The sequence below is a fragment of the Pseudophryne corroboree genome, chromosome 6 (assembly GCF_028390025.1).
Source record: "Pseudophryne corroboree isolate aPseCor3 chromosome 6, aPseCor3.hap2, whole genome shotgun sequence".
NCBI lineage: Eukaryota > Metazoa > Chordata > Amphibia > Anura > Myobatrachidae > Pseudophryne > Pseudophryne corroboree.
Genome location: NC_086449.1, coordinates 394,514,014 through 394,658,192, shown reverse-complemented (window position 1 = coordinate 394,658,192; position 144,179 = coordinate 394,514,014). Strand labels below are relative to the sequence as shown.

The window sequence follows — 144,179 nt, the reverse complement described above, 5'->3', positions numbered from 1 at the left end:
CTAGGGAGTCGACACCTGACTGGATGATCGTATTTAAAGAATTAAGTGATAATGTCAGCACTTTGCAAAAAACGGTTGACGACATGAGACAGCCGGCAAATCAATTAGTGCCTGTCCAGGCGTCTCAGACACCGTCAGGGGCCCTAAAACGCCCGTTACCTCAGTGGGTCGACACAGACCCAGACACAGATACTGAGTCTAGTGTCGACGGTGAGGAGACAAACGTAATGGCCAGTAGGGCCACACGTTACATGATCACGGCAATGAAGGAGGCATTGAACATTTCTGACACTACAAGTACCACAAAGAAGGGTATTATGTGGGGTGTGAAAAAACTACCAATAGTTTTTCCTGAGTCAGATGAATTAAATGAGGTGTGTGATAAACAAAGAACCAGCTGATAGAAGGCTGGAAAATATCCTAAAAAGTATATACACACATACTGGTGTTATACTGCGACCAGCAATCGCTTCAGCCTGGATGTGCAGTGCTGGAGTCGCGTGGTCGGATTCCCTGACTGAAAATATTGATACCCTGGATAGGGACAATATATTGTTAACTATAGAGCATTTGAAGGATGCATTACTATATATGCGTGATGCACAGAGGGATATTTGCACCCTGGCATCAAGAGTAAGTGCTATGTCCATTTCTGCCAGAAGAGCGTTATGGACGCGACAGTGGTCAGGGGATGCGGATTCCAAACGACATATGGAAGTATTGCCGTATAAAGGGGAGGAGTTATTTGGGGCTGGTCTATCGGACCTGGTGGCCACGGCAACGGCTGGAAAGTCCACCTTTTTACCCCAGGTCACTTCACATCAGCAGAAAAAGACACCGTCTTTTCAAACTCAGTCCTTTCGTTCCCATAAGTACAAGCGAGCTAAAGGCCACTCCTTTCTGCCCCGGGGCAGAGGAAGAGGAAAAAGACTGCACCATGCAGCCGCTTCCCAGGAGCAGAAGCCCTCCCCTGCTTCTGCCAAGTCTTCAGCATGACGCTGGGGCTTTACAAGCAGACTCAGACATGGTGGGGGCCCGTCTCAAGAATTTCAACGCGCAGTGGGCTCACTCGCAAGTGGACCCCTGGATTCTACAGGTAGTATCGCAGGGGTACAAACTGGAATTCGAGGCGTTTCCCCCTCGCCGGTTCCTGAAGTCTGCTCTACCAAAGTCTCCCTCCGACAGGGAGGCAGTTTTGGAAGCCATTCACAAGCTGTATTCCCAGCAGGTGATAATCAAGGTACCCCTCCTACAACAGGGAAAGGGGTATTATTCCACGCTGTTTGTGGTACCGAAGCCGGACGGCTCGGTGAGACCAATTTTAAATCTGAAATCCTTGAACACTTACATAAAAAGGTTCAAATTCAAGATGGAATCACTCAGAGCGGTGATAGCAAACCTGGAAGAAGGGGACTATATGGTGTCTCTGGACATCAAAGATGCTTATCTCCACGTCCCAATCTACCCTTCTCACCAAGGGTACCTCAGGTTTGTAGTACAAAACTGTCATTATCAGTTTCAGACGCTGCCGTTTGGGTTGTCCACGGCACCTCGGGTCTTTACCAAGGTAATGGCCGAAATGATGATTCTTCTTCGAAGAAAAGGCATCTTAATTATCCCTTACTTGGACGATCTCCTGATAAGGGCAAGGTCCAGGGAACAGTTAGAAGTCGGAGTAGCACTATCTCAGGTAGTGTTACGTCAGCACGGGTGGATCCTAAATATTCCAAAATCGCAGCTGATTCCAACGACACGTCTACTGTTCCTAGGAATGATTCTGGACACAGTCCAGAAGAAGGTGTTTCTCCCGGAGGAGAAGGCCAGGGAGTTATCCGAGCTAGTCAGGAACCTCCTAAAACCAGGCCAGGTGTCAGTGCATCAGTGCACGAGGGTCCTGGGAAAAAATGGTGGCTTCTTACGAAGCGATTCCATTCGGAAGATTCCATGCAAGAACTTTTCAGTGGGATCTACTGGACAAATGGTCCGGATCGCATCTTCAGATGCATCAGCGGATAACCCTGTCGCCAAGGACAAGGGTGTCTCTTCTGTGGTGGCTGCAGAGTGCTCATCTACTAGAGGGCCGCAGATTTGGCAATCAGGATTGGATCCTGGTGACCACGGATGCAAGCCTGAGAGGCTGGGGAGCAGTCACACAGGGAAGAAATTTCCAGGGCTTGTGGTCAAGCATGGAAACATCTCTTCATATAAACATTCTGGAACTAAGGGCCATTTACAATGCCCTAAGTCAAGCGAAACCCCTGCTTCAGGGTCAGGCGGTATTGATCCAATCGGACAACATCACGTCAGTCGCCCACGTAAACAGACAGGGCGGCACGAGAAGCAGGAGGGCAATGGCAGAAGCTGCAAGGATTCTTCGCTGGGCGGAAAATCATGTGATAGCACTGTCAGCAGTGTTCATTCCGGGAGTGGACAACTGGGAAGCAGACTTCCTCAGCAGACGCGACCTCCACCCGGGAGAGTGGGGACTTCACCCAGAAGTCTTCCACCTGATAGTAAACCGTTGGGAAGAACCAAAGGTGGACATGATGGCGTCCCGTCTTAACAAAAAACTAGACGGATATTGCGCCAGGTCAAGGGACCCTCAGGCAATAGCGGTGGACGCTCTGGTAACGCCGTGGGTGTACCAGTCAGTGTATGTGTTCCCTCCTCTGCCTCTCATACCAAAAGTACTGAGAATCATAAGAAGGAGAGGAGTAAGAACTATACTCGTGGTTCCGGATTGGCCAAGAAGGACTTGCTACCCGGAACTTCAAGAGATGCTCACGGACGAACCGTGGCCTCTACCTCTGAGAAAGGACCTGCTCCAGCAGGGGCCTTGTCTGTTCCAAGACTTACCGCGGCTGCGTTTGACGGCATGGCGGTTGAACGCCGGATCCTGAGGGAAAAAGGCATTCCAGATGAAGTCATCCCTACCCTGGTCAAGGCCAGGAAGGACGTAACCGCAAAACATTGTCACCGCATTTGGCGAAAATATGTTGCGTGGTGTGAGGCCAAGAAGGCCCCTACAGAGGAATTTCAACTGGGTCGTTTCCTCCATTTCCTGCAAACAGGACTATCTATGGGCCTAAAATTAGGGTCCATTAAGGTTCAAATTTCGGCCCTGTCGATTTTCTTCCAGAAAGAGCTGGCTTCAGTGCCTGAAGTTCAGACATTTGTAAAAGGGGTACTGCATATACAGCCTCCTTTTGTGCCTCCAGTGGCACCTTGGGATCTCAATGTTGTGTTGAGTTTCCTAAAGTCACATTGGTTTGAACCACTCACCACTGTGGACTTAAAATATCTCACATGGAAGGTGACGATGCTGTTAGCCCTGGCTTCAGCCAGGCGTGTGTCAGAATTGGCGGCTTTATCATATAAAAGCCCTTACTTAATTTTTCATTCTGACAGGGCAGAATTGAGGACTCGTCCTCAATTTCTACCTAAAGTGGTTTCTGCATTTCACGTGAACCAACCTATTGTGGTACCTGCGACTACTAGGGACTTGGAGGACTCCAAGTTGCTTGACGTTGTCAGGGCCCTGAAAATATATGTTTCCAGGACGGCTGGAGTCAGAAAATCTGACTCGCTGTTTATCCTGTATGCACCCAACAAGCTGGGTGCTCCTGCTTCTAAGCAGACGATTGCTCGTTGGATTTGTAGTACAATTCAGCTTGCACATTCTGTGGCAGGCCTGCCACAGCCAAAATCGGTAAAAGCCCATTCCACAAGGAAAGTGGGCTCATCTTGGGCGGCTGCCCGAGGGGTCTCGGCTTTACAACTTTGCCGAGCAGCTACTTGGTCAGGGGCAAACACGTTTGCTAAATTCTACAAATTTGATACCCTGGCTGAGGAGGACCTGGAGTTCTCCCATTCGGTGCTGCAGAGTCATCCGCACTCTCCCGCCCGTTTGGGAGCTTTGGTATAATCCCCATGGTCCTTACGGAGTCCCAGCATCCACTAGGACGTCAGAGAAAATAAGATTTTACTTACCGATAAATCTATTTCTCGTAGTCCGTAGTGGATGCTGGGCGCCCATCCCAAGTGCGGATTGTCTGCAATACTTGTATATAGTTATTTTTACACAAATTCGGGTTATTATTGTTGTGAGCCATCTTTTCAGAGGCTCCTTTTCGTTTTATCATACTGTTAACTGGGTTCAGATCACGAGTTGTACGGTGTGATTGGTGTGGCTGGTATGAGTCTTACCCGGGATTCAATATCCTTCCTTATTATGTACGCTCGTCCGGGCACAGTATCCTAACTGAGGCTTGGAGGAGGGTCATAGGGGGAGGAGCCAGTGCACACCACCTGATCCTAAAGCTTTTATTCTTGTGCCCTGTCTCCTGCGGAGCCGCTATTCCCCATGGTCCTTACGGAGTCCCAGCATCCACTACGGACTACGAGAAATAGATTTATCGGTAAGTAAAATCTTATTTTCTACTCATAAAATAAATGGGAACTCAGCACAAGAAAAAAAAAAATCAGTAATTAAGTTTAACATAAATGGATAATAGCCTTCCAAAAATGAAACAAAAAATGTATTTTCTGAAAAAAATTAGAAATGGTCAGATCTTATTTTATGCTCAGATAAATGCATATTGGAAGATAGCTACATACCATGCTGCTTCCGTCTGCTAAAGATCTGTACAAACTGTGTTTGTATTAATAAAGCCCTAAATAGGGATGATTTCAAGTGAGGGACTACCCCCTGACTGAGATCTAGCCCTGATAGTTCGAGTCCGTCTTGGAGATAGAGGTGAGATATGAACACAATGAAGTGCTGAGAATAAGTGAAAATGGTGATCCTGCTGTTAGTGTTATCTCACAGGGAATACGGCCTTCCTACTGCACTGGGTATTCCCTAGTGGTCGCCCAACTAGGTACTGACCTAGCCCACCTTCGTTTAGCTTCCAAGATCAGACGAGATTGGGCGTGAGCGTAGGGGTATGGTAGTAGGAAGATTTGCCCTGTGCCACTAATGAGAGTGCACCGAAACAGAAAATGGATTGCCCTCTGAGGGGGGAATGGAAGAAAGAAGATGGAGGGGAAAAGAAGAAAAGGATAGATATTAGAGCGTGAATCTGCTGTCCTCGTTAGACGGGAGAAACGTGTCTCCTAGGGGACACGTTCACCAGAATCGTGGATGAGAGTTCACGGAAAAAAGAATTGGATGAAGAAAGAGAAAGAGAGGGAATTGCATGGACATGGGAATCACTGTGATAAATATAGCAATATCGGGCAAGAACCAATCATGCCGTGTGTAAATTTGAGAATATTAACACTGAGGATATTTGGGCAGGAGGAAAAGAGATATTAAAAGACCTCCTGCTTATGGTCAAATTACCGGCGGAGGACTTGGTGCAAAATCACACACCACTGCTAGTCCTAAATATGTACCTTAAATTGTACAGTAAGACGCCAATAGTCAACTTTCAACACACTAGATCATACGCCCAAAGGCATATTAGGTTATACTGAATTCAGTCAATAGAACCACATGCAGTTTGTAATTTATCAAATTGTCAACACAATAGGTCATATATCAAAGACCTATTTATACTGATTTCAGTCTTCAGACATATATGCAATTAGTCAGAAAAATATGATATACACAGGATTCAACAGGGTTATAACGAAGTGAAATCATGAAAAAACACACAGTTTGAGATTTTAGAGCAGATATGGCTGCGTGACCACACAAAATTATATGTGTGTACCTGAGGAAACCTGCATTCATTCAATGAGGGGTTTTACCCGCATCTAACAAAGTAAAGATGAAATATCAAAAATAATATTGGTGAAGCAAAACATGGTTACATATCACTTGAAGCTTAATTATGATGCCCCTGGAAAGATCCAGTAGTAGTATGCGGCAAAGAGGTCTCACTTAAGCTAATGATAAATAAATTGGAGCAAAAAAATAATTAGTTAAATGCAGGTAAATGTCGAATATCACCCATGCAGTCTTCAGGTGGAAGGGGGTCCGCAGGAAAGAGGGGAAAACGCGTTTCTCTCGGTCACGGGCTTGTTCACTTCTATGAAGCAGCTAAAAATGTGCCCGGAGGAGCCGGTCACAGCTAGGGAAGCTCCTAGAGCTGCTTTTTTTTTTTTTTTTAAGACCGGTTAGGCACAGGGAGGCTGCTGGCAACAGCCTCCCTGCTTTGTGGGACTTAGGGGGGGAGTAGTGTCCAACCCGCTGAGGTTAATGGCCACTATCTCTGCTGACAGGACACTGAGCTCCTGAGGGTGATGATCGTTAGCCCCTGAGGCGACCGCTCACTGCCGCAGCTTACCGCCACCCCCTAACATAGCCAGAAGATTGTGGTGGTGAGTGTAACACCGGTGACCCGACAAGCGGGGAGCCGGTATAAATGGTGGCATCAGGTTGTGGAGCGCAGTACTAACACTGTGCTCCGGAAGGCTCAGCAGTAATGATGCGGCGCTGTGAGGGGCGCCCTGGGCCAGCGACGATACCCTATTCACTGGTCACTCAGCTAGCAGGGACTTCGGTTGCGCTGCTAGCGCCGCTACCTCAGGCCAGTATAAAGATTTAAATTGTGCGGGAAGACGCGCCATGTTAAGGGGGCGGAGCTTCTCTGAGCGGAATCAGACACCATTTTCTCCCTGCAGCGACGCTGACAGGGAGCGCTGACCCTCCACGACTCCAGTTATCCTGTGCGGTACCAGGGGGTGGTAGAAGGGGGGGAGGCTGTATTTTGCTGTGTATTTCTATTAAGGGTACACAGTCAGCGCCAGGCAGTTATTTTATAACTGCCTATTGGGGCGCTGTGTGTGCTGGCTCCAAGCTCTGTGTTTCTCTGAAGGTACTTGGGGGGAAACTGTGTCTGACATTTTCGTGTGTGTATGCAAATTCCCACATAACCATGTCCAGGGACTCTGTCTCTTGTGCGGTAGAATATGTATCTTCTCCAGAGGAATCCATTCCATGTACTCAGGAATGTAATATTTTGTTTCAGCCCTCCGAATCTGAGCCCCAGTGGGTGGCTTCTATTAAGGGAATGATATCCCAGATTTCTACTAGGATTGCACATTATGAGACTGAATCACAGATTTTAAAACAATCTGTGGAGGTTTTGTCTAGTTCTGTCCCCACTACCACAAAATCTCCTGGTGTATCCAAAAAACGTGCGCTTGCTCAAATTATGCAGGTCGACACGGACACCGACTCTGACACGGCAGAGGGTGATGCGGATACGTGTGTGTGTGTGTGGGGGGGGGGGGTGAGGCTTCCCTGGCAAGAGGGGTGCAACTCATGATTGAGGCTATTAGGAATGTGTTACACATTACTGACAAACCACCTGAACAGGTAGAGGAGGCTTACTTTACAGACAATAAGAAAGTCTCCCTGACCTTTCCTGCGTCTAAGGAATTAAACGCATTATTTTAAAAATCCTGGGAAAATCCAGAGAAAAAATTCCAGATTCCAAAATTGGTTTTTGTAGCTTTCCCTTTCCCTGAGGATGATAGGAAAAAGTGGGATAACCCGCCTATTGTAGACGCTTCTGTATCTAGACTGCCTAAGAAGGTGGTTTTACCTGTCCCGTGGTCTACTGCTTTGAAAGAACCAGCAGACTGCAAGATTGAAACTACGCTCAAATCCGTATACACTGCTTCAGGAATGGCATTAAAGCCCACTATTGCCTGTGCATGGATTTCTAAAGCCATAGTAAAGTGGTCAGGCACGTTACTAGAGGAATTATATTCTATGGATAGAAGTGACATTGAATTGTTTTTATGTAACATACAGGATTCTGCGGGTTTCATGGTGGAGGCCATGAAGGACCTGGGTAATCTGACTGCAAGGACGTCATCCATGGCTGTTTCAGCACGCAGGGGACTCTGGCTATGCCAATGGTCTGCAGATGCGGAATCCAGGAGAAGTGTGGAGAACCTACCCTTCACAGGTCAGGCTCTATTTGGGGAAGAATTGGATGCGTGGATCTCCAAGGCAACCGCTGGTAAGTCAACCTTTCTTCCCTCAGCCTCTCCGACGACGAAGAAACCTTTTTCTACGTCCTCTGTGCAGTCCTTTCGGTCTGCAAAAACAAAAAAAGTCCAAGGCTCCTACCTCTTTCTTCAGAGGTGGGCGTGCAAAATCCAAATAGCCAGCACCTGCTGGTTCCCAAGAACATAAACCTGCCTCTGTGTCCTCAAAATCCTCAACATGGCAGTGGACCTCCCTGCCTGGAGAACGGGCAGGTGGGAGCGAGGCTCAAACGTTTCAGTCACGTCTGGGTGTCGTCCTGTCTGGATCCCTGGGTACTGGATATTGGGGGTCATTCCGAGTTGATCGCTAGATAAAAATGTTTTCTGCGCAGCGATTAAGTGAAAAAGTGTCACTTATGCGTATGCGGCGCAGTGCGCACGCGCAACGTACTTTCACAAAGGGCGAAGTATGTTTACACAAGGTCTAGCAAAGTTTTCAGTCGCAATGGCAGCCGCAGAGTGATTGACAGGAAAGGGGCGTTTCTGGGTGTCAACTGGCTGTTATCAGGGAGTGTTCGAAAAGACGCAGGTGTGGCTGGGAGACGCAGGGTGTGTTTGAGACGTCAAATCCGGAACTAAACTGTCTGAAGTAATCGCAAGCTAGGAGTAGGTCTGGAGCTACTCTGAAAATGCACAATTTTTTTTTGTAGTCTCTTTGTGATCCTTTCGTTCGCACTTCTGCTAAGCTAAGATACACTCCTAGAGGGCGGCGGCTTAGCGTTTGCACGACTGCTAAAAACTGGTAAAAACTGCTAGCGAGCGAACAACTCAAAATGTCCCCCATTGTGTCCCAGGGATACAAACTGGAGTTTCAAGAGCTCCCACCCCACAGGTTTTTCAAATCAGGACTGCCAGCTTTGCTGACAGAAAGGGCTTTCCTTCAGGAAGCCATTCACAAATTGGAAAGGTCTGCTGTTATTGTTCCAGTTCCACCTCATCTGGTACATCAGGGTTACTATTCAAACCTTTTCGTAGTACCGAAGCCGGATGGTTCGGTCAGGCCAATTTTGAACCTGAAGTCACTACATCCTTATCTGAGGGAATTCAAGTTAAAAATGGAGTCTCTGAGAGCGGTGATCTCAGGGCTAGAGGAGGGAGAGTTCCTGGTATCTCTAGATATCAAGGATGTGTACCTCCACATTCTGATTTGGCCGCCACACCAGGCTTATCTCAGATTTGCACTGTTGGATTGTCACTATCAGTTCCAGGCACTGCCATTCGGCCTCTCCACAGCACAGAGGGTGTTCACCAAGGTAATGGCAGATATGATGTTTCTCCTCCGCAATCAGGGGGTGAATATAATTCCATATCAGGACGATCTGCTGATAAAGGCAGCTTCCAGGGAGAGGTTGTTGCAGTCCATTGCTCTCACGACTCGACTGCTCAGGGAACACGGATGGATCTGAATCTTCCAAAGTCACATTTGGAGCCGGCAAGGAGTTGGTCTTTCCTAGGGATGATCCTCGACATGGAGGTGCAGAGGGTATTTCTTGCGGTGGAAAAAGCGTTGGTGATACAAACGATGGTCCGGGATGTCTTGAGACCTGCCCAGGTATCTGTTCATCAGTGCATTCGCCTTCTGGGGAAGATGATTGCCTCCTACGAGGCTCTACAGTACGGAAGATTTCATGCACGGTCCTTCCAACTGGATCTTCTGGACAAGTTGTCAGGATCTCGCCTGCACAGGCACCAGAGGATGTGTCTGTCCCCCGAAAAGCCAGGATTTCACTCCTGTGGTGGCTACAGCTGCCTCACCTTCTCGAGGGTCGCAGGTTCGGGATTCAGAACTGGATCCTTCTAACCACGGATGCAAGTCTCAGAGGGGGAAACCTTCCAAGGAAGGTGGTCAAGACTGGAATCCATTCTTCCAATAAACATTCTGGAGCTAAGAGCCGTGTACAACGGCTTCCTACAAGCGGCGCATCTTCTACAAGATCAAAATAGATAGAATAGTACAAAGAAATACAGCGCACTCTAAGGGACCATGTGTCCTTTCACCAAGTAATTACAAAAGGATTCACCCTTTATTTGTCCAATTTTTCAAACTGGCCAATCAATCTGTTCAGACGTCATCAAGAATCCTGATCTGAAAAAACAAGTGTCTCTCTTTGCCCCCCAAGTTTGTTTTTTAAAAACCGGGTCAGAGAAACACAATTTACCATATAGTGTAATAGTCCTTTTAGAAACAAAAAATTTAAAAGCTCATATTGCACTTACAAAACGTAAGAAGGGTATTAGCGTTTGTATCATAAATATCCAAGGCGTTTCTGCTCCCAATCGATAATTCCTTTCTGCTTCTAATATCTACACCAGACCATAAACCTGGGAAAATATGAACCTCTTATCCCTAGATGCTTGTCAGCATATCCGGGTTCAAGAGGTAAAGAATAATAGTGCAGTAGTTTTTAAACACAATCAAAGTTTTAATACTAAATGCACTTACAAACAAACAGAATCAAGCATATTAAAATACTCCAAAGTGTGGCATAGCAGCAGACATGTGGAGGACTTCTGTTACCTTCCCAGATGGAACCCCAAGATCAAGCCATTCAGGTGCAGTCGGACAATGTAACGACGGAGGCCTACATAAACCGACAGAGCGGAACGAAGAGCAGAGCTGCAATGTCAGAGGTAACAAGAATCCTCCTCTGGGCAGAAAGGCATGTGTTGGCGCTGTCAGCAATCTTCATTCCGGAGAGTGGGGCCTCCATCCGGAGGTGTTCACGGAGGTGACAAGTCTTTGGGTGTACCTCAAATAGACATGATGGCCTCCCGTCTCAACAAGAAGCTTCGGAGGTACTGTTCCAGGTCAAGAGACCCACAAGCAGTGGCGGTGGACTCCCTGGTGACTCCGTGGGTTTTCCAGTCAGTGTACATGTTTCCTCCTTTTTCACTCATTCCACGGATTCTAAAACTCATAAAGAAAACAAGAGTTCAGGCAATCCTCATTGCTTCGGACTGGCCAAGAAGGGCTTGGTACGCGGATCTTCTGGATCTATTGCTGGAAGATCCAAGGCCTCTTCCTCTTTGGTCATTTCATTCAGTACTGCTTTGTTCTTGGTTAAGTACTGTTTTGGTTACTTGGTTAAGTAACATTGTTCAGCCGTTGCTGAGTTTTCGAGCTGGTTAGCTTGATTTGCCTTGTATGTGTGAGCTGGTGTGAATCTCGCCACTATCTGTGTAAAATCCTTCTCTCGAAGTTGTCCGTCTCCTCAGGCATAATTTCTAGACTGAGTCTGGTAGGATGGGCATAGAGGGAGGAGCCAGCCCACACTATCAAAGTCTTAAAGTGCCCATGGCTCCTGGTGGACCCGTCTATACCCCATGGTACTGATATGGACCCCAGCATCCTCTATGGACTACGAGAAAAGGATTAAAGGTAATTAAAATCCAATTTTCTACTGCAGTCTCTGGTGGCAATGTGAGGTAAGAAAGCAGAAACTTTTTTGGAGGGGGGAGCAAACTATATAGTTATGAGAGAGTCTATCAAACTTATATAAATAACAAGATGTCAAGAAAAGGTTAAACATACTTTCTCTGACGTCCTAGTGGATGCTGGGTACTCCGTAAGGACCATGGGGAATAGACGGGCTCCGCAGGAGACTGGGCACTCTAAAAGAAAGATTAGGTACTATCTGGTGTGCACTGGCTCCTCCCTCTATGCCCCTCCTCCAGACCTCAGTTAGAATCTGTGCCCGGCTCGAGCTGGTTGCACACTAGGGGCTCTCCTGAGCTTCTAGTAAAGAAAGTATTTGTTAGGTTTTTTATTTTCAGTGAGATCTGCTGGCAACAGACTCACTGCTACGAGGGACTTAGGGGAGAGAAACGAACCTACCTGCTTGCAGCTAGCTTGGGGTTCTAGGCTACTGGACACCATTAGCTCCAGAGAGATCGAACACAGGCCCAGCCTCGGTCGTCCGGTCCCGGAGCCGCGCCGCCGTCCCCCTTGCAGAGCCAGAAGCAAGAAGAACGTCCTGAAAATCGTTGGCTGAAGACTCCGGTCTTCATTAAGGTAGCGCACAGCACTGCAGCTGTGCGCCATTGCTCCCTATGCACACCACATACTCCGGTCACTGATGGGTGCAGGGCACTGGGGGTGGCGCCCTGGGCTGCAATTAGAGTACCTTAAAATGGCAAAAAAACACATTGTCACGATCCGGGTATCTGGACGCCATTTCTTACCCATCAGATGCCTCCTAAGGCTGGCTCAGCGCTCCAGGACCGGATCCCATCTGTTATCCTAATGTTCACATTCCTGCATCCTCTCCTGTCTCTCTGAGACGCTGTCACAGTAACGCCTTATTACATCTGGCATGGCGTCTCCCGCGGCCTCCGCCGCCGTCCCTGAGCTTCTGCATGCAGAGTGTCAGAGTGGCGATTACGTCAGCCGCGGCCTCCGCTGTGTCCGCGTGGTTGGATGTGCACTTGTCAGCCTGGCGTCTCCTGTCTCCAGTGGCCGGCGCCGCCATTACTGTTTTCATTACCACATGGATTACAAACCAAACTTCCCTCCAAGTGTCTGCATGGGCGCAGCCATCTTGGATTCTGTCAGCTGATCATTTCCTCCAATCTGTTGTCAGTATTGTTAATCTGCATAATTGCCTAGCCAATCCCTTCCTTGCTGCAGGTATAAATACACTGTGCCTGAGCAAGGAAGGCGTCAGTGCTTTGGTTGTCAAACCTAGTTCCTGTTTGTCTCTCTCCTGTGATTGTCTTCCAGGTTCCAGCTCCTGTCTCAAGACTTCCACCATAGAGACCCGCACCAGCATTCCACCTGCGGTGTAGCCTGACTCTCCAATCCATTGTGGATTCATCTGTTTCCAGCTACAACATTACCTGCTTCCAGCTCAGCTTCCAGCAGAGTACAGCTTCCCTTAAAGGGCCGGTGTCCTTTCTACACTTTACCACTCTCCACCGGTATTATTATTTCTCCGCTCTCAAGTTCTACATTTCAGTTCATATTTCATCGCTCCCAAGTTCATTTATTATTTAACTGGTTCCAGCCAGTATCCACTCCGTGCTAACAACAGTCTGGTTCCAGCCAGTATCCACAGCAGCTGTTTTATCTTCAGCAACCCAGCTTTTCCTGGAACACCAGCTGGCACAATCCTGGGTTATCTCCATTGCTACAGTCGGGCCTGGTAAGGACTTTCCATCTAGAAGATCATAAGAACTATCTCACACTACCAGTGCCCTGTGGCTCCTGCCATCCTGTAGTACCCAGGAACTGTATTTATTCTTTGCTGACTTTTACGTTTTCTTTTACTGCTGCTGTGTTGCGGAGTTGTCATAATAAACATCATTGACTTTTATCCAAGTTGTCGTGGTCACGCCTTCGGGCAGTTATTATTCATGTTACTTACATGTCCAGGGGTCTGATACAACCTCCCAGGTTCCGGTACATCTCAGCCCCTACAACTGAGGCTGCCTCCCGTCAGCTCAGGCCCTCAGTTGTGACAGTAAGCACTGACCTAATGAATCCAGCCGGAGACCAGGATCAAGCGGCCAGGCCGATGCAAGAACTGGCAGCCCGACTAGAACATCAGGAGGCTGCACAGGGCCACATCATCCACTGTCTCCAGGATCTCTCTACTCGGCTGGATGGGATTCAGACAACTCTCCGTGGATCAGGCGCGTCTGGTGCGTCAACCACAGTGACTCCAGCTATAACCCCACCCACCTTACCCATTTCTGCTCCACGTCTTCATCTTCCAACGCCAGCAAAATTTGACGGATCTCCAAGATTCTGCAGGGGATTTCTCAACCAGTGTGAGATTCAGTTTGAGCTACAACCTGGCAATTTTCCCAGTGACCGTACAAAAATTGCCTACATTATTTCTCTTCTCAGTGGCTCAGCCCTTGATTGGGCATCACCGTTATGGGAGAGGTCCGACACCCTGCTATCTTCCTACACTGCCTTCGTGTCAACATTCAGGCACATCTTCGACGAGCCAGGCCGGGTAACCTCAGCTTCATCCGAGATTCTCCGTTTACGCCAGGGGTCACGTACTGTAGGACAATATCTGATACAGTTCCAGATCCTGGCATCCGAACTGGCATGGAACGACGAAGCCCTGTATGCTGCATTCTGGCATGGCTTATCTGAGCGTATTAAAGATGAGTTAGCTACCAGAGACTTACCTTCTAAGTTAGATGAGCTAATCTCACTCTGCACGAAAGTTGATTTACGTTTCAGAGAGAGAGCAACTGAGCGTGGAAGATCATCTGCTCCAAAATCTTCTGCTCCTCCTCCTCGTCAACTGTCACCATCTAAAGATGAGCCCATGCAACTTGGCCGTTCCCGTTTAACTCCTGCTGAGCGCCGAAGACGTCTCTCCGAGTTTCTCTGTCTCTATTGTGCAGCTCCGTCTCACACCATTAATGCCTGTCCCAAACGTCCGGGAAACTCCAAATCCTAGCTCGCCAAGGAGAGGGCCGGCTAGGAGTAATGATCTCCTCTCCATCTCCTCAAGATTGTAATCTCCCAGTCTCGCTTCAAGTTGCTCAACGTTATCGGAACGTCATTGCCCTCCTTGATTCCGGAGCAGCTGGGAACTTTATTACCGAAGCCTATGTTAAACGGTGGTCCCTACCCACCGAGAGACTTCCTTCGTCCATTTCTTTAACTGCCGTGGATGGCAGCAAAATTTTTGATGCAGTCATTTCTTTAAGGACTTTACCAGTTCGTCTGAGAGTGGGAGTTCTTCATTCCGAACTTATTTCTTTTTTAGTGATTCCAAGAGCCACACATCCTGTGGTCCTGGGCCTTCCATGGCTCCGTCTTCACAATCCTACAATTGATTGGACGACTACGCAAATCCTGGCATGGGGTTCCTCCTGTGCTGAGACATGTTTGTTTAAAGTATTGCCTGTCTGTTCTTCCTCCCCCAGGTCGTCTGATGTTCCACCTCCTCCATATCAAGATTTCACGGATGTGTTCAGTAAAGCTTCTGCTGAATATCCTTCCTCCTCATAGAGAATGGGACTGTCCGATTGATCTCGTTCCAGGGAAGGTTCCACCTCGAGGCCGAACTTATCCATTGTCTCTGCCTGAGACGCATTCTATGGAGGAATATATTAAAGAGAACCTAGCAAAGGGGTTCATTCGACCTTCTTCTTCTCCAGCCGGCGCAGGCTTCTTTTTTGTAAAAAAGAAAGATGGTGGTCTGCGGCCGTGCATCGACTACAGAGGTTTGAACGACATTACCATCAAGAACCGTTATCCTTTACCCCTGATTACTGTGCTCTTTGACAGAGTTAGCGGAGCTACCATCTTTACAAAGCTGGACTTGCGAGGTGCATACAATCTCATCCGGATCCGTGAGGGTGACGAGTGGAAGACCGCCTTTAACACCCGTGACGGACATTATGAGTACCTCTTCATGCCCTTCGGATTGAGCAATGCTCCAGCTGTCTTCCAGCATTTTGTCAATGAGATCTTCAGAGACATTCTATACCGTCATGTCGTGGTCTATCTAGACGATACCCTCATTTTTGCCAACGATTTAGAGGAACATCGTTTTTGGGTTAAAGAGGTTCTGTCCCGTCTCCGTGTCAATCATCTCTATTGCAAATTAGAAAAATGCGTCTTTGAAGTCAAGTCCATTCCGTTTCTAGGGTACATTGTGTCCGGTTCCGGACTAGAGATGGATCCTGAGAAACTACAAGCAATCCAAAATTGGCCGGTACCCTTAACCCTCAAAGGGGTCCAGAGGTTCTTAGGGTTCGCCAACTATTACCGAAAGTTTATACGAGACTTTTCCACCATTGTGGCGCCTATTACTGCTTTCACTAAGAAGGGTGCTAACCCGTCCAAGTGGTCTGAAGAAGCCATGCAAGCATTTCATCTTTTAAAACAAAAGTTCATCTCTGCGCCTGTTCTGAAACAGCCTGACATCGACTCTCCTTTCATCTTAGAGGTGGATGCCTCCTCCGTTGGAGTAGGAGCGGTGTTATCTCAGAGGGCTAAAGATGGCCATTTACACCCTTGCAGTTTCTTCTCCCGGAAGTTCTCCCCAGCTGAGCGCAACTATGCCATTGGCGACCAGGAGTTGCTAGCCATCAAGCTCGCTCTAGAAGAGTGGAGGTATCTGTTGGAGGGAGCTTCTCATTCAATCACCATACTTACAGACCACAAGAACCTTTTATACCTGAAGGGCGCACAATGTCTCAACCCTCGTCAGGCCAGATGGGCACTTTTCTTTTCCAGGTTCGACTTTAAACTCCAGTTCTGTCCGGGCTCTCAGAATCGCAAGGCCGATGCCCTTTCCCGCTCATGGGAGCAAGAAAATGAGTCAGAGTCTTCAGACAAGCATCCTATTATAAATCCGTTGGCATTCTCCACGGTAGGGATGGACTCTACGCCCCCATCAGGGAAAAGTTTTGTGAAGCCGATGCTAAGGAAGAAGCTCATGCATTGGGCCCATGCTTCCCGTTTTGCCGGACATACAGGTATCCAAAAAACCCTGGAGTTTATCTCTAGGTCCTATTGGTGGCCAACTCTGAAAAAGGACGTCTTGGAGTTTATTGCATCTTGCCCAAAGTGTGCCCAACATAAAGTATCCCGCCAGTCGCCTGCGGAGCAACTGGTTCCACTATCCGTTCCCCGTCGACCTTGGACCCACTTGTCGATGGATTTCATTACAGACTTACCCATGTGCAACAAGTTCAATACCATCTGGGTGGTAGTTGACCGGTTCACCAAGATGGCACACTTCATTCCTCTCACCGGTCTTCCGTCAGCTTCCAAGTTGGCTCAAGTATTCATACAAGAGATCTTCCGACTCCACGGTCTTCCTGAAGAAATTATCTCAGATCGAGGAGTTCAATTCACAGCCAAATTCTGGCGAAGTTTATGTCAAGTCCTCCAAGTCAAGCTAAAGTTTTCCACGGCTTACCATCCTCAGACCAATGGTCAAACCGAGAGGGTGAATCAGGACTTGGAGGCCTTCCTCCGCATCTATGTGTCCTCCTCTCAAGATGACTGGGTTCAATTACTTCCCTGGGCCGAGTTCTGTCATAACAACCAGTATCATTCTTCATCTGCTTCAACACCATTCTTCACTAACTTTGGATTCCACCCTAAAGTTCCTGAGTTCCAACCGCTTCCAGCAACTTCTGTTCCCGCAGTGGATATCACCTTGCATCAGTTTGCCAATATCTGGAAGAGCGTACGATCAGCTCTGCTCAAGGCATCGTTCAGGTACAAGAAGTTTGCGGATAAGAAGCGTCGAGCAGTTCCTGCTCTCAAGGTGGGTGATCAGGTATGGTTATCCACGAAGAATTTGAGGTTAAGAGTTCCCAGTATGAAGTTTGCACCTCGCTATATCGGTCCTTTCAAGATTGAACAAGTCATCAATCCTGTTGCTTACAGACTCCAGTTGCCTCCCTTCTTAAAAATACCCAGGACATTCCATGTTTCCCTGTTGAAACCGCTGATCTTGAATCGGTTTCATTCCTCACTTCCTCCAACTCCGAAAGTCCAAACTCAACGAGGCGTTGAGTATGAAGTGGCCAAGATCCTGGACTCACGTCACCGTTACGGTCAACTACAGTATCTTATTGACTGGAAGGGTTACGGCCCTGAGGAACGTTCATGGACCAATGCTTCTGATGTCCATGCTCCTGCCTTGGTCCGGAGATTCCATTCCAAGTTTCCTCAAAAGCCAAAGAAGTGTCCTGGGGCCACTCCTAAAGGGGGGGTGCTGTCACGATCCGGGTATCTGGACGCCATTTCTTACCCATCAGATGCCTCCTAAGGCTGGCTCAGCGCTCCAGGACCGGATCCCATCTGTTATCCTAATGTTCACATTCCTGCATCCTCTCCTGTCTCTCTGAGACGCTGTCACAGTAACGCCTTATTACATCTGGCATGGCGTCTCCCGCGGCCTCCGCCGCCGTCCCTGAGCTTCTGCATGCAGAGTGTCAGAGTGGCGATTACGTCAGCCGCGGCCTCCGCTGTGTCCGCGTGGTTGGATGTGCACTTGTCAGCCTGGCGTCTCCTGTCTCCAGTGGCCGGCGCCGCCATTACTGTTTTCATTACCACATGGATTACAAACCAAACTTCCCTCCAAGTGTCTGCATGGGCGCAGCCATCTTGGATTCTGTCAGCTGATCATTTCCTCCAATCTGTTGTCAGTATTGTTAATCTGCATAATTGCCTAGCCAATCCCTTCCTTGCTGCAGGTATAAATACACTGTGCCTGAGCAAGGAAGGCGTCAGTGCTTTGGTTGTCAAACCTAGTTCCTGTTTGTCTCTCTCCTGTGATTGTCTTCCAGGTTTCAGCTCCTGTCTCAAGACTTCCACCATAGAGACCCGCACCAGCATTCCACCTGCGGTGTAGCCTGACTCTCCAATCCATTGTGGATTCATCTGTTTCCAGCTACAACATTACCTGCTTCCAGCTCAGCTTCCAGCAGAGTACAGCTTCCCTTAAAGGGCCGGTGTCCTTTCTACACTTTACCACTCTCCACCGGTATTATTATTTCTCCGCTCTCAAGTTCTACATTTCAGTTCATATTTCATCGCTCCCAAGTTCATTTATTATTTAACTGGTTCCAGCCAGTATCCACTCCGTGCTAACAACAGTCTGGTTCCAGCCAGTATCCACAGCAGCTGTTTTATCTTCAGCAACCCAGCTTTTCCTGGAACACCAGCTGGCACAATCCTGGGTTATCTCCATTGCTACAGTCGGGCCTGGTAAGGACTTTCCATCTAGAAGATCATAAGAACTATCTCACACTACCAGTGCCCTGTGGCTCCTGCCATCCTGTAGTACCCAGGAACTGTATTTATTCTTTGCTGACTTTTACGTTTTCTTTTACTGCTGCTGTGTTGCGGAGTTGTCATAATAAACATCATTGACTTTTATCCAAGTTGTCGTGGTCACGCCTTCGGGCAGTTATTATTCATGTTACTTACATGTCCAGGGGTCTGATACAACCTCCCAGGTTCCGGTACATCTCAGCCCCTACAACTGAGGCTGCCTCCCGTCAGCTCAGGCCCTCAGTTGTGACACACATAATATAGTCTAATAAACTATATATGTGTAAAAATCCCCTGCCATAATATTAATAAAAGAGCGGGAGAAGTCCGCCGTGAAAGGGGCGGGGCTATCTCCCTCAGCACACTGGCGCCATTTTCTCTTCACAGTTCAGCTGGAAGACAGCTCCCCAGGCTCTCCCCTGCAGTTTCCAGGCTCAAAGGGTTAAAAAGAGAGGGGGGGGGGGGGCACTAAATTTAGGCGCAAACTATACATGTTAAGCAGCTATAGGGAAAAATCACTTTCTGTAATAGTGTAAATCCCTAATTATATAGCGCTGTGGTGTGTGCTGGCATACTCTCTCTCTGTCTCCCCAAAGGACTTTGTGGGGTCCTGTCCTCAGTCAGAGCATTCCCTGTGTGTGTGCGGTGTGTCGGTACGGCTGGGACGACATGTTTGATGAGGAGGCTTATGTGGAGGCGGAGCAGGTGCCGATAAATGTGATGTCACCCCCTGCGGGGTCGACACCAGAGTGGATGGATATGTGGAAGGTATTAACCGACAGTGTCAACTCCTTACATAAAAGGCTGGATGACGTAACAGCCGTGGGACAGCCGGCTTCTCAGCCCGTGCCTGCCCAGGCGTCTCAAAGACCATCAGGGGCTCACAAACGCCCGCTGCCTCAGATGGCAGATACAGAGGTCGACACGGAGTCTTACTCCAGTGTCGACGAGGATGAGACATATACACAATCCACAAGGGGCATCCGTTGCATGATTACGGCAATGAAAAATGTGTTACACATTTCTGACATTAACCCAGGTACCACTAAAAAGGGTATTATGTTTGGGGAGAAAAAGCAGCCAGTGTTTTTTCCCCCATCAGATGAGTTGAATGAAGTGTGTGAAGAAGCGTGGGGTTCCCCCGATAAGAAACTGGTAATTTCTAAAAAAATTACTGATGGCGTACCCTTTCCCGCCAGAGGATAGGTCACGTTGGGAGATATCTCCTAGGGTGGATAAGGCGCTCACACGCTTGTCAAAAAAGGTGGCACTGCCGTCTCAGGATACGGCCGCCTTGAAGGAGCCTGCTGATAGAAAGCAGGAGGCTATCCTGAAGTCTGTATATACACACTCAGGTACTATACTAAGACCTGCAATTGCTTCAACATGGATGTGTAGTGCTGCTGCAGCGTGGTCTGATACCCTGTCAGATAATATTGATACCCTCGACAGGGATACTATTTTGCTAACCATAGAGCATATTAAAGACGTAGTCTTATATATGAGGGATGCACAGAGGGATATTTGCCGGCTGGCATCTAGAATTAATGCAATGTCCATTTCTGCCAGGAGGGTATTATGGACCCGGCAGTGGACAGGTGATGCTGATTCTAAAAGGCACATGGAGGTTTTGCCTTATAAGGGTGAGGAATTGTTTGGGGATGGTCTCTCGGACCTCGTATCCACAGCAACAGCTGGGAAATCGATATTTTTACCTCAGGCTCCCTCACAACCTAAGAAAGCATCGTACTATCAGGTACAGTCCTTTCGGCCTCAGAAAGGCAAGCGGATCAAAGGTGCTTCCTTTCTGCCCAGAGGCAGGGGGAGAGGGAAAAGCTGCACCAGACAGCCAGTTCCCAGGAACAAAAATCCTCCCCTGCTTCTACTGAGTCCACCGCATGACGCTGGGGCTCCACAGACGGAGCCAGGTGCGGTGGGGGCGCGTATCCGGAACTTCAGCGACCAGTGGGTTCGCTCACAGGTGGATCTCTGGGTTCTACAAGTGGTATCGCAGGGATACAAGCTGGAATTCGAGGCGTCTCCCCCTCGCCGTTACCTCAAATCAGCCTTGCCAACTACTCCCCAGGACAGGGAGGTAGTACTGGCGGCAATTCACTGGGTTCGGTGAGACCCATTCTAAATTTGAAATCCTTGAACACTTATATAAGGAAGTTCAAGTTCAAAATGGAATCGCTCAGGGCGGTTATTGCAAGCCTGGAAGAGGGGGATTACATGGTATCACTGGACATCATGGATGCTTACCTACATGTCCCCATTTACCCACCTCACCAGGAGTACCTCAAGGTTGTGGTACAGAACTGCCATTACCAATTCCAGACGTTGCCGTTTGGTCTGTCCACGGCACCGAGGGTGTGTTCCAAGGTAATGGCCAAAATGATGATATTCCTTCGAAAGAAGGGAGTTATAATTATCCCGTACTTGGACGATCTCCTTATAAAGGAGAGGTCCAAGGAGCAGTCGTTGATCGGAGTAGCACTATCTCAGGAAGTGCTACAACAGCACGGCTGGATTCTGAATATCCCAAAATCGCAGCTGGTTCCTACGACGCGTCTGCTGATATTGGGCATGTTTCTGGACACAGAACAGAAGAAGGGTTTCTCCCGGAGGAGAAGGCCAAGGAGTTGTCTTCTCAGGTCAGAGACCTCCTAAAACCAAAACAGGTGTCGGTGCATCATTGCACGCGAGTCCTGGAAAAGGTGATAGCTTCTTACGAAGCAATTCCCTTCGGCAGGTTCCATGCAAGGAACTTTCAGTGGGACCTGTTAGACAAGTGAGGATCTCATCTTCAGATGCATCAGCTGATCACCCTGTTCCCGGGGCCAGGGTGTCTTTGCTGTGGTAACTGCAGAGTGCTCATCTTCTCGAGGGCCGCAGATTCGGCATTCAGGACTGAGTCCTGGTGACCGCGGATGCAAGCCTCCAAGGTTGGGGAGCAGTCACTCAGGGAAGAAATTTCCAAGGACAATGGTCGAGTCAGGAGACTTCCCTACACATAAATATTCTGGACCTAAGGGCCATTTACAATGCCCTAAGGCAAGCAGAACCCCTGCTTCAAAACCAGCCGGTGCTGATTCAGTCAGACAACATCACGGCTGTCGCCCATGTAAACCGACAAGGCGGCACAAGAAGCAGGATGGCGTTGGCAGAAGCCACAAGGATTCTCCGATGGGCGGAGTATCACGTGCTAACACTGTTAGCAGTGTTCATTCCGGGTGTGGAAAACTAGGAAGCAGACTTCCTCAGCAGGCACGACCTCCACCCGGGAGAGTGGGGACTTCATCCAGAAGTCTTCACGCAGATTGTGAACCGTTGGGAACGGCCACAGGTGGACATGATGGCGTCCCGCCTCAACAAAAAGCTAAAAAAGTATTGCGCCAGGTCAAGAGACCCTCAGGCGATAGCTGTGGACGCACTAGTGACACCGTGGGTGTACCAGTCGGTTTATGTGTACCCTCCTCTTCCTCTCATACCCAAGGTACTGAGGATAGTAAGTAAGAGAGGAGTAAGAACTATACTCGTAGTTCCGGATTGGCCAAGAAGAACTTGATACCCAGAACTACAAGAAATGATCTCGGAGGACCCATGGCCTCTGTCTCTCAGACAGGACCTGTTACTGTAGGGGCCCTGTCTGTTCCAAGACTTACCGCGGCTGCGTTTGAAGGCTTGGCGGTTGAACGCCGGATCCTAACGGAAAAGGGCGTTCCAGATGAAGTGATTCCTACACTGTTAAAGGCTAGGAAAGACGCTGCCTGAAGTTCAGACGTTGTTAAGGGAGTGCTGCATATTCAGCCCCCTTTTGTGCCTCCAGTGGCACCTTGGGATCTCAACGTAGTGTTGGATTTCCTAAAATCACATTGTTTTCAGCCACTTCAGAACGTGGAGTTGAAGTATCTCACGTGGAAAGTGGTCATATATATATTTGGCCTTGGCTTCGGCTAGGCGTGTGTCAGAATTGTCGGCTTTGTCATGTGAAAGCCCGTATCTCATCTTCCATAGGGACAGGGCAGAATTGAGGATTCGTCCCCAATTTCTCCCTAAGGTGGTATCAGCGTTTCATTTGAACCAACCTATTGTGGTGCCTGCGGCTACTCGGGACTTGGAGGCCTCCAAGTTGCTGGATGTAGTCCAGGCCCTGAAAAATTATGTTTCCAGGACGGCTAGAGTCAAAAATACTGACTCGCTGTTATCCTGCATGCACCCAACAAGCTGGGTGCTCCTGCTTCTAAGCAGACTATTGCTTGCTGGATCTGTGGCGCGATTCAACTTGCACATTCTGCGGCTGGACTGCCGCATCCTGAATCAGTAAAAGCCCATTCCACGAGGAAGGGGGCTCTTCTTGGGCGCCTGCCCAAGGGGTCTCGGCATTACAACTTTGCCGAGCTGCTACCTGGTCGGGGTCAAACACGTTTGCAAAAATATACAAGTTTGATACCCTGGCTGAGGAGGACCTTGAGTTTGCTCATGCGGTGCTGCAGAGTCATCCGCACTCTCCCGCCCGTTTGGGAGCTTTGGTATAATCCCCATGGTCCTTACGGAGTACCCAGCATCCACTAGGACGTCAGAGAAAATAAGAATTTACTCACCGGTAATTCTATTTCTCGTAGTCCGTAGTGGATGCTGGGAGCCCATCCCAAGTGCGGACTCTCTGCAATACGTGTATATAGTTATTGCTTAACTAAAGGGTTTTGTTATGAGCCATCTGTTAATGAGGCTCATTTGTTGTTCATACTGTTAACTGGGTATAGTTATCACAAGTTGTACGGTGTGATTGGTGTGGCTGGTATGAGTCTTACCCGGGATTCCAAATCATTTCCTTGTAGTGTCAGCTCTTCCGGGTACAGTTTCCCTAACTGAGGTCTGGAGGAGGGGCATAGAGGGAGGAGCCAGTGCACACCAGATAGTACCTAATCTTTCTTTTAGAGTGCCCAGTCTCCTGCGGAGCCCGTCTATTCCCCATGGTCCTTACGGAGTACCCAGCATCCACTACGGACTACGAGAAATAGAATTACCGGTGAATAAATTCTTATTATAATATATATATATTACACACACTGCACTTATGCTGGGTACACACTGGAAGATATATTGGCTGATCAGTTGATCAGCTAATATATTGTTAAGTGATTGTACACACCAGTCAAACTATATGCATCGCGACAGCCCTGCAGCGCACACGATGACCGATATATCTGCAGATATATTGGTTCATCGTTCTGGGTGTACAGCCGACCCTCTGATGTGCAATTGGTCGGCTATACAGCATGTCACCTTGGATGGGCATTATGAATATTATCCCTGGTGTCTATGTGCGAGCAGCAGCAGCTTGGCTTCAGCATGGTAGAGAGCAGACAGAGCCCACAGCAGCTGTTGGATGAGGATCATGTGATTCACAGCTGGGGAAGGAGGGGGGGAGCTGGGACACTGGGGGGGATGCAGGTGCAGTGATCAACGTGGGCCCTGGCCAGCTTGTATTCGTGACTCTGCAGTCAACACAAGGGAGCAACCTGCTCCCTCAGTGTGGCTTGATCAGAGTAAGACACAAGTGGGAGGGACACACCAGCGGGAGCCCAACTAGGCCCAGCAATAAGGTGGGACTAGGGGCAGAGCCGGATTAAGTCGCTGGGGGGCCCGGGGTACTTAAAACAGTGGGGCCCCTATTCAAGAGAGGAGGAGGAGGACCGGGGGGGGGGGATGTCACTCACATACCATCCAGTGAACGAATTGCGCTCCCGTCCCCGCCAACCGCACAGACAGCAGAGCGACGGATCAGCTCTCCAATCATGTATGAATGAAGCAGCCTGCCGCTCAGCCATTGGGGCAGCCTACTTCACTCATACGTTATTGGACAGCTGAGCCGTCCGTGCGTTTCACAGTTTTTTGGTCTATTCGACCCCCCCCAAAAAAAGGCACGGAGAAAACGGTGCAAAACACTGTCGAAAACTCCCGCTATTGGCTACCAAACGGGCGAATTAGTGCCGATTTTCCGACTGTTGGAAAACTCGGCACTAATTAAATATCCCCCTATGCCTCAGACATGGGCACACTAGTCATGAGCATGGCTATATCTGTAGATATTGATATATGTACTGTATACACACACATAGTAAAACACACACATTAGAATACATATATACACACACACCCATAGAGAAAAAACACCCACACCTACAGCTAAACACACATAGCAAAACACATATATACACACAAACACACACCCATAGGAAAACACATACACACACTAAACACCAATAGCAAAACACATACACAGTCACACACACCCATAGGAAAACAGATATACACATACACACCCATAGCAAAACAAACACACAAACAGCTAAACATACACACAGCCAGCAAAACGCACACACCCTTGTATTTACAGTACATGTGTTTTCTTTATCCACAACTTACTTTGCTGCACCTCCTGGCTCTATCACTGACTAGTTTACAGGTAACAGCTGAGCCACTATTTAACAGGGTCCAACCCTAAGAAGGGGTGTGTACATTAGTTATATGTAATAAATGTTATACTGTATTAAGTTTATTACATATACGGTAACTAATCTGTCTGACAATTACATGTATATTGTTATAAGTAACCATTTAAGTGGGTGCTGGCGGTTTGCGAAGGGGGGCCCTAGAGACATGAGAGTACCGAGCCCCAAAATTTCTGTTGCTGGCCCTGGGAGGGACACAAAAGCAGGAGCCTCGACCACCAATGGGAGTCTAGGTCAGCGGGTGCAGTTGACCTGGCAAGCGTGAGTCCTGGACAGGGGCTAGCCCATTACTTAAATTGCAGGAAGATTTGGCACATTTCTTGATGACACTGACAATCTGCCAGTGTGTACAGAGGAAAGATTAATTAGCCAATGTTTTCAACAACAGATATATCTGCAGATGGCAGTGGTGGTTGGTCAGTGTGTATCAGATAATAAGATTTTACTTACCGGTAAATCTATTTCTCGTAGTCCGTAGTGGATGCTGGGGACTCCGTAAGGACCATGGGGAATAGACGGGCTCCGCAGGAGACAGGGCACTTTAAGAAAGAATTTGGATACTGGTGTGCTCTGGCTCCTCCCTCTATGTCCCTCCTCCAGACCTCAGTTAGAGAAACTGTGCCCGGAAGAGCTGACAGTACAAGGAAAGGATTTTGGAATCCAGGGCAAGACTCATACCAGTCACACCAATCACACCGTATAACTTGTGATAAACATACCCAGTTAACAGTATGAACAACAACGGAGCATCAGATCAACCCTGATGCAACCATAACATAACCCTTATTTAAGCAATAACTATATACAAGCATTGCAGAAGAAGTCCGCACTTGGGACGGGCGCCCAGCATCCACTACGGACTACGAGAAATAGATTTACCGGTAAGTAAAATCTTATTTTCTCTAACGTCCTAGTGGATGCTGGGGACTCCGTAAGGACCAGGGGGATTATACCAAAGCTCCCAAAAGGGCGGGAGAGTGCGGATGACTTTGCAGCACCGAATGAGCAAACACAAGGTTCTCCTCAGCCAGGGTATCAAACTTGTAGAACTTTGCAAAGGTGTTTGAACCTGACCAAGTAGCTGCTCGGCAAAGCTGTAATGCCGAGACCCCTCGGGCAGCCGCCCAAGAAGAGCCCACCTTCCTTGTGGAATGGGCCTTAACTGATTTAGGCAGCGGCAACCCAGCCGCAGAATGAGCCTGCTGAATCGTGTTACAGATCCAGCGAGCAATAGTTTGCTTTGAAGCAGGCGCCCCAAGCTTGTTGGAAGCATACAGGATAAACAAAGATTCTGTTTTCCTGACCTTAGCCGTTCTGGCTAACATAAACCTTCAAAGCCCCGACTACATCTAGTGACTCGGAATCCTCCAAGTCAGTAGTAGCCACAGGCACCACAATAGGTTGGTTTATATGAAAGGATGAAACCACTTTCGGCAGAAATTGTGGGCGGTCCGCAATTCTGCTCTATCTGCATGGAAAACCAGATAAGGGCTTTTATGTGACAAAGCCGCCAATTCTGACACACGCCTAGCCGAAGCCAAGGCTAATAGCATGACCACCTTCCACGTGAGATATTTTACTTTCATGGTTTTGAGTGGTTCAAACCAGTGTGATTTCAGGAAACTCAACACCACGTTAAGATCCCAAGGTGCCACTGGAGGCACAAAAGGGGCTGAATATGCAGCACTCCCTTTACAAACGTCTGAATTTCAGGCAGAGAAGCCAGTTCTTTTTGAAAGAAAATGGATAAGCCGAAATCTGAACCTTAATGGAACCCAATTTAAGGCCCAAAGTCACTCCCGACTGTAGGAAGTGAAGGAAAAGGCCCAGCTGGAATTCCTCCGTAGGGGCATTCCTGGCCTCACACCAAGCCACATATTTTCGCCATATACGGTGATAATGTTGAGCCGTCACATCCTTCCTAGCCTCTATCATCATAGGAATGACCTCATCCGGAATGCCTTTTTCTGCTAGGATCCGGCGTTCAACCGCTATGCCGTCAAACGCAGCCGCGGTAACTCTTGGAACAGACAGGGCCCCTGTTGCACAAGTCCTGTCCTAGAGATAGAGGCCACGGGTCCTCTGTGAGCATTTCTTGCAGATCTGGATACCAAGTCCTCCTTGGCCAATCCGGAACAATTAGTATTGTTCTCACTCCTCGTTTCCTTATGATTCTCAGCACCTTGGGTATGAGAGGAAGAGGAGGAAATACATAGACCGACGGGAACACCCACGGTGTCACCAGTGCATCCACAGTCATCGCCTGAGGGTCTCTTGACCTGGCACAATATTTCTGCAGCTTTTTGTTGAGGCGGGATGCCATCATGTCCACCTGTGGCAGTTCCCACCGACTTGCAATCTGCGTGAAGACTTCTTGATGAAGTCCCCACTCTCCCGGGTGGAGGTCGTACCTGCTGAGGAAGTCTGCTTCCCAGTTGTCCACTCCTGGAATGAACACTGCTGACAGTGCGCTTACGTGATTCTCCGCCCAGCGAAGAATTCTGGTGGCTTCTACCATCGCCACCCTGCTCCTTGTGCCGCCTTGGCGGTTTACATGAGCCACTGCGGTGATGTTGTCTGACTGAATCAGAACCGGTTGGTCGCGAAGCAGGGACTCCGCTTGACGTAGGGCGTTGTATATGGCCCTTAGTTCCAGGATGTTGATGTGAAGGCAAGTCTCCTGACTTGACCACAGCCCTTGGAAATTTCTTCCCTGTGTGACTGCCCCCCACCCTCGGAGGCTTGCATCCGTGGTCACCAGGACCCAGTCCTGAATGCCGACTCTGCGACCTTCGAGAAGGTGAGCACCCTGCAGCCATCACAGGAGAGACACCCTGGCCCTGGGGGATAGGGTGATTAACCGATGCATCTGAAGATGTGATCCGGACCACTTGTCCAGTAAGTCCCATTGGGAGGTCCTCACATGGAACCTGCCGAAGGGAATGGCCTTGTATGATGCCACCATCCTTCCCTAGACTCGAGTGCAGTGATGCACTGACACCTGTTTTGGTTTTAATAGATTCCTGACCAGTGTCACGAGCTCCTGAGCTCTCTCTATCGGGAGATAAACCCTTTTCTGGTCTGTGTCTAGGATCATGCCTAGGAGAGGCAGATGAGCTGTAGGAACCAACTGCGACTTTGGAATATATAGACTCCAGCCGTGTTTCCGTTACACTTCCAGAGAAAGTGATACGCTGTTCAGCAACTGCTCTCTTGATCTCGCTTTTATGAGGAGATCGTCCAAGTACATGATAATAGTGACACCTTGCTTCCGCAGGAGCACCATCATTTCCGCCATTACCTTGGTGAATATTCTCGGGGCCGTGGAGAAACCAAACGGCAACGTCTGAAATTGGTAATGACAATCCCGTACCGCAATTCTGAGGTACGCCTGATGAGGTGGAAAAATGGGGACATGAAGGTATGCACCATAAAATCTCCCCCTTTCAGGCTTGCAATGACCGCTCTTAGCGATTCCATCTTGAACTTGAACCTTTTCAGGTATATGTTCAGGGATTTTAAATTCAATATATCGGTTTGACCGAACCGTCTGGTTTCGGGACTACAACATGGTCGAATAATAACCCCCTCCTTGTTGAAGGAGGGGAACCTTGACCACCACCTGTTGAAGATACAATTTGTGAATTGCAGTTAACACTGTTTCCCTCTCGTGGGGGGAAGCCGGCAGGGCCGTCGGTGAGGGGGCATCTCCTCAAAGTCCAGCTTGTATCCCTGAGACACAATATCTATGCCCAGGGATCTAACAGGGAGTGAACCCACTTGTGGCTGAACTTACGAAGGCTTGTCCCCACCGGGCCTAGCTCCGCCTGTGGAGCCTCAGCGACATGCGGTGGATTTTGTAGAGGCCGGGGAGGACTTCTGTTCCTGGGAACTAGCTGTGTTGTGCAGCTTCTTTCCTCTGCCCCCGCCTCTGGCAAGAAAGGACGCACCTCGGACTTTCTGGTTTCTTTGTTCGAATGGCTGCATTGATAATGCCGTGCTTTCCTAGGCTGTGCAGGAATATAAGGCAAAATATCAGAATTACCAGCTATAGCTGTGGAGACCAGGTCCGAGAACCCTTCTCCACACAATCCTCAGCCTTCCATATGCCTCTTAAGTCGGCATCATCTGTCCATTGCATATTCTACAGGACACGTCAAGCCGAAATCGACATAGCTTTGTCTCTAGGACCCAGTAGACTCATGTCTCTTTGGGCATGTTTTATATATATATATATATATATATATATATATATCTTAAGACAGCATCTTTAATATATATATCTCTATATATACATAGACAAAGTATCCTTCCCAACCTGTGGCTCAGGTATTGTGCGGCAAAGGAAACAGGCGGCACTCCAAGGACTTGTGTAGAAACTTGTTTTTGTATTCAAAGCATAGTGAAAAAAACAAAACAAAAATACAGGTATCTTACTATATATACATACTAGGGTCTCAATCTCTGCTGATAAGGTACCTGTCCACGCTGCCATAGCGCTATAAACCCATGCCGACACAATCGCCGGTCTGAGTAGTGTACCAGAATGCGCACGCTATCTGCAGGATCCCTGAGAATAGCTGTTACGTCAGGGCTACCTTTTGGGCAAACGTGACACCCTAGGGGCAGATTCCCATCGTATCCTTGCCCTAGTGGGGAAAGGATACTCCCTGAAAATTCTTTGTGGGAAACTGCAGTCTCTTGTCTGGAGATTCCCGCTCTTTTTCCTCATGAGAGGAGGGAAATTTACCTCAGCTTTCTTCCCCTTAAACATGTGTACCCTTGTGTCAGGGACAGATGAGTCATCAGTGATATGCAAATCATCTTTTATTACAATAATCATATATTGAATACTTTTCTGCCATTTTGGCTGTAACTTTGCATTATCGTAGTCGACACTGGAGTCAGACTCCGTGTCGATATCAGTGTCTATTATTTTGGATAGTGAGCATTGAGAGACTCTGAAGGTCTCTGCGACATAGGGACAGACATGGGTAGATTCCCTATCTGTTCTCTAATCTTTTGTGCAATAAATTCACCTTAGCACTTAATTACACATATCCAAACAGTTGTCGACGGAGACACCCTCTCACACACATATTTGCTCCATCTCCTCCTTAGGGAAGTCTTTTACCTCAGACATGTCGACACACACGTACCGACACACCACACACTCAGGGAATGCTCATCTGAAGACAATTCCCCCATAAGGCCCTTTGGAGAGACAGAGAGAGAGAGTATGCCAGCACACACCCCAGCGCTATTAACCCAGGAATAACACAGTAACTTAATGTTAACCCAGTAGCTGCTGTTTATATTGATTTTTGCGCCTAATTATGTGCCCCCCCTCTCTTTTCACCCTCTTCTACCGTGTATCTGCAGGGGAGAGGCTGGGGAGCTTCCTCTCAGCGGTGCTGTGGAGAAAAACATGGCGCTGGTGAGTGCTGAGGAAGAAGCCCCGCCCCCTCAACGGCGGGCTTCTGTCCCGCTTTCATGTACAATTTTTGGCGGGGGCTCATGCATATATACAGTGCCCAACTGTATATATGCCCACTTTTGCCAAGAGGTCCTAATTGCTGCCCAGGGCGCCCCCCCTGCGCCCTGCACCCTACAGTGACCGGAGTATGTGGGTGTAGTGTGGGAGCAATGGCGCACAGCTGCAGTGCTGTGCGCTACCTCAGTTTGAAGACTGGAGTCTTCTGCCGCCGATTTCGAAGTCTTCTTGCTTCTTTCACCCGGCTTCTGTCTTCCGGCTCTGCGAGGGGGACGGCGGCGCGGCTCCGGGATCGGACGACAAAGGGTAAGATCCTGTGTACGATCCCTCTGGAGCTAATGGTGTCCAGTAGCCTAAGAAGCATGACCTATCTTCAGAGAGTAGGGCCGCTTCTCTCCCCTCAGTCCCACGTAGCAGAGAGCCTGTTGCCAGCAGAGCTCCCTGAAAATAAAAAACCTAACAAAATACTTTCTTATAGCAAGCTCAGGAGAGCTCACTAAGTAGCACCCAGCTCGTCCGGGCACAGATTCAAACTGAGGTCTGGAGGAGGGACATAGAGGGAGGAGCCAGAGCACACCAGTATCCAAATTCGTTCTTAAAGTGCCCTGTCTCCTGCGGAGCCCGTCTATTCCTCATGGTCCTTACGGAGTCCCCAGCATCCACTAGGACGTTAGAGAAATATCTTTAGGTGTATACCCAGCTTTACACACACGCTCTCCCAAGATGCCTGACTCATCTTGACGTCAGCTGCTCTTTGGTCTGGGGTACTGATTGAGCACTCAGAGCTACACATACAGCATATTTAGTAAGAGAAGCTGCTGCCACTGGGCATGTGCAGCAGTTCTGTTCAGTCCCTTATACAACCTGCCCTGGCCACAGCTCAAGTAAAATTATTTTATGTACTACTGCTATTATAGTCATGATACAAGCTATCTGCTGGGCCAAAGCTTGAGTTTCAGGCAAATGGCTACTCCTCTGCGTTTGCCTGGGAGGGTGTCACCTTTGCCAGTAATTAAAAGAGGGAACAGAGAGCTTTTTAGGCAGCTCTTGATAGCAGATAACCTGGAAGAGAAATCTCTCTTCCTAACACTTTAGCTCCAGGAGACATGATTCAGGAAAGCCGCCAGGGTGGGACTGTCAGAAAAGGAGAGTTTGGCTTGAGTTTTATTATACTATCCCAATCAGAAGAAACTTGATTTGATTAATCCAGTGTGCCTACCTGAGTGGGGTGACTGTTTGTCCTTCCCTACCATGTTTGTAAAGATTAGAATTCCTCAAAAAGTCCAAGAAAACAAGAACCGGAACATCACAGACACCCACAAAGCAATTTTGCGTCCACTTCCTGAAAAGTAATCTTCAGGGTAACTAGGATTGGGACTCGCTGTTAGCACTTTGGAAGTGCACACTCTGTTGGGAGGTGAAGGGCTTGCAGTCATTGGGGTAAATTTACTAAGATGGGAGTTCTGTTTAAGATGGGATGTTGCCCATAGCAACCAATCAGATTCTACTTCTCATTTATGTAGCACCATCTAGAAGATAATACCTGGAATCTGATTGGTTGCTATGGGCAACATCCCATCTGAAATAGAACTCCCATCTTAGTAAATTTACCCCATTATGTTGACATTTACGTCGTCGATAGTTAAATGTCGACATTGTTGAAATGTTTATATTTACATTAGTAAAAAAAGAGAAGAAAAACGGCTGCGCTTAGGGTGTTGCAAATGGGTGTAAATCACGGAGAGTTGACAGTCTTCTATATAAAATTGTTTATTATATTGTTAAATACATCAACAGCAAATAAAATTAACCATCTGTAAAAAGATGAATATCTATACTCTAAAACACCGTTATATGAACACACAGTATCAATCAAAGCTTGTGTATAGTATTCCCCTGATTCAGGGTATGAGGTTGATACAGTTTATTGTAAGTGAAATATATAAAAGCAACAGAACTTTTTCTCTAGTAATAGGAGAAGAAAGGAGGGCCCAGCGGTCAAATATACAATGAGCAGTATGCAATATTACCTCTCCTAGGGGCTGGTATTACCGAGCGTCCTCGGTAAAGTCCTATATAGAGAGAAATTCAATGAGGGAGTGATTATTCAAGCTTGCTCCTTAATCTGTAAATCCTGGATGCAGGACAGATGCATGTATATTCCCTAGCATCACACTGTGGGCTCTATATAGGACTTTACCGAGGACGCTCGGTAATACCAGCCCCTAGGAGAGGTAATATTGCATACTGCTCATTGTATATTTGACCGCTGGGCCCTCCTTTCTTCTCCTATTACTAGAGAAAAAGTTCTGTTGCTTTTATATATTTCAGTTACAATAAACTGTAGAGAGTAAAATTGTAACTATTTAGTTACATTATTGTCACAATTTCAAAGAGTATCAACCTCATACCCTGAATCAGGGGAATACTATACACAAGCTTTGATTGATACTGTGTGTTCATATAACGGTGTTTTAGAGTATAGATATTCATCTTTTTACAGATGGTTAATTTTATTTGCTGTTGATGTATTTAACACTATAATAAACAATTTTATATAGAAGACTGTCAACTCTCCGTGATTTACACCCATTTGCAACACCCTAAGCGCAGCTGTTTTTCTTCTCTTTTTTTACTATTGTATCCACAGGCACATGCACAGTGCCAATCATCGTCAGCGCTCAGGTGTGATTGCATTTTGGTAGTTTATTTATTTAGGCGCTGTCAGTAATTTGTTTGTATTCAGTTTATATTTACATGTCTGAGGGGTCTATTTACTAAGCCATGGATGGAGATAAAGTCGCTGGAGATAAAGTACCAGCCAATCGGCTACCAACTGCCGTGTCACAGGCTGGGTTTCAAAAATAACAGTTAGGAGCCGATTGGCTGGTACTTTATCTCCAGCGACTTTATCTCCATCCAAAGCTTAGTAAATAGACCCCTGAATGTCTACACCTGAAATGTCAACATTCTGCATGGTACAGAGGGATAGGCAGCAGAGGGCTAGAGTTTGGCTATGGAAAGGGGGGTTTAAGGGTTAGGGATACTCACCCCAGAACCGCTACAGGATGAGTCAGATGTCATCATGACTTCAACACCGTACCCTTCATACTTGCTTAGTCACCGTTAGACCATCAGGAATGTTTTGTCAACATTATAATCATGTTGACACTGATGTAACAACAAAATATACCACACCCGTATATAGTTCTGTTACTGTATTATATAATATGCATGTGTAGTTTTTAATAAATATACCACTGTATCATTGCTCTTTCCTTGACCTGTGTGATCCATGAACATACGGTATAAAGGTGCAGGGGTGCCTTGCCAGCTTTAAATATTAATCTTTATAAAGGCAATGTTCTCCACACATACACTTAACTAAATCTTTGACACTAATTGCTCATGAGCAGGGGCGGGCTGGAAACTTTTAGCCTGGGGGTCAAATGCAATCAAGTAACCCCGGCTTCTCTACCAGCGCACGGCAATGGCAAAATGGACGTGGCAGATAAAAAACTGCAGACGTGGTTTATCTAATGGGGATGCAGTTTAAATGTCTAGTGAAATATCTGAAAAATCATTATGAACAATAATCAAAGCCATCACCTACCAGCCCTGTTTGACAAACAGAAACTACTCTAATGACTGATATAAAACGTAGGAAACAATGGGCATAATTCAGATGTGGATGGAGTGTCTGTCATTTCCCTGAAAGCAGTAGTGATAGCGCTGTATGGTGATGCAGCAGCAGGCGTCTCCTGCTGCAGTAGTGATCTGACCTGCATCCTAGGATGCAGGCAGCGCATCACTGATTCCCCATCGGGCAGCTTGCAGAGATCCCAGGCTTCTTCTCTCCCTCTAAACAGCAGCGACATTCCTCTGTTATGGGAAACTGAGGGCGTTGCCACCCCTCCCGCCCCACAATGGCAGCAAACTGCCTATCACTGACAATCTGCTGCCATCTTATTACCTACATTGCAGGACCCATTTGTGCACGCACTCAACGGGTCCTGCGCATGAGCAAAGTGCCGATAATAAGTAGTGATGAGCGGGTTCGGTTTCTCGGAAACCGAACCCCCCCGAACTTCACCCATTTTACACGGGTCCGAGGCAGGTTCGAACCTTCCCGCCTGGCTTGGCTAACCCGAGGGCGCCCGAACATCATCATCCTGCTGTCGGATTCTCGCGAGATTCGGATTCTATATAAGCAGCCGCGCGTCGCCGCCATTTTCACTTGTGCATTGGAGATGATAGGGAGAGGACGTGGCTGGCATCCTCTCCGTTTATTGTTGAACTTGATTGCTTTATTGCTTAATTGTGGGGAGGACTGGGGAGCAGCTGTTAGGAGGAGTACAGTGCAGAGTTTTGCTGATAAGTGACCACCAGTTTTATTCGTTCTCTGCCTGAAAAAAACGCTCCATACCATATCTGTGCTCAGTGTGCTGCATATATCTGTGCTCACACTGCTTAATTGTGGGGACTGGGGAGCAGCTGTATTATATAGCAGGAGTACAGTGCAGAGTTTTGCTGACAGTGACCACCAGTATACGTTGTCTGCCTGAAAAACACTCCATATCTGTGCTCAGTGTGCTGCTTTATTGTGGGGACTGGGGACCACCAGTATAATTAATATTATATAGGAGGAGTACAGTGCAGAGTTTTGCTGACACAGTGACCACCAGTATACTATATATAGCAGTACGGTAGGCCACTGCTGTACCTACCTCTGTGTCGTCATTCATTAAGTATACTATCCATCTACATTCTGTACCTGTGGTGCATTTTAGTTTTGCAGTTTGCTGACACAGTGACCACCAGTATACTATATATAGCAGTACGGAAGGCCACTGCTGTACCTACCTCTGTGTCGTCAAGTATACTATCCATCTATACCTGTGGTGCATTTCAGTTGTGCGCAGTAAATATAGTAGTAGGCCATTGCTATTGATACTGGCATATAATTCCACACATTAAAAAATGGAGAACAAAAATGTGGAGGTTAAAATAGGGAAAGATCAAGATCCACTTCCACCTCGTGCTGAAGCTGCTGCCACTAGTCATGGCCGAGACGATGAAATGCCATCAACGTTGTCTGCCAAGGCCGATGCCCAATGTCATAGTAGAGAGCATGTAAAATCCAAAAAACAAACGTTCAGTAAAATGACCCAAAAATCAAAATTAAAATCGTCTGAGGAGAAGCGTAAACTTGCCAATATGCCATTTACGACACGGAGTGGCAAGGAACGGCTGAGGCCCTGGCCTATGTTCATGGCTAGTGGTTCAGCTTCACATGAGGATGGAAGCACTCATCCTCTCGCTAGAAAAATGAAAAGACTTAAGCTGGCAAAAGCACAGCAAAGAACTGTGCGTTCTTCTAAATCACAAATACCCAAGGAGAGTCCAATTGTGTCGGTTGCGATGCCTGACCTTCCCAACACTGGACGGGAAGAGCTTGCGCCTTCCACCATTTGCACGCCCCCTGCAAGTGCTGGAAGGAGCACCCGCAGTCCAGTTCCTGATAGTCAAATTGAAGATGTCACTGTTGAAGTACACCAGGATGAGGATATGGGTGTTGCTGGCGCTGGGGAGGAAATTGACAAGGAGGATTCTGATGGTGAGGTGGTTTGTTTAAGTCAGGCACCCGGGGAGACACCTGTTGTCCGTGGGACGAATATGGCCATTGACATGCCTGGTCAAAATACAAAAAAAATCACCTCTTCGGTGTGGAATTATTTCAACACAAATGCGGACAACAGGTGTCAAGCCGTGTGTTGCCTTTGTCAAGCTGTAATAAGTAGGGGTAAGGACGTTAACCACCTCGGAACATCCTCCCTTATACGTCACCTGCAGCGCATTCATCATAAGTCAGTGACAAGTTCAAAAACTTTGGGTGACAGCAGAAGCAATCCACTGACCACTAAATCCCTTCCTCTTGTAACCAAGCTCCTGCAAACCACACCACCAACTCCCTCAGTGTCAATTTCCTCCTTACCCAGGAAAGCCAATAGTCCTGCAGGCCATGTCACTGTCAAGTCTGACGAGTCCTCTCCTGCCTGGGATTCCTCCGATGCATCCTTGAGTGTAACGCCTACTGCTGCTGGCGCTGCTGTTGTTGCTGCTGGGAGTCGATCGTCATCCCAGAGGGGAAGTCGGAAGACCACTTGTACTACTTCCAGTAAGCAATTGACTGTCCAACAGTCCTTTGCAAGGAAGATGAAATATCACAGCAGTCATCCTGCTGCAAAGCAGATAACTCAGGCCTTGGCAGCCTGGGCGGTGAGAGAAATGTGGTTCCGGTATCCATCGTTAATTCAGAGGCAACTATAGACTTGATTGAGGTACTGTGTCCCCGGTACCAAATACCATCTAGGTCCCATTTCTCTAGGCAGGCGATACCGAAAATGTACACAGACCTCAGAAAAAGACTCACCAGTGTCCTAAAAAATGCAGTTGTACCCAATGTCCACTTAACCACGGACATGTGGACAAGTGGAGCAGGGCAGACTCAGGACTATATGACTGTGACAGCCCACTGGGTAGATGTATTGCCTCCCGCAGCAAGAACAGCAGCGGCGGCACCAGTAGCAGCATCTCGAAAACGCCAACTCATTCCTAGGCAGGCACACAGCTGACAACCTCTTACGGGAACTGAGGAAGATCATCGCAGAATGGCTTACCCCAATTGGACTCTCTTGGGGATTTGTGACATCGGACAACGCCAGCAATATTGTGCGTGCATTACATCTGGGCAAATTCCAGCACGTCCCATGTTTTGCACATATATTGAATTTGGTGGTGCAGAATTATTTAAAAAACTACAGAGGCGTGCAAGAGATGCTGTCGGTGGCCCGAAGAATTGCGGGCCACTTTCGGCATTCAGGCACCGTGTACAGAAGACTGGAGCACCACCAAACATTCCTGAACCTGCCCTGCCATCATCTGAAGCAAGAGGTGGTAACGAGGTGGAATTCAACCCTCTATATGCTTCAGAGGATGGAGGAGCAGCAAAAGGCCATTCAAGCCTATACATCTGCCCACGATATAGGCAAAGGAGGGGGAATGCACCTGACTCAAGCGCAGTGGAGAATGATTTCAACGTTGTGCAAGGTTCTGCAACCCTTTGAACTTGCCACACGTGAAGTCAGTTCAGACACTGCCAGCCTGAGTCAGGTCATTCCCCTCATCAGGCTTTTGCAGAAGAAGCTGGAGACATTGAAGGAGGAGCTAAAACAGAGCGATTCCGCTAGGCATGTGGGACTTGTGGATGGAGCCCTTAATTCGCTTAAACCAGGATTCACGGGTGGTCAATCTGTTGAAATCAGAGCACTACATTTTGGCCACCGTGCTCGATCCTAGATTTAAAACCTACGTTGTATCTCTATTTCCGGCAGACACAAGTCTGCAGAGGTTCAAAGACCTGCTGGTGAGAAAATTGTCAAGTCAAGCGGAACGTGACCCGTCAACAGCTCCTCCTTCACATTCTCCCGCAACTGGGGGTGCGAGGAAAAGGCTAAGAATTCCGAGCCCACCCGCTGGCAGTGATGCAGGGCAGTCTGGAGCGAGTGCTGACATCTGGTCCGGACTGAAGGACCTGCCAACGATTACTGACATGTCGTCTACTGTCACTGCATATGATTCTCTCACCATTGAAAGAATGGTGGAGGATTATATGAGTGACCGCATCCAAGTAGGCACGTCAGACAGTCCGTACGCATACTGGCAGGAAAAAGAGGCAATTTGGAGGCCCTTGTACAAACTGGCTTTATTCTACCTAATTTGCCCTCCCTCCAGTGTGTACTCCGAAAGAGTGTTTAGTGCAGCCACTCACATTGTCAGCAATCGGCGTACGAGGTTACTTCCAGAAAATGTGGAGAAGATGATGTTCATCAAAATGAATTATAATCAATTCCTCCGTGGAGACATTCACCAGCAGCAATTGCCTCCAGAAAGTACACGGGGACCTGAGATGGTGGATTCCAGTGGGGATGAATTAATAATCTGTGAGGAGGGGGATGTACACAGTGAAAGGGGTGAGGAATCGGAGGATGATGATGAGGTGGACATCTTGCCTCTGTAGAGCCAGTTTGTGCAAGGAGAGATTGATTGCTTCTTTTTTGGTGGGGGCCCAAACCAACCAGTCATTTCAGTCACAGTCGTGTGGCAGACCCTGTCGCTGAAATGATGGGTTCGTTAAAGTGTGCATGTCCTGTTTATACAACATAAGGGTGGGTGGGAGGGCCCAAGGACAATTCCATCTTGCACCTCTTTTTTCTTTCATTTTTCTTTGCATGATGTGCTGTTTGGGGACAATTTTTTTGAAGTGCCATCCTGCCTGACACTGCAGTGCCACTCCTAGATGGGCCAGGTGTTTGTGTCTGCCACTTGTGTCGCTTAGCTTAGCCATCCAGCGACCTCGGTGCAAATTGTAGGACTAAAAATAATATTGTGAGGTGTGAGGTGTTCAGAATAGACTGGAAATGAGTGGAAATTATGGTAATTGAGGTTACTAATACTATGGGATCAAAATGACCCCCAAATTCTATGATTTAAGCTGTTTTTTAGGGTTTTTTGAAAAAAACACCCGAATCCAAAACACACCCGAATCCGACAAAAATTTTTCGGTGAGGTTTTGCCAAAACGCGTCCGAATCCAAAACACGGCCGCGGAACCGAATCCAAAACCAAAACACAAAACCCGAAAAATGTCCGGTGCACATCACTAATAATAAGTAGCAACATCAACTGGACCAGAATGAGGTCCAATTTACTGTACAATAACCACTTCACATCACTTCCCTTAGCTCCTTTAATGTCCAAATGACATACAGTAAAATGTATATTAACTTAAGACAAAAAAAGTAAGAAGGTGCAGAACAAAACAAACATTCACAACACTGAGGTATCTGAATAAGCAATTCATAACTGACAATAAACCATTAACATCACTGTTCCAGCAGCATACAGATGACACAGTGCTGTAACTCATTTTAGCTACTACATGTATGCAGGGTAAGCATCAGTTTATAGTTTATGGAGGTGATGCATGTACACAAATACCTTTTTTTGTCAAAAACTATAGCACCTATCAAGTTGCTGATGATGTTCAGGTGGTGCTGCAAGATGTCAGTGGGCACAGGTGGGCTGCGTATTACCAGTGTACACAGGGTGAGGGAACAGGGGAGATGCATGGTGTCAGTGGGCACAGGTGGGCTGCGTATTACCAGTGTACACAGGGTGAGGGAGCAGGGGAGATGCATGGTGTCAGTGGGCACAGGTGGGCTGCGTATTACCAGTGTACACAGGGTGAGGGAACAGGGGAGATGCATGGTGTCAGTGGGCACAGGTGGGCTACATAGTAACAGTGTTCACAGGGTGAGGGAACAGGGGAGATGCATGGTGTCAGTGGGCACAGGTGGGCTGCGTATTACCAGTGTACACAGGGTGAGGGAGCAGGGGAGATGCATGGTGTCAGTGGGCACAGGTGGGCTGCGTATTACCAGTGTACACAGGGTGAGGGAGCAGGGGAGATGCATGGTGTCAGTGGGCACAGGTGGGCTGCATAGTATCAGTGTATACAGGGTGGAGGCACAGGGGGGATGCACAGTGTCAGTGGGCACAGGTGGGCTGCATAGTGCCAGTGTACACAGGGTGGGGGCACGGGGGGATGCATGGTGTCAGTGGGCACAGGAGGGCTGCATAGTACCAGTGTGCACAGGGTGGGGGGACAGGAGGGATGCAGGTGTCAGTAGGCAGAGGTGGGCTGCATAGTGCCAGTCTACACAGTGTGAGGGCACAGGGAGGATGCACGGTGTCAGTGGGCAGACGTGGAGCTGCATAGTACCAGTGTATGCAGGGTGGGTTCACCAGTGTATGCAGGGTGGGGGCACAGGGAGCATCCATGGTGTCAGTGGGCACAGGTGGGGCTGCATAGTACCAGTGTACACAGGGTGGAAACACAGTGGGGGCACAGATGGGACAGCACAGTGTTGGTGTACATGGGCGTAGAGCTTTAGGGTGGCAGTTTCTACAAGGTGGGGGCAGAGGTGAAGCTATACAGTACAACATCAGTGTACTATTTTTTTACCTGCTGTAGTTTGCAGACAGCTGCTGACCCCAATACAATCTCTCCAGAGGTGACGTTTTCCCAAAGGTTCATTCTTTATGCAGGGAGTTCCCAAAGCACTATTTTAGACTACTCCTGACTCCTCCAATAAGCCCTGACCTCTTTATCCACTCTTCAGCCCCTAGAGTCCTGGGAGAGGATACCTGGAACCCCATTGGTTAGCGATGGCCATTTTCTTAGAGCCTGCCATGGGGGCAGCCATTTTCTGCTAGCCCCTGCTGTTCAGCAGCCAGGCAAGGGGGTTAAACGTTATAACCCAGAGCAGTTGGGAACAGGAGGACCTCTGTTTGCCTCCCGCAGCCAGGCGGCCCGGATTACTTAAATTTCACTAGCCCAGGGGGAAGATGGCACCCTGCCTCCCTTGCCAGCCAGCCTCTGCTCATGAGTCATATGAGTCATTTTGAGTATCCTTATTTAATAAAAAAATAAATAAGAGTCTTTAGATTCATATAATAATAATAATAATAATAATAATAATAATTATTATTATTTTATTAGAACAGACACAGACCTATATGGTATGAGGGAATACACACTAAAATAGTAATTGGTCTCCCCATATAGATATGGTCTCCTTTGTGTTTTTTTCCACTGGAAATAGATGGTTAGCAAAGACTTTGAAATACTAATAGAACATTAAAAGTAAAGAGAATGTCAGTAGACATGGTGACGAGAGAGAGAGAGAGAGAGAGAGAGAGAGAGAGAGAGAGAGAAAGAGAGAGAGAGAGAGAGAGCGGAAATTGCTCTTTATATACCATGTTCACATAAAAATAAATCAGGAATGGGAATTACAACTATAGAAATGTGGTTTGATGAAACTGGATTAAGGTTCACAATAGTTTATTTTATAAGGTTAACATACATTTCTTACTCATATAATTTGAAAGAACTCAGTAGACACATGCACAGTGTATGTACAGCTTATCACACATGTTGGAATGGATTCGGACTATAGGTCGACATATATTAGGTCGACCCCATATAGTCGACAGTGAAAATGTTGACATGGACAAAAAGGTCGACATGAAAGGTCAACACTGGAATAGATCGACAGGTTCATATGGTCGACGCATATTTTTTGGTTGTTTTTGGACTTTTTCCTTCCTTGACTATCCATGTCACAAATCCTTACCTTTAGTAACCTTGTGGCAAGTGAAGCAGAGTGATATACTATGGCTGAAGCATTGTGCACGGACACGTTTCTACAAATGGTGGTCTCCAATGAAAAAACTATCCACACTAACCCCAAAAATACAAAGTGCGTCAACCATTTTTGTGTGGACCAGTGCACTGTTGATCTTTTGTCCCTGTAAACCTTTTTTATTATTGATCTTTCATATGTTGACTTTTTGCCCATGTCTACTTTTTTGTCCATGAAGTCTTTTGTCCTTGTGTCTGTTGACCATATGGAGTCAACCTAATGACTGTAGACCTTATGAATGTAGATCTTCTATGTAATGCTTTTTGCCATTTCAAATATGAAAGCTACCTTTCTGAATACCTAATCCATTAATAAATTATGCCCTGTTTTCTGCGTGGTTGCTCTTCATGACATTGATATTTGTCTAACCATAATAGATAAAATAACAATTTGACTAAACTGCAAAAAGTTAATATTTTTATTATATATTTATGTTATTAGCACAATTTCTGACACATTTATCTAATTAGAACATACATCTCTGTAACATTCTTCAAGGGTGTTTTAGAATGCTGTAGAGCTGAGGTACTAAATAGTCTTTATAATGTCCATCGATGAAACCTTTTCCATTGTTGTGTACAAACCAGCAGGTTACATTAGTTCCTCGCACAGTGTTTAAGTGGTAATCTTTCTGCACCCCTCTGCATAAAAGAAAATCAAGGTAAGTTACTGTAGGTTCTCATGCACATCAACTATATCTGTCTGCAGGGGACATAAGATAGGCTGATTTATTTAGGGCCTCTGTATTTTTACAAATTTGATTGGTGAGTGGCAATAGCCAATTGGCAGAGGTATCTCTGAGTGGAGAAATGAAAGAAGGGTTTTGTGGGTTCTGGTTTGGTTCACATAAGTAGCTATAGGCACAGCTTGGGCTTGTGCCTTCAGGTTTAAATTTTGATGTATATGCATAACTATGAACTAAAACAACTATTAACACTGAATTATATTACCCACTATACACAGTAGGCTGAAAGGTGAATGAGAGTACCGCACTGTTTTAGTTTGCTCCTATAACATTTATATAGATCCTTCTACATACCTCGTAACCATCAGCTTATGTCCTTTTACATTCATTGTAGCTATAGGTTTCTGAGGATCAGTTCCAGGCCGTACGTCATAGACACTTACTTCTGGCTCTTTCATAAACTGACCTAAATTAATGAAGACACATCGCATTATGTTTTGGTAACGTCCCATAAGCATTACCTATAAGCAGATCTTTGTATGGCGCAGTATTATTTCTTGGTCAGATTAATCCTGGTGGTGCTTATAATATCACTCAATACTGGAAAAAGAAAAAGCACTAACATATTGGGCTAGATAACGCAAAAAATATGAAAACATCTAGATTAATAAAAAAAATATGCACATGTATTATATTCATTTGTGGGACATGTTTTCCCTATCGGCAGATTTAAGAACCTTTTATTTTTTATTGGAATCCTTCTCCCCATGCCTTGAATAGTATACAGACTGAGGCGGTTATTCAGAGTTGTTAGCAAACCAAAAAAGTTAGCATTTGGGCAAAACCATGTGCACTGCAGGTGGGGCAGATGTAACGTGCAGAGAGATTTACTGTAGATTTGGGTGGGATATATTGTTTCTGTGCATGGTAAATACTGGCAGCTTTACACTGCAATTTAGATTTCAGTTTGAACACACCCCACCCAAATCTAAGGGGGATATTCAATTTTTTGAAAAGTCAGTTGGGTGTCTTTTTTTCCTATATAATAGACGGGGGGGAAAAAAAGACACCCAACCGACTTTTCAAACATTTGAATTCCCCCCTAAATCTCACATGTTACATCGGGATGCAAATCTAAAGGTGCCCATACACCTAAAGAGTTATCCTGGTTGGTTGGAACAAAAATCTGGTAATGGATGGGAGCAAATGACAGTTGACCATTTGAAATGGTCAACTGTCATTTGCTCCCATCCATGTCATTTGCTCCCATCCATTACCAGATTTTCATTCCAACCAGCCAGATTGGTAGATAAATCTTTAGGTGTATGGGCACCTTACTCTCACATGTTACATCGGGATGCAGTCAGGATACCGTCTGTCGGTATCCTGGCAATCAGAATACTGACGGCAGAATATCGACCCTATTCTGAATGCCGACATCGGCATCCAGAATGGGTACACGATCCTGGCACCGAAAATTTGGTGGCATTCTGTCTATTAGTTGGAGATACAGACAGCTCTGAATAGGGAATCTTTAATCATGTTCACGTTGCAGTTCAAAGCAGCAATTAAGTACAGGTATTACCAAAAAATAATGGTTTTGTATTACACTCCTTTCAAAACTCAGTGTTAATTTCTAAACATCTTTCCCAAAATGTAATAACTTGCAGAATTTTGAGTTAATAGGCAAGCAACCAGCACTTATTTCTCACGAGTCTCTTATCAACCATATATAAATGTAAATACACATGCATTATCCACCTCAGGTTTTTCTAAAAAATGACCTTTTCCCTAAATTTTATGGGAGGCTAATACCCCTTTCACACAGAATGTGAAATTTTTCTGTGTGACAGGGTCAACACGGGTTGAGATTTGTAGTGTCTTGATATAGAGGGGAGGTCTCTGCTACATACAAGATTATATACTGATACAATCATCCATCCAAGCACTTGTACATTCTCAAATGATAACATCCGGGTCATCATAGACTAGTGTAAGATAAGATTAGTGCTGATTATGAGCACATTAACCAGTGGTGGATATATTAACTTATAATTTGATATTCTGACTTATAATTTGATATTCTGATTTAATTTTGGGAAGAATAAAGGCCCATACTTACTAGATGAAAAAATAAAAGATATCGCTCAGAAGGGCCGATCTAAGCGAGATCTTTTACAATCTTGTCTAGTGTGTACACTCAATGTCGTTAACGATGCACGCTCCCACGCATCGTTAACAACCCCCTCCCTCGTCTGAACATGTACAGATGAGGGAGGTCCTCGTTAACGACAGCCATGCTGCAGATGCAGCATGAGTGTCGTCGTTTCCCCTGCTGTCCCCCCGCCGTCACTCCGTTCCCCGCTGGCATCGTCAAGTGTGTATGTACTTGCCGATGCTGGCACCCCGCCGGGTCCCCACCGCTGCCAATACCGGGGCTCATCTAGTGTGCCAGTGGCGGATCTAGACTTAACTTTTAGGGGGGGGCGGTTTAAGAATTATGACTCCTCCCCCTAATCATAGCCCCTTCCACTTAGTAATACCCTTCCCGTTCGCTTCTAAATTTCCTATTGTTGCCATTACTAATAAAATGTTGCCAGTTAGTGGAGAGAACCCTGCGCACTGGTGATACAGACTGGCGAATTGCCATTCCTTCCATCAGGGGTGGTAGAGGCTAAGACAGTAGGGCAATTTAAACATGCATGGGATAGACATAAGGATCTCCTTACAAAGAAATAAGGATCAGATAAGGTTAGAGATAAAAAATAATGTAAAAAAAAAAAAAAAAGGGGCAGACTAGATGGGCCAAGTGGTTCTTATCTGCCGACAAATTCTGTTTCTACAGCACACAGAATGAGCCGAAATTCATATTATAGCACACTGTATGAGCTGAAATTCACATTGTAGCACACAGTATGAACCAAAATTCACATTATAGCACACTGAATGAGCCGAAATTCACATTGTAGCACACTGAATGAGCCGAAATTCACATTGTAGCACACAGTATGATCCAAAATTCACATTATAGCACACTGTATGAGCCGAAATTCACATTATAGCACGCAGAATGAGCCAAAATTCACGTTATAGCACGCAGAATGAGCCAAAATTCACATTATAGCACGCAGAATGAGCCAAAATTCACGTTATAGCACGCAGAATGAGCCGAAATTCACATCATAGCACACTGAATGAGCCGAAATGCACATCATAGCACACTGAATGAGCCGAAATGCACATCATAGCACGCAGAATGAGCCGAAATGCACATCATAGCACGCAGAATGAGCCGAAATGCACATTATAGCACACTGAATGAGCCAAAATTCACGTTATAGCACGCAGAATGAGCCAAAATTCACGTTATAGCACACTGAATGAGCCGAAATTCACATTATAGCACGCAGAATGAGCCAAAATTCACGTTATAGCACACTGAATGAGCCGAAATTCACATTATAGCACGCAGAATGAGCTGAAATGCACATAATAGCACACTGAATGAGCCGAAATGCACATCATAGCACGCAGAATGAGCCGAAATGCACATCATAGCACGCAGAATGAGCCGAAATGCACATTATAGCACACTGAATGAGCCAAAATTCACGTTATAGCACACTAAATGAGCCGAAATTCACATTATAGCACGCAGAATGAGCCACAATTCACGTTATAGCACACTGAATGAGCCGAAATTCACATTATAGCACGCAGAATGAGCCAAAATTCACATTATAGCACAATGTATGAGCCGAAATTCACATTACAGTACACTGAATGAGCCAAAATAATGCAGGGACACATACACTTTAGTTAGGAGAAGAGGGGGGAGACATGGAACACAGGCACTTTAGCTAGGAGCGGAGGGGGGAGACATGGAACACAGAGGGGGCACACACACACACACTTACTTAAAGTTTGGAGGGTAGGAGACATGGCTGGCAGACAGTGACACCTGCTGCAGCCAGCAGCATGAGGAGTCGGATGGAGGCCGGGTGCCGCCGCGGCACTGGGAACGAGGTGGAGAGCGTGCAGCGCGGCGGGGGACGGGGAGAGAGAGAGAGCGTCCTGACGCGCGTACAGGAAGGAGGGGGCGTGGTCAGAACAGAGGCCGCTCAGCCGCTGTATGCACGTGAGGATGCTCTCTCTCTCTCCTCTTCCCCCGCCGCGCTGCACCGCTCTCCACCTCATTCCCAACACCGCGGCGGGACCCGGCCTCCATCCCAGTGCCGGTATGTGTAGGGGGGGGCGTTCACCCCAATCGCCCCCCGCTAAATCCGCCACTGTAGTGTGCATGGGCCTTAACTTCTGCAAGAACTGTGATCTTTTTCAAGTGGATACATAATTGCTGCTTTGAGCTACATATATGAACTGATAGTATGGAAAGCATCTAAGTGTTCCCAGAATTGGACAAGTTATTATTAACCTAGGTTGTACATGTAGTATATGAAAAATGCTATGTTTTGAAAGTATATGTGAAATGCAATTGTAATTTTATGGTCTATATGTATTCTAGCCGTAGGCAAACGCAGGGTGGGGGTTCTGGTTGCCTGGAAACCCCCTCTCTAGCCCACACCATGACCACTTTAGCAATTGTAATACAATTTTACTAGAGTTGTATGTTTTAAAGATCTCTTCAGTTTTATAAATAAAAAAATTAGCAACACTGGTGGAGCTTTTAAAATGTGTCAGCCAGTAATTAATATACACGTGTCTCCACCAACTAGGAGATCTGTAAAACATGCACTGTTATGGGTGCTCTGCTATAGGCCATATATATAGCAGGCCTGGCCAACAGGTGGAGAGTCACAGGCTGGCCAGGCCTGATCTATAGGGTTAATTATTTATACTGCAATGTGTACATATATGTCCAGGGAAGTTTCTAGGTACTGCTGGCACTCCCCCAGAAGCATACTGCTCAGGCAGGATGTCCCTACTGCCACATCTAATTGCTGACTATGATCGCTGGCCCTGTATATGTCAGAATTATGACATACAGTACATTCAGTAGCACCGAGAGGTGGAGGTAGGTACTCTTTACCCGGACCCGTGCCTGTTGGAAGGGCCCAAGTCCTGTTTCCACCCCCACCTTCCCTGATGTAGACAAGGCCATCATGGAGCCAGAAAAGAGAGGACACTGCAGAGACAGCTTCTCTCCTCAGCGCAGCACACACGCTGATGTGTGCTGTGCTAAGCAGAGGGGCAGCTGGAGCAGTGTCCTCTCTCTCCCTGCTTGACATGCGAGGGTGTGAGCGATCGCACCCACCACCCCTCCCCGTCCTCGTCTCCCCCTACTGCTCACCCAGTGCCCCCACCTGTCCAATGCGTGGTTTTGCAGCTGCACATAAACTTTATTTTTAAATATTTTTAAAGGAGGGGGGCTGGCCATACTTCCCTGCATTGGCCACGCCTCCTTAGATTACTGGAGCCCGGCTGTTGGCGCCCCTGAGTACATTGCACTTAGTATGATGCATGTTATAGTTGGTTCAGTGCTAATTATGCCCTCTTCATGGACTGGCCACATGCACTCTAAAATAAAGCAGTTGGAAACCCCCATCTAGAAATACTGTGTTGCAACTGATATCCTGAGTGCTGCCGGAGGTGCAGGACTTTGTGAGAGCATGCCTGTATTTTTAACTCGGCAATCATTTACAAGACAAAACCAGGTTGGTTTTGCCTTGTAAATAATGCCACTTTAAAAATATGGGCAGGCTCGCACAAAGTCCTGCACCTCTGGCAGCGCACAGGCTATTAAATTTAGCCCAATATCTTTTGACTGACAATATGAAGCAATGCTATAATAAAAACAACTTATTTCAAAGACATTTATGGTCTGGTAACTTTTTTTTTTTTGCTGTAATAGGATTGGTGATACATGCATCACCAATTTCACATCATGTATGTTAGTGTAAGTTTCAGTTATTTAATTTACTTACTTTTCTACACCTGTCATTTCCACCTGTGCAACATCACCAGACTTTGCCCTTCCTCTCTCTGATACTACCAAAACACTTGTTCACTCACTCATTGTTACGAACCTCGATTATCTCAAACTTCTTCTCTCAGGTTTTGCCCTCAGCCAACTCTTTCATCTTCAATCCCTCCTAAATGCTTTTGCTAGACTGATCTTTCTTTCATACTGCTCTGTCTGCCTCCCCTCTATGCCAATCCCTACACTGGCTCCTATCTCCTGCAGAAGCCTCACCTTCACCTACTCTCCTCACCCTCCTACATCTCTAACCTAAGTTTCCTTTACACTCCCTCCCACCCTCTCCGGTCAGTTGGTGATGTGTGCCTCTCCACTGATTATCACCTCTCACCCCCACCTCCAAGACTTCTACTACACTGAGCTTAAGGGACGTGCAATGAGGTAAATGGCTCAGGAAGCACTGGCTAGCACCAGAGCCAGATATACACAATATATGAGCCAAAGGGTTCATGAGGGCATTATACACAGGTGCAGAGGTATAAACGCTTTGAAATTTGGTGAGTTTTGATCAGAGATGTGCGGAACAGATAAGCAGGGGAAGCACTGCCTCACCTGCCATAGACTTTTTACTCCAGAGTTTTGACTATAAAAATAATTAGAATAATACGAAGAAGGTATTTCTAACATATTCATATACTTTACACAGTCAAAACTCTGGCGCAAATGTTAGTATGACAGTAAAGGCTCTGCCTCATCTGCCTCACCCCACCGCACATCACTGGGGAATTATACACAGGTGTATTTGGTGAGTTTTGATCAGAGATGAGCGGAAAAGGTAGGCACTGCCTCACCTGCCATAGACTATTTACTCCAGAGTTCTGACTATAAAAGTGATTAGAATAATACAAAGAATCTATTTCTTTGTATTTTCCATATACTTTATATAGTCATAAATCTGGTGTATACGTTAGTCTGACCTCATGGCATGTCACTGCTGCACCCAATCTTTCTAATGCCCCCCCTCGCTATATGGGTCTCTCCACCAAACTCTATTTCTTTAAATGCTCCATCACAACTACCCTCTTCACTGAATGTCTGCCTGATTTGTCCTGTCCCTCCTACAGGCTTAACCCCCTTGCATTGTCCCAATACACCCACTCCTTCCAAGTCCCTTTAGGAATATCAGCTCTTACAAACAACCACCTTTCAACCCAACCCTTATGTAGCCTATACACTTGTGAGATATCAGGTACAATTCTTTGATTTCGACCGCATCTGTGAGATAAATCAAAGGATTGTATGCACATTTTAGGTACCATGCCACGCCGCTCGAATGTCGCGTCTCATCATATTATGTGCTGCACTTAATATTTATCGCATCGCAGTGCGATCGCATGTGTTTTTTTAAACACATGCAATATATCGCAGTGTGATGGGCACAGTGACGTGCCCATCACGTGATTACCATGCGATCTATCGCATGATCGCATGGTAATCACTTTGGCAGTTCAGGTGCGATGCCCCGCGATGTCGCGTCGCGGGGCATTGCACAAGTGTATGGGCACCATTAGGCTCACTAACTCAGCAAATACAGTACATATATGTTAAAACTATGCATACACATGTAATTATGTATATATATTATGTTATTTTGTTTGTTTGTTTACTCTGTTTTGTATCTTTGCTCTGTGTGTCACTCTTTGACAAATAATAATACAAATGAATATACTGTAATAACAGGAACAGGCCCTCATCTCCTGACTAGGATGCATGATGCTTTCAGTTATGCTATTATATCCCTGTACAATCTAGATACCCTAGGAAGGATGATATATTGATTAATATGATCATGCTGCTAGCATGATACTGTACTATTGGAGTTATCTGTGAAGTCTTTCAAGGCAAATTTAAACAGACTGGCAAATTAACTTGCCAGACCCCAACATTAATTTACCTATTAAGCCATGTGTTGCACCAGAAAATATGGCGTTAGAAGGAAAGTATAATCCAAGGAAGTCTACATTGACGGGGTGATTTTTCCAGACACGATGTAGAATAATCAGGAATGTCATATCATTATCCACAGTGATGGAGATGTTGCTCTCCTTTTTCACTGATACAGCAAGCCTGTAAAAAGAACCTTTTAGCTACACCATAATATGTGTCCAATAATGAAACATTTGTAGAACATTTACAGACTTATCCCCATCTTACTGTGCTATCAATAGCTACATTTTACAATATTCTTCTTGTCTTAGGGAGTGTTGTCTAATAACTTTTTGAGTTTCAACAGATATGAAAACTAATACAGGACAATAATGTTGTTGATTAGCGAAAGTGGTGACTAAAACCTCGCTCAAACCAGTGTTATTAGTATAACATTATTACATTTATTGAGTGGCAGCAGGACCCTGATCCTGTGTGACCTGCACTTTGTTCTTACAGATTGTGTATAGACAGAGGGGAAAAAAAGACAGAGGAGACACTGTTGATAAGGTGAGAACAAAAAGTAACATATTTCCATAACATATTTTTGCAGCAAGGCCTCGCTCGCACTATGGTCTCTACCTCATTATGTCATCTGTAGGCTATAAGGATGTATATATGTAAAGCTATTGGTTACTGACACTGTCCTGTATGATCACTGTGTATGTTCCTATGTATGGCACTACAGAATCATTGTGCACTATATAAATAGAACATAATAATAATAATAATAATAATAATAATAATAATAATAATAATAATAAGGGTGATAGGGCACATGTCCTTCAGAAGTGATTGATTTAAATTCTATATATTTATGTCCACACTCACTGTGTAGGGAAGTGGTTAAAATACCGCTAGTCGGACACAATGTCGACGCCGGAATCATGACTAGCAGTGAAATGCCACCGCTGGAATCCCGGCGACACAGGCTATTCTCCCTCTGTGTGTGTCCACGAACTCATAGGGAGAATAGAACCTGTGGCGAGCGCAGCAAGCCATTGTGCCAGCAGCATGGTGAGCGCAGCGAGCTGGCAAGGGGCTTTCTAGTGCTCGCCACGCTGCCGGCATTACGGAGGATGGGATCCTGATGTCGGGATTATGACAGCCGATCCCACTGCAGTATTGTACATTTTAATCCCACTGTAGTATTGTACATGTTAATGCTTTCAAGTGTTCATGGGTTTATTCGATAAATATTAACCTATTTCAAAATAAAGTTTTATTGGATTATAATATGATTGATCCCCAGACTTACCTCTTGTAGGTCAAGGTGCTGGACTCAGACCAGGACATTACTCTACTGTAAGATGCATCTTTCAATGTTATTTTCTCAGTGCTTATTTCAATCTTTATATCCAGGTACTTAAAGTACATGCCAAATGTGCCAAAGTAGCTGCTTAGCTTGCCATCCTTGGCTTTTTTGGCTGTAACAATCTTCCCATTGATCACAATACCTACATTACCAGAAAATAAATATTATTGTTACATTCCCATCCCATATTAGCTGCTTATTTGAGAAACTGTACTGTATGTCTATTATGACTATTATAGTGTTAGCAATTCATTCCTCCCCCCTTGACTGAAACTTCATAGTATATAAAATTAAAACTGTTTCTAGACATCCCAACATCCCAGACCAAACAGTAAGGAAGAACCTTTGTCATGTGTCCCCATAGATCCGTGACAGGCAGCATAAGACCCCCAAACCGTCACCAAAGACCCAAAGGCCTACTTGGCCTCCAGTCTTATGCTCTTTATTATGCCTTATTGAGCTTAACCGGCAGTATTAAATGGATGCAGATAGCCTTAAAAAAACTCTTTGGAATTACCAGTATTTGTGATGACAAGTACTATTACCTAAATTGATTTCTTTTTAAGATATAGTGGGATAGTAAATGATGTATCTATGGGGGGAAGCAGAGCCATTTATGGGCTATACTGCCATGCAAATGTACTGAATATAACATGTAATTGCATTAGCTTCACTAGAGGCAGATCATTTCCTAACCAAGACAGTGATGAACCCCAGAACACAAAGTATAAATTGGCCCCTAGATTTTGTCAGGAGCCTATTACTCTGTGACCTCACATCTCAGGAAAACTGAAAATGTCTAGTCTTTTTCAATGGCACTTAAAAGCGATTCTCTCTATTCCACTCCACATGCAGGAAATTAACTGATTCGGCTTTCTTTTGCTCTCCTGTATCAGGTCCCAGCTTCAGGTATTATAATTATATCAGCAGAGCTGCTGAGGACAGGGGAGAGGAAGCAAGTTATACAAGGAAGTCTTGGTGTCTGTGCCTTTTAAAAGGGCCCCTTCACCATTTAAGCCCTCAGGCAAGTGCATTACTAGCCCTAGGGATAGTTTACAGCCCCGTACACATGGAAAGATGGACCCAGAGATGTGTGCTGAGCGATCTAGCACGAACGCTCAGCGCTCATCTCTCCCCCCGCTCAGCACACAGTGTGATGTGTGCTGAGCGAGGGGGACGAGGGAGGGGGAGCGTTCATTTCACCCAGCGGTGATATGAGCAATGTGCTAGATTGTGCCTGCATGTAGGCCAATCTAGTACCAACGATAGCGCCGCGCTGGCCTGGGCATCGCTATCGCTGTGGGGCATACACACGGTGAGATCCGTGCTTAACTTCTAAGCAATCATGTGTACCCCCCTACAATAGCATTTTCACTTCTGCTATTGGAACAGATTTCTTTTACAGTACAAAACAAAGGTAAGAAATCAATAAGCTCTGTAACTAAACTTAAGCTTTAACAATAAACGTGATGGATTAATGTACATTCACTCACTCAAATGGTTGTCCCTGGCTCTTAAAACATTCCTTTACCTGAGTCAGGATCCGACAGCACGTTCAAGATCTTTCCAGATTGTGCATCAATATTGAAGCAGACGTCTGTTTGGCTGATTGGTAAATTTATAATGAAGTGTGGATCGTTGTCAACTGCAAGATAAAGGTCAGCAGTAAAATTATAATAATGTCATGGAATGTGATATCTGGCTTAGCCTTATGGCAGGGCACACAGGCAATTCAGCATTGGCCCCCAGAGAAGAGAGGCCTATTAAATGATCTTAGTTCCAGATTAAGTGGCCCCATATGGACGCCTGTTCACTTTAGTTGTTTCAAACCCTGCATGTCCCCTTCAGTACTCCTGTGTAATCCTCACTTTTGGATTATGTCACTCTGAAAAGCTAAAGAACTCTTACTCTTAAGTGAAACAAATTGATATATTTGTGCAAGCTACATGTATACTGTCTGTAGGCATATCTTATGTGCTTGACTAAAATCAACTCTGAACAGATTCAAAAGGGAACACCCTTAATTCTCCTTTACATAAAGTTGTTTTATAGTGCCTTTATATAAATTTACTGGCCCAGGATGTAATGAAGTCTGAGTTCGGCGGCCTTGCAGGGTGCCGGCCAAACTCAGACGTCTTTTTAAAGGGGCAATCAAGAACAAGGCTAAAACATGCCTTGTACATAATTGCCCCTTTAAAAAACTTCTGAGTTCTGCCAGGATCCCGCAGAGCCGCCGAACATAGACTTCATTACATACCTGCCACTATGTGTAAAGATGAAATACTGTTATTGCACAGATGGTGTATTGGTTAGCATTAATGCCTCGCAGCACTGAGGTCATGGGTTTGATTCCCACCACTGCCCCAACTGTGCTTGCGTGAGTTTCCTCCTGATACTTTCCTTCCACAATCCCAAAATAAACTGGTAGGCTCCTGACACAAATTAAATGAACTGTAGTGAGTGTGTGTGTGTGTGTGTGTATGTGCATATACGTATGCATTCATTCAGGAAGATGAGACTGATGTGAATGGACAAATATTATCTATTAAGTGCTGCGGCATACAGTATGTGTTTGCTATATAAGTAACTGTTAATAATAAATTATTGCTCCAGGTGCACAATTACAATTTTATTATGCATACAGGATGCAACAGTTTGCCTCTTATCCAGGGCAATCTCGTATACCACACTATCTGAAAATGAATGGCAATTTATCTGTTGAACCTGGGAAATGTGGAAAGTTATAAAGATGCCAATATGGTTACAGATTTAATTATGCAACCACCTCTATAACCTGTAGAGACTTGCTGATCCTATTCACTATACTGCAGTGTCTCATGCTTATAGCTTATGTACTGTATTACAAGAGGTATTTGTATCAACTGAGGTAATATATTATATCCAAGCAGGAAGAATTCAAATATCTGCCTCCTATACCAGACAGTTTAGTAAATGTTTACTATATTATCAACAGTGGAAGGTGCTCCACAGTAAAATGTGGTGTATATATATATATACCTATGCAGGGTGGGTGGCAAGGCGGCTTTGGTATTACTGTAGTTTCTCCTTTGAGCTCCAGTGCAGTCGGAATTGCATCAGGCTTACATGTAGGCTTTGCTGTTGGTGGAACTTGGGTAGCCACAGCCAATGCTGTTGAGAGGAAAAAGTTAAAGTGTTACGATTCACTTCAGTATACATACAGTCTGTTATATGAACACCTGGGGCTTGGTATATTGCCTTCCAAGTTGGCTGGAGGTGCAGATTGCCGGCTGAATTCAGACTGTTTTTTAAAAAGCAATAATTCACAAGGCATTGTTTTGCACGGGGTGCGGCGGCTATGGGGCCCAAGCAGCCAGGCACAGCTCTGTGAGGCAGGAGCTGCAGCAGAGCTAGGCTATGACGCAGGGAGCAGCGGACAGTGGGGGTCATTCCGAGTTGTTCGCTCGCAAGCGGATTTTAGCAGATTTGCTCATGCTAAGCCGCCGCCTACTGGGAGTGAATCTTAGCATCTTAAAATTGCGAACGATGTATTCGCAATATTGCGATTACACACCTCGTAGCAGTTTCTGAGTAGCTCCAGACTTACTCGGCATCTGTGATCATTTCAGTGCTTGTCGTTCCTGGTTTGACGTCACAAACACACCCAGCGTTCGCCCAGACACTCCTCCGTTTCTCCGGCCACTCCTGCGTTTTTTCCGGAAATGGTAGCGTTTTTTCCCACACGCCCATAAAACGGCCTGTTTCCGCCCAGTAACATTCATTTCCTGTCAATCACATTACGATCGCCAGAACGATGAAAAAGCCGTGAGTAAAATTCCTAACTGCATAGCAAATTTACTTGGCGCAGTCGCAGTGCGGACATTGCGCATGCGCATTAAGCGGAAAATCGCTGCGATGCGAAGATTTTTACCGAGCGAACAACTCGGAATGACCCCCAGTGAGCAGCCGGCAGCACATGATTGGCCTCGCCAAAGATGCACTAGGATGTGCGTCAGCCTGGCCTTGATGTGAGCTGACAGGTGGAGAGAGAACAGACGGAACCTGGGGTGAGCATGTCCCTGGCCACAGCCATCAGAGCCAAGTAAGTGTAAATGTACAACAAGTCCTGTCCACAGGGCTGGAATCAGGTGAGGACTGCCAGCGATGTCCACAGCCCAGGTACAGCCTACTGCAGGGGCTGGGCATCGCATGGCAAGGCAGTCCTGCCACCACTATACCTGCCTGGCACCACACATCTTAATGGAGGGTTGTGTAGGAGTGCATGCCACCCCTCTCTCATTCTCCCCATCTCTCCCTCACCCCTCTCTCTCTCTCCCATCTCTCCCTCACCCCTCTCTCCCATCTCTATCTCTCTCTCCTCTCTCTCTCTTTCTCTAGGAATGTCCACACCCCACTGCTGCTGTTACAGTTAGTGTGTGTACTAGAAACAGGATAAAGAGAGACATTGGGGCACGGGTGTAGTACGGTATGCTGGCGCTCGGGCTCCCGGCGACCAGCATACCGGCGCAGGGAGCCCGACCGCTGGCATACCAACAGCGTGGCGAGCGCAAAGGAGCCCCTTGCGGGCTCGCTGCGCTCGCCACGCTGCGCTCGCCACGCTGCGGGCACGGTGGCGCGCTACGCGCACCACACTATTTTATTCTTCCTCCAGGGGGGTCGTGGACCCCCACGAGGTAGAATAGCTGTCGGTATGCCGGGTGTCGGGATTCTGGCACCGGTATACTGTGCGCCGGGATCCCGACATTCGGCATACTGAAGACCACCCTTGGGGCACATGTATTAAGCCTGGAGAAGTGATAAAGCAGTGATAACGAACCAGACAAACAGCTCCTAATTGTAAATTTACAAATTGGAGCTGATTGGCTAGTGCATTATCACCTTGCACTTATCACTACTTTATACTTTATGCTTAATACATCTGCCCCATTGTGAGGAATAAGGTAGGATAGGGGAAAAGTGAGAAACAAGAGGAAAAGGGGAAAACTGTAGAGAGAGAAAGATAAGAAAGAGAAAGAGAGAGACTGGAACAGTAATGGGAGATGGAGCGAGGAGGCACTGCATACCCTGGACTCATTATAGACACATCCATAATTGTAGGATTTCCTATAATAATAGGAATCATTATTGCCTTATTAAAGACACACTGTGGAGACTTTCAATAAGTACTGAAATATCAATGCGTTGTGTGTAACTGCTCGTAATAATACTGACATTGACAGCAAGCTCCTTTGATGGCATTTGGTGAGTCTGCCAGCATTTTTTCTTTTCCATCCTCACTCTCTATCAGCAATGATGTAAAGGGGGTCACAAGATGATGAGTGATGGACAGCTGCAAAATCCTGGATGTAAGGTTCCTTTTGGCTGCAGCTGTAGTAGCCAAGTTCCTATAATACAAATCAACATTTCTGTAAAACAGAATTCTCGTTGTCTGATATTATTTTAAAGTACAATATATATAGGTTGGATACAGAATTTTTTTTCTGCTTATAGGTCCTTGATTTGGGACACAAACAATATTAATTTGTATTTCATTTACAACAGGATGGCATGACTTATAGAGTGCAGTGGAAGGCTTTAGATATATGTTTGGCATTGACAAGACAATCATCAACATCATCATCATCATAGAATCTTTAACATACAATCATATGATCACTAACATAAAATCTAAGGGGAGCAAATAGTTATAAGTATATGCAGTATGTTTGAAACATGTTTATGCAATCCGCTTTCTCCAAATTACAAAGAAATGCAGGACTTTCATACGGTACCTCTGCCTTTTGTCAAATACTATAATATTCATCGGGTTGGTATATATATATACCGGCGCCCGTCATCCTGGCAGTCAGAATCCCGACCTGAGAGCTGGGATCCCGACAGCCGGGATTTTGAATGCATCCCATAGTCATGGGGTAATTTTATACATGCATTATTCCAGAAACAAGGCTTCTTTTCAGAATAAACTGGGTAGACCAGAGGTTCCCAAACTGTGTGCCGTGGCTCCCTGGGGTGCCTCGGGACACTTGCAGGGGTGCCCTGGGTTGGTGGTTCAGGACCAATTCAAATTATTCATGGTCAATATAATAGGCAAAACCAGTGCTGGTGGCTGCCAGTCATAAAATATGTGGTCACACAGAAGCAAATCAACACACAACTGACCCTAAGGATGACATATAAACGTGATCTACTTAATGTAATATTTCTTTCTAAATTTCTCAATAAGAAATTTTTGGCCTAGGGGTGCCGTGAATTTTTTTTTGATATTCTAGGGCGCTGTGATGCAAAAAAGTTTGGAAACCACTGGGGTAGACTAAGAGATTCCTTGTGGACAACAAATTATTTGGATTTAAAAATTAAACTCCAGATTCAATATGTTTAGCTTATGTTATTGCATAAAAAGTATGTTACACAGGTTTATAATAAGGTGTTCCCAATTTTGAGAGTAGAAACAAAGCTCTGACCACTTCTGACCTCTAAGTAACAGGGTTAATATTACATTTGGCTACACATGTACAGTAACTGGCTAGCTTGGACAAGATCCAGCCACTTGGCGCACAGTCCAAACACCTGGATCTGTCACAGCGTCACAGAGGCATGTGACAGTATTCAGAAGATGATCACATGCAAGCTGATAAAAGTAATCTTCCAAATGTACTTTTATTTATAAGCAAAAATTATGTTATCCAAATCTATTTACACCAAGTTAATATTAGTCATTTTTGGATAAAAATAAATAAATCTGTAATATCAGGCAAATAGCCCCATATCACTGTTTATATTGCTACTGTATATACTGGGTGTGGTTCATCAAATCGACAGTGTCTAGGTCGACAATGTTTAGGTCGACCACTATAGGTCGACAGTCACTAGGTCGACATGGATGGAAGGTTGACAGGGTTTCTAGGTTGACATGTGCTAGGTCGACAGGTCTAAAGGTCGACATGAGGATTTTTTTTTTTTTTGGTGTCGTTTTCTTCGTAGAGTGACCGGGATCCCAAATTAGTGCACTGCGTCCCCTCGCATGGCTCGCTTCGCTCGCCATGCTTCGGGCATGGTGCCTTCGCTCCGCTACCGCTTCGCTCGGCACACTTTACCGTTCCAATCATAGTCCACGTGGATCGTTAAGTATGAAAAAATTCAAAAAAAGAAAAAAAATGTGAAAAACTCATGTCGACCTTTAGACCTGTCGACCTAGCACATGTCGACCTAGAAACCCTGTCGACCTTCGACCCATGTCGACCTAGTGACTGTCGACCTATAGTGGTCGACCTAAACATTGTCGACCTAGACACTGTCGATCTTCAGACCGGATCCCGTATATACTACATATTAAGAGAAGTTTATGAAAGCAATAAAGGAGGCACTGCTCGTAGTTCTATAATCATCTCTTCCATTTCCACAGTGAATTGGTTCAACTAAATAAAGGGGGTGATTCAGACCTGATCGTAGATGTGCTAATTTGAGCACAGCTACGATCAGTTACTCAGACATGTGGGGGGATGCCCAGCACAGGGCTAGTCTGCCCCACATGTCAGGCCCTACCCCGTCATACAAGTACAAAAGCATTGCACAGCAGCGATGCTTTTGTACTGTAGGAGTAGCTCCCAACCAGCGCAGCTTCTGCGCGCTGGCAGGGAGTTACTCGTCGCTGCCTGGCTCGCAGCGGCTGCAGGTGATGTCACAAAGCCACCGTGGCCCCCCCAACGGTCCAGGCATACCTGCGTCGCCCGGACCGCACCCCTTAAACGTCGGCCCGCCCCCTCCCGCCCAGCGACCGCCTCTGCCTGTCAATCAGGTAGAGGCGATCACAGGGCTACGACAGCCGTCGGCTGTCTGCCATGTGCTGGCACACTGCTGCGCCGGCGCATGCGCGCTTCAGACCTGATCGATGCTGTGCGAACACGCAGAGCAGCGATCAGGTCTGAATTATCCCCAATGAACACTCTATGAAGCAAATTATTTACAATTTTCTTACCTCTCCGCTAATAGTTGGTTAATAGTCAGCTGGGCCCAGTATTGCTTGGCAAAATCAGGAAACGCATGTTTACTTTGTGCAAAGAACTCATTCAGTGCTTCCACTTCACTGATTGTATCTACTAAGAACTCTACATCCTCCTGAATAAAATAGATGTCATATTGTTATTACACTATAAATGGATTTATTGCAGTTTTAGGTCTGTGTCCATTTTGTCATGCAGCCTAAAACAGATACAGTCTATAACAAAAAGAGAAAGGAATAAGAAGGATTTTATCTTTAGCTGTGTACCTCAAGACTGTTTGTCATTGTAACACACAGAACTGCTACACGGTTTGATTTGTGACCAAAGGAGTACGGCTTACGGTCATTAGGTCGACAGCACTTAGGTCGACAGTCATTAGCTCAACCACTATTGGTCGACATGCATTAGGTTGACATGGTCACTAGGTTGACATGAAAAAAGGTATATATCAGTTTTTCACATTTTTTTTTTAATATTTTGACCTTTTTCATACTTTACGATCCACGTGGACTACAATTGGGAACCTTGCCCGAAGCATGGAGAGCAAAGCGAGTAATGCGAGAGGACACTGTGCACTAATTGGGGTACCCCATCACTTTACAAAGAAAACAACCCCAAAAAGTCAAAAAACTCATGTCGCCCTTTTTCCATGTCGACCTATTGATCATGTCGACCTAGTGACCATGTCGACCTACTGCATGTCAACCAATAGTGGTTGACCTAATGATCCATACCCCGGAGTACAAGTCTCCCCTGTATTATAAAATATAACTTTTATTAAAAAGTCTATTAAATTTCTTAATTGTACATAAAAAAAATAACAGAATAAACAGCACAAGAGATAAATCACACACATATGATAAGTTAGTGCTTCCCGAAGTGGGTGCCCGAGGGCTCCTGCAGCAGGAATCAGTTGATATGCTAACCGCTCACACTGGAGCTCTTGTGGTAGCCCAGAGAGGACACAGCTGTTTTGATAAAAATGGCTCAGCCTCTCTATAGGGGTTTGATATGTTTTGTCAACGTTCACAATGTCTACAATCATTATAAAGACAAAATAATATGGACATATACAAACTGTCAACAGACAAAATGTTGACATGCTTAGGATGTTGACAACCACAATGCTGACTTGCAAACTGGTGACAAAATGTTGAATGGTACATAGGGGGTCATTTAGATGTGGACGGAGCTGCTATCACTGCTGCTCATAGCGCTTTATGGTAATGCAGCAGGAGGCATTATTTCATGCAGATAACTCCTGCTGTAGTAGCGGCCCGAGCTGCGTCCTAGGACGCATCATCGTCTCTCTCTCCCATCATCGGATGGCTTGCAGCACCCATGGTGCTGCGCAAGCCGCCCCTCAGAGATGCCAGGAAATCCCCATTCTATGATGGAGATCCCTGACCTTCCCACCTCCTAAATGATGGTGACATGCCGCAGTTTTCACAAAGAGGCTGTCGCAGCCCGCTCCCCTCCCACCAGATGGCAGCAGACTGTCAGTTACTGACAGACTGCCACCGCTCTGCTTCCTATGTCTCAGGACCCATTCTCACACTCATAGAAAACGATGGGTGCTGGTGCAACCGCACCTGAATGAGGCCCCTAATGTCTACATACAATTTTAATCCTATCCCCAACATTTGAATTGTGTCAACATTTTTACCGTATCAACATGTTGGACATCAACATTGTAACCGTAAAAATAAGATTTTAAACCTACTGGTAAATCTTTTTCTCCTAGTCCGTAGATGATGCTGGGGACTCCGTAAGGACCATGGGGTATAGACGGGCTCCGCAGGAGACATGGGCACCCTAAAGACTTTAGAATGGGTGTGCACTGGCTCCTCCCTCTATGCCCCTCCTCCAGACCTCAGTTAGAGAAACTGTGCCCAGAGGAGACGGACAGTACGAGGAAAGGATTTTTGTTAATCTAAGGGCAAGATTCATACCAGCCCACACCATCCACACCGTATAACCTGGAATATACGCAACCAGTTAACAGTATGAACAAAACAGAATCAGCCAAAGACTGATCTTAACTGTAACATAACCCTTATGTAAGCAACAACTATATACAAGCCTTGCAGAAATATGTCCGCACTGGGACGGGCGCCCAGCATCCTCTACGGACTAGGAGAAAAAGATTTACCGGTAGGTTTAAAATCTTATTTTCTCTTACGTCCAAGAGGATGCTGGGGACTCCGTAATGACCATGGGGATTATACCAAAGCTCCAAACCGGGCGGGAGAGTGCGGATGACTCTGCAGCACCGATTGAGCAAACATGAGGTCCTCATCAGCCAGGGTATCAAACTTGTAGAATTTTGCAAAGGTGTTTGAACCCGACCAAGTAGCTGCTCGGCAAAGCTGTAACGCCGAGACGCCTCGGGCAGCCGCCCAAGAAGAGCCCACCTTCCTAGTGAAATGGGCTTTTACCGAATTTAGTAACGGCAATCCAGCCATAGAATGAGCCTGCTGAATCGTGTTACAGATCCAGCGAGCAATAGTCTGCTTAGAAGCAGGAGCGCCAACCTTGTTGGCCGCATACAGGACAAACAGTGCCTCTGTTTTCCTAATCCGAGCCGTCCTGGCTATGTAAATTTTTAAGGCCCTGACTACATCCAGGGACTTGGAATCCTCCAAGTCTCCCGTAGCCACCGGCACCACAATAGGTTGGTTCATATGAAACAATGAAACCACCTTAGGCAAAAATTGAGGACGCGTCCTCAACTCTGCTCTATCCACATGGAAAATCAGATAGGAGCTTTTGTGAGACAAAGCCGCCAATTCGGACACCCGCCTCGCAGATGCCAAGGCCAACAACATGACCACCTTCCAAGTGAGAAATTTTAATTCAACTGTTTGAAGAGGCTCAAACCAGTGAGATTTTAGGAGCTGTAACACCACGTTAAGGTCCCAAGGTGCCACTGGGGGCACAAAAGGAGGTTGGATGTGCAGCACTCCCTTTACAAAAGTCTGGACTTCTGGGAGAGAAGCCAATTCCTTCTGAAAGAATATAGATAGGGCCGAAATCTGTACCTTAATGTGGCCTAACTTCAGGCCCATATCCACTCCTGTCTGTAGAAAGTGGAGAAAACGGCCCAAGTGGAAATCTTCCGTAGGAGCATTCTTGGCTTCACACCAAGATACATACTTCCTCCAGATATGGTGATAATGTTTCGCCGTCACCTCCTTCCTAGCCTTTATCAGAGTAGGGATGACTTCCTCCGGAATACCTTTCCCAGCTAGGATTCGGTGTTCAACCGCCATGCCGTCAAACGTAACAGCGGTAAGTCTTGGAATACGCAGGGCCCCTGCTGCAACAGGTCCTCCCTGAGAGGAAGAGGCCATGGATCTTCTGTGAGCATCTCCTGAAGATCTGAATACCAGGCCCTTCGAGGCCAATCTGGAACAATGAGTATTGTCCGAACTCTTTTTCATCTTATGATTCTCAATATTTTTGAGATGAGAGGAAGAGGAGGGAACACATAGACCGACTGAAACACCCACGGTGTCACCAGGGCATCTACCGCTACTGCCTGAGGGTCCCTTGATCTGGCACAATACCTCCGAATCTTCTTGTTGAGGCGTGACACCATCACGTCTATTTGAGGAAGTCCCCAAAGACTTGTTATCTCTGCAAAAACTTCTTGATGAAGTCCCCACTCTCCTGGATGGAGATCGTGTCTGCTGAGGAAATCTGCTTCCCAGTTGTCCACTCTTGGAATGAAGACTGCTGACAGAGCGCTTACGTGATTTTCCGCCCAGCAAAGAATCCTGGTGGCTTCCACCATTGCCATTCTGCTCCTTGTCCCGCCTTGGCGGTTTACATGAGCCACGGCTGTGACGCTGTCTGATTGAATCAGAACCGGTAGGTCGCGAAGAAGATTCCCCGCTTGTCGTAGGCCGTTGTATATGGCCCTTAATTCTAGAATGTTGATGTGTAGACAAGCCTCCTGGCTCGACCATAGTCCCTGAAAATTTCTTCCTTGTGTGACTGCTCCCCATCCTCGGAGGCTCACGTCCGTGGTCACCAGAACCCAGTCCTGAATGCCGAACCTGCGACCCTCTAGAAGGTGAGCACTCTGCAGCCACCACAGGAGAGACACCCTGGCTCTGGGGGACAGGCTTATTTTCTGATGAATTTGAAGATGGGACCCGGACCACTTGTCCAGAAGGTCCCACTGAAACGTCCTCGCATGAAACCTGCCGAAGGGGATCGCCTCGTAGGTCGCCACCATTTTTCCCATTACTGGAGTGCATTGATGAACTGACACTCTGTTCGGTTTTAACAGGTCTCTGACCATGTTCTGGAGTTCCTGGGCTTTTTCCATCGGGAGAAAAACCCTCTTTTGTTCTGTGTCCAGAATCATGCCTAAGAACGATAGCAGAGTCGTTGGAACCAACTGTGACTTTGGTAGATTTAGAATCCAGCCATGCTGCTGGAGCACTCTCAGGGAGAGCGACACGCTTTTCAGCAACTGATCTCTCGATCTCGCTTTTATCAGGAGATCGTCCAAGTATGGGATAATTGTGACTCCCTGCCTGCGCAGGAGCACCATCATTTCCGCCAATACCTTGGTGAAAATCCTCGGGGCTGTGGAAAGCCCAAACGGCAACGTCTGAAACTGGTAATGACAGCCCTGTACAGCGAATCTCAGGTACGCCTGATGAGGGGGATATATGGGGACATGAAGGTATGCATCCTTTATGTCCAGTGACATAAAATCCCCCCCTTCCAGGCTGGAGATAACTGCCCGGAGCGATTCCATCTTGAATTTTAAATTTTGCAAGTACATGTTTAGGGATTTTAGATTTAGAATGGGTCTGACCGAGCCATCCGGTTTCGGGACCACAAACAGGGTTGAATAGTACCCCTTCCCCTGTTGAACTAGGGGAACCTTGACAATCACTTGCTGTTGACACAGCTTTTGAATTGCAGCTAAAACTATCTCCCTTTCTGGAGGCACCTCTTCGAATTCCAGCTTGTAGCCCTGGGATACAATTTCCATTGCCCAAGGATCCACGTCTGACTGAACCCAGACGTGGCTGAAGAGTCGAAGACGTGCCCCCACCGGCGCGGACTCCCTCAGTGGAGCCCCTGCGTCATGCGGTGGATTTAGTAGAAGCCGGGGAGGACTTCTGCTCCTGGGAACTAGCCGTGGCAGGCATTCTTTTCCCTTTACCCTTACCTCTGGCGAGGAAGAAAGAGCCCCGACCTCTTCTGGATTTATGCAACCGAAAGGACTGCATCTGATATTGTGGTGTTTTCTTTTGCTGTGGGGGAACATAAGGCAAAAAAGTAGATTTACCCGCGGTAGCTGTGGAAACCAGGTCCGCGAGACCTTCCCCAAATAACACCTCACCCTTGTAAGGCAAAACTTCCATATGCCTCTTTGAGTCGGCATCACCCGTCCATTGGCGGGACCACAGGGCTCGCCTAGCAGAGGTCGCCATGGCGTTGGCTCTTGAACCTAGTAGCCCAACGTCTCTCTGAGCGTCTCTCATATATAAGACTGCGTCTTTAATGTGACCTAAGGTCAATAAAATGGTATCCCTATCTAGGGTATCAATGTCAGCTGACAAGGTATCTGTCCAAGCTGCTACCACACTACAAACCCAAGCCGATGCTATTGCCGGTCTGAGCAAAGCACCCGTATGTGAATAAATTGATTTTAAGGTAGTTTCCTGTCTGTGATCAGCAGGATCCTTGAGGGCCACCGTGTCTGGAGACGGTAGCGCCACCTTCTTGGACAAGCGCGTTAAAGCCTTGTCCACCCTGGGCGAGAATTCCCACCGTACCCTGTCCTGTGCAGGGAAAGGATACGCCATAAGAATCCTCTTGGGAATCTGCAGTTTTTTTGTCTGGAGTTTCCCAAGCTTTTTCAAATAACGCGTTCATCTCATGAGATGGGGGAAAGGTTACCTCAGGTTTCTTTTCCTTAAACATGCATACCCTCGTGTCAGGGACAGAGGGGTCATCTGTGATATGTAAAACATCTTTTATTGCAATAATCATATAATGAATACTTTTGGCCACCCTTGGGTGTAACCTCGCATCATCGTAGTCGACACTGGAGTCAGAATCCGTGTCAGTATCAGTGTCTGCTACTTGGGACAGGGGACGTTTTTGAGACCCTGAAGGGCCCTGTGACACAGTCAAAGCCATTGATTGACTCCCTGTTTTATCCCTGGACTCTGCTTTGTCCAATCTCTTATGTAATAAAGCTACATTTGCATTTAAAACATTCCACATATCTAACTAATCAGGTGTCGGCATTGCCGACGGAGACACCACAATCATCTGCTCCACCTCCTCCTTAGATGAGCCTTCCGCTTCAGACATGCCAACACACGTACCGACACTCCCACACACTCAGGGATATATCTATATGGAGACAGTCCCCCAATAAGGCCCTTTGGAGAGACAGAGAGAGAGTATGCCAGCACACACCCAGCGCCACCGGACACTGGAATAAAATCCCAGTTAGTACAGAGCTTTTATATAAATATAAAAATACACTTACTGCGCCAATGAAATGTGCCCCCCCCCCCCCTCTTTTTTGCCCTCTGTAACCTTGTTCAGCAGGGGAGAGTCCGGGGAGACAGCTTCTCTGCAGTGTGCTGTGGAGAAAATGGCGCTGGTTAGTGCTGGAGGACCAAGCCCCGACCCCTCACCGGCGGGCTTCGGTCCCGCTCAAATTATTTATACTGGCGGGGGTTTATAAATATACTGCCTCCGCAGTATCTACTTTATATGCCAGTGTCCCTAGAGGTTTTTATTGCTGCCCAGGGCGCCCCCCCTGCGCCCTGCACCCTTACAGTGCCCGCTGTGTGTGTCTGTGTGGGAGCTGCGCATTACCTCAGTGAAGATCTGAAGTCTTCTGCCGCCAGTGAAGTCTTCTTTTCTTCTTAATACTCACCCGGCTTCTATCTTCCGGCTCTGTGAGGAGGACGGCAGCGCGGCTCCGGGACGAACGCCGAGGGTGAGACCTGCGTTCCGACCCTCTGGAGCTAATGGTGTCCAGTAGCCTAAGTAGCAGCGCCTATCATTCAAGTAGGTCTGCTTCTCTCCCCTCAGTCCCACGATGCAGGGAGCCTATTGCCAGCAGTGCTCCCTGAAAATAAAAAACCTAACAAAAAGTATTTTTCAGAGAAACTCAGGAGAGCTCCCCTGCAGTGCACCCAGTCTCCTCTGGGCACAGGATCTAACTGAGGTCTGGAGGAGGGGCATAGAGGGAGGAGCCAGTGCACACCCATTCTAAAGTCTTTAGAGTGCCCATGTCTCCTGCGGAGCCCGTCTATACCCCATGGTCCTTACGGTGTCCCCAGCATCCTCTAGGACGTAAGAGAAAACATCATGATATTCAAAATTTTGGCTTCACACTTTTGACTGTCAATATTGTGATTGTAGACAACATGACTACATCCTCTCTCTAGAAGCACACCCAACATATAAACAATGATGCAAAATCTTTGTGCAAATTTTTCTATGTAAAAGATAATAACACAGAATGATGCTGAAGTTGGTCTCCTATCCTGTAGAGAGAAATGGTCAAGGGCATAGTTAGCTGGTAGTGTTTTTTACCATTACTGATTGCAGAAGCTCAGAAAGGGTGTTTTTGCTCTAAAAGAAAAATTTGCAAAATACTTTTGAAAGCTGATATTGGCCATCTGGCATTTCTGGCGAATACCAGAAGGGCTGATGGCCTGATGGGCTGGTCCGGCCACACAGAAACTGGGGCTGGCCGAGCAGAGCAGCCTATTGGCGATCTGCTCGGCTGCGAAGAACACGGAGACAGGGGCTGACCAAGCATCGCAGCCTCTGGTTGGTCACACAGCATACAAAGATTGGGGGCATGCTGCAAAACCACACACCCGTGAACCATGACAGTGCCCCCGTGTCAATGCCTGGGCCATTATAGAGCCCCAGTCTGTCCCTGTTTACTAGAACAATATGTGGCAGACAAGTGTTGGCTGCTGGCTGGGCAGCCTTGTGTGTATTTAAAGGGTTTTTATTATGAAGTCAACATGTGATGTAAATCATTTTTAGGGCACTAACTTTTTAATCAGCTATTAACTTACTGTTCTGCTAAACAAGATGTGGAATTATACGATGACTGTCAAAACTTACAGCAGATGTCGCAGTGATGAAGCTCTGGACGTTAGTTGTCTTTTCAGGGTCAACTTTACCAGCAACAACGATTTCACCACCTCCGAAAAAGTGGTGGAAGCGGCTGTTCGTCACATCTGTAACACCACTTGTTGGATATTCAAACACAATGTCTTTGAGAAGCGGGGTGGAAACCTTCTTATAGAATTCCTAGATTCAAACAAAATAAAATATTTATTACTAGTACAGGAAGAAATACAGTATATATATATATATATATATATATATATAAAATATATATTCCATATCTGTATTTTGTTTAATTTCTTCTAATGAAGACATTATTCATACATTATGGCTATATTTTATCCATCCCTTTTTAGTAAGTACATTTAAAACATAACAATTTATCTATACTATAAGTTTCTACGTGCCCCGAAAAACTAAATATAGATTTTTTCTTTTTCCCAATGAATGTTGTATGGTCCTAGGACATTTTTTATTTGTTGTGTTTAGGTGCAGGACCCATTTAAAGACCATTTATAGATTTACTTTTAAACATACATTGCTGTAATCAAACTACTGTATGTAATAAAATACTATACACAGTATACTGACTTATCACAAACTAGCTATATTACATTGAACAGCTAAAAATAATATTTCTTGTAGTTGAAACCTTTGTTATCGCTTTCATTTCATACTTTATTAAGCAATTATAGAGTAGACACCTTGAGTTGAGCAGCTGTATTCTGGTTCCCAAATATCCTCTGTGCCAGACCATGATTCTCCTGAGCAAGTCTCTCTAAGAAATCGTAGTCTACATCAAACCCAATGCCAAGCGAGTGCAGGGAGAACTCATCGCGGTTATTTGCTTTAACATTCTTAAGAATTTTAGTCAATTTTAATTCACCTGAAGTACAGAAAACAGTAGATGTATCAACTGTATTGTTAAATCCAAACCAAATAATTTCTTACACATATTTAGAGCTTAAGGTGATGTCTTTCTAAATCACAACTGAACAGAGGGTCGGATTCAGGTTGGATCACAGAACGCTACTTAGCAGAACTTGCAATCCAACCTGAATCAGACCCTAAATACCGTTCCACAGAAACGCATACTAACATTAAACTACTGGTATGTTTTTTTATGGAGGGTGAGTGGAAACTGGAGCATCTGAAAGAAACAGACACAAACATAGGAGAACATACAAACTACACTCAGAACGTGCCCGGGTAATTATAGAACTGATGGCTCAAGAGCTGTGAGATTGCAATGCTAACCACTGTGTCACTGTTTTCACCAAATATATTTGCATCTGGGGCCAGAGTGATGATAGTGACTCAAGACACATTAGAATGAGACTTGCTTAGAGTAGTCCTGGTTTATCTTACCCACTGTAGGATCTCCATCCGACACCAGTACAATCAAAGAAATTGAGTTTGGTTCCAACATATTCTGTTGGCTGGCTTCTTTCAGTATAAAAATGGCTCTAAGAAGTGCCTCATTGATGTTGGTACCTGTAAAAATAAATATACATTATATAATTTATTTGGTCACAGTAAATTAAATTGGATATGTAGTTAATTGGATATCCGGGCCCTACTAACACAGGCCCAGCTTATCTGGAACCCATTTGTTACAGGGAATTGTAACCTGCTTCATTACTGTAAATTGTTTTGCCCTTCATTCTGTACCCCCGCTCATGTAATTAGCGCCGCCATCACGGGGGACGGTCGGGACTTCATTCCTGGGCCTGAACCAGAAGGGGCCGTGGGGCAGCAGTGATGATCGTGACCACCAACAGACAACCGGCTGCGGTATTTTGAAGATCAGCAGCAGCACTCTGAGTCTGCACTGTCTCCATTTAATAGAGCTGACGGGCACTAGTACCGGCTGCGGCTCTCACAGCAGGTCCGTCGCATGGAAGTGCCGCTGTACACAGGGGTAATTCCAAGTTGATCGCAGCAGGAAATTTTTTAGCAGTTGGGCAAAACCATGTGCACTGCAGGGGGGGGGGGGGCAGATATAACATTTGCAGAGAGAGTTAGATTTGGGTGGGTTATTTTGTTTCTATGCAGGGTAAATACTGGCTGCTTTATTTTTACACTGCAATTTAGATTGCAGATTGAACACACCCCACCCAAATCTATCTCTCTGCACATGTTATATCTGCCTCCCCTGCAGTGCACATGGTTTTGCCCAATTGCTAACAAACTTGAAGCTGCGATCAACTCAGAATTACCCCCACGGTGCGCTCGGCTCAAGAGAAGTGAAGGCGTTACCTGGCTGGCGATGCTTTTTTAAAGCCTAGCGACAGGGGGTACAATGGGGACCCCTGTACCGGGCCTCAAGGTACTGAGAGGCTCCGAGTTTTGAATGAACCAAAATGCTTAGGGGTCACCAAGTAACATTTTTTAGTGGACAAATTAAATTTATAACCGAGCTGGCCGTTGGATCATTAAACCACAAGTGCACATGCATGAGAGTAATTAAAGATGCAGCACCAATGGTGATGCAGCTTTGCCTCTTTGCATCCCGCCATGGCAACCAAGAGGTGCTGAGCAAGCAATGATACACCACCCAATGATTCGCAGCTGGCATAGCACATCAGTGCTCTCGTGTGCTCATGCTTCATCTATGTCATAGACAGTGTGAGTGTATGTTTATTTAATTTCCATTACCATCCCCCCACTTCCTCTTAGTAAAAGATATGAAGTCAAATCCCATACTACACACACATAGGCGTGCGCAGCACATTTTATTAGTGGGTGCACCGTCGGAGGGGTGTGTCTAGCACCGCCTTTTGGGCGTGTCTAGCACCATCTATTGACGTCAACACAATATAAAATATCCACCCTTGTGCCAATCCTAGTAAAGCAGATGCATTGTCAGATGTTGTGGTGTGCACCAAACAAACAACCCTGATGGCACTCACTGCAATTACACTGCTCCTCCTCAGCCTGGTCTGGCTCCCTCTCTCTTTCCCCTGCAAGCTGCAGCAGCTTACTTACAAGTCAGTCACTCACTGACACTGACAGTAGCAGACTAGTACTGCTGCTGCTGGAAAAACGAGTGACGCGTCAATGCTGCTGCCGGCCGCCTGCCAGTATTGAATTTGTCTTCCTAAGAGGGATGCTGGCTGCATGCTGCTCCTCATCAATGGCTGGCGTTGGCATAGCATAGAAGGAGAGATGTGACGGGTGGGCGGTGGCATCCTTTATTAACCCAGGCGTCCGGTCAGTAATGCAGGACGCTGACAGGGTGCAGCGCAGAGGGGACAGTAATCTGTCTGCTCGGTGATCGCTGCATCAGGCATGTGAGATCGGGGTGCCAGTCATTAGGGGGTGCCTGTGCGCACCAGAAACCCCCCCTGCGCACACCTATGTACACACATGGTAATGGAGAAAATAATGATACAAATTTATAACATAATCCAGTGGTTTATTATTGCCTGCAGTGCTAAAAGTGCTAACTCTTGGAGATCTGTTAGTCTTTGAGAGGAATACTGTCCATAATACATACAAATTATTATGTTATACTTGCCTCCTGGCTGGCTGAACAGTATTCCTCTTAAAGAATAACAGATCTCTAAGGGTTAGCAGGCAATAAACCACCTGGGAAGGAATGGATGGGTGGGTGGGTGGGGTGTAGGGTCGAACTAAGGATGCCTCAGAGACATCCGTGTCAGTGTTGCCAGACCTGGCTGTGGTGACAGTAGTGTGAACATTAAAGTGGCGGGGACTGCTGAGAGGTGGTTATTAAAGAGAGGTGTGCTCTGAGGACAGTGAGGGGGCACTGTGAGGTGGGCAGTAAAGGGGGAGACCACTGTAAGGTGGGCAGTGAACGGGGGAGCGCTGTGAGGTGAGCAGTGAATTGGGAGAGCGCTGTGAGGTGGGCAGTGAAGGGAGAGAGCACTGTGAGGTGGGCAGTGAAGGGAGAGAGCACTGTGAGGTGGGCAGTGAAGGGAGGAGAGCGCTGTGAGGTGGGCAGTGAAGAGGGGAGAGCGCTGTGAGGTGGGAAGTGAAGGGAGAGAGCAGTGTGAGGTGGGCTGTGAAGAGGGAGAGCACTGTGAGGTGAGCAGTGAAGGGGGGAGAGTGCTGTGAGGTGGGCAGTGAAGGGGGATAGTGCTGAGAGGTGGGCAGTGAAGAGAGGAGAGCGCTGTGAGGTGGACAGTGAAGGGAGAGAGCAGTGAGAGGTGGGCAGTGAAGAGAGGAGAGCGCTGTGAGGTGAGCAGTGAAGGGAGAGAGCACTGAGAGGTGGGCAGTGAAGAGAGGAGAGCGCTGTGAGGTGGGCGGTGAATGGGGAGAGCACTGTGAGATGGGCAGTGAAGGGTGAGAGCACTGTGAGATGGGCAGTGAAGGGGGAGAGCACTGTGAGATGGGCAGTGAAGGGTGAGAGCACTGTGAGATGGGCAGTGAAGGGGGAGAGCACTGTGAGGTGGACAGTGAAGGGGGGAGAGCGCTGTGAGGTTGGCAGTGAAGGGGGAGAGTGCTGTGAGGTGGGCAGTGAACGGGGAGAGTGCTGAGAGGTGGGCAGTGAAGAGAGGAGAGCGCTGTGAGGTGGACAGTGAAGGGAGAGAGCACTGTGAGATGGGCAGTGAAGGGGGAGAGCACTGTGAGGTGGACAGTGAAGGGGGAGAGCACTGTGAGATGGGCAGTGAAGGGGGGAGAGCGCTGTGAGGTGGACAGTGAAGGGGGGAGAGCACTGTGAGATGGGCAGTGAAGGGGGGAGAGCGCTGTGAGGTGGACTGTGAAGGGAGAGAGCACTAAGAGGTGGGCAGTGAAGAGAGGAGAGCGCTGTGAGGTGGGCGGTGAAGGGGGAGAGCACTGTGAGATGGGCAGTGAAGGGGGGAGAGTGCTGTGAGGTGGGCAGTGAAGGGAGAGAGCACTGTGAGGTGGGCAGTGAAGGGGGAGAGCACTGTGAGGTGGACAGTGAAGGGGGGAGAGCGCTGTGAGGTGGGCAGTGAATTGGGAGAGCGCTGTGAGGTGGGCAGTGAAGGGAGAGAGCGCTGTGAGGTGGGCAGTGAAGGGAGAGAGCACTGTGAGGTGGGCAGTGAAGGGAGAGAGCACTGTGAGGTGGGCAGTGAAAGGGGGAGAGTACTGTGAGGTGGGCAGTGAAGAGGGGAGAGCGCTGTGAGGTGGGAAGTAAAGGGAGAGAGCAGTGTGAGGTGGGCTGTGAATAGGGAGAGCACTGTGAGGTGAGCAGTGAAGGGGGGAGAGTGCTGTGAGGTGGGCAGTGAAGGGGGAGAGTGCTGGCAGGTGGGCAGTGAAGAGAGGAGAGTGCTGTGAGGTGGACAGTGAAGGGAGAGAGCACTGAGAGGTGGGCAGTGAAGAGAGGAGAGCGCTGTGAGGTGGGCGGTGAAGGGTGAGAGCACTGTGAGATGGGCAGTGAAGAGAGGAGAGCACTGTGAGATGGGCAGTGAAGGGTGAGAGCACTGTGAGATGGGCAGTGAAGGGGGAGAGCACTGTGAGGTGGACAGTGAAGGGGGGAGAGCGCTGTGAGGTGGGCAGTGAAGGGGGAGAGCGCTGTGAGGTGGGCAGTGAAGGGGGAGAGTGCTGAGAGGTGGGCAGTGAAGAGAGGAGAGCGCTGTGAGGTGGACAGTGAAGGGAGAGAGCACTGTGAGATGGGCAGTGAAGGGTGAGAGCACTGTGAGGTGGACAGTGAAGGGGGGAGAGCACTGTGAGATGGGCAGTGAAGGGGGGAGAGCGCTGTGAGGTGGACAGTGAAGGGAGAGAGCACTAAGAGGTGGGCAGTGAAGAGAGGAGAGCGCTGTGAGGTGGGCGGTGAAGGGGGAGAGCACTGTGAGATGGGCAGTGAAGGGGGGAGAGCGCTGTGAGGTGGGCAGTGAAGGATGAGAGCACTGTGAGGTGGACAGTGAAGGGGGGAGAGCGCTGTGAGGTGGGCAGTGAAGGGGGAGAGCGCTGTGAGGTGGGCAGTGAAGGCGAGCCACTATTGTACTAATGTATCCCTATTGCTTTTTAAATGTGCTGTAAGCACATGCTGGGCTAAATAAATTCCATTTGAATGTCTCCAGTATGGCGCATCATTCCTACCCTCTGCAGTCCCCAGTTCACTTCCTTCTGTTCTCCACAATACTGTAGGTATCATGACAGGTTGGCTTTACCTTATCAGAAAGTCATATTTAATCTATTACTCAAATATTTTATGGGCAAAATCATATTATGTGTGTTATAGAGCTATGTCAAGACACTAGCAGGAAAAGACTAAAGTACCACGCATATTTGTGTTGTCATCTTTGGGTGGTACATAAGGGCTCTTACAAAGTATTATGTTGTCTAGTTAACCTCTGGGCCTCTCATGCTAATTCTTTTTCCCATGTTATAAAATCACGTTATAATAAAACAGCACGTGTGTGTGGTAACTGCTGTGAATGGCGTCAGTGGTGGACTGTAAGATGTTAGTGGGACTTGGAGCGTGGCTAGGTTTCAGAGCACTGAAAGTATGACCTATAGCAGGAAATGGGGCAGACACAATTCCCTAAACTTTTAACATTGTGTGCACAGTGGAATAATCTAAAATAACATTGACCCAATTAAAGTGTCTGCACAGCTTTCGGTAAATGCCAATCCCTGTAGAAAGTTTGAAAAAAGGCAGAGTGGGTAGCGACGCACAGTGCTGAAGAGGAGTTCATATGCTTTCTATTATGCCATGGACGCCCCATCTTAACTTACTGCTGACCTTTGTCTAAAACAGTGATGAGCAATTACAGAAAATAGAGGTTAGAGTGCTTCTAAGTTTTTTTGTTTTTTACACATTACCTCCAATAGCCTGTATATTCTGGACATATGTCTTGGCACTTTCTTTTTCAATAGGAGATGCATAAACTAGCTCATCTTTCCAGCATCGAATGTTGTGGTTGAAGTCAACTATACCAAATTGGTCATCAGATCGAAGGTCGTCCAAAATAGCTTTCATAGCTTCAACAGTCTGAAAGATAAAGTAATGCCTATGGAGACTTGCATTGTCTATCCATCATAGAAACATTTTGCAGCTACGCTTACACATTGCTCAACATCTTTCATATAGAGGGATCTGAGAGCAAGTGGCAGGCATCCTGGGATTTGCTGTACTGGTTATTGTAATCTCTTCACTTTCATTAAGCACTATTGTACTTTAATTATATTTCTTTCAATTACAAAATGTGACTTGAAATGTTGTTTAATGTACATTTTTTCATGTCAGTCCCACACTGTTACAAGCTACAGCTCTATGCAGCCACATACAGTACCTCCCAACACCTCCCAACAATTATATATGCAAAATCTATATATAGGAAGAGGGAAATTCAAGCTGTTTCTCCTGAGACGGCTTTATCATACCTGAGCCACACTCTAGAAATAGCCCTTGATGATGTGACTCATCGTAGGCAAAGATGTCAACCGTGGCACTCTAAATTAACAAGACACCTACAAAAACTGTTGTGTAAAGTTGAATGTCAGTGGCATAAATCTCGTACTCCAAGAGACTTCCTCACATATCTACCAGTCATATCGTAATGCCCTGGACACTGCCAAACACAAATATTTCCAAACTCTCATCTCAAGCGTCTAACCTCAAGCAACTTTTTAATACAGTTAAATCACTTCTCAATCCTCCCTCATCCAACACTAAGTACTATAAATGCGCAAGATCTTCCTTCCTACTTCAAGGACAAGATTGATAAAATCCGAGATGAAATGGTATGCTCTTCTTCAGCCAGTGACCTGCTCAATGCCCTATCTGAACCCTCTGGCACTTTCTCTTCATTTGATCCCACAAATGAAGATGACGTATCAACACTCTTCTCATCCTGCTATTCTACTACCTCTACTGTTGATCCTAATATGTAAAGCTCTGTCTGCTGTGCTCATCCCATCCTTAACTAAAATCTTAATCTCCCTCTCGCTACTGGTATATTTCCTTCATCGTTCAAGCATGCAGTGAATACTCCCATTCTGAAAAAACACAATTCTGACCCTAACTCTCTCTCAAACTACTATCCCATCTCTTAGCTCCCATGCCACTCCAAGTTACTTGAGAGACTTGCCTACACTCACCTCACACACTTATTGGATCCACTTCAATCAGGCTTTCATTCCCAGCATTCCACAGAGACAGCACTGACTAGATCTGGTCACTAATAAGTTTAAAGGCCGCTACGCACTTCTTATTCTTTTAGATCTCTATGCTTTTTTGACACTCTTGACCATTCTCTTATACAAACACTACAATCCCTAGGTCTTCAGGACACAGCCCTTTATTGGTTCTCATCCTACCTATCTAGTTGCTCTTTCAGTGTCCGCTTCTCTGAATCCACCACTTCTTTGCTACCTCTATAAGTTGGAGTGCCACAAAGCCCAGCCTTAGGTCCTCTGCTTTTCTCATTCTATACTCTTGGCAAACTAATCAGCTCTTTTGGATTTCAGTATCATCTGTATGTGGATGATACTGAAATCTGCCTATCCTTCTCAGATTTGCCAGCATCTGTATTGGTCTGTGTCACTGAATGCCTTTCTTCCGTTTTCTCTTGGATGTCATCTCGCCATCTCAAACTTAATATTTCCAAAACAGAATTAATTATATTTCCACTGACCAGTAATAATTACCAACCTGATATCTCTGTTACTATTGAGAACTCGACAATCAATCCTACCACACAAGCTCGCTGCCTAGATGTCATCATTGACTCTGAACTGTAATTTGTTCCCCACATTCAATCTGTCTCTAAATCTTGCTACATGCATCTAAAAAGTAAACATATCCAAAATATGACCATACCTTACACAAGACATTGCAAAAACTGTAATCCACGCTCTCATTATCTCCTGCATTGATTATTGGAATAGTTTTCTTACTGGTCTTACCAAAATGAGACTCTCACCACTACAATCCATTCTGAATGTTGCTGTGAGGCTAATCTTCCTCAATAGATGTTCATAATTTGCGGATCCACTCTGTCAGTCCCTCAATTCCACCTGCATTTTACCGTATTCAATATAGTACTTCTACTCACACACAAGACCATTAACCAAACTTTAACAATATACATTTCTTTGCTTATCTCAAAATATCTCCCAACTCACCCTCTTCGCTCTTCACAATAACTACGTCTCTCATCCACACTCATTTTTCGCTCCCATTCATGATTGCAGGACTTTCTTTCTGCACCCACTCTATGGAATGCCTTACCACGCACAATAAGACTCTACTAGTCTCCAAACCTTCAATCCTTCACTGAAACTCACATCTTCAGGGAAGCTTATCAAATTCCGGAAACGCCCACATAACCTATAATTACTTCCCCACTGTACAGTCCACTCATATCCTCATATATTTTCTCATTCTTCACTTTCCCATCCTCCTGACCCCAGGCCAACATTGCTGTGTGACCATATCATACAGCCCACCAAGAATCTTAGCAATATGGCGCATTCTGTCCAACTACCAACCTATCTTTATCTCCAAACTCCTTGAGTGTATTGTCTACAACAGCCTTACTGCCTTTCTTTCCTCCCACTCACTGCTTGACTTCCGTTCTGTCCATTCCACCGAAACTGATCTCACAAATGTCTGCAGTTACCTCCTATATCCTCTAGCCCCCAAGTGTGCTGTCTTGGAGTAATCCTTGACTCCTCTCTCTCCTTCAAACCACACATTCAGTACCTCTCACAAACCTGCTGCTTTCATCTAAAAAATATTTCCAGGATCAACCCTTTGTTGCCCGTGATGCCACTAAGACCCTTATCCTCTCACTGGTCATCTCCAGACTGGACTACTGCAATCTTCTCCTATCTGGCCTCCCTGACATATACCTCTCTCCACTCCAATCTCCTCAGTGTTAGTGTCTGGCTCATCTTCCTTTACCAAATGTACTACATCCACCTTCCCTCTCTTACAAGCCCTTCACTGGCTCTCCTTCCCCTTCAGAATTCAATTCGATCTTCTCTTTCCTCTCTTACAAGCCCTTCACTGGCTCTCCTTCCTCTTCAGAATTCAATTCAAGCTTCTCACACTCACTTACAAAGCCATCACCCACTCCTCTCCCATTTTTATCTTCCGTTTCACTCCCTTTCATACCATTAGCTTGCTAATGCACGCTGCCTCTCCTGCCTACTGATTACCTTCTCTCACTCCTACCTCCAAGATTTTGCATGTGCCGCTCTCTTTCTCTGGAATTCTCTACCTCCCCCCCTGAGACTCTCCACCCAGGGCTGTTTCTAGCCAATTTGGCTCCCAGTGCGAGATTTATGGGGGGGCATGGCCTCATTAAAATAGTTGGGACCTCACTGCAATGGGCGTGTCCTTGCCTGAAAAGACTACCTTACACCCCATGTTTTGTCCCTGCACCAACAGATCACGGCCACCACAGGAAAAAAAGTTAATTCCACCATATTAAGCCCCACACAGTAATGCCCCCTGCACCATATTATACAACACATGGCAACACCCTTAATTCATTATGCCCTACAGCAGGGGTGGCCAACCAGTCAGAGGCAAAGAGACGAAAAATATCTGAAGTCAAGCTAAAGAGCCGGTATCATGCGCGCACACAAAAATGGGGCATGGCCTAACAGTCACAAGGCCACAACCCCTTTTTTGTGCACCTGCCTTCAGTATGACATTTGTAGGAGCATAACCATGTGTGACACCCCCATTTTCAGTTACACTGGGGTCGAGAAACACTGAAACATTTTACACATTATGGCAGAGTCCCCATTTTACACATTATGGCAGGCAAGAGTCCCCATTTTACACATTACAGCAGGCAAGAGTCCCCAATTTACACATTAAGGCAGGCAAGAGTCCCCATTTTACACATTACGGCAGGCAGAGTCCCCATTTTACACATTACGGCAGGCAAGAGTCCCCATTTTACATATTACGGCAGGCAAGAGTCCCAGTTTGACACATTATGGTAGGCAAATGTCCCCATTTTACACATTATAGCAGGCAGAGTCCCCTTCTACAAAGAAAGAAAGAGAGAAAGAGATAAAGAAAGAAAGAAAGAAAGAAAGAAAGAAAGAAAGAAAAAGAGTGTGTGTTATACTTACGTGTGCAGCAGGATCTGCCGGCCACCTCCCGCTCCCCGCTCTTCGGCCCGCCTGTCCTTCCTCCTGCCTGGCTTGCCCACCATGTCCTGGCTCCCCCTCCTCCCCGTCATCAGTACTCTGCTCGGGGGCGGAGTTTTGTGTAATGACGCGTTTGCGTCGTGATGTCAGACACAAACACATCATTACACGAAACTCCACCCCCAAAGCGGAGTAGTAATGACGGGGAGGAGAACAAACTGAGCCCCCAAATGCCTCGGCGGGCTCACCAGGTGAGTGCATGCCTCACCCGCCGCAAGAAACGGCTCTGTCTCCACCTCTCTACAAAACTTTAAACGGGCTCTCAAGACCCACTTCTTTCCAAACCCAGCCAAATCTCATCCTAACCCTCTGTCCCACGCTCACTGTCTACTCCATCTGTGTCACGTCTGTCTGCCTGCCAGATGCAGGGCCCTCTTCCCCCATGTGCTTTTCCTTCTCTTACTTGAATTATGTTCTACTCCATACTCCCTTCAACGGCATCAAATCCCTTTGTTTTCTGCCACCCTGTTACTTATTTCAGTGTTGTCTGCTATGTTTATATACCCTGTACTTGTCTTATATTGTCATGACCTGTTTTCTTGTTTTGCTTATTTGTTATGTACTCTGTAATTGGGTGCTGCAGTAGTGTAATAGAATGAAAGGGAGGTCCTGGAGGTGCGTGGAGAAGGGGTATGGGGTTGGAAGAGGTGGAGCAGCCGTAAAAGGGTATTATCTCAATACGGACACTGCCCATGATGGCGATGGCGCCCATGAGCCAGTACTTTGACTGGCACTTCTTATTGGGATGGGATGGGTGCCCCCTTGCCCCACCCATTCCGACACCTATGTATGTAAATAAAACACCATTTCGACATGGCTATGCTAGTGCTTTGGTGACAACAATCAATTTTCTACCATACAGTAACTACAATACGCTACATGCAAAAGGTAAATACACAACAAAGACAAATATATAGAGTGTGATATAACTAACATTGGTTTGGTTTGGGACCACAGGGGGAAGAAAATGAAAACAACTGATACAGGTACAAATTAAAAATAAAATAAAATAGAGAATTAAGAAAAAGAAACATTGTTAATGACTAGGTGGGTAGCTAAAAGTTCAGCTGCTTGTGTCAAAAGCTACATTTGTTAAATACGTTTAAATACAGTATGTACTGTTCAAATGTGTACAATTATGCTGTATATTGTAAACTTACCTGTCTCATTTTAATGCCCCACATGGAACCGCTGACATCAATAACAAATAAAATATTCTTTGGAAGTGGAGGCTGATTTTCTGGAGCAAAGAAATGGAGAAAGTATCCATTGAACACCTGAAGAATAATACATTTGTGAGGTCAGGAGTAATGTTATAGTCTCATTCCACAATGACAATTGTTTGTTTGCAAAGGGAAATATATATATATATATATATATATATATATATATGTGTGTGTGTATATATATATATATATATATATATATATATACATACATACATAAAGTCTGTATTAAGGTACATGATAATGCATTGTATCCTCATTAATGTATCCTTAAAGGGCCATTTTTCCAATCTGTGTTCCTTATGTTTAGCTTGTATCCTCCGCTCCATTACAGCTCATCTTCCCTGGTAAGCTCTATGTTCACATCTCCAACTGCTCTCTCTCTCTCTCTCTCTGTGTAATTGTTCACTTGGCAGGAATGTATACTGCTAGCTAGTGAGTACCTAGTCATCACAATGTGTAGGATCTTCATGTATAATGAAATGGTCACTTACTAAAAAGATGATAACTTTTGTATTTACAGCAGGACAGACACGGAAAATAACAGATGAGATTAATCCGAAACAATTCAGCACAGCAAATTTATATTTAAATATTTTTTATATATGTAAGATCCAATGAGTCACAGATTTCTGCAAATGAGGGCATACTCTCAGTACAATGCTGCATATTATTATTGGAGCTATATAAACAATAATCAATAACAACATTTGTCTAATTTTTTTTAATCTGAATAAATTAACTTGAATAAATGATGGGCAAGTCTACATCCTACCCTAGTATGTACTGTCTGTAGTCTTAAACTGGGCATACACTATACAATTGTCTGGGAGATCATCTGCCAGATCTGGCTGGTTGGAATGAAAATCTGGTAATGGACGAGAACAAATGACAATCGACCATTTCCTCCCAAACACTGGAAACGGATAAAACCTGTCATTCAGACAAATTGGTTAAATTATAGATTTAACCAATTTGTCTGAACAACAGTTTTTGTCCATTTTCCAGTGTTTAGGAGCAAATGGTCGATTGTCATTTGTTCTCGTCCATTACCAGATTTTTATTCCTGCCAGCCAGATCTGGCAGATGATCCACCAGATAAATGCATAGTGTATGCCCATCTTAAAAGTTGCTTTTATATACAGCTGAAGTTGCTGCATAATCTAAGAAAACTTAAATTGGATGAACTCCTGTCTCTTTAGCCTGCTTACCTGCAGCTGACTGGATTTATCTCTGTTAACATCATATTTCACACTAAGTCTTCCATCCACTGCTGTTGTAAGGCAGGTAGGGCACTTTTTCTGCTGATCCACAGTAGGCCTGAAGGATATATGAGCCTAGGGGAAACATTAAAAGGTTTAATTCCTCCCAAAACAGACACAACAGATTGCCAGGCATATAAACTAGCTAATACTACACATCACCTCTGCTGCAAAATCAAAAAAATGGTTCATAGTTGGAACCAGTAGTCACCCCTCACCATCACTAGCCAGGAGCTTGTAATTCGCATATGGTATATTTCCAGAATGGGCTGAATTACTTCCCCCCAAAATAATACTGTAAACAGTTATCACAATGTATGGGGACCATGGTACTCTCACAATAATGCCACACTGACTGGCAATCTCTGACCTGCTGCATGCAACTTGCATGGACAAACCCTTCATGCTAAAATCCCACTTTCCTTAAATTTGGTTTTGTCAACCTACTCACTTTATAAGTCTCATTTGCTAGAATGATTTCTGCCCTCCCCTCACATTCCCCTCAGTGAACTGCCATCCCTCACCTTCCTATCAATAATCATCCAGTTTCTCATTCTTCCCAAAATCCCATCTTTTTCAAATGTTGTCATTTTTTGTGTGCAAATACTATTACTTATTGTTCTTGTATTAGACTTGGATTATTACTGTTTCCATTTGCTATTACTTTTATTTTATGTCCATTCAAAATCAATCGATTTTAAAAAGAAAGTCAAAATCACTTGTATTCTGAATTGTTTAAGGGAGTGTTTGTATCATAGCCTGTATATATGGTATAATGTACCTCATAATACAAATTCTAATATTAGAGGGCACAAAATGAGTTATGTGACAGAATAAGTGCACAAACTGGCAAGTAGGATGTTTCTATAATAGTTCCGGAACACTTAAGTGTTTCTTATATGTTAAGTTCAAGTCTCCCCTAGATAGAAGCTGCCATCTGTTTGATCATTTCTAGTTCTTTCGGCCCTCCCATCCTCACCAAACTGTTAAGCAAAAAGACACCTTGTAGCACGGACAAGTATTATGATTGTGAGGGATCGGTATGGGATCCTGTTGTAAGGGATGCCGACTGTCACTATACCGACATAAGCATCCCGTACACCAGAATGCCAACAGTGGGGCAAGCTCATCGAAGGCCCTTGTCGTGGACACGCACAGAGGGAGAATCACCTACCTCGCCGGTATTCCGGCGGTGGCATTGTACCCGTCGGGATTTTGGCATCGGTATTGCAACCGCCAAGATCCCGCCACCTGTATTTAAAGGCAAACCGTGAGAGCACTGTTTTAGAGATTAATGTATTCATATTTGTGGTGATGTCCCCTCATTTTCAAGTATCATCATTGTTCAATGCTTTACAGTAAAATAATGGCTGCTGTATCCATAAGGATGGTTATATTTGTATTGAAACAAATAACAAGCCGTTAATGTAACCTGAGAAGGGGATGTTGTTGCATCAATGTAGTTTTGGAATTATTTTGGGGCATAAAAGTTGCAACTGAAAAATGACTGCCCACCACTGCAATGGTGGGTGTTTACGATGTCTCAAGCCACCATCAATGTTCTCTGCATCAATTTAGGTAACAGCCTCGGAGGCTAGCGACTGGACCAGGAATCACTGTAGTTTGGGCACTGTAGATTTGGACTAATTTTGCACCATAAACACAAGCATCAAATGGGTTGAAAAATCCCCCCACATTTTGTGCAGCCTGCAGAGCTCCAGATATGCGTCGGTTTTATGGCAATGGAGAGTAGTAATACATATGCCTTGTTTATAAATAACCAATATATATACAATGTATCTATTTAGTAAAGCATACCACACATAAGACAACCTTTGTGTGTTTGGACAGTGATTTTTTTTTTTTAAGTAATACCTTTGCATTTATCATCTAATATACAATTAAATTCAGATACCAATATAAAAGTACTAATTAAGTTTAATTAAATACAAAAATCAGTTTTATTTCCTTTTAAAAAAACAACAAAAAATAAAATAAAATATGTGAATCTGTTCTGTTACTGACCACCTGCAAATATAAAAACAGATTATGGGAGAGGGAGGGATCAAGCACCAAACAGCTGCCAATCGTCCTCATCATCAATACACATTTTACACCAGGGATTGAGCACATACAATATATACATCACCTGACAGGTGCATGTTCTTGTTTGTTGTGGTCTGGGTGAGTCATATTTGTATGAACACACCCTTACTGTACTTGCCCTATGCTTGCACATTCCCTACCCCCTTCTTCTCCCATTCCACCTCACCTAATCAAGCCTTGGAGAGAGATAAAATGGACAGATATAAAGCATGCCTCCCAACATGACCCTCTCCATCATTGTTCTAGTTCACTATTATGGACTATTGCATTTAAAAGGAGTTGCTTATGTGGAGTTCACTATAAGCCCAGCAACTGGTCAACTGATTGATCTATCAAAGTACCCATCCATACATTTTATGTATATTATTGCTTATGTTTTAATTGTTTATTATATAATTAAATAATAATTTTTTTGTGACATTGTTTTAGCTCTATATATATCTATATTGTTGTTCCTTCTTGTCTTAGGCAGAGTGACTTTCTCCCAGTGTTACAGCTGCTAGGAAAAACCACCCTTGAATGCGCCTGAATTTTATATACTTGTTATATAAACTATCTGCCCTCTCCAGGAGAGACAGAATGCTCTGCTTCTGGACTTTTTCTCTTAATTTGTGATTGCTGGCACCTGTTTTGAACAGGTTAATGGATAGGAAAGGAAAGGTGTTTCACTACAGGTGATGGCAATCATACATTAAGAGAAAAGTCCAGGAGCAGAGCATTCTGTCCCTCCTGGAGAGGGTCATGTTGGGAGGTATGCTTTATTTCTGTCCATTTTACTTTGTGCTCAATGTACTAAAACTCCATTTACCCGGGATGAAAAGCCACACAGGAGGCTGCTACTGCGATTTTTAGAAAAAATAGCTCCGCCAAGGACAGTCAACATTAAAGGTCAATTTTCTATGCCTTGGAGAGTTATTAAATGGAGAGAGATAAAGTACCAGCCAATCAGCTCCTAAACTGCCATGTTACAGGCTGTGTTTGAAAAATGACAGTTAGGAGCTGGTTGGCTGGTGCTTTGGGGGAGATGTATTATGTGGCACAGATGACATCGGTGGTGTGCCGACATCGGCAAGTGGATGCAGCAATGGAACGGCGGCGGCAGGGGGATGAGTGGGCCATGCTGCATTCGGCAGCATTGCATCGCTAGCGGCATCTCCAGATTGAGCTGCATGTACAGCTAACTGGGGCTGTTGCTAGCGACCCACGGGAGCGCGCATTGCTAACGATCTAGTGGGTACACATTGGCCGATAAAACAAATTTGACGTAACGATTGGTTGTTACTGGAAAATTCATTTGAAATGTCGTCTAGTGCTTAAGTGTTACCATTGGTGCCAATGGCAGTGACAATATTGTAGTCCGCTAGCAGGCAGAAGACAGAGAAATCCCTTTAGTACATACAGTATTGAGAAGTGATATATGTACGGGGATTTTTTCTGTCTTTTTATTGTTTGTCCCCCTTAGCTTCCTTTAGCACAAGGACCCCCGATGAATCTCCTCCCGAGTGTAAGAAGGTGTAAGCACAATATATGTCCATACAGATAGTAGAATTGTTTGCATGTATGAGCATTAAAAAAGCACAATTTGACAGAAAAGACATGTACAGTATGTCCAACTTAGCTCGACAGTGATCACATTAGGTGGATGAAATGTGTACAAAGTCTACCAAAAAAAATATGAGAACAATAAATTCAGTCATTACCTTCTTATCTTGCTTGTCAACAGTTATGAGATTAGCAAATTGTTCTGATACTGGTTTTACCACATTGACGGAACTGATGCCTTCTGGCTCTAAGATGTAGATATCCACCTGGCAATACAAAATTACCATAACGGTAAAATAAAGTAAATATGATAACATCCTAAAGTGTATTAAATTCATAGGCAAATTATTGTTATTATGGGTCTAATTCAGATGCGGTCACAAAGCTGCTGTTGTATGCAAATCGGTCGATGTTTTCTTACAGCGCATGTGTCTGAGCCACAGTGCACTATGCGCAGCGATTGAATTTGCATTGGTAATCGCACTGAGGATTTAGTCACAGAGAGAGTGAGAGAAACTCAGAGTTTGGGGGTGGTAACGGGCAGTGGTTGGCCAAACACAGGCATGTCATGACTATTCAGACGGCGTCTCCAGGCGTGCATAAATTAGCAGCTGCGATCTTACTTGCTACTAGAGAGCCCTCTATGTCCCAGAATAAAAGCTCAGCCTGCACGCCTGTGCATCTACAGAGGCACTCAGACTCTGCGACATGACCTGATTTGCGACGCTGTATCAGCAATTATATGCCGTTGGATGGAAATTATGCAGCAGCAGCGGTCGTCCCTATGCTCAGGTTAGCTTCTGCCCTTAGTATATAGTATATAATCGTAATTGTGTACAGCAAAAGATAGCAACAGCAGCAGCATGAACAGCCACATCTCAATCAGGCCATGTATGATCTCTAGCTCTTACCTCAAAATGTTTGGCCAATCTGCCCGGCTGAAGATACAGAACATGCTCATAGACACCTAATCTCCTCTGAAGTGCTTCTTGGTAATGAATTTCAAACTGCACCTTGGTTCCTGCAGGCACATTCAATTCAGCCTTGAAGTTTTCCATATCTAGAGAATTTGTCCTGTGCAATGATAAATGGGAAATTGAAAATATTTCACACTATTAGTATAAGTTTCAATGTGTTAACTTATAGACATACAGCTGAATGTTTTCAGGTACCTCTTTTCAGCTCTTTCAATGCATTCTACATACAGTAGCTTGCTAATATTACTAGCGATTCCTTATGAAATATAAAATGTATAGTATGTCATATATTACTATGGGCCCAGAGGCGTATCTAGAGAGGAGGGGACCCGCGTGCAGACTCTGTGTGTGGGCCCCCTCCTCTCCTGTAGTTGTCACCGCCGCGGCTAGCGCACTGAGCACTAGAGACTCTGGCACAGTGCCAGAGTCTACAGAGCATGCGCAGGACTCCGAAAAAATGGCCACCCGAGGTCCTGCGCATGCGCTGTAGACTCTGGCACTGTGCCAGAGTCTCTAGTGATCAGTGCGCTAGCCGCGGCGGTGACGGCTACAGGAGAGGAGGGGACCCACACACGGTCACCGATGGACGCCGGAAAGGTGAGTATTGAAGAAATAAGTGCAGTGTGTGCGGTGTGGGCCCCCTCTGGACCCAGGGGCCCGTGTGATCCGCACACACTGCACCCATTATAGATACACCACTGTATGGGCCCACTGAATAACAATTCTTATTACCAGCAGCATATTAAGTTTATTATTGCAGTGGTGCTAAGGAATATGCCATTGGTATTTAACATTACTTACCCCTCTGGCGAGGTTCAGTGACATACCCCTCCTCGGCATCCTCCCAGCTGCTAGCAACTGGCTGTTGTGTCATACTCATGCGCGATGATCAGTCTGCACATGTGCATTACACTTTCACCCGGCAGGGACTCTGCAATGCCTGGAAGGCTATTGCTGGGTACCCACCCATCGCGATCACTGTCGCCACCTTTGGTTTAATTGGTTCACTGACTCTTTTCAGTATTTTACAAGCAGCTGTAAACGTAGCTTACCACTGGGTGAGCTACGTTTACAGCTGTTTGTAAAATATTCAATAGAGGGCATAACCCCTTTACTGAGTGCTAAAGGTGTTATGTCTTATTGATAAATGTGGTCCTATATCTCTAATGTACATACTCATTTGACATATTTATGGAAGGCATACACCAACCTATGAAACTTGAGTTACACTCAATACGTTATTTTTATTGCAGCACATGGCTGAAACAGTCATCCTTTCTGATGGGGTTACCACAGTTTTACATAATTAAAGACATAATTAATCCAGTAAAAGTTAAGTTTTCCACTTGCATGTATGAAGAATGATATGAGATTTTGCAGGGAAATAAAAGCTTAGTAATATGAATTCAATATTTTTTATTATATGGCTTATAAATATAAGCATAATCTCCTTGCATTATTAAGTATTACAGTGATTCCCAAACTTTTTTGAATCACAGCGCCCTAGAGTGTCAGAATGTTTTTTATGGCACCCCTAGGCCAAAAGTTTCTTATTGTGAAATTCAGAAAAACATTTTAAATTAAGTAAATTGTGTTTATGGGGGGGAATTCAATTAAATGCGATATTTAATAGTGCTGGGAATGAATTCCCGAAGCTATTCAATTAGCCGCATCACGTCCAGCCTTTAAATTGGGAGATGCAGATTACCATGTCTAAATAATGCTGTTTAGTTGTGGTAAACGGCATTCTCCAACTCAAGTGCCAGGTGCAATGTTGTTATCTCGGACATAAGCCCACAACTCACATGGCGGCACTAGTTAATTGGATTTTTTTCACACCATAGGAGGGTGTGAGCAGAAATCAGCTCAAATTGAAGGCCATTTTTCCAAACTTTTATCAATACGTTAAATCACCTACCAGAGGGGAAAATGTGTTGGATCATGTTTATTGTAACATAAGGGATGCTTATATAACTTTTAGACATTCAAATATTGGTCATCTCTTTATTCTTGGGTCCAGCATATAAAACCCTAGTACAGCGGTCTAGGCCTACAAGTACCATTATTACAGTTTGGCTAGAGAGTGCTGTGCTAAAACTTCAAGATACTCTGGAGTTTACCGACTGGGGGTGTTTATTGTAGAATGTCTGGGGAATGATAATAATGTAAATGTCGATTCCCTTACCTCTATGGTACTAGGTTATGTAGGCTGCTGATTATTAAAAAGTGTGTTCGAGCATTTGCTAATGATAAACCATGGATTAATGGTACGGTTCAAACCTTACTAGCAGAGAGAGGTAAAGCATTTAATATCCGTGCGCAATATGCTTTTAGAGTTGCCCGATCAAAATTAAAGGTATAGTAGAGGCAAAAAGGGCTTTTTCTATTAAGCTTGAAAGTAAGTTCAAAAATGATAAAAACGAAAGAAGTATGTGGAAAGGTATTCATGATATTTCTGATTATAAAGTAAACAAGAACTATTCTTATAAAAAAAAGTCGATTGCTCTTTAGGGGAGATGTTAAATATATTATTCCCGTTATGACAGAGTGGCTGCTTCCCCGGTAGATTCGGTGGAAATCTCAGAGAATGGGGAGCACTGGGTGCTGGATGATTTGTCTGTTAGACGATGTTTTGCCAGTTCCAAGTTAGGTAAGGTCCCCGGCCCAGATTATTAAGGACTGTTCCGAGCACTTAGCTGGAATTTTTACGGTGATTTTTAACCTTTCTCTTGCCACATGATGTGTGCCTTAATGTTTTAAATCAACCATCATTGTTCCTGTTCCTAAAAATGGCAAGGTCTGTGAGCCAAATGATTATCGCCCAATCGATCTAAGATCACTTATAATGAAGGCCTTTGAAAGATTAGTTATGGGATATATAAAGGAAAGCATCCCGGTTGATCTTGATCCTTTCCAGTTTGCTTTTTGCTTTTTTTACTCTAGTTCATCGAGTACTTACCCATTTAGGGGGATATCCTATTAGCCCCGGTAATTTACCGGGGCTAATAGTCCTGTCAGGGGCTATCTAATTATCTGTTATGCACACCAGTGCCAGCAGGAATGTACTGGTGTCTGAACGGAGAGGGATGCAAAACAAATGAACTCACAGACAGACTGGGGAATATGACATTACATACACAGAAGGTGATAGGGTAACAAAATAAACACAAAGTGAACAGAGAAGCCCAAAGGCTAAGAAACTGGGTGTCTCCCTAGTATTAGGAATGCTCAGATGGAAAGAAGCGAGATGTTGTGATTTAATACGTAGAGAACCCGAAATGCTGTTGCTAAGGGCAACAGCAAAACCCTAAAGGGTTACCAACGGGTGTGGCAGTAAACTCCTTGGTCAGAGATGGAATAATAGACACAAGGAGAGTCTACACAATCCTAGTCTTCACTTGCAGTGCACTGGTTCAGTTTACTGCCACTAAACTGACACCTGAACACCTTGCACAGTGAGAAAGGATTTTGGCAGGCAAGTCTGAGAATACAGCCGCAAACTTGCTAGGTTCACAGAGTAGCAAAAGAACCCCAGCAGGTTAAACGACTGGCTCCAGTCTTACTGCTAGGTCTGGATTGGCAGAGTGTAATACCAAATCCCAAGGCCTATTTGCAGTAAGCAACAAACAAATACAAAGTTTACACAGTACTAGCTAGCTTTCAGGAACTGACTAACCAACAAAGATTCAGCAGCATCTGCCTAACCTGAGAAGAGGGTTTATATAGCAGGTGCTGTCCACGCCCCACTCAGACCTCACAGACTGTGAGCACAAAAACCAGCACCGGATCCCCTGCCGTGCACAGAGCCTGTAACCACTGCACAGCAAAAGACCCAAACCGGAGTATCAGCTACGCTCAGGTTACTCCGCTAGCACTTGTCTCCCGGTTGCCATGACGACGTGGCAGCACAGAGCAGGAGACCCTAACAGTACCCCCCCTCTGACGAGGGGTCAAAGAACCCCTACCACCGGGTTTATCGGGGAACTGCGAGAAGAAAGAGCGTAACAGTCTGGGGCATGAAGATCACAACTGCGCACCCACGACCGCTCCTCCGGGCCATACCCCTTCCAGTGCACCAAAAATGACAGCCGACCCCGAACCATCTTGGAGTCAAGAATCCTTTCAACAACAAACTCCCTCTGGCCACGTATCAGAAGAGGGGAAGGTCTTCCACTGGAAGAAGGATTACTAATCGCCCGTTTTAAAAGGGAACAATGAAATGTTTTATTGATACCAAAAGAACGGGGTAGATCCGCAACGGAATATGCTGCGCTATATAAGAAACTGTTAATAATAACTGAAATGCCACCGGATTGATAACCCTAGTGATCTTATAAGGACCGATGAACCGGGGGCCTAACTTATGAGATGGCTGTCTCAACTTCAAACTCTTGGTAGACAACCAGACGAAGTCTCCTAATTTGAAGCTGCAGGGTCTCTTCCGCTTATCAAAAACCCTTTTGGTCACTAATGACACAGACACAAGGGCTTTCTTCACTTTCCTCCAAATACCTCTAAGGACCGAAACCACAGAGGAACCACCAGGCGTGGAGTCCAGGGGGTCAAAAGAATTGGCCTTAGGATGATGCCCATACACACAAAGGAAGGGAGAGATCCCTGTAGCAGAGTGAGCCGCGTTGTTATAGGCAAACTCCGCCATGGACAGATGAGCAACCCAGTCAGTCTGACACTTGGAGACATAACACCTGAGGAACTGCTCCAAGGACTGGTTCACCCTTTCAGTCTGCCCATTAGACTGCGGATGGTAGCCTGACGACAAGCTGACAGAAATCTGAAGATCGGAACAAAATGCCCTCCAGAATTTGGCCACAAACTGAGATCCGCGGTCAGAGACCACATCAAGTGGCAACCCGTGGAGGCGCACAACATGCAGCATAAATAATTCAGACAGGCGTCTGGCCGATGGCAGCCCAACCAATAAAACGAAGTGCGCCATCTTCGAAAACCTGTCAACGACAACCCAGATGGCTGTCATCCCCGAGGATTTGGGCAAGTCCACCACAAAATCCATTGAAATGTGGGTCCATGGCTTAGATGACTTAGATGGCTTAGAGAGTGGATGTAATGGGCCAACAGGAACCCCTCTAGGAGTCTTATTTCGGGCACAGATGTCACATGCCCGAACCCACTGATCCACATCCCTAGCCACCGAGGGCCACCACACCGCCCTAGATAGCATCTTCCGAGTTCTGGCAATATCCGGGTGACCTGCCGACTTCTTGGCATGGAATTCCAGGAACACTCGCTGTCTTAACCTAGGAGGCACAAACAAAAGACCTACCGGAAGATCTGGAGGAGCCTGCTCCTGTGCTCTAAGGACTAATGACAAGAGATCCTGGGTAATGCCCACTTTAATACATGATGGGGACACAATGGGCAATGGCTCCTCGGTGGTCTCCTAGATTGGAGCAAAACTCTGCGGGAGCGCATCAGCCTTGATGTTTTTTGACCCAGGGCGATATGTTATCAAAAAATTAAAGCGAGCAAAAAACAAAGCCCATCGTGCCTGCCTGGCATTGAGGCGCTTCGCTGACTCTAAATATGCCAAATTCTTATGGTCGGTGAGAATTGAGACCACAAACTTAGCCCCCTCAAGCCAGTGTCTCCACTCTTCGAGTGCATCCTTAATAGCCAACAATTCCCGGTTACCCACGTCATAATTAATCTCGGCAGGCGAAAATTTACGGGAAAAGTAAGCACAGGGATGAAGGCGATTATCAGACACCCCCATCTGAGAGAGCACTGCCCCAATACCCATCTCAGAGGCATCCACCTCCACCACAAAAGGACGCTCTGGATCTGGGTGTCGCAGCACCTTGGCCGAGACAAATGCCCTTTTGAGACGGGCAAAAGCCGCTTTGGCCTCACAAGACCAGTGAGCAACATCCGCCCCTTTCTTAGTGAGTGCCACCAAGGGCGCCACTATAGACGAAAATCCAGCGATAAATCGTCTATAAAAATTCGCAAAGCCCAGAAAACGCTGAAGCGCCTTCAAACTAGTGGGCTGCACCCAATCCAGGACTGCCTGTACCTTGGAACCCTCCATTTGGAAACCTTCTGGAGAGATAATATATCCTAGAAATGCGATTTGCTGAACTTCAAATTCGCACTTCTCCAGCTTCGCCCCAAGCCGGTGGTCTCTGAGTTTCTGGAGGACTAAGCGTACATGCTTCCGATGTTCCTCCAGGGAATGGGAGAAGATTAGGATGTCATCTAAGTATACAACTAAGAATTAGAGATGAGCGGGTTCGGTTTCTTTGAATCCGAACCCGCACGAACTTCACTTTTTTTTTCACGGGTCCGAGCGACTCGGATCTTCCCGCCTTGCTCGGTTAACCCGAGCGCGCCCGAACGTCATCATGACGCTGTCGGATTCTCGCGAGACTCGGATTCTATATAAGGAGCCGCGCGTCGCCGCCATTTTCACACGTGCATTGAGATTGATAGGGAGAGGACGTGGCTGGCGTCCTCTCCATTAGAATAGATTAGAAGAGAGAGAGAGAGAGAGAGATTGTGCAGACAGAGTTTACCACAGTGACCAGTGCAGTTGTTGTTAAGTTAACTTTTATTTAATATATCCGTTCTCTGCTATATCCGTTCTCTGCCTGAAAAAAACGATACACAGCAGTCACACAGTGTGACTCAGTCTGTGTGCACTCAGCTCAGCCCAGTGTGCTGCACATCAATGTATAAAAGCTTATAATAATTGTGGGGGAGACTGGGGAGCACTGCAGGTTGTTATAGCAGGAGCCAGGAGTACATAATATTATATTAATTTAAAATTAAACAGTGCACACTTTTGCTGCAGGAGTGCCACTGCCAGTGTGACTAGTGGTGACCAGTGCCTGACCACCAGTATAGTAGTATATTGTTGTATACTATCTCTTTATCAACCAGTCTATATTAGCAGCAGACACAGTACAGTGCGGTAGTTCACGGCTGTGGCTACCTCTGTGTCGGCAGTCGGCACTCGGCAGGCAGTCCGTCCATCCATAATTGTATAATTATATACCACCTAACCGTGGTATTTTTTTTTCTTTCTTTATACCGTCGTCATAGTCATACTAGTTGTTACGAGTATACTACTATCTCTTTATCAACCAGTGTACAGTGCGGTAGTTCACGGCTGTGGCTACCTCTGTGTCGGCAGTCGGCAGGCAGTCCGTCCATCCATAATTGTATTATTATAATATATACCACCTAACCGTGGTTTTTTTTTCATTCTTTATACCGTCATAGTGTCATACTAGTTGTTACGAGTATACTACTATCTCTTTATCAACCAGTGTACAGTGCGGTAGTTCACGGCTGTGGCTACCTCTGTGTCGGCAGTCGGCAGGCAGTCCGTCCATCCATAATTGTATTACAATATATACCACCTAACCGTGGTTTTTTTTTCATTCTTTATACCGTCATAGTGTCATACTAGTTGTTACGAGTATACTACTATCTCTTTATCAACCAGTGTACAGTGCGGTAGTTCACGGCTGTGGCTACCTCTGTGTCGGCAGTCGGCAGGCAGTCCGTCCATCCATAATTGTATTATAATATATACCACCTAACCGTGGTTTTTTTTTCATTCTTTATACCGTCATAGTCAGTCATACTAGTTGTTACGAGTATACTACTATCTCTTTATCAACCAGTGTACAGTGCGGTAGTTCACGGCTGTGGCTACCTCTGTGTCGGCACTCGGCAGGCAGTCCGTCCATCCATAATTGTATTATAATATATACCACCTAACCGTGGTTTTTTTTTCATTCTTTATACCGTCATAGTGTCATACTAGTTGTTACGAGTATACTACTATCTCTTTATCAACCAGTGTACAGTGCGGTAGTTCACGGCTGTGGCTACCTCTGTGTCGGCAGTCGGCAGGCAGTCCGTCCATCCATAATTGTATTATAATATATACCACCTAACCGTGGTTTTTTTTTCATTCTTTATACCGTCATAGTCAGTCATACTAGTTGTTACGAGTATACTACTATCTCTTTATCAACCAGTGTACAGTGCGGTAGTTCACGGCTGTGGCTACCTCTGTGTCGGAACTCGGCAGGCAGTCCGTCCATCCATAATTGTATTACAATATATACCACCTAACCGTGGTTTTTTTTTCATTCTTTATACCGTCATAGTCAGTCATACTAGTTGTTACGAGTATACTACTATCTCTTTATCAACCAGTGTACAGTGCGGTAGTTCACGGCTGTGGCTACCTCTGTGTCGGAACTCGGCAGGCAGTCCGTCCATCCATAATTGTATTACAATATATACCACCTAACCGTGGTTTTTTTATACCACCTAACTGTGGCAGTCCGTCCATAATTGTATACTAGTATCCAATCCATCCATCTCCATTGTTTACCTGAGGTGCCTTTTAGTTCTGCCTATAAAATATGGAGAACAAAAAAGTTGAGGTTCCAAAATTAGGGAAAGATCAAGATCCACTTCCACCTCGTGCTGAAGCTGCTGCCACTAGTCATGGCCGAGACGATGAAATGCCAGCAACGTCGTCTGCCAAGGCCGATGCCCAATGTCATAGTACAGAGCATGTCAAATCCAAAACACCAAATATCAGAAAAAAAAGGACTCCAAAACCTAAAATAAAATTGTCGGAGGAGAAGCGTAAACTTGCCAATATGCCATTTACCACACGGAGTGGCAAGGAACGGCTGAGGCCCTGGCCTATGTTCATGGCTAGTGGTTCAGCTTCACATGAGGATGGAAGCACTCAGCCTCTCGCTAGAAAACTGAAAAGACTCAAGCTGGCAAAAGCACCGCAAAGAACTGTGCGTTCTTTGAAATCCCAAATCCACAAGGAGAGTCCAATTGTGTCGGTTGCGATGCCTGACCTTCCCAACACTGGACGTGAAGAGCATGCGCCTTCCACTATTTGCATGCCCCCTGCAAGTGCTGGAAGGAGCACCCGCAGTCCAGTTCCTGATAGTCAGATTGAAGATGTCAGTGTTGAAGTACACCAGGATGAGGAGGATATGGGTGTTGCTGGCGCTGGGGAGGAAATTGACCAGAAGGATTCTGATGGTGAGGTGGTTTGTTTAAGTCAGGCACCCGGGGAGACACCTGTTGTCCGTGGGAGGAATATGGCCGTTGACATGCCAGGTGAAAATACCAAAAAAATCAGCTCTTCGGTGTGGAGGTATTTCACCAGAAATGCGGACAACAGGTGTCAAGCCGTGTGTTCCCTTTGTCAAGCTGTAATAAGTAGGGGTAAGGACGTTAACCACCTCGGAACATCCTCCCTTATACGTCACCTGCAGCGCATTCATAATAAGTCAGTGACAAGTTCAAAAACTTTGGGTGACAGCGGAAGCAGTCCACTGACCAGTAAATCCCTTCCTCTTGTAACCAAGCTCACGCAAACCACCCCACCAACTCCCTCAGTGTCAATTTCCTCCTTCCCCAGGAATGCCAATAGTCCTGCAGGCCATGTCACTGGCAAGTCTGACGAGTCCTCTCCTGCCTGGGATTCCTCCGATGCATCCTTGCGTGTAACGCCTACTGCTGCTGGCGCTGCTGTTGTTGCCGCTGGGAGTCGATGGTCATCCCAGAGGGGAAGTCGTAAGCCCACTTGTACTACTTCCAGTAAGCAATTGACTGTTCAACAGTCCTTTGCGAGGAAGATGAAATATCACAGCAGTCATCCTACTGCAAAGCGGATAACTGAGTCCTTGACAACTATGTTGGTGTTAGACGTGCGTCCGGTATCCGCCGTTAGTTCACAGGGAACTAGACAATTTATTGAGGCAGTGTGCCCCCGTTACCAAATACCATCTAGGTTCCACTTCTCTAGGCAGGCGATACCGAGAATGTACACGGACGTCAGAAAAAGACTCACTAGTGTCCTAAAAAATGCAGTTGTACCCAATGTCCACTTAACCACGGACATGTGGACAAGTGGAGCAGGGCAGGGTCAGGACTATATGACTGTGACAGCCCACTGGGTAGATGTATGGACTCCCGCCGCAAGAACAGCAGCGGCGGCACCAGTAGCAGCATCTCGCAAACGCCAACTCTTTCCTAGGCAGGCTACGCTTTGTATCACCGCTTTCCAGAATACGCACACAGCTGAAAACCTCTTACGGCAACTGAGGAAGATCATCGCGGAATGGCTTACCCCAATTGGACTCTCCTGTGGATTTGTGGCATCGGACAACGCCAGCAATATTGTGTGTGCATTAAATATGGGCAAATTCCAGCACGTCCCATGTTTTGCACATACCTTGAATTTGGTGGTGCAGAATTTTTTAAAAAACGACAGGGGCGTGCAAGAGATGCTGTCGGTGGCCAGAAAAATTGCGGGACACTTTCGGCGTACAGGCACCACGTACAGAAGACTGGAGCACCACCAAAAACTACTGAACCTGCCCTGCCATCATCTGAAGCAAGAAGTGGTAACGAGGTGGAATTCAACCCTCTATATGCTTCAGAGGTTGGAGGAGCAGCAAAAGGCCATTCAAGCCTATACAATTGAGCACGATATAGGAGATGGAATGCACCTGTCTCAAGTGCAGTGGAGAATGATTTCAACGTTGTGCAAGGTTCTGATGCCCTTTGAACTTGCCACACGTGAAGTCAGTTCAGACACTGCCAGCCTGAGTCAGGTCATTCCCCTCATCAGGCTTTTGCAGAAGAAGCTGGAGGCATTGAAGAAGGAGCTAACACGGAGCGATTCCGCTAGGCATGTGGGACTTGTGGATGCAGCCCTTAATTCGCTTAACAAGGATTCACGGGTGGTCAATCTGTTGAAATCAGAGCACTACATTTTGGCCACCGTGCTCGATCCTAGATTTAAAGCCTACCTTGGATCTCTCTTTCCGGCAGACACAGGTCTGCTGGGGTTGAAAGACCTGCTGGTGACAAAATTGTCAAGTCAAGCGGAACGCGACCTGTCAACATCTCCTCCTTCACATTCTCCCGCAACTGGAGGTGCGAGGAAAAGGCTCAGAATTCCGAGCCCACCCGCTGGCGGTGATGCAGGGCAGTCTGGAGCGACTGCTGATGCTGACATCTGGTCTGGACTGAAGGACCTGACAACGATTACGGACATGTCGTCTACTGTCACTGCATATGATTCTCTCAACATTGATAGAATGGTGGAGGATTATATGAGTGACCGAATCCAAGTAGGCACGTCACACAGTCCGTACTTATACTGGCAGGAAAAAGAGGCAATTTGGAGGCCCTTGCACAAACTGGCTTTATTCTACCTAAGTTGCCCTCCCACAAGTGTGTACTCCGAAAGAGTGTTTAGTGCCGCCGCTCACCTTGTCAGCAATCGGCGTACGAGGTTACATCCAGAAAATGTGGAGAAGATGATGTTCATTAAAATGAATTATAATCAATTCCTCCGCGGAGACATTGACCAGCAGCAATTGCCTCCACAAAGTACACAGGGAGCTGAGATGGTGGATTCCAGTGGGGACGAATTGATAATCTGTGAGGAGGGGGATGTACACGGTGATATATAGGAGGGTGAAGATGAGGTGGACATCTTGCCTCTGTAGAGCCAGTTTGTGCAAGGAGAGATTAATTGCTTCTTTTTTGGGGGGGGTCCAAACCAACCCGTCATATCAGTCACAGTCGTGTGGCAGACCCTGTCACTGAAATGATGGGTTGGTTAAAGTGTGCATGTCCTGTTTTGTTTATACAACATAAGGGTGGGTGGGAGGGCCCAAGGATAATTCCATCTTGCACCTCTTTTTTCTTTTCTTTTTCTTTGCATCATGTGCTGATTGGGGAGGGTTTTTTGGAAGGGACATCCTGCGTGACACTGCAGTGCCACTCCTAGATGGGCCCGGTGTTTGTGTCGGCCACTAGGGTCGCTAATCTTACTCACACAGCTACCTCATTGCGCCTCTTTTTTTCTTTGCGTCATGTGCTGTTTGGGGAGGGTTTTTTGGAAGGGACATCCTGCGTGACACTGCAGTGCCACTCCTAGATGGGCCCGGTGTTTGTGTCGGCCACTAGGGTCGCTAATCTTACTCACACAGTCAGCTACCTCATTGCGCCTCTTTTTTTCTTTGCGTCATGTGCTGTTTGGGGAGGGTTTTTTGGAAGGGCCATCCTGCGTGACACTGCAGTGCCACTCCTAGATGGGCCCGGTGTTTGTGTCGGCCACTAGGGTCGCTAATCTTACTCACACAGCTACCTCATTGCGCCTCTTTTTTTCTTTGCGTCATGTGCTGTTTGGGGAGGGTTTTTTGGAAGGGACATCCTGCGTGACACTGCAGTGCCACTCCTAGATGGGCCCGGTGTTTGTGTCGGCCACTAGGGTCGCTTATCTTACTCACACAGCGACCTCATTGCGCCTCTTTTTTTCTTTGCGTCATGTGCTGTTTGGGGAGGGTTTTTTGGAAGGGACATCCTGCGTGACACTGCAGTGCCACTCCTAGATGGGCCCGGTGTTTGTGTCGGCCACTAGGGTCGCTTATCTTACTCACACAGCGACCTCGGTGCAAATTTTAGGACTAAAAATAATATTGTGAGGTGTGAGGTATTCAGAATAGACTGAAAATGAGTGTAAATTATGGTTTTTGAGGTTAATAATACTTTGGGATCAAAATGACCCCCAAATTCTATGATTTAAGCTGTTTTTTAGTGTTTTTGGAAAAAAACACCCGAATCCAAAACACACCCGAATCCGACAAAAATAATTCGGTGAGGTTTTGCCAAAACGCGTTCGAACCCAAAACACGGCCGCGGAACCGAACCCAAAACCAAAACACAAAACCCGAAAAATTTCAGGCGCTCATCTCTACTAAGAATCCATTCAAATATTCCCTGAGCATATCGTTCATGAAGTCCTGGAAGACTGCCGGGGCATTACAGAGCCCAAAAGGCATCACCAAATATTCATAGTGCCCTGAGTGGGTATTAAAGGCAGTCTTCCATTCATCCCCTCTCTTATTCGGATTAGATTGTACGCACCGCGTAGGTCAATCTTAGAAAAAATGGTGGCCGTACGAAGCTGGTCAAACAAGACCGAAATGAGAGGCAGTGGGTATGAGTTTTTAATCGTGATACGGTTCAATTCCCTGAAGTCGATGCAGGGTCGCAACGAACCGTCTTTTTTACCCACGAAGAAGAACCCCGACCCAACTGGAGACTGTGAAGGTCTGATAAATCCCTTAGCCAAGTTCTCCTGAATGTACTCTGCCATAGCCTGAGTCTCAGGACGTGACAGGGAGTACAACCTGCTCTTGGGAAGCTTAGCATTCGGCAACAAATTAATGGCACAGTCATAGGGGCGATGGGGAGGTAGTACCTCTGCAACTCTTTTGGAGAACACGTCCGCAAAATCTGCATAACATTCTGGCAATCCTGGCAAACTTAGCTGCGAAAGCCTGACTGGAAGGCTCAAGCAACTCCTGAAACAATCAGTACCCCAACTAAGAATCTCCCCAGAGACCCAGTCAAATTGAGGATCGTGGGCCCTTAACCAGGGTAACCCCAACACCAATGAGGCAAAAGTACAGACAGTCACATAAAAGGACAATTTTTCAGAGTGTGTGGCTCCAATAAACAAAGAAATCTGGCTAGTGCAAGAGGTAATTTTACCCTGGGATAATGGTTCCCCGTTTAACCCACAAATCTCAATTTCCGATGCCAAGGGTACTAAGGGAACAGAGTGTTTCAGGGCAAATTGGCGGTCCATAAAAACCCCGTCGGCCCCACTGTCCACAAAGGCCTCAGTCTTGACAGTTTGACCGAGGATCTTCAAGGTCACCGGAATGATAAAAGTCTTCTTGGGAAATTCTGACTTCTGGCCTGACAGGATATTTCCCATCACCCTCAGGCCCTGAAGTTTTCCGGCTTTTCTGGGCATGATACTACCACATGACCTTTATTCCCACAGTACAAACATAACCCCTGCTGTCTCCTCCGCGTCTTCTCACGCGAGGAGAGGCGGGTAGCCCCAATCTGCATAGGCTCCTCGGAAAATTCCTCAGAGTCTGAGGTTCCCTTGGGAAAGACGGAAACCTCGGTCTCCCTTTCAAGCCTGCGCTCTCTCAGCCGTCTATCCACCCGAATGGATAACTGCATGAGCTGATCCAAGCTATCAGGCAAGGGATATTGTACCAGTTGGTCTTTTAACTGGTTAGAAAGACCTCTTCGGTACTGGTGTCTCAGGGCTGGGTCATTCCACTGGGTATCATGGGCCAACCTCCGAAACTCCATACAATAAACCTCAACTGGCCTTCGCCCTTGCTTAAGGATCGAAATCTGAGCCTCGGCTGAGGCCGTCTTGTCAGGGTCATCATACAACATGCCCAGTGCCGTAAAAAAAGCATCAACACTTTTAAGTGACGGACAGTCAGGCTGCAACCCATATGCCCAGACCTGTGGGTCTCCTTGTAGCAAGGAAATCACTATGCCCACCCGCTGAATCTCCGACCCAGAAGACTGAGGCCTAAGCTGGAAATATAGCTTGCAGCTCTCCTTGAAACAAAAGAACTGCGAGCGATCTCCAGAAAAATGATCCGGGAGATTTACTTTCGGCTCCTTAACCCCTGAAGGTACTGCTGCTGCGGGAGCTCCGCCAGCGGCCTGCGAGGTGTGCATTTTAATGGACAAATCATTAAATTGTCGAGTCAGGACCTGCATCTGATCGACCACCTGTTGCAAAGTATTTTGAGGGGTATGCTCCATATTCCCACAAAATTTCAACAGGAGTATTAGGCTGCTGAATATGTTATGCACACCAGTGCCAGCAGGAATGTACTGGTGTCTGAACGGAGAGGGATGCAAAACAAATGAACTCACAGACAGACTGGGGAATATGACATTACATACACAGAAGGTGATAGGGTAACAAAATAAACACAAAGTGAACAAAGAAGCCCAAAGGCTAAGAAACTGGGTGTCTCCCTAGTATTAGGAATGCTCAGATGGAAAGAAGCGAGATGTTGTGATTTAATACGTAGAGAACCCGAAATGCTGTTGCTAAGGGCAACAGCAAAACCCTAAAGGGTTACCAACGGGTGTGGCAGTAAACTCCTTGGTCAGAGATGGAATAATAGACACAAGGAGAGTCTCCACAATCCTAGTCTTCACTTGCAGTGCACTGGTTCAGCTTACTGCCACTAAATTGACACCTGAACACCTTGCACAGTGAGAAAGGATTTTGGCAGGCAAGTCTGAGAATACAGCCGCAAACTTGCTAGGTTCACAGAGTAGCAAAAGAACCCCAGCAGGTTAAACAACTGACTCCAGTCTTACTGCTAGGTCAGGATTGGCAGAGTGTAATACCAAATCCCAAGGCCTATTTGCAGTAAGCAACAAACAAATACAAAGTTTACACAGTACTAGCTAGCTTTCAGGAACTGACTAACCAACAAAGATTCAGCAGCATCTGCCTAACCTGAGAAGAGGGTTTATATAGCAGGTGCTGTCCACGCCCCACTCAGACCTCACAGACTGTGAGCACAAAAACCAGCACCGGATCCCCTGCCATGCACAGAGCCTGTAACCACTGCACAGCAAAAGACCCGAACCGGAGTATCAGCTACGCTCAGGTTACTCCGCTAGCACTTGTCTCCCGGTTGCCATGACGACGTGGCAGCACAGAGCAGGAGACCCTAACATTATCCCCGATAAGACGGCATGAGACGCGGCTTATCTGGGATTTTTTTTCCACCTGCCTCAGGCAGGCGAAGCGAAATCCCCAGAAACAGTCCAGTTTTCGCGCAAAAATGGGGCTGTTTCATCCGAAAGCACACAGGTTTCACTGAACCTGTGTGTTTTCGTGAGATCAGCTTTTTTTTTTTTTTTACAAGTGATCCATTTTGGATAGCCCGTAAAAAAAAAAATCGGTGAAACATCAGAAAAAAAGTCAGAAAAATTGCCATTTTCGGCCGTATGTCGGACCCGATGTTTTACCAGGGATAATTAGATATACCCCAGAATCCACATGCTCTTTCGCAAGAATTTTGTTTGTGGACTATAGATCCGCTTTTAAGAGGGTCATTCCGATGTCTCTAATGTGCAAATAATCTCAGCTGGGTCTGAACAATTTTGTAGGTAAAATGGATCCTGGATTTTCTGACTAATAGGCCACAGATTGTCCGATTGCATAATTTTTTTATCTAGTTAGCTCGTAATTAGTACGGGAGTGCCTCAGGGATGTGTGTTGAGCCCCCTGCTGTACTCCCTGTTTACTTACGATTGTATCTCAAGCTCGGAATCAGTTCATATTATTAAATTTGCTGACAATATCGCTGTTGTAGGCCTAATTACTAAAAATGAGTCAGAGTATAGATCTGAGGTCTCTAGGTTGGAAGATTGAAGTCAAGACAACCATTTAATTTCAAATGTAAAAAAGACCAAAGAAATTATTGTAGATTTTAGGAAACTGCATAAACAGCCCCTCTGCCCGTTAGTTTTAAATGGTCAGGAAGTGGAGACGGTCGAGCCATTCAAATTTCTGGACAGTAATATTTCCAAAGACTTGTCTTGAAGTGTCCACACACAATGTGTTATTAAATAGGCCCAACAACGTTTGAATTAATGAGGAAAATGCGAATGTCGGGAATATGTAAGGAAATCCTGGTTAACTTTTACTCATGTGTTCTGCAGAGTGTTCTTACATATGGAATTGTGGGGTGGTTTGGAACCTACACTGCAGCAGAACGTAAGTCACTGCAGCAGAACAATAGGTCTCTTTAGAAGCTGGTAAAAACTGTGAGTAGAGCTATTGGAGGTAGCTTGCCCAGCATATAGGATATATATGAGAGAAGGCTTCTCACCAAGGTGAAAAGCATCCTAGGAGATTTATCGCATCCAAATTTGGGGATGTTCTCTGTGCTGCCATCTAACAAGCGCTATCGATCTATTCTTTTTTGGACTAGCTGGTTAAGGGGTAGTTTTTCCCCGACAGCAATAAATATGTTAAATAGGACAAATCTAAGATAATTAGAGGTGTTATTGGTTGGGAAGTTCTTTTGTTCTTATCACTTCTGTACTTGCTTACTTTTTAATTTTGTTGCTTGTTCATGTATGTGAACTATTGATGATAATAAAGTATTATTATTTTTATGATTATTATGATAATAATAATAATTAATAAATCCGTGGCTCATTGAATAGCCTGGGCACTCATTTCCGGTGCTATTCAAAAGCGCATTTAATTGAATCCCCCCCCAATATGTCATCTATCCTTAGGTTCAGTTATGTGGTGAGGGAGAGGATTTGCTTCTGTTTGCCCACATATTTTATGATTGGCAGCCACAAGTACTGATTTTGTCTTTTACATTGACCATAAATAATTTTAATTGGTCCTTGACCACCAACCCAGGACAGCCCTGTAATTACCTCAAGGCACCCCAGGGTGCCACAGCTCCCGGTTTGGGAACCACTGAAGTATTGCTTAAACAAGAATAGTTGATCTATACAACACAAGAAACAATTAGACATATACTGTATAACATCTGACCCAACATTTAACAGCAAAAAAACACGCAGCTGCCATATTTAGTAAATTTTAGTGTATTAATGGTGCCATACTAACCTCAGTAATCCTGCCGACTTGCCTCTTGCTCTGGCCTTTGAGTACAAGCTCCTAGCCTCTGACTTTTCTCTGATTGAGCCACTAAATGTGATGCCATTGACATTCCTAGTACACAAAATAGATTAATTAAAATAGGTTCTATTTTTATTCTAAAAATGTTTTTCATAGAGATTCACTTTTCCATTTTCATAAATTGTATATCAACACACCAACCTGAAATGTCCATGTGCAGGACCTATAATAATGATTTTAAACTTAACAAAGTTTGATCAGTCTTGCAAATAATGTTCTAGACAGCGCTGTAGAGGACATATCATTTATGTGGTGCCATTGATCAAATAAACTGGTTGGTTGGTTGGTTGGTTAATTAAAGTCAGGAGTAGTGTATGATTTTGTAATAATTAGTTCCCAGCTAATGTTTAGGCTCAGTGCTCATGTGACAAGTTATGGGCCACTATTTAGGTTAGAACCTGTTAACTCTCTAGTGACTCAGAGAACCTGGGAGAAAGGGTCTACTTTTCTATGGTAACAGGTTCTAAAGACTGTGCATTATTATTTCAAACTGTCTCCTGTCAGTCAAATTTTTATGTTGCAAGATTTCAGTGCTGTAGATAACGGAGAAGTTTTAAACCTTTTGGGTCACATTTACTAATTATATTTCCTAATTAGAATTTCTTATCGCCACTATTCATTCATGGCAATAAGAAATCAGCATTTGTAGGAATGTATTATCACATGCAGGAAGAAGGGCTCAGAAAGGAGCCCATCCCTGTGACGTGAAGAGAAGTGAAATGATCGCAAAAGTAATCATTTCACTTCTATATCGTAAGCCGGGGCCATTCCAGGCATGCATGGTCTGCTGACCACGCATGTGCAGCGGCCATTGCAGGGGAGGGTCCTCTACTTGTAATTTTGGAGAAATAATAGCCCGTAGGCTGCTGTAGGGTAATGCCATCTGGTGATAGCGTTATCCTAATGAGGTCAAGCTCCGGAAAGCTTTAATTCTGGAGCTTGGTAAATCCGGCACCACTACAGCCCTCATAGAAACCTACAGAGGCTGCATTTGCATCTGAGAATATATCTGCTGCAGTCCCTCCATAGTATATCTGGGGGTAAGCAATATTTGTGGATACACAGTGAAAAACAAATCTAGGTTTATCCTGCACCAGACTGAATATAATTAATTGACTGAATCATGAAAACCAACTAACCAAAAACAAATTAAGCCCAAATGGGCAGCTATTCTTGCGTTGGAGGTGCTCCCAGGAATAGTGTACCAGATACAAATTGATTTGGTGGGTGTGGAAGCACCCACACCTCACCAAAAAGAAGAAATTCCTATGTTTGGAGCACTCATTTTAATAATGTTATGTATGAATGGGTGAAAAATGTATTTAGTTTAAAACTTAGCATTTATTATTCAAATACTCAACTAAAAAATGATAACAGGGGTATACTAAAAATATCAATTAATAAATCCCCTCATAAACAGTGGTAAAAATATTAGTAAGTGAGAGCAAATACTATCGTCTTGAAATTATGTATTTTGCTCAAAAATTAATAACAAGACAATGATAGTAATCTATCAAACTTATTAGATAAGCAGCAGTAGTGATATTGGTGATATATATTCTTACGTGCAATAAAAAGATTTTTTTAGGAAATTAATTAATCTTTTGATATTAAACTTGAATATCTCATATAAAGTCCAAACTGATAATATATGTCTGGATTACACCTAGGCGGTATAAATAATGCTATACATCTAGGATCTGCTTCTCCCCATACTCCACAAAGTTTTTTTGTGCATCAAATACTATCATCCCTTCCATACAAAAGAAAAAGAAAAAATGCTATCCATGTCTGTGTAAAAACAAATGAGGAATACATAGTTGCAATTAGACTGTGCTGAGCACTCTGTCTACATTTTAGTTCATTTGTATCTTTAAACAGAAAACTGACACATTGATGTTTATATCAACAAAGTGTGTAACAAATGCAGGTGCCTTACACAGCCACTATTTGTAAGGGCCACATTCTAGTCATAGTGTAACAAACCACATAAGTCAGTCCAAAATGATCATTTTTGGAAAAGAAATAACAATGGCCCTCATTCCGAGTTGTTCGCTCGGTAAAAATCTTCGCAGCGCAGCGATTTTCCGCTTAATGCGCATGCGCAATGTCCGCACTGCGACTGCGCCAAGTAAATTTGCTATGCAGTTAGGATTTTTACTCACGGCTTTTTCATCGTTCTGGCGATCGTAATGTGATTGACAGGAAATGGGTGTTACTGGGCGGAAACAGGCCGTTTTATGGGCGTGTGGGAAAAAACGCTACCGTTTCCGGAAAAAACGCAGGAGTGGCCGGAGAAACGGAGGAGTGTCTGGGCGAACGCTGGGTGTGTTTGTGACGTCAAACCAGGAACGACAAGCACTGAACTGATCGCAGATGCCAAGTCTGAAGCTACTCAGAAACTGCTACGAGGTGTGTAATCGCAATATTGCGAATACATCGTTCGCAATTTTAAGATGCTAAGATTCACTCCCAGTAGGCGGCGGCTTAGCATGAGCAAATCTGCTAAAATCCGCTTGCGAGCGAACAACTCGGAATGAGGGCCAATATACATTAGAGCTCCTATACAGCTTGTTAATTATCTGTATTCAGAAATCATATTATTGCATGGAGAATTTAAACAAACAAGATCATGTTGTAATGTGTCATAGACAGTAGGAAAGAAAAGATTTTTTACACTGGCATGGATAGTAGAAAAATAGATACTATCACTCTAGTCAACTAATCCCATCTGCTGTCTAACCTCATCCATGAGCGGAGGAAAGATGAGAGTAGGACCGTCGACTGTGTTACGGAAATAAGAAAAATAGGCACACTGGCTGAGGACCCCGTCGTGGTGTTAGATGGGCCAACTTCACTATGCACATGCATTTTAAAGTGTCTATGACACATGCTTCTATAAATATGTATACAGTGTGTATATGTATATGTATGTATATATATATATATATATTGTCATATTAATCTGTCTCCTCTTTGCTTCCATGTTGTGTAGTGTCAGCGCCATTTATATGCTGATGGTTTCTTTTTTAGCATTTTTCCAAATATACTCCCAAAATAGAGAAAGAAACGTGCGCTGTAAAGGGAATACAATGAGAAATACAGCAGCTCATTTCTGTTTGTGCTTTAATTCACAGTAGTATAGAAGCAAATGGGGTTTTCTGTACAAATGCAGAGGACGCTTTAATGGTGAATTCTTGTCCATACATCTTTATGGTGTTGATTTCATGCTTTCATAAATAAGGTAATATAGTACAATATGAATATACAAGGCATCTTATATTAAAAGATAATAAATAAACATGGATGTATTCAGATAAGAACTTACATTGTGAAGTTATTGATTAGTGCCCCTTTGGGTATCTGGATATCAAATGAGAGGCTCTGTGAATGTGGAGCATTGTTCACCACTTTGCTCTGTATCATGGTATTGACGAAATGTGATGTAATGGTGGATTCCACTTTGTAACTGTACAGAGAGATTGAATCTTGAGAGGGAACCTATTAGGAAGAAGTCAATGAGCATATTATTCTGAAACTCCAACTAATGAGGAACAATTGTGGCTTGAATGAATGAATCTCGGATGTTTTCTTCAACTGAGACTTCCACATTTTCTTCAGAAAGCTGTTACTGTCATTTGTATTAGTGCCCCCCACCGCACCCCCCCTTAACCACCACCGCCGCGGAACACTGCAGCCCGCCAGTGGGACAGCAGGACAGTGCTAAAAAAACGGGACTGTTCTGTAAAAATCAGTTGAGAGGTATGTTATTGTCAGTGTATTGTGTGTAGCGTAGCTCACTCTGGGGTAGATGTAATAAGCCTGTAATAAGCCTGGGGAGGTGATAAAGTAGTGATAAGTGCAAGGTGATAACGCACCAGCCAATCAGCTCCAATATGTAAATTGATAGTTAGGAGCTGATTGGCTGGTGCCTTATCACCTTGCACTTATCACTGCTTTATCACCTCTCCAGGCTTAATACTTCTGCCCCAGTGTTCTAGGGATATGTCTATTACAGAGTCAGCACATCACACCTTGCAGAACATAATGCTGTCATACTGTAAACTATCATGATGGACAATATTTTGCTTACAGAGAAGGGTTGCTGTGTACCCCATACCATACATTAAATCAATGTCATCATGGGGGAAGACACAGATATCGGCTATCCCGCTGAGACACATAATCAGCTTTGTTTACACCCCTTGCACATGAAATGGCAAGTAACATACAAGAGCAACTTGCGCTGAGCTGCACAGCAAATGGGAATAGAACAGTAACTCTCTCCAGTTCTGTCATGTTATGGGAACTTTTCTTATATATTTGTGAATGTTATTAATAGCTATTTTGTATAAGGCAATTTCGGGTTACTGCTATTTTAATGTCTCTGCAATAATAAAAAAACAAAGCTGATTACATGAATTTCTCATTAAAGGCCAATGCAGTGTGTGGAATTTTGTCAAATATTTCATATTGTAACATTGTTGTCTTGACTGTTATAAAACAGTTTTACCGTGAGCCATGTGCAGACATTGTCTACTTGGGACTCCTTATTTCCTCAGTAACCCTCCTTATTGAGTGATATGTGACTTTACCTATGTGTTCTCTTTCATGTGGTCAGTGTCACTGACCCTGCAGTCACAGAAACATGCAGCTAATGGTTATCTAACACTGTCCTTGTGCGCTCAGCAGAAACACATACCTCTGCATCTCCATCAAATATGAGACTTCTCTGAAACAGAAGAAAACACAGATTAAATCCAATTTACCATATAGCTAATGAACATACATACACACTTTCTGAATTAAAAAAGAAAACAATCACAAATGTATTATTGTAAGTTTCAGCTGGCTGCACTACAAAATGCAACATTTCTTTAAACTCCACTAAAATAATATTGCAGAGACTGCAACCAGAAAAAAGGGCCCTCATTCGAGTTGTTCGCTCGCAAGGCGATTTTAGCAGTATTGCACACGCTAAGCCGCCGCCTACTGGGAGTGAATCTTAGCTTCTTAAAATTGCGAACGAAAGATTCGCAATATTGCGATTACACATCTCGTAGCAGTTTCAGAGTAGCTTCAGACTTACTCGGCATCTGCGATCAGTTCAGTGCTTATCGTTCCTGGTTTGACGTCACAAACACACCCAGCGTTCGCCCAGACACTCCTCCGTTTCTCCAGCCACTCCCGCGTTTTTTCCGGAAACGGTAGCGTTTTTTCCCACACGCCCATAAAACGTCCTGTTTCCGCCCAGTAACACCCATTTCCTGTCAATCACACTACGATCGCCTGAGCGAAGAAAAAGGCGTGAGTAAAAATCCAAACTTCATAGCAAATTTACTTGGCGCAGTCGCAGTGCGGACACTAAGCGGAAAAACGCTGCGATGCGAAGAAATTTTTCGAGCGAACGACTCGGAATGACCTCCAATATTAGTTGTTTTTTGTGAAAATGACTTTAAGGCTAATAACATCTCAGCATTAATCTCCTTTTGATTAGAGAGTCTTGCGACACATTCAATTTATTAGCATAACCCACAATTGTTCACTGATTGGGGATATATCCCTGATTGGGGGTGATTGACCTATACAGTGCAATATAGTTAAAACGAATATTTGTAATTTTTCTTAGCTAATTAATTAGCTATGCTGACATAGCATTCTCACGTAACACTAGTGTAAATAAAAATGAAAACATTACAGAAAATTGTACAGAAGTATAGCTGTAATTTTACTTAGTGGGAAAAAATCCCATTATATCTAAAAAATTGCTGATATTTTGAAATGAACCACTATTTATTTCCTTTGCCCTGATGTTTTCCAATTTGTTCATGTTTTTGTTCCAAAAGCCTACACAGTACAAAAGTACATAATGTAACACAGTGTTTGTAGTCATACCTATGTGTAACCAAGGGCTGATCTTAATATCTATGTCTCTGTTTCACAATTGTCCAGTAAATTAGATCAATGGTGCGTAATTGTTTATTCATTAATTTATTTTGCAGGGCATAAAGTGTCCGTGTGTCTTTATTATTACACACTACATGAGGTATTTCCAATAGACTGTTACAAATCAAACCTTCAGAGGACCTCAAAAATATATCCAGGACATACATTTTATATACATTTTGGGTCACAAGCCACTGATTTCGTAACTATGCTTTGTAGAGACTTTGGAAAAAAATATGTGCTCATTAGTGATACATTGAACTGTGTACATTGGACATATGAGTTCAAGATCAGCTATACATAGCATTATGCAAGTTGCTTTATCTGCATTATTTACGCAGATCAAACACTAGTGTATACCATGTTATTTAGGTTAAAGATGACAGCTATTGCATTTTAAGCTGTTACAAACACATATGGCATATAACTGTCCACGGTATCTAGATCTGAACTCAGTTCTATATAAAAGTAAGAGGACTATGGGAAAACGAATCATGGTATCTGGGACAGATTTATATAAAATGTTATGTACCAGCCTGGGACAGTAATACGGTTTATTTTATAGTTTATCTTCAAATAGCTTTATCACTGGCTATATTGTGCATTCTACTGAATAAATTGCATTCATTCACATATCTGACTGGATATCTGAGAGAAGAATAGGGCACAGTTACCTGTGAATGTACTTTAAATACTCCCATTTACTATTTTCACTACCATTCCTATACCTTTCTAGACGATAGAAAGCATGAAATAATCTAGAAAAAGGATTTAATAACATGTTTGAAAGTATATCTGTGTAAGCAATTCAGATTACCTGGTGGGCATGGGATCTAAGTGGGACTCTATTACATGTTTGATACAGGGAAAGTATAAAAACAGAGTCCATTGTCATTAGCAGGACAAACTTATTAGTTGAATGTATTCACATTGCAGATTATTCTATATTTATTATACAGATATATTTTCTACACAAATTATTATTTTTAATGTTAATAATTGGATTTACTGTTGCTTCTGCAAATCCCAGGTCAGTCATGACCCCGACAGCGTGATCCCAGCCACCAGTATGTCGGCAGCGGGGCAAGCACAAGAAAGCCCGTTGTGGGCTTGCTATGTTCACCATGCTGCGGGTTATATTCTCCCTCTATGGGTGTCCACGACACACATAGAGGGAGAAAAGCCTGTGGCCCTGGTATTCCGGTGGCGGCATTTCACCACCTGTCGGGATTCCAGCATCGGCATTGTTACCACCGGAATCCCGACAGGCGGTCTCGTGATTGCCTCCTGGAGCAAATATATGGTCAAGTGGAGATGTCATGGCTCTCGTTGTATCCCAAAATCAAGGCTGTGATTTCTATTTACAGCCATAGTATTTCTTCATTATTTCCTACTTTATATTGCTATAAACCATCCAGACTCTTTGAACCTATCTAGCCCAGAACTTACTGCAGAACTTTCTTATATTGCCCCACCTATAGAGATTTCCTGTCCTATATCCATATCCCAAACCATCCTTCTCCATTTTTAACATTGGTGTCCAATTAGAGTATCACATAATTTATTGTTTGGCATTAATATATAGTGCCAAAAGAAAGTTTAGTTGAACACCTTTGTGATTTGTTATTTATTGTTACCTGTTCACTTTTACACATTTGCAGACCATTTTATTAATTTGTGTTTTAAAGTAACAGTCTTTAAACATTTTTATTTATAGGTTTATACCTTTATTCTTTCACCAAGTGTAGATTCAAATTCTGGAATGAGGTCAACAAGATCCTGAAAAAAAAGTAATGTTCAATTACACTCTGTATGTTAAATAGTTTGCAATAAGGCATTTTTACTATACAACTGAGGGGATCCCGGCGGTCAGGATACCGACGCCGGAATCCCGACACCAGTTGAAATACCGGCGGTCGAAGTCCTGACCGCCGGCTGGTTACACCTCTTGGTTGGTGGTCCACGCCACCACCCAGAGGGGAATAGAAACCTGTGGTGACCAAAGGTCACCACCAGGCCCGGAGCGTGGCAAGCACAGTGAGCCCGCGAGGGAACGATGCGCTTGCTGCCGGGATCCCAGCTGTCGGGCTCCCAACATCTGTCTCCTGACCGCCGGGATCTCGTACTGATCCCCAACTGAGGGGTCTATGGGCCTAATTCAGACCTGATCGCTGTTGTGCGAATTCTCAAGGCAAGCGATTTAATCGACTGTGCATGCGTATGAATCATAGTGCGCACGTGCAAGGTCAAACTGCAAAAAAATTCAGCGTCTTTTTTGATCGCTAGGCGTACGCAGGTTGATTGACAGGAAGCGGACGTTTGGGGGTGGTAACTAGCTGTTTTCTGGGAGTGTCTGGAAAAACGCAGGCGTTCCTAAGTGTTTTCAGGGAGGGTGTGTGATGTTGGCTCTGGCCCCGATCAGCCTGTTTCTTTCGCACTGTAACAGTAAGTCCTGAGATACTCACAGACTGCACAGACTGGAGAAAAACATTAGATGGTGAGTGAGTTGTGAATGGATTTGCAGCTGACCGGCGTACAGTATGCACAACTATGTAGCATACGCAGACTTGCACGGGGCGGGAATTCACTCTATCTGAACATTCAAATTCGCAGAGGAGTGATCGAGTCTGAATTAGGCAGATGCACTAAAGCCTTGGAGAGAGATAAAGTGGACAGAGATAAAGTACAAACCAACCAGCTCCTAACTGTCATTTTTAAAACACAGCCTGTAACATGGCAGTTAGGAGATGATTGGCTGGTACTTTATCTTTAGTTACTTTATCTCTCTCCAAGGCTTAGTACAGTTAGGCCAAGACCTGCATATAACATTTGCTCTTCTCCAAAATCTTTATTTGAAAATCCTGCAGGTTGCCTCACCAGTATTCCTATAAGGCATGTGAGTACTAAAGATGCATTTGTATCAACACTTGGAGAGTGCTAAAGTGGAGAGAGGTAAACTACTATAATTTCCAAATATAGCCTGTAACATGGCAATTATTAGCTGATTGACTGGCACTCTATCTCTCTACACTTTATCACTCTCCAAATGTTGATGCATATGCCTCCTTATGTAAATGAGCATTTTTTTTCCAGAAAAAGTCACATTTAAGATGTATAGCAATCAGCGATGGCTGCAGCACAGACTATCTAGTGCAGAGGGGGAACCGCTAAGCACATATAAACATATATGTGTAGAAGTATGTAATATATGTGCTGGCAGTGTGTCCGGATCAGCAGCGGCACTGTGTACCATAGCCGCCATGGTGAACCCGGGACTCGGTATTAGGCTTAACTCTCCTAACCTACCCACTGACTGTGAAAGTGCCAAATGAGAGTCTGGGGGCGGGCTTAGGAGGGTGAAGCCAGTGCCGAGTCTCGGGGTCACCACGGCGGCTATGGTATACACCACCGCTGCCAATCTGGATACACTGCCAGCACATATCTACACATGTATGTTTATGTGTGCTTAGCGGCTATTCCCCTGCACTAGGTAGTTGGTGCTGTAGCGGCCGCTGGTAGTAATGTAAATGTTGCAGGTGATGCACTGTACTTTATAGGGTATTTACAGCCTGACATGTCAATGCCAATACATACTATATACAGACAGCCTATTTCACCCTTTTCTCAACCAAGTTACATTACTCCCTAGTCACAAAACACAAATAATGATATATTTTTCAAGAACATTGATTTCTGTGTAGAACCATTTAGCTATATCAGCACTGCACTGTGATACTTCCTACCTCCATGCTGTGCTGATGATGCCTTTGCTGTCTGTCTTGACAAAGACCCTGATGGGTCGAAATGTTGACATGTTCTTGGAATTGAGATGACCTAATAAAGATATGTGTGGACTTTTAACATTGGTGTGTGCCCCCTTCTGGCCATAATGGTCATTATCTGCATATCTATCTATCTATCTATCTATCTATCTATCTATCTATCTATCTATCTATCTATCTGTAATACACATTTATAGACCACTACAAATTTTTTTATTTGGACCTAAATCCTCTTAATACCACATTCATGCACTTAACTTGAGAGCTCATTGTTATTCAGTTACAATACCCTTTATTAGCTAGCACATTTCAATATATTGCCATAGCCAAATTCTATAACCTCTTGAATTCTAATCAAACACGAATTCTAATCAAACACCCTACTCATTGAGCTGTTTGATCCTGCATAGAAGCTTATAACACTATATGAAGCTACTGGTACTTTGTAAAAATAATCAGCATTGCAATTGATCAGATCTATGTAGTGCGCAGCCACACATCCAATCTCTTGCAGCCGCACACTACATAGATCTGCTCAGCTGCAATGCTGATCATTATTTAACAACGTAGAAGGCAAGCTTCAAATAGTTAGAATTCTCAAGCTTAAAATTATCTATCTTTCTATGCAAGGGCAGATAGCTCAATGAATAGAGGGTCTGACTGCAATGCCACAGGCAATGGGTTTGAATCCCGGGAATGTCAGCATCTTGAAATGTAATAAAGGACAGTGTGACTGAATAACAAAGAAATCTCAAGTTGAGTTCATGAATGTTGTATAGGTATTAGCGACAGAAGGGGTCAGGGTAGTAGACGGGCGGTCAGGAGATGCTGGGATTCAAAAAGGGGGGAAGCTGCATATGTATATCATATATCATAACACATATATGCTTCTCTTTCTTTCAGTGATGAGGGATATACACAGATATAGTTAAAGGTGTTCATTAAATACTTGATGAAGTGCTGGTGACAGTGCACCTTTTTATATAAGGGAGAGAAAACTATTCCTCTTCTACTGTTTATATTCGATATTTATCCCTATACCAACCATAGTCTTCATCAACACTGTGGGAATAAAAGATGTTGGACAACATTTTTTAAACAGGGGTATATTTGTCCATTTCAGTGGTGTATCTATAATAGGATATGTGGCATACACAGGCGTACACAGGCCCCTGGGTCCAAAAAGGCTGACAAAACAAACCTCTATTAAATCCTCTATCTTAATTTCTTTGCACTTTTCAGGGGTTCAGATTTTTTTTGTTTAATTAATTTCATATAATTTTAATTAGCAGATGAAAATTTAATTACAGCATATAGAATTAAGGAGCAGCTAATATTAAAAACAAAAAACAAAAACAAAACTTAATTGTTATCTTCCATTCATGTTGCTCTTTGTTTTGATGTACTTATTTCTACTCATTTAAACATGTACATCACCTATGCTGGACAACGCACGGCACAATATATGATACAAAACATTATGCTGGAGAGCTAAGATTTTAAGTAGTCATTCGCAATAATCACAAGTTATCAGTTATATACTAGTTTTCTGTGAGAAAAATTACAATTTGTATTTGTATCTTATGCTAAATGAACACAACTAGTGTTTTATTTATATTGTCTACATACAGCCATGCCAGAACCCCAGTCCAACAATTACTGTTAAATGTATCTATATTAGTTAAATGGTCTTTTTGTAATACAGGTTAAGTATCCCATATCCCAAATGCTTGGGACCAGTAGTATTTTGGATATTGGATTTTTATGTATTTTGGAATAATCGCATGCCATAATGAGATATCATGGTGATGGGACATAAGTCTAAGCACAGAATGCATTTATGTTCCATATACACCTTATATACACAGCCTGAAGGTCATATAATACAATATTTTGAATAATTTTGTGTATTAAACAAAGTTTGTGTACATTGAGCCATCAGAAAACAAAGGATTCACGATCTCACTCTCACTCAAAAAATTCCGTATTTCGGAATATTCCGTATTTCGGAATATTTGGGTATGGGATACTCAACCTGTATATACACTGACAATTATAGAAAGTCACATTCGAGTAAAAAAAAAAAAAAGAGCCTCTTATGCCACAGTGATTTAGGGGTCTATTTACTAAGCCAGAGGTTCCCAAACTCGGTCCTCAAGGCACCCCAATGGTCCTGGTTTTAAATGTATCCGTGCTTGGCCACAGGTGACTTAATTAGCACCTCAGTCAATTTAATTTACCCATCTGTGCTGAGCCATGGATATACCTAAAACCTGGACTGTTGAGGTGCCCTGAGGACGGCGATTGGTAACCTCTGTACTAAGCCTTGGATGGAGATAAAGTACCAGCCAATCAGCTCCTAACTGCCATGTCACAGGTTTGAAAAATGGCAGTTAGGAACTGATTGGTTGGTTCTTTATCTTCATCCACTTTATCACTCTCCAAGGCTTAGTAAATAGACCCCTTAGCTACTAAGAGTAATGCCCACTGCACTCTATAGAATATATTTCTTGTAGCTGGTCATTCAGATCAAATAGTCCCTTGTATAAAGATAGAAGTACGCAGAGAAATGTTTCTGTCCGCCAGACTGATGAGGGGTCTATTTACTAAGCCTTGGATGGAGATAAAGTTGCTGGAGATAAAGTACCAGCCAATCGGCTCCTAACTGTCATTTCTCAAACACAGCCTGTAACATGACAGTTAGGAGCTGATTGGCTGGTACTTTATCTCCAGCGACTTTATCTCCATCCAAGGCTTAGTAAATAGACCCATAAGTTTGATTTGGGCAGTTGGCAATGATGCTAAAGATATTGATAAAAATATATTACAATAAAATATGCTTTTAATTAGGATTGCAAGTGTGACATGGAACTAGATGCTTAGGGATATATGTACTAAGTGGAGAGAGATAAAGTACCAACTAACCAGCTCCTAACTGTCATGTTACAGGCTGGGTTTGAAAAATGACAGCTAGGAGCTGATTTGCTGGTACTGTATTTATGTCCACTTTATCTCTCTCCAAGGCTTAGAGGCCCACTTATTAACATTATTTATTAAAATATTGAGAAAAAAGGGTGTTTTCACACCATGTTCACATTATTTTAGTATCACCTGAATGTATTAAGGGCATTTGGAGCAGTTTTCATGAAAAACTTCTCCAAACCCCTTATTTCCCTTTTTTTTAGTAATCCACATTGCATCGCCCATACTTAGAATGGGAAATGTGATGTGGCCGAATTTACTAAAAAAAATAAAATGTGAAAAAATACCGCAGTGTACCCTGTGATAATCTCGCCAGCTCAGCCCCTGGCAGAGAAAGCTGAGCAGGGACCCAGCAGTGTGATCAGCTATGTGTGTCCGATGGACACACAGGCTGATCAAAGTGTTAAAAAAACACAAAAAAATAAAAATAAAAAAACAATAAAAAATCTTACTCACCTGTCCAGGGAGCCAGTGTCCGCTGCTCCGCTAAGCGCTGCCAGGCGCCGGGTCCCCAAATGCTGCGCTGTAACCCCGGTGCAGTAAAGTGACATTGCAAAGCGGCAGCGCACTTTACAGCACTGGCGGTCACCACAGCACACAAAACCTGGCACCCGGTAGCCCAGCATGAGCATCCCAGACCGGCTCCATGGACTGGTAAGTATAATGACCTGCTGGGAAGGGGGGCCCGTGGCGCACGGGGGTAGTCGCGATGGGGGGGACTGGGCGGCAGAGGTAGTGGGATGTTGGTGGGGGCGGTACATGCGCAGAAGGACATTGGGGTATTTTTTACGAGAAAAATACTCTGATGATGCTGCGGAGTGTCATCACAGGGACAGAGCTTGGTCGCAAGCTCTGTGCCTGCATGCGATAATTGATAAATCCCTGCGATGTAATCAATTATCGCAGTGCGAGTTTGGGTGATTTTATCACATGGCATCCACATCCAAGGATGCGGATGGTGATAAATAGGCCCCTTATTAAGTAGACCCCTAAATTAGGAAAGAGGCTGATGCACTATTTCATAAGTTGATGGTTTTTTTTTTTTACATTTGTAAAATAGCCTGTATGAAATACTCACAGCAGAATCTGGGTACTCCTCTATGAACACATCAAATCCTCTTATTTCAGCAGGGAAGAGTAACAGCAGGAGATAAAATACATGCTTCATTATTCCTGTGTCACAGCCAGAGGGAAACTCTGGCCTCCAGTGACAAAATGTTCTTCAAATGAGGCAAAACCCACAGTGCTGCAGAGTTTATAACTCTTCTTTTTTTTCAGAATCTAACATAATAAACTTTGTTCTGACCCATAGCAAATATTTGCCAAGTAGAATAAGTGACAGCTAGGACAGGGACTGAGAGGTTGTACAAACAGACAAGTTTCAGTTTATCATCTAGTGATAACCACCTAGCCTCCGCCAGAATGGACGTTGTCTTTCTATATTTCCCTTTTACTTTGAAGTTGATTTCTGTTTGTAATCTTTAGGTAAAGACATCAATATTCTGAGAAACATCCAGCAATCCTGGAAAACAACTGCCAACATGTATTGAACATAGAAGGCTCAGATTCCATAGTGCTGAAAATATAAATAAATTGAGGAAACCTTTTAATAGTAACATTACTGAGATGGTAGTAAGACGTGAACCACCAACTATAGAAAAGCTATAACTTCCAGCATCCTGTGTCAGTGAAGATACTGGAAATGGGGTAGTAAAATATTTCTAATTCCTAAAACATCTATTTCCTATAGACCCCTGCTTCCTTTGTTAAACTGATATGCGGTCAATATGCCGGCTGCCGGTATCCCGGCAGATGAAATACCGACGCTGGATTCCTGACACCCGTCGGAATACCAACGTTGGAATCCCGACACCCGGCATCCTGACCATAGCAACATACGCGGTGGGTTAAGTTTAGGGAAAGAAAGGGGGTGGGGGGGGCGGTTAGATTTAGCCGCCACCCGAGGGGTTAAGGTTAGGCTGCGGGGAGGAGGGTTAGGGTTAGGTCCCCCCGGGCGGATGGTTAGGGTCAGGCACTAAAGGGGGAGGTTAGGTTTAGGCTGTGGCCACAGAGGATTAGGGGGTAGGGGAGAGGAGGAAATACCCTCTACTCACCCCTGTCAGGATTCTGAACATTGCATCCCAGCATCGGAATTATGCACGCCGGGATCCCGAGCGCCGGCTATTCCTACCGAACCCGTTGAACTGTGTGTTTATATACTGTATATCTATAAATTCAAAACTTCTGTCAGAGTTTGACTTCACATAGATACACTAGGGAGATACCACAGTTAATCCCGTTGTTGTAATTGTTTCAGAACCTTTTACTTATGTTCTTTCATCCTGCCAAAATGTATTAGACGTCATCTGGAGCGCTGCCCTAGTGTACCTACTGTATATATCATACCGTGCACCTGGAGGCGAACTAGTCTGTGGTGCCCCACATCCAAACCCCCATCCTGTTGGCGCAGTAGCACAGCTGAGAGGGCAGTATACATACAGCCAGTTTGGGGTATTCTGCAGCTACAGATAGAGCCACGCTAGCCGTGGCTCCGTCTGTGACTATGCATCCCGGCATTGACGTCAGACATCTGCCCTCCGTTCGCCTGGACACGCCTGCGTTTTTCTTACCACTCCCTGAAAACGGTGAGTATCCGCCCCAGAATGCCTCCCGCCTGTCCATCTTCTTGCGATCGCCACTGCGATCACATTTGTAGCTGGCGGCGTCATTGCCCGGCAACGATCGTCACCAGGCAACGACGCGCATGCGCATTTATGGACCGTTCACACCGCAGCAAAGAACAGCTGCGTGCGAACGGCTCAGAATGACCCCCATAGTCTTGCAGTTGGTATAGCAATAGATGTAGTCACTCTAAAGGCTCAGACACACAAGGCGATTTACTCCAGGAGCAATATCGTCTAGTGCAGTGGTTCTCAAACTCGGTTCTCAGGACCCCACACAGTGCATGTTTTGCAGGTAACCCAGCAGGTGCACAGGTGTATTAATTACTCACTGACACATTTTAAAAAGTCCACAGGTGGAGCTAATTATTTCACTTGCGATTCTGTGAGGAGACCTGCAAAACATGCACTGTGTGGGGTCCTGAGGACCGAGTTTGAGAACCTGTGGTCTAGTGTATACACACTGTGTGATACGGCACTGTGACTTCATGCTGCGGCCGGCCCGAACATGCAGCATCTGACAACGTTGTCAGCTTGAGCTGCATGTACAGACGACAGAGGGAGTTGTTAACGACCCCCGGGAGCGCGCATCGGCCATCGTCAGCAGCATACGCACTGGGCGATATTATAAATGATATTGCTCAGGGGAGTAAGAATGAGAAAATCACTAGTGTGCTCTTGATTCTCCTGCAATTAAACAAGCAGCTGTATCTTGGGGCGGGCAGGAACAAGCTTGATTACATATGTGACAGTTGGTAGAACAGTATATACTTGTACAATCACATAAAGCACTCTGTGGTGGATGCACTACTTAATTTGACAGGCTGTGTATATGCCCACCAGCTGTTACCTCACTGTAGATGGCATCTGTACACTGCTCTGAGGTAAGGACTTAACACCTGGCGGCCATCTGCCCAGGGCTAGGGCTGCCATCAGAAATTATGGGGCCCGGAACTCACAAAATAGGCAGCCCCCCCCCAAAAAAAAACCAACAACAAATATATATATATATATATATATATATATATATATATATCATACAAAATAAATATACACACACACACACACACACACACACACACACACACACACACACTTACTCTCTCCCACTCACTCTCCCTCAACTTACCTATCACAGGCTGGCCGGAGCCCCCTCCATTTCGTGTAGCTCCGCTACATCCCATTTTCATGACTGAGACCTGGCACTGTCACAGGAAGGGGGGAGCGTACGCTGCAAGCTTCTATTGAAAAGTCTCTGCCAAAATGGCCGCCGCCTCTAGTATCTTTAATAACTGTCTCCTCTGAGGCGGCGGACATTTTTGGAGGGACGTTTACAATAGAAGCTTGCAGCGTCCTCTCTCCCTGCTTTGACAGTACCAGAACTCGGTAATGAAAAGTGGGTGGAGCATCGCGGCGGGCGGACCGCGGCATGAACGGCCCAGGCCCTCTCCTCTCTGTTAGAGAGGCCGGGCCCAAGACATCTGTGCCCGCAGCACCCCCCTGATGGTGGGCCTGCCCAGGGCACTCTCTCCTTGTGTGAGCAATAAATGCTGATAGTCTGTGTACATCTTGCTGTTCGTAGACAGTAAGGACCTGCTGGCAAGCTTCCACTGGTGCTACTCACTTCCTCAGTCATCTATAATTGAGGCCCCCTCTGCTATAGGGCATGCACTTCCTCTTAGGTGGGAGCAGCACATAACATTACGGTGTGCACTGGTAGAAAAACCTTTCTAGCTTGTCTTTATATAATTTGCCCTGATGAAAATATTATTAGGCATCAAAAAATTTTCAGCATTTTGCGCTGTTGCAGTGGATAATATTTGCATGCTACAGGAGCTCTGCTATGGTAAGTACTGTAACTGCACTATTCAGTGCTACAGTATCATACCTCCCAACATGTCTATCTCCAGGAGGGACACAATGCTCTGCTCCTGGACGTCTCTCGTAATGTATGATTGCAGTCACCTGTGCTGAAACACCTTTCTCATCCATTAACCTATTCAACACAGTTTCCAGCAATCATAAATTAAGAGAAAAGTCCAGGGACAGAGCATTTTGTCCCTCCATGTTGGGAGGTATGCAGTATGATAATTATCCTCTTTCCCTAGTCACCACTGAGAAATAGATGCTACATCAGAAGAAAGTACATAACTCCAACAGTCATACAGTATGATCACATTGCAGGCCAATTCCATTGGAGAATACCTTTGTCATAAAAGGATATACCTGATCTGCATCAATGTTTGGAATAACTGGAGCAGAACATTGCCCAAAGCACCACACTCTGGGCCTAATTCAGACCTGATCGCTAGGGTGCGTGTTTTGCATCCCTGCGATCAGGTAGTCGCTGCCTACAGGGGGAGGGAGAAATCGCTGTGCAGGGGTGCGATTGCATGTGCAGGAGAGCTGCACAAATATAAGTTTGTGCAGTCTCTGCACAGACCAGGACTTACTCTTCCAGTGTGATGATCGGGGCCGGAGCTGATATCAGAAAGCATTCCCTCCAAACACCTGGTCCCTCCTGCGTTTCTCTGGACCTTCCTTAAAAACGGTGAGTTACCACCCACAGACGGCCTCTTCCTGTCATTCACCTGGCAATCGCCCATGCGTTCGCTTTTCTCGCACCATCCCGTCGTTGCCCGCTGATCCCTGTCGCTGCAGACCGACGCGCCTTCGCATTGCAGTGCATATGCATGGGCAGTTCAGATCTGATCGCAGGCTTTACGATAAACGCAGCCTAGCGATCAGGTCTGAATTAGACCCTCTACTCACTGGCTTGTTTTCCTCCCACAAAGCCCCTTATGCAAATTAATGTAAAAAGAAAGTCTTTCCAGTACTGCAAAGTGGCGACGAGTGCAGATCTGGGGGCACTATCGTGCCCCTCAGCCAGGGGCATAGTCGGATAAGGGCTACTCCCCCGCACAGTCAGAAGAAACTATTGCTGCTGCTAAGCACCAGCAGCCTCCCTGCACCCACCACAGCCCATACAGCACAGAGCAACGTGTGCTGGCTGGAGAACAAACTGAAGCTGCTGCTGCTGACAGATAAGGATGGCAAGGGGACGGGTGCGGTCCTCATGGGCCTGGAGCTGAAATGTATGAAAGGCCTACTGTGTGCTACCAGTGACACAGGAGGGGGGTTCACAGACCACTGTCAGATAGCCACTGGCAGGCTGCTGTAGAAGGAAAACATTAGCAAGTGTGTATGCACTAGCCGATGCCAGAACCCCTGCCCTGTCCCGTCGCTAGCTATGTTACATTGTGCCCACATTGTCCTAGTGTGTACATAGCCTTATAGGCCCTACACACATGCCGATCTTTCTGCACGATATGAACGATCTCGTTCATTAATGAACGAGATAACGTTCATATCGTGCAGTGTGGAGTCACCAGCGATGAACGATGCGCGGCCCCGTGCTCGTTCATCGCTGGGGACATGTCGGCTGTGCATGCAGGCCAATATGGACGAGATCGTCCATATTTGCCTACAAGTCTACGGAGCCGGGTGACGGGGGGAGTGAAGAAACTTCACTCCCCCCGTCACTGCCCCCCCGCCGCCGGGTCGCCCGTCGGCCGTCGGGCACCTCGGCGGCACCTCGTTAAATGTGTAGGGCCCATTAGATTTAGATGTTTGCATTAAAGAAAATGCCCAGGATGTAAATATGGGATGATTTGTTGATGGTTCTACAAAATGAAGGAGCAAGAGATGCATTATAAGGGAAAAATTTGATCTGTTTCGGCATACCTCTCAACTGTCCCTTTCACAAAGCTCTGCACCCTTTCAGATGCACAGACGCCTTCGGCGACGGGATGCTGCTGCATTCCCAATGTATAAAGTTGGGAGGTATGACATAGGCATATTTAATTTCAGGCTGATAAGATTACAAAAGACAGCAGCTTTCAATGGCCCTCATTCCGAATTGATCGCTTGCTAGCTGCTTTTAGCAGCAGTGCAAACGCTAAGCCGCCGCCCTCTGGGAGTGTAGCAGAAGTGCGACTGAAAGGTTCGCTGAACTGCTTCAAAATATTTTTATGCAGTTTCTGAGTAGCTGCAAACCTACTCCTACCTTGCGATCACTTCAGACTATTTAGTTCCTGGTTTGACGTCACAAACACGCCAGCCACTCCCCCGTTTCCCCAGGCACGCCTGCGTTTTTATCTGACATGCCTGCGTTTTTTAGCACATTCCCGGAAAACGGTCAGTTACCTCCCAGAAACGCCCCATTCCTGTCAATCACTCACCGATCAGCAGTGCGACTGAAAAGAGTCGCTCGACCTTGTGTAAAACTGCATAGTTTTTTGTGAAAGTATGTCACGCGTGCACACTGCGGCCCATATGCATGCGCAGAAATGCAAATTTTTTGCCTGATCGATGCGCTGCGAACAACGGCAGCTAGCGAACAACTCGGAATGACCCCCTATATGTGTTGTTATAGGGGAGAACATAGTGAAATTAATTCACATACCACCTATATTTCATATGTATTTCTATTTTATCCAGAATGCTAATTAACTACTGTTTGCCTGTTATGTCTGACCTTTCCAGTCTGCTATTGTTAAAAATATTACAGTCTAAAGAAAAAAAAGAGCATAATAAAGAGAAACTGAGACACAGAAAATACTAAAACTTTGATTATGTATTGTGTAATAAAATAAAACACAGATTAAAAAAAAACGGAAGCTGAACTCTATATAATGATATTATATTTATGAATGCCTTGCCATTTGGTGGTAAATACAATTTATTTTTTATAGTCTTAAATTAATGCTTATTTGGCTAGCATTCACAGAGATCGATTCATACCTGATTGCTGTTGTGCGTTTTCACACAGTGGGCAATTATAACTGACTGCACATGTGCGTCGCCAAATAGCAAAACGCTGGTGCAAAAATTTCGATCGCACAAAAAATGCAGGCATGCTCAAGCGTTTTCTGTGCGCATGTGTGACATCAGCTCCGTACCCGATCAACCTGTTCTTTTTGCACTGTAGGAGCAAGTCCTGGGCTGCGCACGTGTGTGGTTTTGAAGGTCGACCACAGTGTCTAGGTTGACCACTATTGGTCAACAGTAACTAGGTCGACAGGGTCTCTAGGTCGACATGGTCTAGGTCAACAGGTCAAAAGGTCAACATGACTTTTTTAATCTTTTTTGTGTCGTTTTCGCCGTACATTGACCGGAACCACAATTAGTGCACCGCGTCCCTTCGCTTCGCTCACCATGCTTCAGGCAAGGTGCATCACTCTGTTACCGCTGCACTCGGCACAGGTTGCCGTTACCAATCGTAGTCCACGTGGATCGTAAAGTATGAAAAAGTTAAAAAAATTTTTTTATTAAAAACTCATGTCGACCTTTTGACTTGTCAACCTAGAACATGTCAACCTAGAGATCCTGTCGACCTAGAAGCCCTGTCGACCTAGTTACTGTCGCCCAATAGTGGTCACAGACTAGATAAAACATTAAATGGTGAATGAGTTTCGAATGGATTTGCAGCTGTCCGCTGACTGAGGGACTTTTTCGCATGGCGTACACATGCGAGCGCACACTTTCATAGGCGAATTTAAACTCCTCCTTGGGCGGCGACTATCTGATTGCTGGACAACAATATTTGCAGCACAGCGATCAGGTCTGAATTAGACCCACAGTGCTGTCCTCATTAAAGAAGCGATGAATGAGGAACACAGCAATATGATATACCATGCAAACATTTTTCATCTATATATAAATATGCTAAATGAATGCATGTCTCCTCCTACAATGTCTACTTTACATTTGACATTTGGAAGCCCCAAATCAGGGCCGGCGCTACCACTAGGCAGCTTTAGGCAGCTGCCTATGGGCGGCGACCACTGGAGGGCGGCACTGCTTAGTGAACGAAAGTGAAAGAGAACACTTTTTTATCATGTGCCTCAGCAGAAACAGAGGAGCTGCTCGTGTGCGCCCACCACGTCTGTCTGACTCTGCCTTCAAAAGTGAGTTGACTGACTGTGTGCCTACTTCTGCAACCCTGCCGTGCCGCCGCCCCCCCACCTCTGCGATCATAACACATTCCACTATGTTATGTGGGCTATGTGCAGCCTGCTGCCGCCTGTGCTCCTGAGTCCGGGGTCCCGGGTCCCACAGTATCAGCCTATCACTGACTACCCGACGCTCCCCCACGCGATGGTCTCCCGCGTCCCCCCCCCATCACCCCTGCATTTGGGCACAGGGCACATGAAGGAGAGTCACCCGCTGGCCTGGTCCGCTCCGCATAACTGACTACCCGCCGCTCCCCCACGCGATGGTCTCCCGCGCCACGTCCCCCCCCCCCCATCACCCCTGCATTTGGGCACAGGGCACATGAAGGAGAGTCACCCGCTGGCCTGGTCCGCACTGCTGCCGCATCGGGCGCCGCCTCTCCCTACAATCCAGTGCAAATTGTTATCCGCGCTACCCCCCCAATCCCGCGACCGGCTCCCGCATCAGTACCTGCTGCTGCCTCTTTTTGTGACAAGCGCCCCCACAGCTATTAGGCTCCCGGCCCAAATGCACCTACATGAATATTTAAAACAAATCATTCCAGCAGAACTATGGCCCTCATTCCGAGTTGATCGCTCGCTAGCTGCTTTTAGCAGCAGTGCACACGCTAAGCCGCCGCCCTCTGGGAATGTATTTTAGCTTAGCAGAAGTGTGAACAAAAGGTTAGCAGAACAGTGCTGAAATTTTTTCATGCAGTTTCTGAGTAGCTGCAGACCTACTCCTACCTTGCGATCACTTCAGTCTGTTTAGTTCCTGTATTGACGTCACAAACACGCCCTGCGTTCGGCCAGCCACTCCCCCGTTTCCCCAGGCATGCCTGCGTTTTTACCTGACACACCTGTATTTTTTAGCACACTCCCGGAAAACGGTCAGTTACCTCCCAGAAACACCCACTTCCTGTCAATCACTCACCGATCAGCAGAGCGACTGAAAAGCGTCGTTAGACCTTGTGTGAAACTGCATAGTTTTTTGTGAAAGTACTTTGCGCATGCGCACAGCGGCCCATACGCATGCGCAGAAATGCTGATGTTTAGCCTGATCGCTATGCTGCGAACAACGGCAGCTAGTGATCAACTCGGAATGATCCGTATTAGAGGGACATGTCTGCATTATTAATGTGTACCTGCCATGCAGTTTTTAAACATATAACATTAATAGTACAGCCTTATTAAAAACTTTATTGCAATTTAAATCTATTGCTTTCTATGCAATAAAAAAAAAAACAAAAGGTCTAAAACTGTGTCACAACTGAGGGCCTGAGCTGACGGGAGGCAGCCTCAGTTGTAGGGGCTGAGATGTAACGGAACCTGGGAGGTTGTATAAGACCCCTAGACATGTAAGTAACATGTAGAATAACTGCCCGAAGGCGTGACCACGACAACCAGGATAAAAGTCAATGATGTTTATTATGACAAACTCCGTAACACAGCAGCAGTAAAAGGAAACATAAAAGTCAACAGAGGATAAATACTATTCCTGGGTACTACAGGGTGGCAAGGGCCACAGGCACTGGTAGTGTGAGACAGTTCTTATAATCTTCTAGTTGGAAAGTCCTTACCAGGCCTGACTGTAGCAATGGAGAGAACCCAGGATCGTACCAGCTGATGTTCCAGGAAAGGCTGGGCTGCTGAAGGTAAAACGACTGCTGTGGATACTGGCTGGAACCAGACTGTTGTTGGTACGGAGTGGATACTGGCTGGAACCAGTTAAATAATAAACGAACTTGAGAGCGATGAAATAATAATGAAGTTTGGAGTTTGAGAGCGGTGAAATAATAATACCGGTGGAGAGTGGTAAACTGCAGAAAAGGACACCGGCCCTTTAAGAGAAGCTATACACTGCTGGAAGCTGGGCTGGAAGCAGGTGATTGTTTGAGAGCGGTGAAATAATTATACCGGTGGAGAGTGGTAAACTGCAGAAAAGGACACCGGCCCTTTAAGAGAAGCTATACACTGCTGGAAGCTGGGCTGGAAGCAGGTGATTGTTGTAACTGGAAACAGGTGAGTCCAGAATGGATCGGAGAGTCAGGCTACACCGCAGATGGAATGCTGGTGCGGGTCTCTATAGCAGAAGTCTGGAGACAGGAGCTGGAACCTGGAAGACAACCACAGGAGAGAGACAAACTGGAACTAGGTTAGACAACCAAAGCACTGACGCCTTCCTTGCTCAGGCACAGCATACTTATACCTGCAGCAAGGAAGGGGTTGGCTAGGCAATTATGCAAATCAACAATACAGACAGCAGATTGGTGGAAATAATCAGATGACAAAATCCAAGATGGCTGCGCCCATGCAGACACTTGGAGGGAAGTTTGGTTTGTAATCCATGTGAGAATTGAAACAGTAATGGCGACGCCGGCCACAGGAGACAGGAGACGCCAGACTGACAAGCGCACATTTAACCACGCGGGCACAGCGGAGGCCGCGGCTGATGAAATCACCACTCTGACATTCTGCATGTGGAAACTCAGGAACAGCGGAATCCGGTCCTGGAACGCTGAGCCAGCCTTAGGAGGCATCTGAAGGGTAAGTAATGGCGTCCAGATACCCGGATCGTGACAGCACCCCCCCCTTTAGGAGTGGCCCCAGGACACTTCTTAGGCTTTACAGGAAACTTTGCGTGGAAATTTCGGACCAAGGCAGGAGCATGGACGTCTGAGGCATTGGTCCAAGAGCGTTCTTCAGGACCATAGCCCTTCCAGTCAATGAGGTATTGTAACTGACCGTAACGGAAACGTGAGTCCAAAATCTTGGCCACCTCGTACTCGACTCCCCGTTGAGTCTGAACTTTGGGAGCTGGAGGAAGTGCGGAATGAAACCGATTCAGGATCAGCGGTTTCAACAAAGAAACATGAAATGTCCTGGGTATTTTCAAGAAGGATGGTAACTGTAACCTGTAGGCAACAGGATTGATGACTTGTTCAATCTTGAAGGGTCCGATGTAGCGAGGTGCAAATTTCATGCTGGGAACTCTCAACCTCAAATTCTTCGTGGACAGCCACACACGATCACCCACCTTGAGAGCAGGAACCGCTCTACGCTTCCTATCGGCAAACTTCTTATACCTGAAAGAGGCTCTAAGCAGGGCTGCGCGGACGTTCCTCCAGTTATTTGAAAACTGACGCAAGGTGACATCCACTGCTGGAACAGAAGTTGCGGGAAGCGGTTGGAATTCTGGGACTTTAGGGTGGAATCCATAATTAATGAAGAATGGTGTAGAAGAAGATGAGGAATGGTATTGATTGTTGTGGCTGAACTCGGCCCAAGGAAGGAGTTGAACCCAGTCATCTTGAGAGGAAGACACATATATACGGAGGAAGGCCTCCAAGTCCTGATTCACCCTCTCGGTTTGACCATTGGTCTGAGGATGGTAAGCCGTGGAAAACTTTAACTTGACTTGGAGGGCTTGACACAAACTTCGCCAAAATTTGGCTACAAATTGTACTCCACGATCCGAGATGATCTCTTCAGGAAGACCGTGAAGATCTCTTGTATAAACACTTGAGCCAACTTGGAAGCTGACGGAAGACCGGTGAGAGGGATGAAATGTGCCATCTTGGTGAACCGGTCAACTACCACCCAGATGGTATTAAACTTGTTGCAGATAGGTAGATCGGAAACAAAGTCCATCGACAAATGGGTCCAAGGTCGACGGGGAACAGATAATGGAACCAGTTGCCCCACAGGCGACTGGCGGGAGACTTTGTGTTGGGCACACTTTGGGCAGGAGGCAATAAATTCCATAACGTCCTTCTTCAGAGTTGGCCACCAGTAGGACCTAGAAATAAATTCAAGGGTTTTCTGAATGCCTGTATGTCCAGCAAAACGGGAAGCATGGGCCCAATGCATGAGCCTCTTCCTTAGAACTGGCTTAACAAAACTTTTCCCTGGTGGAGGCGTAGAGTCCATCCCTACCGTGGAGAATGCCAACGGATTAATAATAGGATGCTTGTCTGCAGACTCGGACTCATTTTCTTGCTCCCATGAGCGGGAAAGGGCATCGGCCTTACGATTCTGAGAACCCGGACAGAACTGGAGTTTAAAGTCAAACCTAGAAAAGAAAAGTGCCCATCTGGCCTGACGAGGATTCAGACATTGTGCGCCTTTGAGATATAAAATATTTTTGTGGTCGGTAAGTATGGTGATTGAGTGGGAAGCTCCCTCCAACAGGTATCTCCACTCCTCCAGAGCGAGCTTGATGGCTAGCAACTCCTGATCGCCAATGGCATAGTTGCGCTCAGCTGGGGAGAACTTCCGGGAGAAGAAACTGCAAGGATGTAGATGTCCATCTTTGGCCCTCTGGGATAACACCGCTCCTACTCCAACGGAGGAGGCATCTACCTCTAAGATAAAAGGAGAGTCGGTGTCGGGCTGTTTCAGAACTGGTGCAGAGATGAACCGTTGCTTCAGAAGGTGAAAGGCCTGTGTAGCTTCCTCGGACCACTTGGACGGATTAGCACCTTTCTTGGTTAATGCAGTGATAGGCGCCACGATGGTGGAAAAGTCTCGTATAAATTTTCTATAATAATTGGCGAACCCTAAGAACCTCTGGACCCCTTTGAGGCTTAAGGGTATAGGCCAATTCTGGATTGCTTGGAGTTTCTCAGGATCCATCTCTAGTCCGGAACCGGACACAATGTAACCTAGAAACGGAATGGTTTTAACTTCAAACACACACTTCTCCAATTTACAATAGAGGTGATTGACACGGAGACGGGAAAGAACCTCTTTTACCCAGAAACGATGATCCTCGAGATTATTAGCAAAGATGAGGATGTCGTCTAGATAAACCACGACATGGCGGTACAAGATGTCCCTGAAAATCTCATTCACGAAGTGCTGGAAGACTGCTGGAGCGTTGCTCAATACGAAGGGCATGACGAAGTACTCATAATGTCCGTCACGGGTGTTAAAGGCCGTCTTCCACTCGTCACCCTCACGGATTCGGATGAGATTGTAGGCACCCCTCAAGTCCAGCTTTGTGAAAATAGTTGCACCACTAACTCTATCAAAGAGCTCGGTAATCAGGGGTAAAGGGTATCGGTTCTTGACGGTAATGTCGTTCAGACCTCTGTAATCGATGCACGGACGCAGACCACCGTCTTTCTTCTTAACGAAGAAGAAGCCTGCGCCGGCTAGAGAAGAAGATGGTCGGATGAAACCCTTCGCCAGGTTCTCTTTGATGTACTCTTCCATGGAGTGTGTCTCAGGCAGAGACAACGGATAAGTTCGGCCTCGCGGTGGAACCTTCCCTGGAATGAGGTCGATTGGGCAGTCCCATTCTCTATGAGGAGGAAGGATATCAGCAGAGGCTTTACTGAACACGTCCGTGAAGTCTTGATATGGAGGAGGCGGAACATCAGATGACCTGGGGAAGGAAGAACAAACAGGAAGAACTTTGGCTAAACAAGTCTCAGCACAGGAGGGCCCCCATGCCAGTATTTGCGTAGTCGTCCAGTCAATTGATGGGTTGTGGAGACGGAGCCATGGAAGGCCTAAAACCACTGGATGTGTGGCTCTTGGAATCACTAAAAAAGAAATATACTCAGAATGAAGAACTCCCACTCTCAGACGAACTGGAAGAGTCCTTAAGGAAATGACTGCGTCAAAAATCTTGCTGCCATCCACGGCAGTCAAAGAGATGGACGAGGACAGTCTCTCGGTGGGTAGGGACCACCGTTTAACATAAGCTTCGGTTATGAAATTCCCAGCTGTTCCGGAATCAAGGAGGGCAATGACGTTCCTGTAACGTTGAGCAATTTGGAGCGACACTGGGAGGTTACAGTCATGAGGAGATGGAGAGGAGATCATTACTCCTAGCCGGCCCTCTCCTTGGCGAGCTAGGATCTGGAGTTTCCCGGACGTTTGGGACAGGCATTGATAGTGTGCGACGGAGCTGCACAGTAGAGACAGAGAGACTCAGAGAGACGTCTTCGGCGCTCAGCGGGAGATAGACGGGAACGACTAATTTGCATAGGCTCATCCTTGGATGGAGATGGTTGACGAGGAGGAGGAGCAGAAGATTTAGGAGTAGATGATCTTCCTCGCTCAGTTGCTCTCTCTCTGAAACGTAGATCAACCTTCGTGCAAAGAGAAATTAGCTCATCCAACTTAGAGGGCAAGTCTCTGGTAGCTAACTCATCCTTGATGCGTTCTGATAAGCCATGCCAGAATGCAGCATACAGGGCCTCGTCGTTCCATGCCAGTTCGGATGCCAGGATTTTAAACTGTATAAGATACTGTCCCACAGTACGTGTTCCCTGGCGTAAACGGAGAATCTCAGATGAAGCTGATGTTATCCGGCCTGGCTCGTCGAAGATGCGCCTGAATGTAGCTACAAAGTCAGTATAGGAGGATAGCAGGGGATCAGACTTCTCCCATAAAGGTGATGCCCAGTCAAGGGCTGAGCCACTGAGAAGGGAGATGATATAGGCAATTTTGGTACGATCACTGAAGAAATTGCCAGGTAGAAGCTCAAAGTGGATTTCACATTGATTGAGAAATCCCCTGCAGAACCTTGGAGATCCATCAAATTTTGCTGGCGTTGGAAGATGAAGATGTGGACTGGAAATGGGTAAGGTGGGTGGGGTTATAGCTGGTGTCACTGTAGTGGACGCACCGGACGTGCCAGGTCCACGGAGGGTCGTTTGAATCCCATCCAGCCGAGTAGAGAGATCCTGGAGACAGCGGATGATGTGGCCCTGTGCAGCCTCCTGATGTTCAAGTCGGGCTGCCAGTTCTTGCATCGGCCTGGCCGCTTGATCCTGGTCTCCGGCTGGATTCATTAGGTCAGTGCTTACTGTCACAACTGAGGGCCTGAGCTGACGGGAGGCAGCCTCAGTTGTAGGGGCTGAGATGTAACGGAACCTGGGAGGTTGTATAAGACCCCTAGACATGTAAGTAACATGTAGAATAACTGCCCGAAGGCGTGACCACGACAACCAGGATAAAAGTCAATGATGTTTATTATGACAAACTCCGTAACACAGCAGCAGTAAAAGGAAACATAAAAGTCAACAGAGGATAAATACTATTCCTGGGTACTACAGGGTGGCAAGGGCCACAGGCACTGGTAGTGTGAGACAGTTCTTATAATCTTCTAGTTGGAAAGTCCTTACCAGGCCTGACTGTAGCAATGGAGAGAACCCAGGATCGTACCAGCTGATGTTCCAGGAAAGGCTGGGCTGCTGAAGGTAAAACGACTGCTGTGGATACTGGCTGGAACCAGACTGTTGTTGGTACGGAGTGGATACTGGCTGGAACCAGTTAAATAATAAACGAACTTGAGAGCGATGAAATAATAATGAAGTTTGGAGTTTGAGAGCGGTGAAATAATAATACCGGTGGAGAGTGGTAAACTGCAGAAAAGGACACCGGCCCTTTAAGAGAAGCTATACACTGCTGGAAGCTGGGCTGGAAGCAGGTGATTGTTTGAGAGCGGTGAAATAATTATACCGGTGGAGAGTGGTAAACTGCAGAAAAGGACACCGGCCCTTTAAGAGAAGCTATACACTGCTGGAAGCTGGGCTGGAAGCAGGTGATTGTTGTAACTGGAAACAGGTGAGTCCAGAATGGATCGGAGAGTCAGGCTACACCGCAGATGGAATGCTGGTGCGGGTCTCTATAGCAGAAGTCTGGAGACAGGAGCTGGAACCTGGAAGACAACCACAGGAGAGAGACAAACTGGAACTAGGTTAGACAACCAAAGCACTGACGCCTTCCTTGCTCAGGCACAGCATACTTATACCTGCAGCAAGGAAGGGGTTGGCTAGGCAATTATGCAAATCAACAATACAGACAGCAGATTGGTGGAAATAATCAGATGACAAAATCCAAGATGGCTGCGCCCATGCAGACACTTGGAGGGAAGTTTGGTTTGTAATCCATGTGAGAATTGAAACAGTAATGGCGACGCCGGCCACAGGAGACAGGAGACGCCAGACTGACAAGCGCACATTTAACCACGCGGGCACAGCGGAGGCCGCGGCGGATGAAATCACCACTCTGACATTCTGCATGTGGAAACTCAGGAACAGCGGAATCCGGTCCTGGAACGCTGAGCTAGCCTTAGGAGGCATCTGAAGGGTAAGTAATGGCGTCCAGATACCCGGATCGTGACAAACTGGACCCTTCCTCTCTGTCATAAAGGTCTTTGGTCTGGAGCATAACACATTGGACCCCACAGTAAAATGTTGGAGACTAAGACAGTGGAGCAATTTAAACATGCATGGGATAGACATAAGGATATCCTTACAATTAAATACTGTAAGGATCAAACAAGGTTAGAGAAAAAAATAATGTAAAAAAGAAAAAGGGGCAGACTAGATGGACCAAGTGGTTCTTATCTGCCATTAAATTCTATGTTTCTGTTTCTATGTCTCTTTGGTAATTGGTCCTACCTTACTCTCCGAGTTTCAGTCGGTTCTCGTTGTACTACGCTCGCCAGCTCCCCAGTGTGCAGAGCAGTCTTAACAGCAATGCACTGGGCCCCCTACCCACTCATCAGCGGTAGGGGTGGGGGGTGCTATCAGTGGCAGCTTTGATGTCCCGCGGCAGTTGGGGGGTTCTATCTTTTGCTCAGCATGAAGGACCTGGAGAAATCATTTCTGCTAATTACTCCTTTACTTCACTGATGGGGCAGGAAGGAGAACACTAAACTGTAGAAGGGGACATTTGGATGAATGAAGGGACCAGGGTACGTGACTTCCAGGGTGGTAGGGGGTGTTTAATACACAGGGGACGGTTCAATAGTGGAGTGGGCATAATTTTCTGGTGGGAGGGCTGCTTGCTTTACTGCAGATATCTCCAGTTCCTGGAAATAGATTTCCTAGCTTTAATGGGATAAAAAAAAAAAACTAGAGTCCCACCTTTCAGGAGGTACTGGGGACTTGGGGATCAGAGTTCAGGAGCCAGAGCAATCCACCAAGGAAAATATAAAACTGCATTTTAGGCATGTGGAGCTGGAACAAAGGACCAGCAGCTTGATAGCTGATATCTCTGGTTCTGGGCATCGTAGAGACAAGCTGCCAGTGTTCACCAAAAAAGGAGAGTCACAGCTTTTGGAGTATACCCTCAGAAAAACTCTTAAGTCAGACAGAACTCAAGATATCTGGCTGGGAAGAGCAATTAACAGGCTTGGATGTGGACCACTGCTTTGAAGTCAGATATTTCCGGTTCCTCAGGGCCGATTTTAAAAAATCTGGTACCCCTGGAAAGAGGGGACCCTCAGCTATCAGTGCGCAGTCACGGTCAACCACTCTCCCTGCGGTGCCTATGAATTCTGCAGGATTCCCATGGAGGTTTGCCACCTTCAGCCTGTGTCTTCGTTCACGCCTTCGCATCATCCAGCAAACAGTCTTCACAGTTCTTCATTCACGTCTTCGTATCTTCCAGCAACCAGTCTTCACAGTTCTTCATTTACGCCTTCGCATTGTCAAAGTTGAAAATATTATAGGTACACTCATCACACACAAACACCACACAGATGGCCTCTGCACGGGTGCTTGTTCTGCCGTGCGTACACATACTCACAAGCTACGTATAATTGCTCACGCGGTCTTGCGTGTAAGCACGTGGTATGAGTAAATATGGTAACATACGCATTCGCACAGAAAAGACACAAAAGTCATATTCAATATTTTATCCATATAGTGCATAACTCACACAGTCTGTACATCCTTCAATAGCAAGTTACTGTGCACACACAAATTAATCAAACCACTCATACGCATAGAAAGGCGATTCACAAACAGTGTCTTCAATGTATCAGACTGTCTTGTTTACGCAAAGCTTTGTAATCATGGAACATGGACCCTTGTCTATGGGAAAGGTAAATACCATTGTTTGCCCCCCATTGTTCTAGAGTTGTCCAATATCTGTTGAAGACAGCAGATACTGGACTGTCATCAAAACAGAACCACACAGTTTTGACTGTCCAGCCACTAATGGTTTCAACTGTCAAACCTGTGTAGAAATCAAGCGCACTAGAACTAACTTTCCTCAGATTAGTACCAATTTTATATAATATTTGCAGCTCCCAATAGAGTATTCTACCGTACTCAAAAATAAACACTAAAAGCATATAACATATGAAGATATATCACAAGGAAGCGCATATATATTAAATTTGATTAAAAATTATTATGTCTTAATTAAATAAAAGACATAATTTTTAATCAAATTTAATTTATATGCGCTTCCTTGTGATATATCTTCATATGTTATATGCTTTTACTGGACTGTCATCATTTTACTAGAAGCCAGGACAAACAAGAAAACAGTATCCTACACAAAACACAAGCCAGAAACCTTGCTTGTACAATAACTTGAAAAAAACTTGATTAACAACTTACAAAAGCACATACCAGACATATATATATCAGAGGTATAACATTTATAGTCTAAACTCATGGTAATATATGTATACTTCATAACTAATTGTAATATCAGGAATGTATGTGTGTGTGTGTACATGTATGTATATATATATATATATATATATATATATTCATTTATTTATTTATTGATGTTGTGAGGACAAGTGAGCTTGCTTTGGTGAGTGCTGAATTTCCTGTTTGTATGTATTTGGGTAGGTGGCCATGGGCTGCATGCACCCCACCCTATGAGTGGCGAGTGCGGACGCTGCACCCCGCTTCTGGGGTGGAGAGTGCTGTGCTTTTCTATATTTGTTTGCATATTGCGGGGTTAATCTTTGGTTAACTCTTATTAACTGTGGCCACAGGCCTTTTTCATGCACCCCTGTGTAAACTCATTTGTTCTAAACCTGTGTCAGCTGCTCCTTAGTAATTTATCAGCCAGTGTCAGGTGACTAGTGTACCTTTAAAAGCCATAAGATATGTGGCAGGTATACCTTAAACCAGGGCTGGCCAAACCGGTCCTCGAGATCTACCAACAGTTCATGTTTTCCAGGCCTCCTGGAGATCTGTAGAATTGCCAGTTAGGAATGAATGCATCACATCTTGATTAGTAATGACTACACCTGTGCACCAGCTGGGTGGTCTGGAAAATGTGAACTGTTGGTAGATCTCGAGGTTTGGCCAGCTCTGCCTTAAACTTAGTGGGCATATTTGCAGTTATATTATGTGTGATACAGTTGCCAGGTTTTAATTTTTAAGACTTTGTGATAGTGTAGGACCTGCAAGAAGGTGGGGTACCTTGGCGAGCGGTTTGCAGGCTTCCGAGCATTGGCCAATTCACTAACTAAACCCCCATCATTTATATATTGATGTTGTGAGGACAAGTGAGCTTGCTATGGTGAGTGCTGAATTTCCTGTTTGTATGTATTTGGGTAGGTGGCCATGGGCTGCATGCACCCCACCCTATGAGTGGCGAGTGCGGACGCTGCACCCCGCTTCCGGGGTGGCGAGTGCTGTGGCTTTCTATATTTGTTTGTATATTGCGGGGTTAATCTTTGGTTAACTCTTATTAACCGTGGTCACAGGCCTTTTTCATGCACCCCTGTGTAAACTCATTTGTTCTAAACCTGTGTCAGCTGCTCCTTGGTAATTTATCAGCCAGTGTCAGGTGACTAGTGTACCTTTAAAAGCCATAAGATATGTGGCAGGCATACATTAAACCTAGTGGGCATATTTGCAGTTATATTTTGTGTGATACAGTTGCCAGGTTTTCATTTTTAAGACTTTGTGATAGTGTAGGACCTGCAAGAAGGTGGGGTACCTTGGCGAGCGGTTTGCAGGCTTCCGTGCATTGGCCAATTCACTAACTAAACCCCCATCATTTATTTATTGATGTTGTGAGGACAAGTGAGCTTGCTATGGTGAGTGCTGAATTTCCTGTTTGTATGTATGTATATATATATATATATATATATATATATGTGCCAGTAGAGGAATGGGCGCACTTGGGTTGTTTTTCCACCCAATATTCAACGGGGAAAAAACAGCAGTCTCCCTAAGATATTTACTCCTAATTTGTGAGCATAAAACCACATTTAACATGTTCCATGTAAAATTTATTACAACATAAAAGCAATGATACAAAACGGTATAGTATCTCTTCTTGCAGATAACACCATATAGTACAGAGGACCAGTTGAAATAACTTTGATAGATTCCTCCTTCTCCTTTGACAATTCGGAGATTTGATGTTTATGAACAAATAACCCGACGCGTTTCGTCTTACTCTAAGACTTCATCAGGGGTATGTCTCTAGTGCTTGATAAATACTGTTAGTGCATCAATAAAATGGCAATTACGTATTCTGGATACTTGAAAAAACCACACACCGGTGGGGTACACAGGTGAAAGTTAGATTAAGCCTTATGGTTAAGTGCTTGATTAACAAGTTCAAACGCATAGGCCTGAACGCAACGTAATTACACTGGTTGTGACTTGAAGCTATTGTAGCTGCTGGCAAGGTTACACACGCATATGAAATTGTGGTAGACCTGTGTATTTGAACTTGTTATCCAAATCCCTGAATCATAAGGTCACATACCTATTTGAACTTGCGTTCAGGCCTATGCGTTTGAACTTGTTATTCAAGCACTTAACCATAAGGCTTAATCTAACTTTCACCTGTGTACCCCACCGGTGTGTGGTTTTTTCAAGTATCCAGAATACGTAATTGCCATTTTATTGATGCACTAACAGTATTTATCAAGCACTAGAGACATACCCCTGATGAAGTCTTAGAGTAAGACGAAACGCGTCGGGTTATTTGTTCATAAACATCAAATCTCCGAATTGTCAAAGGAGAAGGAGGAATCTATCAAAGTTATTTCAACTGGTCCTCTGTACTATATGGTGTTATCTGCAAGAAGAGATACTATACCGTTTTGTATCATTGCTTTTATGTTGTAATAAATTTTACATGGAACATGTTAAATGTGGTTTTATGCTCACAAATTAGGAGTAAATATCTTAGGGAGACTGCTGTTTTCCCCCGTTGAATATTGGGTGGAAAAACAACCCAAGTGCGCCCATTCCTCTACTGGCACATATTTGTATCTTTTTAGTCCCTCCTAACAAGGGACTTAGTGGAATTTGGCAGCCTTAACCCAATCCTTTCTCACTTTCTGTTTAATAGCGCAAAAGGGAGAGTATCTGTTTTGTATATATATATATATATATATATATGTAAGAAAAATGGAGGATAGCGCCTATGTATACCTAATAAGGCACCCTGGTATGAGTTTACAAAGGATTAATTTCTAGTAATTGTCACGTCTGGCAGGGTTTGAGGATCCGGCAGCTGAGATTTGCCCGAGGAGGTAGCAGGCTGTGAATGAACCAGATGAGGGGGCTGGATATAGTTCCTTTGCATGGGACACGGAGCAATGAAGAACGTAGGCGGGGTTTGAGAGTCAATGGAAAGTATTTATTATGTACAGGGCTGAGGTAGGGAACTGAGGCTGAAGCACAATGGTTAAAGACGTGGCTGGAGGTGAAGAACTGCGGACTGTGATTTGAAAGACGAGACTGTAGATGATGAACTGTGGAACTGTGGATGGTAGTTGAAAACGTGGCTGGAGACAAGGACTGTGGACTGTGGTTTGGAAAACGAGGCTTGAAGATAATAATCTGCAGGCTGTGGTCAGTGGTACAAAGGCGTGGCTGGTGAAGGAGATCTGTGGAGTGTGGCTTGAAAGACGAGGCAGAAGACCCGGGGCCGACTGTGCCCAAAGAGTCTTACTGGACCGGGTTTTCCAGGAGCGCTTCCACAGGCAGTAGCAGGCAAGAAACGGCAGGGCTGCAGCAGCAACAGAGAACCGACCAAGCAGGATCAGGAGGAACCAAGATACAGCAGGAATCCTGGGAGCACAGGCTAAAGCACCTACAACAGGGTTGTAACTTGAAGCACTGGCATCCCTGTCCTAAACCAGCCCTCTTTTATAGGGAGAGCTTCCCCTGGATTGGCTGGAAGAAACAGGAAACAAGAACTATGCTTAAAACTTGGTCTCCAACATGGTGGCACCCAGTAATGCAGACCTTTTTGCAAAGCCACATTGCTCACTGCCCCTGGTCTCCAAGCAACGGTTCAGCAAGAGCGACCCGCTGTAGCGGCGTCCCGCCGCCACGAGCGGACCCCCTCACCTCCGCTACTGCTGCCAATGGATCCGACGCAGCAGCCCACCTCCGCCGCTGCTCGCACAATGCCAAGGAAGCCAGCCCCGCGGCCCCAGGGTACCGGTAAGACTACGGATACTGACAGTACCCCCCCTTTTGCGGGTGGACTCCGGACACCTATGTGGTTTAGTTGGAAACTTGGCATGAAATGTCCGAAGAAGTCTTGGAGCATGGACATCCTCTGCATCTACCCAAGATCTCTCCTCTGGCCCATACCCTGTCCAATCAACAAGGTACTGGATGCGACCATAACGTCTGCGAGGATCTTGTGAATCTCAAATTCATCTCCATGTGCTGATTGGATCTTGGGTGATTTAGGCAGAACGGCTCTGAACCGATTAAGTACCAGTGGTTTTAAGAGAGAAATATGAAATGCATTAGGAATTCTTAACTGCGGAGGTAATTTCACTTTATAAGCCACAGGATTCAACACTCTTTCGATTGGGTAAGGCCCAATAAATCTGAGAGCAAACTTTTTTTGTAGGAACCTTTAATCTTAGGTTACGTGTGGAAACCCAAACCCGATCTCCTACCTTAAGGCTTGGTACAGCTTTTCGTTTCAGATCTGCATAGGTCTTATATCTCTTGGATGTCTTGAGAAAAAGTCTTGTGAACCTGTTTCCAGGCTTCAGTAAATTGACGAAGTGTTGACTCTGCGGCCGACCTCGAGCGTAGGCAGAAGTTGGAAGTCAGGAATTCTTGGATGGTAACCATAATTAATGAAGAATGGAGAAGATTTTGTGGCAGAGTGATAAAGATTGTTATGGGCAAATTCTGCGAACGGGAGGAAGTCCAGCCAGTCATCCTGTGAGGAGGACATGAATAAACGCAGAAAAGTCTCCAGATCCTGGTTCACTCTCTCTGTTTGACCATCCGTTTGAGGATGATATCCTGAGGAGAAGTTTAATTTCATGCCAAGAGCAGAACATAGGGATCTCCAAAACCTGGCCACAAATTGAGGACCTCTATCAGACACGATCTCCTGGGGTAGACCATGGAGTCGAAAGATCTCTGCTATAAACAATTTTGCCAACTGGGATGCAGATGGAAGATTAGCCAGAGGAACAAAGTGTGCCATTTTAGAGAATCGGTCAACTATGACCCATACGGTGTTCCGCCCACCAGACATAGGTAATTCTGTAATAAAGTCCATAGAAATATGCGTCCATGGTCTTAGTGGTACCGGCAAAGGATGGAGTAACCCGGCTGGTGGACCTTTGGGACTTTTATGCTGGGCACATTTTGGACAGGCAGCTACGAATTCCTGAACGTCAGTCCTGAGATGAGGCCACCAGTAGGAGCGTTGAATGAATTTAAGTGTCTTATGACCGCCCGCATGGCCCATGAAGGAGGAGGAGTGAGCCCATGTAAGAAGTTTTTTGCAAAGATTTGGTGCAACGAAAATCTTCCCTGGAGGAGGAAGTGGAGAGGTATTAGTTGCAGAAAAAGAGGTGGATTCCAGGATAAATTGCTCTTTTGAACGGTCAGAGGGTTCTTCTGAACTTAGGGAGCGAGATAATGCATCTGCCTTTTTGTTGAGGGAACCTGGTCTGTAACTGAGTTTAAAATTAAAACGGGTAAAGAAGAGTGCCCATCTTGCTTGGCGTGGGTTCAGACATTGGGCTGACTGTAGATACAGGAGGTTCTTGTGATCCGTGGTCACCGAAATTGGATGCTGAGCTCCCTCCAACAAATACCTCCACTCCTCAAAGGCCAACTTAGTTGCCAGTAATTCCTGTTCCCCAATAGCGTAATTCTGTTCAGCGGGGGAGAATCTTCGCGAGAAGAATGCACAAGGATAGACCTTCTTGTCCTCAAAAAGCTGGGATAATACTGCTCCTACTCCTACAGTAGAGGCATCAACCTCCACCAAGAACGGACTTCTGAGATCGGGTTGTCGAAGAACTGGAGCAGTCGTGAAGGCCTCCTTTAAAGATGAAAAAGCTTCCAAAGCCTCCGGAGACCACTTGGCAGGATCAGCTCCCTTCCTAGTTAATGCGGTTATAGGAGCTATGACTGAAGAATAATTTTGAATGAATCTTCGGTAGAAGTTAGCAAACCCCAGGAAACGTTGAATTCCTTTAAGGGTAGCTGGAAGTGCCCAATCCTGAATCGCCTGGACTTTAGCGGGGTCCATCTGTAACCTCTGCCCTGAAAGAATGTAACCGAGGAATGGAATCGTGGGTACTTCAAAGGTGCACTTCTCTAACTTACAGAATAACTGATTCCTTCGTAAACGAGTTAACACTTCTTTGACTTGCTCCCGTTGGGTCTTCAGATCCCTAGAAAAAATGAGGATGTCATCCAGATACACTACCAAGCAGTCATAGAGGAGATCTCTGAAGATTTCGTTAACGAACTCTTGAAAGACGGCTGGGGCGTTGCATAGGCCAAAAGGCATTACCAGGTATTCGTAATGACCGTCGCGGGTATTAAATGCCGTCTTCCATTCGTCCCCTGGGCGAATACGTATAAGATTGTAGGCCCCCCGTAAGTCCAACTTAGTAAATACAGTAGCTCCTTTAACACGGTCGAACAGTTCTGGAATCAGAGGTAACGGATATCTGTTCTTAATTGTTATGTCATTGAGACCTCTATAGTCAATACAGGGCCGCAACCCCCATCCTTCTTTTTGATGAAGAAAAACCCTGCTCCGGCCGGAGATGTAGAAGACCTGATGAACCCTTTCTCCAAGTTCTCCCGTATATACTCCGACATGGCCTGTGTCTCGGGAAGTGAGAGAGGGTAAATTCGACCTCGGGGAGGAGTCTTACTGGGTACTAGCTCAATGGGACAATCCCAAGTATGATGCGGGGGCAAGGTGTCCGCCCCATGCTTGCTGAAAACATCTTGAAAAGATTGGTACTCCACAGGAAGGCTGGAAGGGTTGGAGAACAGAGGTCTAACTGAAGGTAAACAGTTCTGAAAGCAGTCTTTTCCCCAAGAGAGAACATCCATAGTTTGCCAATCTATGTGGGGATTGTGTATGATTAACCATGGTAACCCTAGGATTAGTTCATGAGAGGCTTTAGGAATTACAAGGAAAGAGATTTTTTCTGAATGGAGAACTCCGACCTTCAGCTTGAGAGGAATAGTACGAAAGGATATAATACCCTCTGGGATATAACTTCCATCCACTGCGGTAACAGAAATGGTACGATCCAAAGGAACCATTTGTATTCCAGATCGTTTGACCAGAGCTGACGTAATGAAGCTTTCGGCGGCTCCGGAGTCGAGTAGTGCAGGGATGAGAAGAGAAGAAGAAGGGAGCTCCAATTGGGTAACAGGACAGACTCTTTCTTGGTATGTAATTCTGAGAATTCTCCTAGCTTGACCTCTCCAGCACAAACTAGGAGCGGGCGTTTCCCGGACGTAGACTGCAAGTTTTAACAAAGTGATCAGATGCACCACAATACAGGCAGAGGTTCCCTTGTCGCCGTCTCTGACGTTCTTCATTGGAGAGGTGGGAGCGATTAATCTGCATGGGTTCTTCCACAGTTGGTGATGATGGTGTTGGTGGAAGAACAACTCTAGGCTTAGGGAGATCTGACCGCAACCTCTCCATACAGCGTTCTCTGTACCTCAGATCTAACTTATTGCATAAAGAAATTAGTTTATCCAACTTATCAGGTACATCCTGAGTTGCGAGGTCATCTTTGATCTTTTCGGAGAGACCGCTCCAGAAAGCTGCAATGAGAGCCTCCTCGTTCCAGTTCAGTTCTGAGGAAAGGGTGCGAAACTGGATCACGTACTGACTAACCGTACGCGTGCCCTGACGCAGGCGCAGGATCTCCAACGAGGCGGCAGAAGTCCTGCCCGGTTCGTCGAAGATTCTTCGAAAGGTGGCCGTGAAGTCTGGATAGTTAGATAAGATGGGATCCATCCTCTCCCACAAAGGTGAAGCCCATTCCAACGCTTGCCCGGTAAGTAAAGAAATTATATAGGCTACTTTGGTTCGTGCTGATGGGAAGTTGGCCGACTGTAGTTCGAACTGGATTTCGCACTGGTTAAGAAACCCGCGGCATTGTTTTGGATTCCCATCAAATTTACTGGGAGGTGGCAAATGCAAACGTGGAAGTGGTACTGGTACAGGAGGAAGCAGGACCGGAGGAGCCAATGTGGGAGCAGCTGTAGATACTTGAGGTGCCGTCATGGCAACACAGAGAGAATCGAGACGTTCGGACATACTCTGCATGAACTGCACGATTTGAGATTGTGTGGCCTCCTGCTTACTTAAGCGAGACTAGATATCTGCAGTTGAATCCCCTCCTGAGGCCTGATCACCCGTCGAATCCATTCGGCCAGTGCTTACTGTCACGTCTGGCAGGGTTTGAGGATCCGGCAGCTGAGATTTGCCCGAGGAGGTAGCAGGCTGTGAATGAACCAGATGAGGGGGCTGGATATAGTTCCTTCGCATGGGACACGGAGCAATGAAGAACGTAGGCGGGGTTTGAGAGTCAATGGAAAGTATTTATTATGTACAGGGCTGAGGTAGGGAACTGAGGCTGAAGCACAATGGTTAAAGACGTGGCTGGAGGTGAAGAACTGCGGACTGTGATTTGAAAGACGAGACTGTAGATGATGAACTGTGGAACTGTGGATGGTAGTTGAAAACGTGGCTGGAGACAAGGACTGTGGACTGTGGTTTGGA

At 45.5% G+C, this 144,179-nt stretch overlaps 1 protein-coding gene and 1 pseudogene across 1 annotated transcript; both read right to left on the bottom strand.

Moving 5' to 3' along the window:
- Positions 1–4,839: 4,839 nt before the first annotated feature.
- LOC134939015 (5S ribosomal RNA) lies at positions 4,840–4,958 on the bottom strand (annotated as a pseudogene).
- A 36,774-nt stretch (positions 4,959–41,732) lies between these two features.
- On the bottom strand, positions 41,733–117,964 carry ITIH2 (inter-alpha-trypsin inhibitor heavy chain 2). Its single transcript, XM_063926818.1, has 21 exons — positions 117,804–117,964; positions 111,687–111,740; positions 108,718–108,747; positions 107,344–107,516; positions 103,944–104,048; positions 86,327–86,489; positions 85,574–85,681; positions 81,717–81,842; positions 80,440–80,556; positions 74,930–75,098; positions 69,542–69,667; positions 68,878–69,059; positions 68,168–68,356; positions 60,007–60,146; positions 57,243–57,415; positions 55,050–55,181; positions 53,563–53,676; positions 51,975–52,173; positions 50,685–50,857; positions 43,150–43,261; positions 41,733–42,751 (listed from the first exon to the last, which is right to left on the bottom strand). Exons 1-21 carry the CDS (start codon positions 117,891–117,893, stop codon positions 42,604–42,606), a joined length of 2,823 nt encoding a protein of 940 aa, XP_063782888.1. The 5' UTR covers positions 117,894–117,964; the 3' UTR covers positions 41,733–42,603.
- Positions 117,965–144,179: the final 26,215 nt, after the last annotated feature.

What these genes read in the sequence shown, in the direction of transcription:
- ITIH2 (XM_063926818.1), bottom strand. Translation starts at nt 117,893, where the DNA reads ATGAAGCATGTATTTTATCTCCTGCTGTTACTCTTCCCTGCTGAAATA. An exon ending in TTGACAAGCAAGATAAGAAG is followed by an intron (nt 81,843 to 85,573) that starts GTAATGACTGAA and finishes TGTTTCCCCTAG; the next exon opens with GCTCATATATCCTTCAGGCC. An exon ending in AACCAACTATTAGCGGAGAG is followed by an intron (nt 57,416 to 60,006) that starts GTAAGAAAATTG and finishes TTTGTATTATAG; the next exon opens with GAACTTGGCTACTACAGCTG.